A 144,179-nucleotide genomic window follows, 5' to 3' on the forward strand; every position below is an offset into this window, starting at 1 on the left:
TCAAGGGATGTCCCTGAGGTGGCAGCTGCCCAAACTAGGGCACTAGCTGTGTGCTTAAGTGCCTTTCCCGGAAATACTAGGGACCAGGACGGGGGCAGAGGGAGAGTGTGCAGATGGCACCCATTGGCCCCTCCGGTCTTTAGAGTATTTCAGAAGGGTGATAGATGTGTGTTAAGTTAGAAGCCTGCCCCTCCCTCAGGTCAGATTTTTCAGATGAGCAAGCAGGTGTCTTTCATAGGAAGACTGGACACTTTTCAGTTGGCTGCCTCTCTGCTAAGCTCTGGCGGGGTGTGTGTGGGGGGATTGGGTAGTGGGGGTAGCTCAGTCTGCATGAGCCCTTTAAGAACTACTTCTCTGGTGGGTGAAGTGGGTAAAGAGGTCACAAGGTACAAATTTCCAGTTAAAAGTTCATTCTGGGGATGTCACATACAGCATGGTACCTCTAGTTAATAATAATATACTGTACATTTGAAAGTTGCTAAGAGAGATCTTAAATGATTTGAAAGTTCTATATTCTCATGAACTTTTAATCCTTCAAATAAAAAATGTGAGTAGACTACAGAAAATTAAAGTGTTTCTCAGTTTGGTATAGCCTGTGGGTCTCATGGACACAAAACCCATTGGTTTTCAAAGCTAGATGTTTTGGGGGGCTCGTCTCTTAGAGGCAGGTCTTAAAAGTTGGGGTACCATATGTGGGGTCCAGACCCTTCACTCCTCAGGGAGAAGCTCTGAGTTGTGAGTTCCTTCGTGACTGTGTTGGCCATGCTGGGGGTATAGGGTGCTTATGGGAAGATTGGATCTCAGCTTCTCCTGTCTCAATGTGGGCTTTTTTCTCATTTGCCCAATTTGTAGGAGTTGCTCAACTAGTTTTTGTTTCTTCCAGAAAATGTTCTGTTTATAGCTGTAGATTCAGTGCATCTGTGGGAGGAGGTAAGTTCAGGACTTTCCTGTGTCATGGTTTGGAATGAGAGCCCTCTTGTTTATTATCTTATTAGTACACCAGTGGGTAAGAGTGCAGACTCCAGGGGTCAGCTACTGGGGTTACTGCCCTGCTTCCTGGCTGGGGAACTTGGGCCTTTGCCAGATTAGGGTAAGGGTAGCATGTGGTTTGTAAGGTTGCTTGAGGACAAACAGCCATATGCCGAGTGTTAAGGGCTGGATGGCACAGGGGACTCAGTAAAATCATTTATCATCTGTCTCCTTCTGGAGTGTCAACTTCACAAAGACAGGGCTTTATTTTCTACCCCCAGCCCCTGGAATGACTGGATGAACATGGCTAAATATTCCTTATTCATTGGCTCCAGCCCTCATCCTGTTGGCCTGACCACCCCATTCCAGTCTGACCTATGCTTTTTTAGACCGCTCACAGCTTTCCCTCCTGTCCTTCACCCCTCTGAGTCTTCGTGACCTTTCTGGGCAATGGCTGTATGTTCTGTCCTGGGGAACTCCCCGAGGCTGGCTCAGATACAGACAGATTGGTGACAAGCTTTCTTAGCTGAAATTTAACCTTCCAGCCCACAGCACCATTTCTATGTAATTGGCTAAGTTTTAGTGGGAGTATTAGGAAACCATAATTGCCACCTTTTAAACTCTTCCAGATGTGTATGCATTAACAGTCAGAAATTTGACTTTATTTCACTATGGTAGCAAATACTGTGGCCTGTGTGGCAAGTTAGACTACCTGTACAAAGTGTGCAGCTTCCCCACCCTGCCCCCCAAACACCATAGACCAAGATAGGACAGAGCAGAGGGGCGGAGCATTGGACATAGAGGAGGGTGGCATCTAATAGGGAAGGCCCTGGAGATCTGGGAAGGAGCCAACCTCCTATGCTTCTAGTGTTCAAGGCTTAAAAAAACTACCCTCCGTCTGTGGGCTCAGGTGTCCTGCTTAAATCTAGATGTGAAAATTAGCTTAGGAAAGAGAACTCCCAATTAGAGGCCAATTTTTTTGGTAGGCACTTTTTAAGTGAACTATAATGTTTATTCCTAATTACCACCTACAAGATGAGAGTTGGGATTTGAACCTGGGCCTGAGTGACTTTTCCTGAAGCTGAACCCCTACTCACTGTGTCTTTTCACTTTCTATTGCTCAGTGGGAGACCTCTGTGGGAAAGTAGGGCTAGATTCTGTGCATGCTTGAACATGTTCTGGACTGAGTGGAAACAACTCAGCTGCCTGGATCTCAGACTAACCACTGGTCTAAGAAAAAGGCTGCCTCTAGCTCACCTATGCAAAAGTTTTTTTTTTTTTTTTTTTTCCTGCCATGCTGGTCGGCATGTACGTGGCGGTTAGCCAGTGCTTGCATCTCTCGGCACCGGTGATGCCGGTTCCATGAGCGCAGATAGGCAGGGCACCCCTTTCCTCTGGGGTAGGGTGGCAGCGGGGAGGCAACCACGTGCATCCCAGGCTCAATGACAGCCACACTGTAGGCAGCACTTAATGACACTTTACTAGAATACATGATTCTAGATGAGAAAAACCAAAGTAGCCAGCTTTCTTCTCTGTTGATATGTAGTGATGTACTTGACGGCAAACCATGTGTCTGATTTCAGGCCACATTTTGAGACGTAGAGCGCTGAAGAAAAGCACAAATGTGTATGATTTGGAAGACAGGACTTCTCTGGAAAAGGACAAGTTAGTGGAACAATGAAGCAATCTTTTAAGCCTTTTAAAGGTTAAGATACTTCATACATAATCGAGAGGAGTTATTTTTGTCATCTGAAGCAAGATGGAGAAGAAACGGTTTTTTCATAAATTAGATCAGCATTTCCCAAACTGATGCCTAAAGGAAGTATTTCAGGAGATTGAATGTCTTGAGATTGTCTGAACGGTAGTAGGAGGAATGGTGTATCCTCCTCTTAAAACATTTAAGGTGGCAAAGGTAAGGGACCAACACTGTTTTAGGTGTGACTGTTTCTAAGTAGTCTGTGGGGCAAGAATAGCTTGGGAAATGCTGAAATTTCTGATTTGAAGGTAAGTTTGGATAAATGTATCTGGATCGTTCACTCATGTGGGTTTTATATGCCAGGTGCTCACATGTCCAGGGATACTTTGTAACCAGATTGATGGGCTAATAATCTGAAGCTTCTGGTCCATTTTTTTTTTTTTCGGCATTAAGTATCCAAATCAAAAGAGCCCTCGCTCCCACGATCAGCTAATTAGTTAATACCGAAGCTTGTGAGCTGCCTCTAATCACTTCATCCCCATAAACACGGGAGCTGGAATGGATGCGCCTTCTTCTCAGTGCTAATATTCTAGGGTTTCACTGTTTGGAAACTAAAGTGTATGGAAGGAACTCCTTTTTAGGGGGGGGTGATGTACATTTATTTTTTACTTTTTTTGAAGATTTTATTTATTTATTTGGCAGACAGCACAAGAAGGGAGAGCAGCAGGGAGAGGGAGAAGCAGGCTCCTCGTAGAGCTGAGAGCCCGATGTGGGGCTCAATCCCAGGATCCTGGGATCCTGACCTGAGCCGAAGGCATGTGTCTTCACTGGGGTACCCAGGTGCTCGGCGAACTGCTTATTCCAATAGAGAAGTGACATGATCCAGAACGAGGGCCCTTCAACACACAGGAACCAGAAACAAAGCCTTCCATTCTTAAATAACATTTATTATTGTTGCAAAGAGGTCTTGTTCATGAGAAAGTTCTTGCATTCGAAGATATATTGGTTATGGTTATAGAAGCAGGTTTCACTGAGTGCTCTAGATGAAGGAGGCCTGACTACGACTCTGAATTCAGCAATCTAATATTCACAATGTGTTGGCTGCCACTTAGCTATTTATCCAAACATGCCTTTTAAATTTTTTTTTTTTTTAAAACATGTGCCTGCACAGGGTGGAAAAAAAAACACCAAGGGCTTGCTAAAAAGGAGAAGCCTAAAAAAGATAAAATTCCCGCAGCAGTTCTGTTCCACTGCAGTCTGTGAGTGCAGGAACGGTGTCCGTGTGGGGAAGCATTACGCCCAGTGGTTTCTCCGTGTGGACGGTGTGAAAGCCCTTGAGGTTTTCTGCGGCTGTCAGGAGGGAGCGGGAGAGTCCGTTTACGGAATCCAGTCGATGTTCAGGCACCGCGCTATGAACGCAAACATATCTGAGACCTCTTCTATCACTTTGGCTGTGGGCTTCCCGGCCCCGTGGCCGGCCTTGGTGTCCACGTGGATAAGGAGGGGGTTGCTCTGCTTCCGGCTCCGACCCACGACGTACTGAAGGGTAGCGATGAACTTCAGGGAGTGAAGCGGGACCACACGGTCGTCGTGGTCGGCAGTGAGGAGAAGCATGGACGGATACTGGATGTCGTCTGCCTCCGGGAGCTTCACGTTGTGCAGCGGAGAGTATCTGAAAGGCAAAGGCAGTTTCGTGGGGCCAGACGGCACAGGCAGAGTGGTGGGTCCACGGGGCTGATCAAGGAAGGTGGGTGGGTGGGTGGACACAGGAAGCCCTGTGGTTTACCACCTAACTTCACTAGCAATAACTGTGGCTAACTAGTACCCAGGTGCCCACCGCCGCCTCTGCATGAAGCGCTGTGGAGGTCCTAGCTGGCCGGGCTACGGCAAACTAGGGAGCTGCATCACGGATGTGGCTCCCGCTTTGGAAGGCTGGGTAAAGGAGAAACTCCCAGGGCTGAGAGAACCCTAACTGCAGGTGCACACTTGCGTCTTGAACTGTTCTGCATTCTTCAGACCGACTTTCTCACTACTACCAAGTAGATGGGCTTTAAGCCACTGACCGTGGATATAACTGGTGCCAGCCTTTCTTTTGTTGAAGCATACGGCCACTTTTTGCCCCTTTACATCGATAAAACATTTACTGCAGGCTCAGCGTGGCAGTCCCAGGAAGAACCTGTATCCTGTCTGGGCCTCTGGCTGGCTCTCGAGGTTGGGCAGAAAGAAAACGGCCTTAGGTGATGGTGACAAAGTTGGTAGAGGAGCAGGGAGGCACCTTCTCAAGTACAACTTTTCAGGTACGGAAACAAAAGGGTTTTAAGAATAAAAGTCTGGTCGAATTAAACAGTAATTGATAGTAGTAGTTAAGTGAGGGGGGTCTCTGGATTTTCTTCTTTACATTTTACTCAATATGGACGTCATGTTTCTCAGTGTTCAGTCTTACTGAATATAATCGGCTATTTTAGGAGAGTTTTATTTTGGCAGGTAAACAATCAAAAACATCAAAATTTCTGCTCAGTTAATCAAGTTAAGACTAGAACGTTCTGGAGTACAGCCTCCCAATAGATAGGGTGGGGGTGGCAATGGATCGGTTTTCTGATCTCATTTCAGAGTGTTCTTGGATCAAACCCAGCCTTCTAGATCAAGTTTAGTTCTTGGGGAAAAAGGTTTGGAAAACTGAGAATTTCTGCAGAAAATTTATCCAAGCTATTCCCAAACGTGGAAATCCAGGTCCATCATTGGGCAGGGGGAGGGCTTTAAGCTCCAGACGGTGCTTCATGGGACAAGCTGCTGGGTCTGAGCAGCTCCTGCCCACTCGGGCCCCTCTGGCTCGACTGTACTCTGCTGGGAGCAGCGGGGGTGAGAATATAGCCCCATGAGAGCGGGGTTGGAAAAGTAAAGTCTAAAGTAGGAATACCACAGACAACTTGAGAGGAAGATTAAGTTACTTTTCTTTCCCAAATTAATTTTAAAACTATTAGGTTCCATTGAATATTTTGTTGCCTTTGATACACAATTTGGTCAGTATTTTGAATTTAGATGAGACTCCCTAAGCGTGTATTTTCTTTACGTTAATTTGAACGACAGCTTCTTATTTAGCTTTTACTGGCATTTGTCGATGAGGTTATTTCAGTGATAAAACTTTGGTCATTTTAGTTGAAGAGCTGAAATCCACAAAAATCACAGAAAATGAAAGAAAAAGCTTGATGGGAAAAATAACTGTAATGAAATGTGGAGTCGACTGGGAAGACTGGGGCAGGCCCCGGGCAGTTCTAATTGTTGATGTCGGTCCCCAACCCCCTGCACGTGGGAAGTGAAGACAGTGAACAGCCAGAAAGAATGTAGCTTGTGGTCATGAGAGTCTAAATGTCTGCCATTTTCCCACTGGTCTTGCCAGAGCAGCTGAAGGATAGGAATGCAGTTGTACAATATTTTAATAACGTGATTTGCAGTTTCAAATAGATATGGTTACACTGAGAGAACAAAATAAATTTAATGTACCTGCACATATCTCTCTTTCCTTCTTAAAATCCCATACATAGACGTAAAGTACACTGACACCTTTTTCTATTAGTTTTTGATTGCTATGGTAACAAACTACTCCAAGTTTGGCAGCTTTTTAGAATAACACAGATTTCTTATCTCACAGTTCTGTCAGCCAGAAGTCTGGGTTGCCTCACTGGGTTCTCTGCTCTGGGTCTCAGGGCTGAAATCAAGGTGTTGGCTGGCTGGGCTCTTATCAGGAAGTTCTGCGGAAAAAAAAATCTGTTTCCAGACTCATTCAGGCTGTTGGCAGAACTCCGTTCCCATGTGGTTATTGGCCTGAGGTCTCCCTTTCTTTGATGACTGTTGGCTGGGGGCCGTTCTCAGGTTCTAGAGCCTCCTTCCTCCATCTTCAAAGCCGGCAATGACAGAGCCAGTCCTTCTCCCACTTCTAGTCTGACCTCCCTTTCTGCTGCATCCCCTGCCTCCAGCCGGAGAAAGTGCTCTGTCTTTCAGGGTTTGTCATTAGACTAGGCCCACTTCAGTAATCCAGGATTACCGCCTTATTTTAAGGTCAGCTGATTAGTAACCTTAATTTAATCTGCAAAGTCCCTTCACAGTGGCACTCAGCTTAGTGTCTGATTTGAAGAGACCAGGGGACAGGAATCTGGGGGTGGGAGGACATCCTTAGAATTCTGTCACATCTCTGCAGTTTGTTGTTTTTGTTAAAGACCAGATCAAAACAAGGAAGACAAATAGGTATTCCCATCACTTCCCCTACTTCTGCAGTAAATAATATGCAAATAGGAGACCCCAAAAGGGACAAAGAGTGAAACACTTACCCTTCTGACGGTTGAGTAGTGTATCAAATCGTTAACGACATGTACCACATGAATCGTTATGAATTGAGACTTACTTGATAAGCCATTCAAAGTGTTGCTTGCTGTCCGAGCACCCGTAGTCGGTGGTCCAGGCGTGGCCGATGGTGTACTTATGGAACTTCAGCATGTCCATTACTCCCACTTGGGCAATAACGCAACCGAAGAGGTCAGGGCGCTGATTTGCACAAGCAGCTGAAACCAAGACAAAGAATGGACAAGGAGACATTCTGTCATTAAACATCTAGATAAAGACAAATCAACAAATGGTTGCTGTGGAGAAAAACCCCCATACATTTGGTGCTGGAAGTGTTGTGAGTAAGAACTATTTGTACAGTCCAAGGCAGGGCCCGTAAGCCAGCACAGGCTCTAACCACTACTGGCACACGTTCTTGTCCTGTTTTAAAAATATTCATCTTCATATACTTCAGTTACATAAATGTATTTCTTTGCTTGGATAAGTCAATATTTATTGAACATCCCATCATGTGCCTGGCGCTGGAGTCAGATCAGTGAAGGTTTTAGTGGGAAGGTTAAGTGAAAGAGTGATTACAGTGTGGGAACCTCCCCTGTGGGGGAGTTCAGGGGCTGTGGGGTAAGGAGGTAGGGATGTTACGGGAGGAAGTCCCGGCAAAGCTGGTGTGACGAACAGCGAGTCAAGGGAATCTGGATGTCTCCTACCTCTGGCAAAAAAATGTAGTTCACACCCTGATTCTGAGTTCAGTGCTTATTCCTAATATCAGATCCTGAGTCCTACCCTGGAAGACCCGGATTCTCTCAGATATGAGGGGCAGGAATCTATCCCTTTAAATAAGCCTTCGGCACCCTGAGAAGGGAAATCCATTTTTGCAAGTTGTTCAAGGAACCAGGTTTGCCAACAGATGTAAACCAATAAGCTGAAAATATAAAGGAATTACTGGATGAAACAGTCCATTACTGAACAGCTCTCCCACTACTGGAATCAGATGGTATTTTCAATATCCTTTCCCATTAAATCTTAGATGTATTTGGGCTTCGTTCCTCTCTTCTACACTTTGCGTATGATCTGCATGCAAATTCAGAACTACCCAGAATCTGAATCTCTTCCTGCAGCTTCCATCGCCACACTCCAGGGCCAAGCCACCACCGTGGCTCACCGGGACAGAGGCCTCCTACCTGGTGTCCACTTTTCTTCTCCTGCCTCCCTTAACACCATAACACGATCAGTCCGAGAGCGATCCCATTAAAAAACAAGTCAACTTGTGACACTCCCCCAAAGGCTTCACATTTCCCAGAGTAAACCAGGTCTGTCAGACTGGCTCTGAGGTTCTGCCTGATTTCGCCTCCTGCCAACCTCTCCCGACACTCTCCCTCACTCACTGTGCCCAGCAGCAGCCAGCCGTAGGCCTCTACTCTGTTGCTAGAACACTCTGAGCCCTTGCTGGCCTCCGGTCCTTTGGTGTGTGTTGTCTGCCTCTGACTAGAACGAAAGCTCCACAGGGGCAGAGGTGTTAAGTCTGTTTGGTTTGAAACCTACCAACGCCCTTTCTAAATTTCAACAAATTATTTTGGACATATATATGTTACCTACATGGGGAATTTTTTTTTTAAGACTATATTCTATTGGGGTAAAGAGTAAGAACAGGTGTTCAGGTTTTGCAATGACTCAGTATATTTCAAGGATAAGGAAACAAGTGAATATGCGCCCGCCCCCTTCCAAAACAGTGAATTTTCACGTATGTTTTAAGTGGAGCCTACATTTGTACAATGGCCCCTCATATCCTAATGACATTGGATGGAGGGCCCAGCAAGCAAAGTCCAGGCTACCATAAATGTTCATTCTAAGGAAAAACATCATTAACTACCCCAACTGAGGAAAAGTTACTTAGAGGCCGTACCACCAGGTTGAAGGAACAGAATCTAAAACCAGCATCACCACTTTGCAGCTGTGTGACACCAGGCAAGCGACTCAAGCTCTCTGTGCCCCCGGGTCCTGGTACACGGGACTCCTACCAGTTCCTGTCCCACAGGCTGCGTGCGTGACAAATGAGAGCACGCGGGCGAAGGGCTCAGCGCTGCGCCGGGCACACGGGGAACTCAGCGAGTGTGAATTAATACCATGAACGACTTCCTGGACTTCCTGCCTGTCCGCCGTGCGTCCGCGTGCTAGCTGGCAATCCTTCGCCACTCCTCTCTGCACCCACAGCACGGATAATTCAACAATGCTTAGTGGTGATCACTTCTTACAAGTTCTGCCTAACACAATCACAGGGGTTCTCAGGCTCAGTCCTGTGCTGGCTGAAGCCCAGGAAGCTGTGGACCCGGTCTGTGGGGCTGGGGTCCCACCCAGTGTGCAGCCCCGAAGAGAATGGGGCGGGCGGGGGTGTCGTGGACAGCCTCTCGGGCTATCACGAATCAAGCCTGTGTCCAGTGGGTTTAGCTGGGTCACTCTGTGTCATTTATCAGATGCCCTGAAACAAATGGGTTTTGCTTTCCTTGCACCCACCCATGAGCCAAAGAAAGTCAAGAGTTGTCTACGGACAGTGCATCCGAAAACCCCAGGAGTGTAAACTAGTAAGTACGATAAATCCAGTTCTCACCCACTAAGAGGCCTCCGTTTGAACCTCCATTAATAGTCAGCCTCTTGGGAGAGGTGTAACCTTCCTTGATCAGATACTCCGCCGCGTGCTGAAAGTCATCAAAGCAGTTCTGTTTGTTTGCCAGGATGCCACCTGCAATGTGCCGAAGTGAAAGACGGTAAAGAAGCAAATCCTTAAAAACAACAGCAATAGAAGTTTCACTTAAAGGGAATTCAAATGATAGGGCAGAGTTTCAACTATCGATTACTGACGCACAGCAGGCTAATCCCACATTTAGAAGAAATGCCTCAACTGAAATTTTGTTATGCATTATGGAAACTCATTAACACCACAGTCACGAGTCCACAGGGTGGACCTGATCGCTTGTGCCAGAGAACCATGAGGATGATGGAAGTGGGAAAGCAGGTAACCAAAAAGAACATAGATTTAAAAAAAAAAATTTTAAGATTTTTTTGTTTATTTATTTGACAGAGATCACAAGTAGGCAGAGAGGCAGGCAGAGAGAGAAAAGGGAAAGAGAGCCTGATGTGGGGCTCGATCCCAGGACCCTGAGATTAGGACCTGAGCCGAAAGTAGAGGCTTAACCCACTGAGCCACCCAGGTGCCCCGTGAACCTAGATTTTAAAGAGGCTAAGCTTGAGCTGTGCTCAAGCCTTTCTGTGTAGTGAGCAAGGAGCCTATCTCACAGGGGTGCTCCTCAGCCCTCCCCTTGGCAAGAGTTGGAAATGGTATGGCTGAGAAATAAGGTACCTGGTTTCGCCCCTATTTAGAGAATGTAGTAAGCAAGACTGAAGCAGGGGGATGGGGGTGCACAGAGCAGCCTGTTATGGTTTCTGAATCCTTAAATTAAGATCTGAGCCATCTTCCCAGAGAATCTGAATTTTCTCATCCGGTGCATAAAGCCAAACAAAGAAATTATGTAAAGAGAGGAACATCTGTAAGGTCTTGGAATATCTGAAAGTAAAGGCAAAAAGCCAAAGACGTGCCCTCAATGGAAGAGATGTCTGAAGTAACTGCCTGGGACATGAACAAAAAACAGACATGGGTCTAATTAGATACTTGAGATTAACCACTTCTGCAGAAATTCAACTGAAGATGGAGCAGTGCTACCAAAGAAATTTTTTCATATCAAAACAAATGTTATTAAAATTTTAATAAGAAATTATCAGTGCATTAGAACACCGAGAATTACTTAGTTTCCAGGAATAATATCATTTTGGGTATATGACTATATTTTTAAAAGAGCATCAAATTTTAAACTCCATAAACAGAATGGAATTTAGATCTATCAATGTTTAGTATATATGGGTCTAAATGGAAAAATCCATTTCTGGCCCCTCGACTGCCTAAACTTGGAGAAAGTTTATCAATCAGTCTAGAAACAGATAGTCTACTTTTAGACTCATTCAAGATCCAAAGTGCACCCCCGCAGGGCTTTTAGATAATTAAGTTGGTTAATTAATACAGAGATGAGGGGCACTGGCACCTGTCACAGCACGATGCACACCTGGTGGCCAGAGGGGGTGTATGGAGAAGAATCTGGGTTCTCCAGGAGAGGGCCACGGGACCAAGACTCTATGCAGGGGTGTGTGTAAGTATGTCACAAACAATTTAACGAGTAAATGATGTTTGTTAGGTGGTCCAGACTTCACATACGGAATTGGAACATAAATATATGAGATGTAGAGATTATTTTTCTCTGATCATCTCTTAATATCATAGTATGATTTTAATGTAATTAAACTCTAATATCAGGTCAGGGTCAAAATTATACAATGACAATTGATTAAGTCTTTAGGGATGACACTTGGGAGTAGTCGCCCTAAATGACAGAGGGCAGGCGAGGCGCCCAAGTGTTAACAAGAAACACTCACCCTCGCTGAGATGCTTGAGTAGTTAGTGTGTTGTCGGATGTCAGCCTTTGGGGTGCTTGCTGCATGTTCAGGGGGTCAGGCTTGGCCTTTCTACATCTTGACATCTAACAGGTACTTATGAAAAATCTCTTTACAGATCTACCCTCATCTTTGCAGACTGGATTTGGTGCAGAAAACCACAGCCTTTGGCCTCCGGTTCAGGAACAAGTGGATAAATGCGGGGCTGCTGCTCCTACTGTGGGAGAAGACCCTGTCTGCCTGATGCTGCCTACCAATGCCAGGGCCTGGAGGCTACCTTTGTTCCAGGAGGCCTTCTGATCAGGGATGGCAGATGATGAGAGTGGGGAGAAGCCTGGGGCTGCTGGGACTGAAAGTGCATTCCCACACCCTCCTGTGGCTATTGGTTAGTCAAGAATTCCAGACACAAAAGGCTGGGGGAAAGGATGTGCTCCATATGTAAAGAAAAGGAAGAGATAAGACTTAACAAAAAAAAAAAAAAAAAAAAAAAAAAAAAAAACCATGGACAGCCTAGGGAATGACGCTTACTACAGAAGTAATATCCCCAGTGAAGTGAACACATGCTTCAGGAGGCTGGAGAATGGAGACTGAATCATGAAAAACAAGTGAGCTCTCAAGCCTAAAACCTGCGCATGACAGAGTCACAGCCGTAATAGTAGGAGGATGCTACATCTTGGCAACATTGGGGAAATCAGAGAATGCAAGCAAAAGGATGCTTGCTCTGGGAACAGGAAAGCTCTATTTGGGGCTGCTCCTTTTAAGACAAATTGACCTGGTTGAAGATGGCCTTATAATGCTAACCAGAGAGCCTGGTCTTGACTCTGGAGAGATCGAATAAATGCCAAAAAGTGCTCTGCAGACCCACTTCTGACCGTGATAGATGAAAATGGGCCCACACATTGCTAAAAACCCCATTCTGATGATGCTCTATAGGGAATGCTTCTGGAAAAGTGCATATTTCATTAAAATAAACAGAGTACAAAGGAAAACAAAATTGAAAAAAAAAAAAAAAACGGAGCTGTTTCTAGAGGAGCCGTGATGCTTGCAACATGTTTGAACATCTCCTTATTTTTCACTTGTCTAGCCAAAACGCCTGTCTGCTCCTAATCCCAGCAGCTCATTCAAACACACTGGTGGCTATGCTGTGTTTCTCACCTTTATGCCACGTCTCTCCGTACTCGCCACCTCCTCGGATGTTGGCCACTGCAAGGACACCGCCCATGTGTCTCACAAAGATGAGCCTGGACACACTGAGAAACAGTTCAAATAATGAAGCTTCCCTTAACCACCTGGTAAGGACCACGCTGTCTCTCTCTATCCAAAAAAAATATATTCCCGAAGATACTCCACATGTAATATTATTGAAATAGGAGTCCGGTAATTTTCTATCACTTGATTAAATTGCAAAATATAAAAGTTCTGATTAATGTGTAACTGCAAAGTTCATACATTTTCATATGCATTCAATATATCGCATTTTTCTGTGCTGGTAAATATTTTACGATAGGAAGTGGGAATACACAGGTCATAATGCAAAGAGAGAAAGAACCAGAAGCTCTCATTTCATGCCGCATCTGTCTTTTAATGTCGGCAAACTGAGTATCTCCAACCACGTGACACAGCCCTTGAGTGAGCGGCTCGGGCTTGCAGGAATCCTCAGTAGGGTCCCCGCTTCACAGTTTCTAGAATCTCTCCCCTCATTGTTCAAGCCAGAATAAAGCTGTTGCTGAAACTGGGGTTTTAAAGAGGTGTTCCAGTTTTCCAGGCATTTAGATGCTGAATTAGGTAACTAACACAAGGTTGAGGGGGTTGAGGAGACCAGGGACATGGTCCAGAAAGGAAGCATGGAGGGCTCAGGACTGGAGAAAGTTTTTTGGAAATAAGCAGAAGGAACTAGAGCACAAAGTCATTAAGTAAGTCCTTCGGGAAATGTGGATTTTGTTTTCTCTTCCTCTTTCCACTCGGACCCTAACGGTGCTAAATGACATCCATCCTTTCTGCTCGCTGAGATTAATTATCATTCTCCCTCTTAGTAGCTGGGTAAATGCAGGCTTCTGTGACCTAGGGTTCTAGAAGGCCTTGAGTGCTGACTTGTTGGGTCTTGAGGACTCAGAAAAAAGGAGAATTAGGGGAGGTGATCATACCACACAACTGGATTGGCCAAAGAGATTCTCAGTCACTTGGTCTTCTCATCAGCACTGTTCATGTCCTCCTGATGGTTTCTACAGAAGCTCCCAGCATATCTGCTGGGTTCTGGGATAAAAATGGTACAGGTACCCTTCCTTTCTCATCTCTCAAGTCCCAGGGGAGCAGGATGAATAACCACTTGTACAAAGGAGCAAAGACAAGCAGTTTCAGCTATAGATCTGCTCGGGAACAGGGCTGTCTCCATGCAGGACGCACTGAAGGGACTAAGGGAAGTCGGGCTCTGGTTGCGAGTCTCTGAAACTCACTCTCTGAAGGAAACACATGCTCATGGGCCCCACACTCAGGTGTCACCATGACTTGAAACCGAAGCTTGAATTTCATCATTTTGAGTGATAAAGACGGGCAAACGAGGCCACATTTTATTTTTAAGGATTAGGTTAACCTAATGAACCAACAGGTACTGGTTTGCATTCTTAGACTAATCATCACAGAGAATAAATACAACCTGTGGCCTGACCACACAGACATGGACATATGAATGAGAGGCCCATGTGACTGCCTGGGAAACCGGCAAGAGGTAGGCAGCCTGTCTGCGGCTCAGGCCCCGCCCCGAATCATGGCTGGTGTGGAGGAAACCGTGCAGAAGGCAGAATGGCCCTGCCGCGGGATGGGGAATGAGGAACCACCCGCTCCACCCTTTTAACTGGTTTCCCTTCAATGTATTCTTGTGATGATCTTCCAAAAATAGTGCGCTCCGTGATGATTTTACAAGTTCACCAGGTCCTCACCAACTAAAGGATAAAATCCAACTTTGTAACCAGATGTCCAAGGTGCTTCGCAATGTGGCTATAAGCTCCTGTGGGCCAGGGACCTTGTTCATACCTCATTAAATCCTCAACATTGAGCCAACAAAAACTCAAAAACAAAGCAACAGTTTTCTTATCTTCATATGTGGGGTGGCCAGTTGGATCTACACTGATCCTATGTCTTGGTAGTCGCCAGCCCATACATTTCTTCCCCAACAGGATCAGATTTTGTATGAGGCTCTATTCAGAAGTTGGCTCATGGTTGGTCTTACTGGTAGGAGACTCCTTGTTCTTACTAAAAATGCTTAGAGCAGATTCCACTTTAAACTGTGAATGGGATATTAAAACCAGGTTTTCAAATAACTGACAGAAAATAGTTATTTAAATAACAGCAAGTGTGGCAATGCAGATTTTCCTTCCTGAACCTTACTTATTGGGAAATAACCACATAAACAGTTTAAAATGGATGAAATAATGGCACATAGAGAAAGGATACTTATGGCTGAATGTTAAGATGGTCTATGTTAAGACTCTGTGGTGCTGAAAAATATAATCAGTAGCTGAAAATTCATTCTTTCTCAAGAGAATGCTGAGGTCAGTGGCGGGACAGCAAATGACAAACACTGCAAGGTCGAGCTTCCTTCCGTCCAGACCTCGGCTGACCCTCCCCTTCCGCAGCCTCAGCATCTAGCTCTCAAACAACCTAGTCACCGAATACAAAAGATTAGCTTGTGATTCTGAAATTCCTGACCAAAAGGGCATGCACTTAACATACAATCTTGCCCCTCCACACACAAAAAACAAGAAACATACAGCTACACACATCTGAAACAATGAGTTAGTGGACGAGTCTCTGGTTTCTTCCCACCGCAGGGAGAGGATCCCATCCACGCCGAAGTTCTGGGAGCGCTCAAGGCTTACCTGTAGTTGGGCGTGATGGATATGTTGAAGCCGCCGTAGCCATATAAGAAAGCAGGATGAGAGCCGTCCAGTTTTATGCCCTTTTTATGCACAATGAACATTGGAATCTTTGTGCCATCCTTGCTGGGGTAGAAAATCTAGAACAAAAGAGAGCAGAATGGATTTTAGTATTCGTTAGCGCTTGCTTTTAGATAGGAGAGACGTGCCGGTAGTCTGCTCTCTTTAAGATGGTGGGAGAGACGTGCCGGTAGTCTGCTCTCTTTAAGATGGAGAGCAGCACAACGGAGAGCCAGTCCTCCTGAGTATCTGATGCGAAGCATCTTTCAGTTTTAAGGAGACTTTGTGGAGTAGAGGAAAGTGTCAGGAAGTAGGGAGACCTGAGTTTGAAGTCTTACTCCACAAGGAGCTAATTAAGTTACCATGGCTAAGCCGTTTATCATCCTTCTGCCTTGGTTCCTCAGCCGCAAATGGGGCCATGGTGTCCACCAGAGAACAGAGAAAACAGACCTTCCGTTCTCTGCTCCTTATCACCCTCCCAGGACTGCAAAAGTCAGACTGGCCATCCTACCAAATGATTCAACCTAGGGAGACTCTTCCATGGAACAAATTTCCTATTCAACTTTCTCTCTACACATTAAGATACTCAACTCTTCATTTTTCTGTGTTCAGCTATTATTAAGTAAATGTTAGCAACTACGAAATAGGTATTAGGTGAGAGAGAAGAGCAATGACAACAACAAGGAAAGCCTCTTATTCCTGGGTAAAAACATTTTCTCTAGCATTTTTTTTTAAGTAAGGCTCTGCATCCAGCAGGGAGCCCAACGTGGGGCCCGAAATCATGACCCTGAGGTCAAGACCCGAGCTGAGAGCAAAGTCAGATACTCAACCGATGGAGCCACCCAGGCACCCCATTCTTCAGCATTTTTAATTAAGGCTCATCACACCTGCCAGAGTCTCGGCAACCTTGGGCAAGTTTGGTCAACATTATTCATTACCACTTGGATAAAAGGAGGAAGAGAAAAAGGATAAGAAAGAGAAAACTTAAAGCTAATCCAGTGATAAGCCACCAAAAACAGATAATGGTTTCTTCCAGAAAGAAAAAACAGGGAACAGTTTTCTCTTTGGGCAAACACGGCGTCTTTATCCCAAATGATATCTGGAAAGTATTCCCGCTCAGAAAAGTCTTGCCGACCTCCCATGTTATACCCACGGACATAAGCCTTTGCACTTAATGTGGTTTGGAGCCACTGTCCATCCAAAGCTTTTGACGGTAGCAGTTCTACTGCAGACGGCTGCCACAAAGTCCCTGGCAGGCGACGGGGGGTGGGGGAGTGGGGGCACAGATGCAGCCAAAAGCACTACAGGAGGAGTAAATGCCTGCACGCTTGGTGGTTTTCTGAAACCTGCCAAGAAATAATAGCAAAAAAAAAAAAAAAAAAAAAAAGCACTGGTTTCTGACTCTGGAGAGAAATACTGAGAGATGTAAATTTGACAGTTTGGGATTCATGGAGAATATTCCTCAGCACTCAAAACTATCAGAAAGGACACACACTTTTTACTGAAGGTTGTTAGAGGCTGCCAGTTAGCAGCGTCTAATAGACCGTGACTGTGTGGGTGGTACGGGTACAGGCAGTCAGAGAACAAGCTCCAAGTCACTGGCTGGGGCTGATGAGTTCAAATACAGGGCCTTCACCTCAGATGGGGTTGGGGGGTGGGGGAGGGTGGCGCAGGGTGGGGGGGATCTGGAGCTCTCCAAGCACAGAAGGGGCAGGGAAGCAAATCGGCTTACACGATTCCACCTTGAAAGAATCCTCTGTTCAGAAATCACCTTCCCTCCAGCTTACACCTATCCTCAACCCCTGCCCAGCACCTCCTTTCTCTCCGGTCCAGCTCACCCACCCACGACACCCTCCTGTGCTCCCTGCTCTCTGCCCAGCCAGTGGGGCTGATGCACCCCTAGTTTCCACTCAGCTGGCTCTCCTGGAGCACTGTTCAAGTGCTCCATCTTGGTGCCCTGTGACAATGTGGCCCCTGTGGTCCCACTTCTCTTGCTGCCCCCTGGAGATGTGCAATGCCTATGAGTCAGTGGGCAAATCTCCCTCCCCTTCTGGCTCCGGGACAGAGGAATCCTTTTAGAATACCAGCAGAAGCACAAAGTCCCCTTCACGCCCGTAGCTGCAAAAATACATCCAGGCTGAAGTTGGTGTGGTTCAGATGTTAAAATAACACCACTTTGAACGCTGTCCAAAAGTGAAAGGGCACTGTGAGGAGGATTACAATAAAATCACCTTCCAGAAAACTCCTTACAAGAAGGCTATTTCAGAGTTTATCACACCTCTGTACACACACACACAGTAGTGCTCTAGGCCATTTCCATTTATGGTACAGCGACTGATAATAAACCTGAACCTGACTCCTCAATGAAAGGGCAAATTGAATCCTGAGTCCTTTTGTAACCATGGTAGGAATCCATGTGAACATTTTAGAAATAGTCATTACAAGTAGCCCAGCCATTTTCCATCACACACGGTCTCCTTCGACTGAACGGAAACTGCTTTCCTCTTGAAGCCACTTCCTTTAGAGCTTTTCTTCAAGAGGCTCTGGGGTGTCTCTCCCACTGCTCTGGCTCTGTCTGGCTCAAAAGAAAAGCTAGTAAACTGCTCATTTTCATTGGCTTCCCAAACCTCACCAAACCAAAAGGCTCCCCTTCAGAATCTTGCTAGTGGTTCTTCAAGCTCACTGTCTGGGCCTAAGCATCTGAGACGAACATGCTGGAAATCCAGCCTCCCGGACCACATTCCCACAAGTCCTGACTCTCCACGTCTTGTGGGAGTGCTCGAGGCTGCAGACTGAGCAAGTCTCCCATCTACACTGGTACAGGTGGATTGGGGCTCAAAAACTAGCCACACAGTCTGCTTTTATCACCTCCTGTATCCCTGTCAATTACATTCACTAAAACCACGTGTCTTCCCAGAATCCCTGATAATTCAGTACGGGACTCCTCTCTTCCCCCAGTTTTCATGCGATTTTTCTTCAGTGCCTTTAGCGATGAAACTGATGACCTGTCCAGCATCCTGTCCTTAGATGCCTGAATGCCTCACTGTCCGATCTTAGCTTCCACACCCCCCATCCGCTCGTTCATGCCCATGTTTGCTGGGTGTCCACCAGGTGCCAGGTGCTGGATGTAGAGACGGACGAGAGCAGGGTCATCCCTTCCCTCACGGGGCTTAGGGTGTACAGAGACAAGGCAGCAGGCACTACAAACACCCATGACCTTGGCTCTGTCTTTGCCCTCGGATCCTGAAACTCTCTGCAAGGAACGCCGATGTTTCCTCCTGTGACTCCAACCTGTTCTTCCACGTTCCTTCCCTTCCCGATTCCTGAGTATCTTCCTTTTTCTTTTTTTTTTAGCTCTTACCACAACATTCAGTCCTTCATATTCTCTCTGGCTCTGTCAGCCTCACTTGGCCTCCAGACCCTTAGCCAGCCCTCTCGCTGTCATCATATGCCAAATGCCTGAATCCTCTAATTCTAACCGAAGTCACTGGATTCCTTCTCCTCCAGGTTGCGGGCACTCAGAAAACGCCAGCTCGCTTCACTGCAGATTAGTAATACCTGAACTCATGGGCTCTGAACTTAGGCTTTAAGTCAGTTTTCTCCTTTCCCTAAATGAGTTCCTTACGGTTCTCCTTTCCTTCCAACGTCGTTCCTAAATGTCTTCCTTATACCCTTTTTTGTCCCCAAATCAATTCCCGAGGAGCGGTTGCCGACACTTTACATCTTCCATTCCTAACACCACCCATTTGCATCCCCTACTTTTTGTCTTGCCTGTTGTCCCAGAGGCCATCTGCCTGGAGTTCTTAAAAAAAAAAAAGCCTTCTGCCAACTTCACTCACCCTCTACAACCCGAGAAAGACTCAGCCTTGCTTCTAGTCTTTGCCAATCCCACCACCATCACACTCCCGACCACCACCACATGGTCTTTTTGCATTTTCTCCCCTTCCTTGGCATGCAAACACACTTGAGTTCTCCCATCCTATGTAACAAAAGAAAACACCAGAACATTTTGCGTTGCCCTGTGTGCCCCTGAAGCTAAATTTCCATGTCTTTCTTCCTGATCACACAACTCCACGGTCACCTACATGACTTCTGACCTCGTTCACCACTAGTGGCAAAGTGGTGTCTTTACCACTTTTTTTTTTTTTTTTTTGAGATTTATTTAATATTAGAGAACACAAGAGCGAACAAGTAGGGGGAAAGGCAGAGATGGAGAAGGAGAGAAAATTTCAAGCAGACTCCCTGTTGAGTGCGGAGCCCTATGTGGGTTCCATCCCATGACCCAAGATCATGATCTGAGCTGGAACCAAGAGTCAGATGCTCAACTGCCCTAGCTACCCAGGCACCCCAGCTTTACCACCACTGTTGAAGGGCATTGGTGAGTGTTTCTGTCTTTCTCCTTACCCCTCCAACTTCATCTCTGTTCCAGTGGTGCATGTCTTCCCACGGTTTTCATAAGTTTATAGAGACACTTCTACTCTTACATATCCACACACACACAGGTTACAGACATGTGATGCATGGAGTTATGCTAATACTGGCCTAAAACATAGACCCTCCTCACACAGCAAGATATCATGGGATTCCTTCCATGTTAAAACCTCCAGATTTGGGACGCCTGGGTGGCTCAGTTGGTTGGACAACTGCCTTCGGCTCAGGTCATGATCCCGGAGTCCCGGGATCGAGTCCTGCATTGGGCTCCCAGCTCCATGGGGAGTCTGCTTCTCCCTCTGACCTCTCTGACCTTCTCCTCGCTCATGCTCTCTCTCACTGTCTCTCTCTCAAATAAATAAAAATAAAAATAAAAATCTTAAAAAAAAAAACCCTTCAGATTTACCTCATTAAAAAAAAAAAGGCACAAAAATTGAAAACCAAACCAAAAAACAACAAAAAACAAACCAAACAAAAACAGCTGCCTAAATGTTTCATTGTATGAATGTACACAATGCATTTAATCATCTGCTTACTGATGGATATTCTGACTCTTATTTTTCTCTTAGCAATGATGGAATAAGTCCCTTTTAGATAAATCTCATATATTCATGCTATGATTTCTGTAGGATATATGTTCTTAGAAATGAGACTGCAGATCAATAGATGTGCATTTAAAAATTCAATACATTCTGACAAATAATTCTCTAAAAATGGTTTATTAACTTAAGTCCCTAGTAACAGTGATTACCTAAGAGTCCATGTCTTATCTGCAGTGGATGCTACAATGGATTTTAATTTTTGCTAGTCCAACAGGCGAACTTTACCATCTCATTATTGCTTTGATTATTTTTAAATTCACAAACATTCTCATCTATTTATTCATCATTTTATGTCTCTTTGTCAGAAAGCAAAGCATTCCTGTTCTTATATTGTTACTTTTCTGTTTATAGAAACTCTTCTTACATCAAGAATATTAACCTTTTTCCTAACAAGTTTTGTTTGTATCTCCTCCCTGTCTATAACACGTCTTTTACCTTTCTTCGTGGAATCCTGAATATACACACCACACGGATAGGTAGGGGTTTCTCACCCCAAGTTATGAAAATTTTTTAATTTTCACTTTGAATTTTTACATTTATATTTGGAATCCATTTTTGCATATGGTCTTCCCCCAAAGACCAACTATCACGAACCACTCACGGAAGGATTGTTCTTTCCTCACTATTCAGAAATGCTACTTCTGAACTGGTTTCTTCCCAGGCCTCAACTGTTTTAATTTCTATCTGGCAACAGCTTCTTTGGCTTCCTGGGTGGAGTGGATCTTTGGTTCTTTTTCTTTTTCATTTCTCTAATTCCTTTTCAACCTTCCTAATTGATCCATTACTAGGTCTTCTTCTCACCACATGCTACTGTGTTGCAATTTTCTATACTTGGTCTTCCCTGCAAATCCCTCCTCTGCCATCCTCAGAGAGCCCTAATAAATTACTCTGTGCTAAGGCCCTTCAAGTCCACATGTGGTCTCCCAGGGTGGGTGGGCCCTCCACCCCTCCACGTCTCCAAACCCAGATAGACCTGGGGACATACTCCTCCTCCGGGCTCTCTTAGTTTGGCTAATACCAGTGGTCCCTCATTTCTCCCTCTTCTCAGCCTCCTGACTGCCAACTGAGAATCCTATTCTGTGCCAAGGACCCCACACCCGGGTACCCATTGAGTCCTTCCATTTCCCACAACCAGTCCTCTCCTCTCCCGCTGGCAGACCCTCTCGGGATTCCCTACGGCACGAGCCTCAAAACCAGCCCGTCTTCCTGATGCCTCACATTTGCTAAAGTGGAGTTGTGGTAAGAAGAGTAAAACCTTCGTCACGTACACGAATTATAATTTATATAAATCTATGTAAGTACGTGTATGTATATAATACAAAAGCCATTAATGCTTTATGAGCAGACAACTGCCAGACCTAAAGCCCTGTGTTCTTTCCCCACTGTTCCACTGGGTATTGCCACCACAATACTTAGGTTCAAGTGAAAAAAGCAGAACAACGCACTTTCCCCGCCCCCATACTTGTATCCAAATGAGAGCGAGCTGGTGAAACACCTCCATTGTTTTTGAGAGTCCAGTGTGGGCACAGCCTCAAAGCTTTTAGGGGACCCTTAACCGACAGGAAAACAAAGGCTCACATGGGATCTAACAGGTGGCCACTTGAGCAAAAGAGAAAGTCTGTGTCATCCAGGGCTAATGGCTGGTCACATGAAGCTGCCGGGCCCTGCCTTCCCCCTTCTTCCTGGCAGCAGCAGAGAAAACAGGCTGTGCCAGAGTCAACCTGACAAGGAGCCTGTGATGCCAACGTCAGCACTGGGGTCTGTCCCTCTGGCACAAACCTTCACCTAACAGAATGCAGGTCCCACCCAAGAACCTATGGCCGAGAGTCTTTGGAAGCCCCTGGGGGATCCCAGAAGAGGCTCTGCTTTAGCATGTTTCCATGTGAAACCTTTGTCAGGGACACTACAAGAAAAAAAAAAAAAATCACAACGGTAATTCAGAACCACCGTTCATTCTAAACCTGAGTGAGCCAGCCGAAGGTTGGTCGCTCAAACACTGTATTAAGAAAGCTTCCCTCCTTGATGTTTGCTTTTTTCCCCTTTAAAACTTAAATTCTCCATTTTGGAGACTCTCACAGCAGTGTAACAATGTTACTCCACGTGTCCAACCAAGAGCATTCAGCACAACAAAGCAACAAGGGTCTACGCCCTCTGGGAAGCCCCCACTGTTTCTCCGCAGAGGACAGCAATAGGTCTCTTCTGAGCAGGCCCAAAACTGTGCCACTTGGTACAAAAAAGCTGGTGTCAATTCTTTCTCAGCCCTGGGGAGTTAATAAGATAATCTCAAATTCTGGAGACTTAAAATGTTTTAGATAAAAGGAGAGATTGTCCTTCTGGGACTTCAGAAGCTGGTCACCCTCTTATGCAAAAGACAAACCTGAGATCCATGAAGACAAGATACCTGCCAAGGTGACAGACAGTGCCAGTTTATGGGAAGTTACCACTATGGTCTCCTAAGTCCCTGGTCCAGGATTTTCTTTCTACTCTTATCACAAAGTAATTCACTCTACAGTATTACTTCCTTGTAAATATCTTTATTGGGTGTAACTGTGTAAAATTTTGCAAATATTAGAACCTTGGCACTGCTTTAATAGGTTTTTATTTCCTTCAGGACAATAATCACCAGTCTCCAGGGAATCCAGGGGACAAATATTCTCCCAGAGATACTGTGATTTATTTGCTTTTCTGTTTTTGTTGCCCTCTTCAAAAGGAGACTCATTCAAGCATGTCAAAAGCCATATTTCAGATATAGAGGTCATTATATTTACTTTTTTTTGAAGCAAAATAAGTCTGCATGGAAAGATGACCCTTTTCCAAACAGTCATCTTGTTACCGTCTTGAAGACAGAAAAAGCCCAGTATATCCTGCAATGCCATTCTACTAAAAAAAACGGTCTCAGTAGTATTTTTAAAAGGTATTACAGACATAATTAACTTCACAAATGAAACTGCTTGAGACAATCATAAAGAAAGCAACCCCAACTTTCTAAGCAATCAATTAAATTTAAAGCAGCTTCCCATTTTGCATATTAAAGGCCATATTCTAATGAATGATTATTTAACAGATAAGAACTCACAGATCCTTGAGTGGAAGTCTTTGAATTAAAAACTATTGAAGGAGAGAGACAAAGGGTTTACACTTACATAAAGCATGTAATAAAAAATTACAGAAATGACCACCCCCTTATTGTCAAGCCTGGCTTCCCAGGGACATCACCAAGTGTAAAGCAATGCTGCTCTCGGGCCAGGCTTTGGCATGAGAGGAGTCAATAAATACATGTCCAGCTCTCCTAACGTGTGAATCTGGTATCAAATAGATGAAATAAAAACATCTTCCTTAAAGGAAAAAGGCAGGGCAAGGAAACCTAAGAAATCAAGGAAATGTTACCGTTCCTCAAGACAATGACATCAGCAGTCATGAAAAGACCAGCCATCTCTTCTGCCATCATCTCCAGTTGCACTGATCTGACCTCTTTGAGGTCAAGGTCCACATAGACCTCCTTTTAGAAGAGAAAGGCCTACTGCTTGCATAGGTTCAGGAAAAGCTGCCTCTGTGCTTGTACCAGGCAATGCTTCTCTGGGTGCCCCCCCAGGATGCAGCACGTGAGGCCGCTGAGGCTCACCATGGGGGCACTGAGGCGGCAGATAAGACGCACCTGCGTTCGCTGTGCTCTTTATTTTCTTGAAATGAATACATTTGGTAGTAAAATCAATTTTGCTGAGACAGTCCAACATGGGCAACCACGGAAGCTTCTGAAAACAATCAGTCTTCAACCGCAGATTTGTCCTTGTTCGGGTGGGGTGCTATCTGAGGCGAATGCCAGCACGCTCCTTGTCCCCAGTAAAGGGACACGCTCAGCCACGAAAGATGAAGGCAAACTGCAAAGGGCAGGCCCTTTGGAGAGAAGAATGTCTGGTGATAGCAGCTCCTTCCTAATTTTAGGGCCTGACAGGTTTAAAGGAGAATGTTCATGAAAGGGTGTTGAACTTCCCTTTTTATCCGAGTTGACAGAGCCCACTTGTGTGGCCTGTGCTAAGTGTGGCAAATGCATGTGACGAGGAGCAGAGCTGCTCAGAAATCTCACGGTCAAGGCGAACAGTGGTCAAGACATTCCATTGCCCAAAGAACCAGGCAGAAAGCAACTGCAGGGCGTCCATTACCTTGTAAAGCAGAGGATGGGGAGAGCTTCGTGGGGCTTCGAGGGGGTGCTGCGTGTTGCTTAGGTTAAAGATACCTGCCAAGCGTTAGAAGGTCAAAATCCTATCTATTTTCCAGGCATGTGACTTTGGAGGAGTGGGGAGGAGTTTAAGAGTTACCTCTGGGCCGAAATTACAAAGGGAAATTTCTATTCCAGATCCTTCGGTTTGCTTTTCAGAGGATGGCTTGACAGTTTTCTAACCGTGGAGCTTTAAAAACACCCATGGGGGCACGTCAATAGCAGCGATCTCAGTCTATTTAAAATCTATTTTAACTTTTGGTCCATTTCTTGAGTATCAACAATGTGCTAAGTGCTCTGCTGATAGTGTGTGCAGAAATGCCTCAGCTCTCCAAGGCTGGGCCACCTGTTCTTTGGAATAATAAGCCTATTCCCAGTTCCAAACTGTGGATCAAGAAGTGAAACAGAAATTCAAGGTGCTTGACACAGGGAAGAAAGACAGCGGCCCATGTCGGTTGTGGCACTGTGATGGTCTGGCTGGAGTTTGGAGGCTTTCAGGGCTGTGATGAATAAGCAGGACTTGACCACAGACCATAACTGCCATCTCCAGTTGCACTGATCTGACCTCTTTGAGGTCAAGGTCCACATAGTCAGACCTCCTTTTAGAAGAGAAAGGCCTACTGCTTGCATAGGGTCAGGAAAAGCTGCCTCTGTGCTTGTACCAGGCAATGCTTCTCTGGGTGCCCCCCCCAGGACGCAGCACGTGAGGCCGCTGAGGCTCACCATGGGGACACTGAGGCGGCACATCAGACGCACCTGCGTTCGCTGTGCTCTTTATGGAAACAGAATGATGAATCCGTCATCTAGGGGTCATGAGCCCTGCACTGCTCGTGTTCAGTGAACATTTGCTGAATGCATGAAGAGTTAGAATTGCACATTATACCCCGTCTCTTTATGACCGCCCTTCCAACACCTATGCCAGTTTGCTTCAGGTCCTGAGGCTCAGAGCACTTCGGAAGCCTCCCACACACCGTCTCCTCCCCGCATGTCCATGTGGAGGCCCTGGCTTCTAATAGGATTCCCGCTTCCAATCTTTGGGCATTTGCTACCTAATGAATCTTCCTGAGATTTAAAAAAAGAAAAAAAGAGAGAGAGAACCTTCCTTTTAGTCTAGGTCACTCCCCTCCTGACAACACACAATGCCTCCCCATTCTCTATACCATGAGGTCCACGTTTTAGACCAGCCATTACATCTCTCCACTTTTTATCTTCTACCTTTCTGAATCCTTCCCAACTTCAACTGTCCTTTCCAATGAAACTGCCATCCGCATCTCCAGATCCCTGAAGTCACCAGGCTTGAGAGACTAAACCACAACTGAAAAAAAAAAATTCACTGGCTCTTAGGAATTCACTTATTTGACCCCCCCGAGCTCCCACCCAATACACACACCCCAATGCTGTATCTCAGGCAGGTTCAACCTTTGCTTGGCTATTTCCAGTAGTAAGAGAGAAACTGACAACACCACAAACGGCCGCTCATTTCACTGGGACCCTCTCTGCTAGAAAGTTCTTCCTTATCTGAAAATATCAAAACAAGTGAAAATACAGGGAACAAAGTCAGCCAAGGCTCTGGAGACAGAACCTGGTGATAATAAATTTCTACATAAACTATCAACTAAAGTTCTGTACATTAAAAAAAAACAAAAAAAAAACAAAAAAAAAAACTAAACTAAAGTGCCTGCCAGTAGGTTTCTATATTTTTCACAATAGGATTTTCCTTAGTCCTTATGTCAAAAATAGATGCTATTTATTTTACTTGATGTGTTTAAAATACTTAAATAGTTCTTACCATGAAAAAGCACTATTCTAAGGGGTTTATAAATATTCCCTCATTATGAAGTTTGAGCCAGGGAGGGGGCTACTCTGACCAGGGAAGCAACTTGTCCGGGTCATAAATCCTGGGAGTGATGGACTTAGGATTTTTACCTGGGCCGACTGACTCCAGACTCTATGCTCTCAGTCACTAGGAACAAAGATGAGCAACCTCCTGGACCTCCCTCTGGGCACCCCCCCAATCCTCCTGTTCATAGCTATTGTGCCGTCATGTGTTTGTGTGTGTGTATGTGAGCATGTGAGTGTGCGTGCGCATGTGTACCTCTCTGTATCTAGCACAGTGCCTGGAAGACAGTGGGCACTTAGAACACAAGTCTGGGTCACTGCATAAACAAACATGCAAACCGGCCACCACGCTGTAGTCAAACAACACACAAGAAAGCATTCTAAGGGGCAGTGCATTGAAAAAAAAAAACCTCTAAAACATTCTAGAGTCTGGCATCAAAATGCTTACAAGCTGAAAAGGAATAAAATACAAATTAACTTGGGTTGAGGCACTCAAGAGACTGTATAAGGTCACAAATTTCTAACTTACCACTGATGAAAAATATTTAACATCTGACATTTTCTTTATGTGTAGCTGTTAAATCTATTAATTTAGCAATGCCACGGAGGACGAGCTTCACGGCTCCGAAGCGGTTTAGTTACGGTAATTCACTGCATGAGATTGCACCTGCGTCATAAAAACCCAGGAAGAATACTTGAAATCCATTTCAAATTCTCATGAACACTGTGGCAAACCCCTTATTTATCTTACTGCCTTAGAAATATAAAAACTAGTAAGCAAAACGTCGGCGTGACAAATGCCGGCCAGAATGGTCACTAACAGCGGGGTCCAACCACACAGCTGTGAGGACAGGGGCAGCTCCGAATGTGAATGCCGAAGAGGCCGGACTTGGAGAGAGGCAGATGTTAGTGAGGAGAAGGGAGAGCAGTGTTTGTGCGATCAAGCAGCTCCTGGTGGGGGCGGAGGGCTGAAGCAGAACTGCACCACCAAGAGTGGCCCTGAACGGAGCGCAGCATGGACAGAAGCCCTTGAGCCGGGACGCTGGCACAACTGTCCAATTACCACTTTTTCGTTTGTATATCCCAGGAGAATGGGAGATGCAGCACAACACCGGGAGGAGCAAATACACACAAAATCATTTCACTGCCAAACAATGAATGACCGGAATACTGAAGAGGGGGACCTGGAAGGAAAATTCTCTGGCATAAAGACGTTTACGGGAGTTTCTGGTGCGCGCCTCCAATGCTGCTAGTCCACTGATCTGCTTCTACCTAGACTCTCTCAGACGCGGCGAATGCCAATCACCCAAATAAACCCTGGGAGAGTCAGAGGCGGGAACAACACATCGGAGGTGATTTCAGGTCGCTTAAAGGACAGTCATTAGGAAGCTCATGAGCGCCAAGGTGCAATTCACCACCCCCCTGCCCCGACCCCGCCGGGGAACGGGGAGCTAGAAGTGGACTCACGCGGGTGAAGGCGGGCGGCAGAGAGGTGGCCCGTGGGGAGACACGGAAGTAGAGGCTTCCAGGAGCAGCACAGACAGCCACTGGGGGCAACTCATCGGGGGTTGGAAAAGAGGAAGGGGAGCAAATGAACGCAAATCACAAGGTTCAGAAATCCTGCTGCAAAGCTACAAGCACAACTTTTAATTTATATTCTATGCTTGGCTGTGTGAAATGGTTTTGTATTTGTGCAGAAGAACGACAGCAGCAAAAATCTTACCAGTGGAACCGTATATCCTTTTTTCCTTTTTTGATGGCTATGAAATGGCTCCCACCCCAGCACTATCTTGTTCGCCCCAGCACTATCACGACAGAGCTTGCCTATTCATTTTTAAATGCCTTAAATGAGGAAATAGTGTCATTTTAAGTATGCAGACACACACCCCTTTATATCATCACTTGTAATCAAGGCATTAAGGTAGCAAAATATACAAGTGTCAGGAAAATGAACATTTCAGATGAATAATCGATTTGTGCTCGTGGAAGACCTGGAAAAGAACACTGTGCTGTTCTGAAGATGGACGGCATTCAGGATGGAGGATGGGGAACAGCTGATGGCCATGAAGCATCAGGGGTGTGTACCGAAGAGCTGGATACAAACCAGCGCACTGCGGACACAAACTGCCAGCGTGTGAATCCTGTGTACCAGCTCTCCTGGCTGGTAGTTAACAGGCAAAGCCGAGGGCTGCAGGGAGACTCCTCATTCCCAGTCGGCTGGGCTCGGCAGCTCCACTCACAGCCTCTTCAGTCTACTGCTTTCCTGGCCACCTCCCCAGGCCCTAAATGTTAGTGCTCCCTTTGGTCCCCCTGCCCCTCTAGGCACACAACCGAGGGTTTCAATCTGTGCTCACTGACCACCACCAGGGACAGCCTTCACCACTCTCCCTGACTCCTGACGCTAATTCTCTGAGTGCCTGGCAAAAGCCACCTAGGTATCCAGCACAGTCCCCACTGGAGAAGGGCTCCCCACTCTCGATAAAATCTCACCCCATCTGGGCGCAAAGCAGACCCTATGGTCTGACCTGTCTGTATTTCCAGGCTTATCTCCTGCCGGTGAGGTCCAGCCCTGGTGCTGGGGATATCTCTGCTTGTGTACAAGCTCTCCTCCCTCTGTGCCCTTCCCCTGTCTGCCCAAAGCTCCTTTCCTGGAAGCCCTCCATGGACAGTCCTAGATGTTCCTCCTCCTCTGGGCTCTCATGGCACCTGGGGTCACCTTTTATATAGTTTCTCCCACCATCAAATTGCTACAAATGTTTGATCACATCATTTCCCCTTGTAAATTCTATCATTCCTTAAAGTCTCAGCGCTGCTAGATACGATGTAGCAGCTTGAGAAATGTTTGTGAAAGAATTGTTTTTATTTATGCTCTCTTCTCATTTAGAAATTCCATTTTATTTAAATTTGTACTATTATAACTATCACTGCCTTAGGCATCCCTCCAGCTTCTCTCTGTGAGGCACTGGGACTTTGGGGGACCTCGCTTAGACAAACACAGTCAGGGAATACGTTACACGGAACACCAACAATGAAGAAAGGAACCATACGTACAAGTCAATAAACTACTGAGTAGTGAAGCAGGAAAGGGAAAGTGAGAACATGAAATGTAAGAGGCTGCTTTAGAACACATGTTAGAAAAGCCAAAAGCCAAAGGGAGAGAATTAAGCTTCCAAAGTCTGAAAGCATTAATTAAAAAATTCAAATGATCACACTCTCATAGAATGTAGCAAGGAATCCGGGTCAACTGCAGGTGGCCTGGGGGTAAGGAGGCGGCAGAGCGAGTGCGGGCGGAGAGACCTAGCGCCTGCCAGGCTGTGCTGCCCGCCCGGGGCTGTCTCGTGCAGCCTGTAGGGTCCTCCTGCCCTCCTCTGACTGACTAGTTGGGCCGCATGCAAGGTCCTGCATCCAGATGGGTCTACCAAGGCGTGATGGGGACCCGAGCGCTCGGGCAGAACTCCAAGAGGCCTGCTGGCTGCAGACCTGCGAGAGGAGACTGCATGCGTGAGCTCACGCCAGGTGGAGGCTTTGCTGGCAGTGCTGCATGTTCCTTACAAAGTAGGAAAATACATGTTACTTAGAACACTGTGTTCAGGACACAAACTGTTACAATTTTGAGTCCACCAGAAAAAATTAATGCCTGCAGAGAAAATAAAAGGTAATGATTTACTAAGCTTTGTAGAGCTGCTTATATTTTTAAAGAAAATATTCAGAAAATGAAAGCTGAAAAATAAAGGAATGTATTTCTATTGGTAGGATTTCAGGTGCTGTGGTCAAGGATGGGGTTAGGGGCAGAGGCAACCCCCATGCTCCCCCAAGGCCTCCCTGCCTTCTCTGGGGAGAGAAACGTGGTGTCACCAGGGCGGGTGCTGTTGTAGCTCCTTCCAGCACTTGGAGGATGGATGGCCGTCATCATCCGCCAACTCTGAAGCTGGTCTGTCCCCATCACATGGGGTTGGTCAATGACATGTGACCAGGGGAGGGCGGGCTGTGGGGCCACCATGGAATGGGATGTGCTTTCTCTCTGCACCACAGGGACAGCACGGGTGGAGCCCCCGGGGAGGTCTGATGGATAGGGAACAGGAACAAAATGTAAACTTTTCTGACTTTTCGCCTCTGAGGCTGGGACAGTGCTTGTGAACTGCAATAGCCTAGCCCACCTGACTAATGTAGAAAAGAGCGATCAGGAAGCAACTCATTCATAAGCAGCAGAAAATTTCTCATACTCACTATCTGAGAGTCTTCTAGCGCATAAACTGAGTACATATCAAATATGCACATACTGCCAAATTTTAAAACTACTTTTTTCATTTCTAGTTGAAACTCAAAAATTGTTTGGAGAAAACAGTAGGTAGATAAAGAAAATGTGGTACACACACAAACAGAATGGACTATTACTCAACCATCAAAAAGAACGAAATCTTGCCATTCGCAATGATGTGGATAGAACTACAGTGTATTACGCTAAGTGAAATAAGTCAGTCTAAGAAAGACAAATACCATAAGATTTCACTCATATGTGGAATTTAAGAATAAAACAGATGAACATAGGGGAAGAGATGGAAAAATAAGATAAAAACAGACGGAGGCAAACCGTAAGAGACACGTAACTATAGAGAATAAACTGAGGGTTGATGGAAGGAGGTGGGTGGGGGATGGACCAGACGGGGGCGTTAAGGAGGGCACTCATGATGATGAGCACTGGTGCTTAAATGTAGATGATGAATCACTACATTTTACTCCTGAAACCAATACTACACTACATATAAACTAACTAGAATTTAAATAAAAACATAAAACAAAACAAAAGAAAATAGAGAATTCAGGTCTCACAGAAGGAAAGTACGAAGCTGGTTTCCTTCCTGACAGAATGGAGGAATGTCCCTCTTATGAAGGCCAGGCCTTCCATCAGGGCTTGGGATCCTCTCACCTTCTCAAGGGACCTGGCTTCTGGGGTGGTTCCCTTCTACTGGTCAACCCATCAACACACAATAATCTGGTTTCTCCCTGCTTCATGTCAGGCCATTGACCTTGTACGTCCCTCTCGAAATCTATGCTATTCAACTTCTCAAGACTGTCTACACACATAGTTACCCACTTCCCTCTTCCGGACCTCCCTCCTCCCTGATCTTGAATACACTGCCACAAAAGCTTTAAGACTCCATCTGTAAAAGGTTCTCTGAAGTTAAAGTTTCATTTTTTGGATTGATTTGTTTTCTTAGTACAGCTGTATTCTATAGCAAGAAAATGAAAAATCTGAAAAGCAATCTGAAGCAGGAGGAAGAGGGGGAGGGTAGGAAGACAAATCATAGTTGTTAAAAGACGGAGATGTTCAGTTAGCTTAGCAAGGATTATTTTTTCTTAAGAATCTTTTAAAAGTTTTAAAATATAAGCTTTCAGATTATAGCATTACACAAGACTGTTCTAACTAGACTAACAATGCAATACAACAAATGTATGAAAAGCAAAGCTAATCCCTCAATCCCACCTCCCTCCCCCATAAGAAATCACTCAGGTCTTCTCCCCTCTTCCTCAATATACCCTGTTCAGCCACCAGTCTGCCCCACTGCTCCTGAAAGTGCTCTTGTCAAAATCACAAATGAATACACCTGGTCAAATCCAAGAACTTTTTCTTTCCTTATTTGACCAACCACACTGAATGCTGTCTACCACTGTCTTCTTCTTACCCTTTCCTTGACCTCTTGCTCCCCCATGTCTATGGTTTGTGGGCTTTTCTTACACCTCCCTGGCTACTGCTTCTGGGTCTCCCTTCCTGGCCCTTCCTCCAGCAGCTAACCCCTGGCTGTGGGGCTGCTCACAATGCAGTTCTGACCCTCCCTCACTCTACTCCATGTAATTCTGTCCTTGCCCCAGATTTAAACAACACACTGAAGATGTCCATGCTTGTAACTCCAACTCAGATCTCTTCTTTTGAGCACGAGATTCAAATATCCAGCTCCATACTTGATATTGCTACCTGGCTGACAATGTAACATGCACAAACTTGACACGTCCAAAACATCCATCCTCCCAAACATGGCCTCCCCAACTCACTACCAATAACTTGACACATGATAGCAGCTGCTTAGATTCCAAATCTCAGAGTCACCCTTGATGTGTCCCTTCCCCTCTCCCCTCCACGTGCAGTCCCTGAGTGCGTCCTGTTGATTCTTCCAGGTGTTTTCCAAACCCCCTCTTCCTTACTGTCCACAGTCTCTCCGTTAGAGTAGGCCTCCTATGTTTTCCCTGGTCTACTGCTACAGATATGTTCCAGCAATCTCTACAGCAGCATCTGGCCCTTCCATCTATTCCCCACAAAATGGAAGATGGCTTTCTTAGACGAGAACATGTCACACTCCAGTATAAAACCCTGCAAGGACTCCCACTGCACTTAGGATCCCTAACAAACCCAAACACACCCATGAGGTCCTGCCTTCCCCCTCACTTACCACACCAGTCCTCTCTCAGGTCTTCTGTGAGGCCAAGCAGAGTCTTTGGTCTAACGCATCTCAACTTGGTTAATTCCCCTGAACATCGTATGTTTCCACTGACATAACACAAGGGAACTCTGGTTGAGCACCCAATTCACACTGTCATTCCCGGACCTAGTTATTTCACTCACGGCCCTTTCACCAACTTGCAAAATCTCCATGTTTATTTTCTGTTCACTTGTGTTTTTTGGTTTGTTGTTGTTTTCTTTCTGCATGTACTCCTCTTAAGGGCAAAGACCACAGCTCTTTTGGTCACTGTTTAATGCAATGCTTGGCACAGAGTAAATTCTTAATAAACACATAGACTGGATGAACGAAAGTGGTTCTCTTCCCTATCTCACTTCTCCAGAACAAGGCTGACCAACTTCTGATGGCAGGTGAGGAAGACACCTGTTGGCAGCTGTAGATGGTCTAGAGGAGGAGTGGAAGTCTAGGCAGGGGAGCAGACATGGTGCCGGCAACACCCTACAACACTCCTTGGTCCCTCCTCTCTGCAGATTCTGAGCAATGGTTCAAAGTCGGCACTTCAACAGTCCAATCTGCAGACTCCCTAGCAAAGCACCAGCCACAATTTAGAGTATTTGTATTCTTCTCTAATCTTTTCCAAATATTTAAATTAGCTATATGGACACTAAACTTTGGAGCTGAACTAGCTGTATCCTATGCAAAACATGGAAGGCCCCAGGGTTCTGACGAAGGCAGCATATACATGATAGTTTTTACGTGCACCATAAATAGTTTTCTGTTTGAGAGTCAATTTCAGAATTACCCACTATCCGATCTGGGATCAAAGAGCATATTCTATGTTTAAAAATGTTTACATGCAGGGCGCCTGGGTGGCTCAGTGGGTTAAGCCGCTGCCTTCGGCTCAGGTCATGATCTCAGGGTCCTGGGATCGAGTCCCGCATCGGGCTCTCTGCTCAGCAGGGAGCCTGCTTCCTCCTCTCTCTGCCTGCCTCTCTGCTTACTTGTAATTTCTCTCTGTCAAATAAATAAATAAAATCTTTAAAAAAAAAATGTTTACATGCAAATTATAGGCAAATTAATATTGATATCCACTCATAGACATATACATGTAGACACACGAACACAGCTGGCGCAGGGAGGACACAAGGCTCGCCAGCTATGACTTAACTCAGCAGAACCAAGTAGCAGATGATTTTAAGTGTATTAGGAATTTATATGGGCTGCATTTATCAGTACAGCTATACTAGGTAATGTACATTTCCTTCTTTTGAGACATTAACCAAGGTGAACAATAAAGCCTTCTCTAGGGTCTTAATGAGGCCACAGGGTTTCCTATCAGTTCCTACATGACAACACAGAACCACCTATCTCTGGGGACTCAACTGGTGAACTGGGAAACTGGGAGAGGCTGGCCGAGCCCCTCAGGGCTGATAGCACCAGCTGTGCCACCGTGTGATAAGGGACAACTCGTCTAACTTCCCTGCAGCCTCTTCAGCTCAAGAATGGAAATCACGGGAGTCCTGACTATGCGAAGAAAGGAGAGGAGGTGCTGAGGACATGGGCATGCAGCCTGGCACAGGGGGTGCCCACATCCTTGCTCTACTCCCAACTAACAGCGCCACTAGCCCCTTTCCCCGTCTTTTGCTTTTGACTGAGTTTCCCAGGCCAGGAACAAGAAGAGAAGCTTCTATAGAAGTTGGGACTTGGTTGAGTACTCAAATTGTATAGAACTTCAGAAAATGTGGTAAGGAAAAAGAATAGTGCAATGACAGAGCATGGAGAAAGGAGAACCAAGCAGAGGTGAGTCTGCATATGGTGGGCAAGGGCTTGGTTGGGAGTTAAGCCTTGATGAAGCCGAGTATTTGGGGTCGGGACTTGGGGCAGCGAGGCAGCACTTTTGCGGGGCTGGATGAAAGAGGGCATCAAGAACTGGGGAGAGAAGCTCACACCTGACACAGACAATGACCACACATGAACCTGGGTGTGCCCCTGTTTAGTACCCTCACAGTGCCTTCTACCTGGTGATGTTCTGCCATCATGTTTGCCACTATGACAGCATTTCTAATCTACCACTTACACTTGGTCAGCACTGGGAGTGAACAGAGAATGATCAAGCCTACTTCTCTAAACCCAGGTCAAGGTATACCTGACCCCAAACGAAAGGTTATACTTATGGACATGGAACATGTTTCCTTCCTTCTGCACAGACCAGTGAAGTTAGGCTGTAACAGCTTTTCCTCCAGGGAGATAATGGAGTATCTGGAGTGCCAGGTCTATTTTTACTCAGTCGCTCATCCATTGGCCATCAGTGTAATGCAGGCAAAGGGGAGGGGCGGGAAGAACTATGGAGCAGGTGGAGAGACCACACTAAGCTCCTATGTTCTCTTCTCCCCATCTGCCCTAAAAGACAGAGCAGAGCAGGAAGCCAAAGAACACTTGTCTAGGTGGCAGCCTACATAAAGACTTACCCTTGGGGTTTAAGCGGGAGACAGTCACAGAAAAGCAGAGAAAAATTCCTCCAACTCTCTCCCATTGAGCCTTCTCAGCACAGAGAAAATCTAAGCACTTTTAAGATTCCAGTTTCTAGATATCCACCAAATCCTATGAACTTTTAATCTAACTTCACCCATTAAGAAGGCAGAAATGATGGACAGACACTGGAATGGGTGTACTTGTCTAAGAAAAAGCAACTGAGAAGGTTGCTTCCTTTGGGCACAGAAGTGTCTTTCCAGGTTCACGGCACAAGAAGCCAAGGTCTTGGGCTAGCGCTTCCAAAATAAATCTGAGGATATTCTTCTGAATTTGAGTTTGAAGCAATCTGATACCCGTACTGGCATCAGTGCCAACCCGAGTATGATCTTGGGGGAGGTCCAGCAGAGATAAGATGACAACAGAAAAGCCATAAACACTTCAAGTTTCATTCCACTTTTAAGTGGAGTTTCAAGCTGCCATGTGGCAATCAACATTTAAGACTTACATAAAACTCCTCTAACTAAAACACAATGTATGTGTGTATATGTGTGCGAATATATCATATATGATAATAAATGGATAAAGAAATGAGAATCTCCATTAACATGCAACAAGATTAGAAGAGAACACTAAAATAAATCATAATATTTATAAGCAGTTTTAAAGATGTATTTATGGGCCTTTAGTGTCTCCCTTTTCACACAAGGAGTATTTTCATTGTTGAACAGGTTCTATAAGAATTTACACGGTAATCGCTGTATACTTACACGATGCAGAAACATACTTTTAAAGCTAAGCAGGTGTAGGAATTCAGAAGTCTTTTAGTCTAATTTACTTTAAAGGTGGGGGGAAAAAAAAAAAAACCAACAACCTGAGCTATAGAGTGTGCAAATAATTCATCCTGATAACGAAGTGTACAGATCAGCACAGCTCTGAATTCTGTCAATTATTTACATTATTGCCTTGATTTTTAGTTTCCTCATCTGTAAAATGAGAGGTCTCAACCATATGAACTCTAAGGTATATACAACTGGAATGCATACAATTTTGTCCGTAGCCCAAAAACATATTAGTGGTAGACAGATCACCTAGGAAAAAGCGAAGAGGCAGCTATGAAATTAGAGGCTTGACACCCTCCTCGGAGGCTGATGCATGCTATGTTTCCGTTCTAATGAGCAGGTCCTCAGGGATGGCCTGGGTCCACATACTTCACAAGAGGGGTGGTTGGGAGATGGACTTCCCATGGAGTCAAACATGTGGAGAGCCACCTGGCCCTAGCTTACCTGGCTTCCTCAGTCTCCCAGAGATGACCCCTTACACTTCACCTCTATTCTAATTCTCAGAGTCCCATCTTGTGCCTTACATTACACTTCTGCTAAAGTCAAGGCCAGAACTCAGTAAATACATATGATCATGTTCTGGAAGCAATATTGAAGGTCTTTCTTCATGGGAGAAGCACCTCTTTAAAGGGTGTTCTCTCTTTGTAGTACCTGATTTCTGCTGTCTGTAATTACAACATTTGAATATTCACCTTTTCAGTCTTTGTTTTCCTAATCCTGACCCTGAGGTTTAGGCAGCTGGCCACCAGGTGGTGTTTGGGTTCCTTGGTCTCAGGGTCGACACCAAAAATTTCCTTTTTAGATTTTCATTTATTTATTTATATGAGAGAGAGAAAGCACAACGCAAGTAGAGGGGCCAGGGCAGAAGGAGGAGAAGCAGACTCCCTGCTGAGAAGGGAGCCTGATACCAGTTTCAGTCCCAGGACCCTGAGAACATGACTTGAGCGGAAGGCAGAGGCTTCACCAACCGGGCCACCCCAGGTTCCCCATCCACACCAACAATTTCTACTTAAGTCCTGTTTTGTCTTGTGTGACAGATTGCTAATCTATTCCCCTGTTGCCTCCCCCAAAAAAGGCCCTAATTTTTAGCTGCACATATTTTTTTCCTGGAACTAAAACGACATCTCTAAACCTCATTGCACTGGATGGGGTTAGATGAGTACTTTTTCACCAGAAGGTGAAAGCAGACAGAATACATGTCACCTTTAAGCAAACATGCTTCTAAGACAGCTGGCATGCACCTTCCCTCCCCCGCTGCCCTGTTCTTCCCTACTGCTGCCTTCCTGTTGGCTAGAAAGTAGATATAATAGGGCTGCATGGTCAGAAGAGTTCAAGGACCATGAAGAGATGCTGGGAACAGAAGCCAAGTGCGATAAAGCAGCAAGAGAGCCGGAGCGCAGATTCCTCGCACCTTAGATACTGAGGGTACCATCAGACACCCTGGACTGGTTTCTCCTGAGCTTTTCTCTGAGACGGAAATAAATGTCTCTCTTCTTTAAGTCGTGGTTGTTTTGATGTTTCCTGGTGCTCACAGCTGGATCTAATCTGAATCACATATCTTGAGATTCAGATTCATTTTTATTCTTTTAAGGATTTATCCCTTTATTTGAGAGGAGGGGCAGAGGGAAAGGGAGAAGCAGACTCCACGCTGCGTGTGGATCCTGACATGGGGCTCAATCCCAAGACCTTGAGATTGTGACCTGAGCCAAAACCAAGAGCACGTGACCAAATGAGCCACCCAGGTGCCCCAAAATTCAGATTCATTTTTAAAAACAAAAATCATCAAAATGACAAAAGGTAGCTACCATTTGCCCACATACCATTCATAGATGATACCACGCCACTGATTCAGTTCTAACAAGAAGGAAGCTGCATGCTACTCTGTTTTCTATAGGATAAGGAAATAGGACGCTCTTTTTCCAAGATCGTTTTCTAGCAAGGAGCTGGAGCTAATTATTAGCAGTGAGTAACCTGAAACTGACCCACCTGCATATCATCAAAGCTCAGTAACCTGCAACTTTTTATGGATCTTGAAAGCCGTGACTCTTAGAACCAGGTAAACAAAATTTGAATCTATTTAAATGACTATTCCATAGGACAGCAAACTCAGTTTTATCTGTAGATATCAGATACATTTTAATGTACAGATTAACAAATGTAATATAATTTGTAAGGGACATATTACAAACTTTGTGTGTACTAAGGAAGAAGAAACCTCCAAGGAGTACCGCTGTCTCCTGCGGTACTGAGTTTACAGGTTGCCGGATCTCTGATGTTCAGGGCCTCTAATACAGTAAAGAACAATAAACCTAGATGGCCTTCCAGGAAGTGAATCTGAGCCATTCAAACAGCATCAACGCCTGTTAACTCATTAATGTCTCCACAAAATAAATTGAGCAAACATGCCTGCTGCTGGCTCACCATGTCCCCCGCAGGAGGGCCAAGCAATAGGGCTTCTTGCTGGCCGCCCCCCTCAGGCTCTCAGTCACCAGGGTGGGTTCTATGGTTGTCCTGGCCCCCGTCTCCGCTTCCTCAGTGCAGTTTCAGAGAAGCTCAGAGCAAGGTCGGCACAGCCTGGCTTTCACCCACGTTGTCACAGCAAAGCCTCACACAGAAGGCTCAAGAAACCTCCCCAGGCTTCTCATTTTGGGGACTGACTGCTTAGTTCTCAAGCCACCTTGTGATTTTTACTGAAAGAGGGTTGTCTGCAGATGGCTGCAAGTAAAGTCCTTTTTAAAACAGGAAGAGGATTTACTTACCATGCTATGAGGACGGCACTGACTTGGGTCCCCATAACTTACTTTTCTATTATTTAAAAAAAAAAACAACAAAAAACTCTTCAGCAACCTTTGCAGTCAAATTATTTTAACATGGCTGATATGAAAAGGGGAAAGAGACCCAAACACGTACCCTCTGAAAAACTATACCCTCAGTCTAGAACGCCTACATGACGGAGTGCTAAGGAAGGGTGGGGGGGTCTGTTCATGCGAGAATACGCCGCGGTGAAAATCATGCCTCGGATCACTGGGGTGCTCCAGCACTAAATCACCAGCAACAATTTAAAGCAGTTCCCTCGTCATTTGGAAGCACGGTGACCCCTCAAAAAGTTCTTTGGGAAAATCTCCCTGCAGTCACTCTTCACTGGCATTTCTGAACATTTCTGCCCGGCAACCATGAGAACACAGTGCTACGGAGAAGCTTTATCACCAGTTCAATGGTCAGCTCACTGGGGATGTGGATGAGTCAAAATCCAAGAACTGGATGTCCCATGCGCTCAGCACAGAAGTTAACAAACGTTAAAAGACTAATTAATGTTCTGAGAACGTGTTCTATGGACAGCAAAGCCTGTGTAGGCTAGCAACCACACACCAGCTAGCACCGAGGCTAGAAAAACATACACTAAATTAAAGACAAAAATCCCCACAGTCCCTCTACCTCAAGGCATCTTGGTAAACCCAAAGAAGTATTTAATTTTAACATTCCTTTTCAGTTACCCAGCAAACACCTTTGGGATGCTCCTGGTGTTTTGTATGCATTACAGCAGGTAAACCTCAGCAAAGTCCCTACTAAGCATAAGAAAATAGGAATCAAGACAGTTCAATCTGTTAAATACCTATGATTCTTACTATTTTCATAATATAGTGTTTGCTTTCACCCATAAAATTGGACTTTCCTTCCCAATTTTTTGTCTTTTATGAAATGTGGAAACTGTCGCTAATGGGAGTTTATTCATAGTACACTCCGTTCACTGTTTTTTTTTTTCCCCAGGTCCATAAATTTTGTCTTTCCTTTGGGGATGAGAAAAGAAAAAAGCCAATCCCTCAGCCTGGCTGGACAAATGAGACACCGAGAACCAAAAGGCGCACTTTGCTCCTCCTTCTACCACATTCCACTGTGGTGCAAACACTGGTCCATCCACAAACGACAAAAGGCAGCCCATTGCACGGGATGCTGAGGGCTGGATTCCCTTCTTGAATTTGCTGTGAAATTATTAATCAACCTGCCACGAGAAGGCAGAAAGGCAGAGGCAGTCTCCAAATGAGGCTGGTGGTAAAGCTGGTCAGGAGTCTCATGGGGAACTAGGGATAGCGGCAGCGCCCACCGCAGCACTGACCGAAGGCTGAACCCTGCCTGGGCTCACCGAGAATACCCTGGCAGTGTCTGACCTTTCAGATCTGTATGTCTCAACTCTCCAGTCTGACTTTAAATTTCCCACGGTCAATGTCCTATGTCTAGAAACTCTCTGTATTCAAACAGTACCATTGGCATTGAAGGTCAGGTCATACCTGTTGATGGACTAAATTTAACTAAAATGTCCCTGTTACTTAATGTTTGTTTAAAACACATTAATGGTCATAAAGGTAGACAGATTTTTTTCAGGTCAATCACTTATTACCAAACTTGTCTTATGAATGTAATTTCTAATGCTCAGCGTTTCAGCTTTTTTTTTTTCAATTTAATTTTATTTTTTTCAGTGTTCCAAAATTCATTGTTAATGGACCACACTCAGGGCTCCATGCAATACCCTCCATGATACCCCCCACCAGCCTCACCCATCCCTCCACCCCCCTCCCCTCCAAAACCCTCCGTTTGTTTCTCAGAGTCCACAGTCTCCCACGGTTTGTCAGCTCCTTTGTAAAGAGAGGGGCACAGAGGTTCTAATCAATATAATGTGGACGTGTCATTCACAATAAAAAAGGGAAAAAGACAGGATTAGACACGTGCACATTTGATAACCCCATCTAAAACTAAATTTTTATATGTACCCCTGATTGGAAGAGAAACAATTTTCCAGGATCTGATTTTCAAAATTATATTCTTGAGAAAGATCAACTTTCTACCCGCAGCTGCAGTTAGGAATAGGTAAAGGTTATACAGTTTTGTTCTATGTCTGTCAGCAGAATATGATGTCATACCCTCCACCATCCCCCCTCAACCCAAATTCAAGATGTGCTGGGTCTTGGGAATGTACAACACACAAGAATAGCCCTCTGTGGCCTAATTAGCCACGTGTTTCTCTGACCTTCTCTTTCTCCTCGTCTCGGTCTGTCTTACCAGCTGTCCCAGCAGGTAGCTCTACGTGGTCATGACCACCATTAATTTCATCTCACTAACCACGCAGCGTAATCCGTGCTGTAGGATTTGCTCCCAACAATAACATGCCTCACAAAATGTAAGAAGGGATCACAGACAGCCCAGAGGATCTTCTTTTTAAATCATATACGGAATGAATACGAACACCAGGGTCAAGAGGAATCAAAAGCGACATTACCCTAAAGTGACTGAAAACAAAAATCTACCTCCTCCCCCGCCCAAATGCTGTGGATGCTATAACACACCCGTCAGGATGGTTTCCAGTCACGCGCTAATCCCTCTCCAAGGCCTGCTTTTACAATGGTTAGGTCATCGCTGGCAACACCGCTGAGAGCCTAATCAAAACGTGAGGACATCTGTCACGCTCACATCTCACATCAAGGTTCTGCTGATACACGTGACTCTAAGCCATCGCACAACGGAGCTGAAGTGACAGAAGTTGTGGTGTTGGGATATCAAAGAGCATTTCCAAGGCACCCGTAAACGATGAAAGAATTCTGTTTTGGTAACTCACTGCAAGATGTCTGCTGTGTGCAATCAATAGGCAGAAACTCTGCTGTTGGCATTCTATGACTACTCTGTCCACAGGCAGAGCTCTGCTGTCAAAATCCGGAAATGAGGAGCAGCGCATTGACATGTGGGATGCACCTGTGCTCTGTCTAGCTACTTTTAAATATTTACCATCTTTCTCCCCTTCTTCTTCCCTCCTGCTATGGTAAAAACAAAAGGTTGTCGTCCAGTAGCTCAACATCAGGGAAGTTTTCTCTGTGAAGCAGAGAGCCAGGCAGAGGAGCTCAGCTGTGTGACACTGCACACACCGGTGTCACCCAAGCCTGTCCCTTCCCTGGTTAGATGTGTAGATGTCGGGCTACTCACGTGGCTGAGAGAGTTCTACTCTGCTGAGCATGTGCTCAGGTGTAATGAGTTATCTTTTCATTTATAAAAGAGAACGGTACAGATTAGCTGGTAACTAGTGTCTCTGGGAATCATTTATCAAGAATATCACTATTGCCAGCATGGACAAGAACGGCTACAACTCCAACTGTCCCCTCCCCTACCCTCCCTGTGAGGAGAGTAACCTCCCTGTAAGCAGCTGCCTCCCTGGTGTTATTATAGGTGCCCCTCCCTCCTCAAACCCCAAGATAACTGCAGACTTGAGCACTAATTTGGGGAAAGCTGGAAAGGAGAAGAAAATAATGTGTTTTCTAATAGAGCTGAGGGACTGAATAGTCAAGATGAGGCGATGAGGGGCGCCTGGGTGGCTCAGTGGGTTAAACCTCTGCCTTCAGATCGGGTCATGATCTCAAGGTCCTGGGATCGAGCCCCGCATCGGGCTCTCTGCTCGGCGGGGAGCCTGTTTCCTCCTCTCTCTCTCTCTGCCTATCTGCCTACTTGTGATCTCTGTCTGTCAAATAAATAAATAAAAATCTTAAAAAAAAAAAAAAAGATGAGGCGATGACACAGGGTCTCTCTTGGGTGACTGTCCAATTCTAGGGCAGCCAATGCGGGACCCTTGAGGGCAGAAAAGGGACAGTCTGCAGGTACTGCTCGGGCAGCCCTGGCATTACTGATGGGGGAGGCGATGGTGTGTACGCACATACCCTGGCCCTGAGGTTGCTGAGGCAAAGACTAGACACAGGCCCTGGGAGAGTGACATGTGACATTTGATAGGGACAGATCTCCAATACATGGAGAAAAGGGATAACAGACAAGAGTGACAGCCTAATAATGATTTTTAAAGTCTACTACAGGACTAGGTGAATGAGCGAACCACGTAAGTGCCAGACGGACTACTGGCTCCCACAGGATCTCTCTCCGGGCAACGGCTCACCTTGAAAATGAAAGCAGCAGCAAGCCAAAACAGATATACAGAAGACTAACAGTATGTTATATTATTTCAAATACTGACTGAAAAAATGGATTATATTCTATGTGCCAGACACAAAATATACATCATGTCATATAACCCTAGAGGAATCCTGCAAAATAGAGATCACCTCTAAAAAAACTTGGAGAGGTTAAGTGACTCATCCTATGTCACCCAATGAGCACATGCACATTGCAGGCCCGAAAGAGCTTCGTGACAAAGAACCTGTGCATCTACCGAGAACATTGGGATTTTATAAGTACTTTTTTTTTTTTTAAAGATTTTATTTATTTCTTTGGCAGACAGAGATCACAAGTAGGCAGAGAGGCAGGCACAGAGAGAGAGGGGGAAGCAAGCTCCCTGCTGAGCAGAGAGCCCGATGTGGGGCTCGATTCCAGAACCCCGGGACCATGACCTGAGCCGAAGGCAGAGGCTTTAACCCACTGATACACCCAGGCACCCCTATAAGTACTTTTTAATATAGACCAGGGATCAGTCAACTTTTTCTCAGAGGGCCAAAAACTAAGTGGGCCATATAGGCCCTGTTGCACTCACCCTATCAATGCACCAAGCCCGCCACAGGCACTATGTCAACAGATGGGCGTGGCTGTTCTCCCACAAAACCAGAGGCTGGTTTGCCAAAACCTGCCAAAACCTAGAACAAGGGGTGACAGGCTGCAGCCCTGGGCCAGATCTGGCCCATCATGGGTTTCTGTAAATAACACTTTACTTATGATATAGATGTAGGTCACCATCCAGACCATTTCTAGACAGGTGACGGGTAACTCAGCAGGCTGAGTTTCAGAGAAACACTGTGGGAGCATCCACTCTTTGTTCTACACTCGGTTCGGATTCCCAGTCTGTGGTCTGTGTGGTTTGGTCCTCCAGGTTGGAGAGGCCTGATAAAATACCTGGTACCTCACAGGTGACCTCTCACTGCAAAGGGTCAGACATGCTACGTCCTCAATCAATAAGTGACTCAGTTTCTGGGAGACTCAGTACCTCTGGGGAGCTGGAAATGCAAAAACGGAGCTTCATAACCCGAAAGGACAGGCGGCCAGAGATGGAACTTGTGGTGCCATGACGATTAATCAGTTGTCATTCATTCTAGTATTTTGTGGAGTGCCTCGTCTGCACCAGGCACAAGTACATGGGACCATCAGATGGAAAAGACGGACTCCAAGCGCCTGAGGAAAGACTTTGTGCAGAGCAGATCTGCATTGTTACCTGGGACACCACGAGACCTGGGCTAGCCAATTCTCAGGCAAGCAGACAAACAGTGTTGCTTCGACAGCTCCTGCAGGAAGATCCCCCCACAGCGGCTCTGGCGGCTCATCGAGAGCAGCTGCTGGGGGAGCAGAAGCTGCAAGCTCTAGGAGGGCAGGACCGTGCCCGGCTCCCTACCCAGGGAGAGCAGGAGCCCCAAAGACACCTGTTGTGTGTATTACCCGCGCTCCCTCCGCGGCTCCCTCCGCGGCTCCCTCCGCGGCTCCTGATACACTAGGGTGGCGACAGCCTGGCTCGGACGGAAGTCAGGTTTTCTAACTCTCGTAGACGCTCCATACCTGGATTGTCTGGTAATCGGAAGCATCGATCCCTTTCACCGTAACCTCTCGGAAGACTCGTGGCTCCAGTTCCTCTTTGGTGAGGTCACAGTGATAAATGATACCTAGAAGGAAGTGGAAATCCTGGGTTAGTTCACAGACTCACTGGATACGAAGTGGGGCGGCGAGGGTCACACGGCACAGCCAGATGCCATGAAGAGCATGGGAGGAGCATTAGCGAGGGACCGCGGTATTCTCTGCTGCCGAGTAAGGGTCCCCGCACCAAGACAGCTGAGAACGGCCCACTGCAGGGGATGCCATGCAGTGTTCCCTCCTGCTCATCGCCACCACATTGGGCCTTCCTTCTTACACCTGTAACCTGCGAGGGCATTTTAGAAGATTCCACAGCATTCTGTTGAGTATGAGAAGAGGCAGAAAAATGTCACGGTGGAAACTTAACAGGTTGTGCCTATGCCAGGTCGCGTAGGAGTGCAGGTCAAAGAAAACGGGAAACTTCATGTAAGGCCATTTTACCTTTGAGGTTGAGTATGACGCAAAACTCAAACGATTTGCCCACAGTCAACAGCCAGTCAGGGTCTTGTGCTGGGAACTCTGGGGCTCCAGACGGGTGGCCATGGGTACCCGATGGCCACCCGTCTGCGGACACACATGTGGATAGCAATCAGGGACTCAAGATGGCCAGGTACCATTTTCGAGTTACTTTTAAAATTCTGATCATCCCATTAACTGTGTGCAGCACATTAATGAATATACACCAAGAATGCCAGCTTATTTAATCCCTAATTAAAATTCCATTTCCTGAATTTAATGCTATTACACTCTAACAGGGAAGAACTTGATCAAAGAAACAATAAGTAAGATGAGATGTTACTATTTGGAAACAATGACACTGGGGTGGTTTATGAAACAGAATTAGTCATTCACAGTGACTGGTGTGGAAACAACCCGCCCACACAATACTTTAAGCATATGCTGTCAAATATATGAAAAATCAATTCAGTGATCCCAATACTTGCTGGAAAACTAGAAACTAAAATGGTACTCCCACAGGGCACATTCGAATTGATTGATCATATATTATAAGGGTGGCTTGCTTTCTTCTCAACTCCTCTGTGCATGTGGTTCATGAGCCGATGAGAAACAACATTCTGCACCCCCAATACGTTTACATTCTTTAATAGCACGACTGCTGATCTCTATGAATGCCATCGCAAGTCTCATGCTTACAGACAAATTATTTCAAGGTACTATAATAGGAAGTATGACCAATATTGATAGACGATAAGTAATATGACCAAAGTACTGCCTTTCCTAGTTTAAGTCATACTTGGATATCTGTTGAAATCTGTCTTTGTACAGCAAGTAGTTCCAAACTACATTCAGGGTATACATTTTTGGGGTGGGGGGAGGCATACATTCTAATGTACCAAATACTAAATAGTGTCCTTGTCTAGATGAATGTAATCATGAGGGTGAGGCTATTTTCAGAGATATGTTAATTTCTGAAAAGTTTCTAGATCAGTATGTACTTGCCCCCTTCCTCAAAACACACAAACATATGAATCTTAAAAAAAGAAGAAAAAAAAAAGCGAAGAAGAAAACCAAGCTGTACCACCAAACAACTAACAAAAAAGACTGCAAACCAAGCAGGTACCATTTGAGCCTCTGACTCACCTTGGACCACAGCAGCCCGCACCCCAGTGAATGATACGGGCCCAGGCAGCCATCACCCCCACCTGTGACAGGTGCTCCGTCAATGACCTTACACAAGCCACCAAAGTACTAGAAGACAAATTCCTCTGTGAAAGACCATGAATTGGAAATGTACTCTAAATGCCTGTTCATCCGTAAGAACTAAGACGTCACACCCTCTAACAGCAGAATGAAGTAAGTAGGCAAAAGGCTCTGGCTACTATGCAGGGAAAGGGTGCCAAGAACCTGACTTCTGCCCTTCTGTTTTGCACCAAAGTGGCACCGTGGAGGAGGCTGGGTTAAACCTGAACGGACAAGGCTTAATAAATACATTTGATCAATACTTTCTCTTTACAGATCCGTCTGGGTTAGCCTGGACGAGCCCATCACACATTCACATAATGTGAAACCCTATTATCTAATGATGCTTGTGTCCTGTCTGATTTGGCTTGCTAAGTCCAAGGGAGGTGGGTTTGGAGAAGACACCTTAGAACCATAGACTAGAGAGGACTGGTCAGGTGATCTCTAGGAAATTAATTTCCACGTTTAAGGGGTGAAGACAGAGCTGGGTAATGGAAGTCCCTTAAGGCCAGAGGAGGTGTCTGGACTTGAGGAGTCGGGTCTCCTGATGAAAAGAGAGGTTTAACAAAGCCCTATTAGTAACAGGAAGAAGGCAGGGATGATCGGCTCATACAGTCCCAATAATCCAAAATAAATGTAAGGAGGTAAAAAAAATGGGAGTGGGAATTAAGAGGAAAGGAGATACACTGTGAGAGACTGTGAAAGAAAAATCAGAGGACTTGAAAACAGGGTAGGTACAGAGAAGGCAAAAGAACTTTTTCCTAAAAGATGATCCAGACAGACCCACCTGGGTGGCTTTTAATGTTATTAAAAGAAAAAAACCTAAGTGGAAACTAAAACAAGTCTTAAAAATATTTGCCCTCCTTGGTATTTACACAAAGGAGTTGAAAAGTTATGTCCACACAAAAATCTGCACACGGATATTTATAGCTGCTTTATTCGTAACTGCTAAAACTGGGAAGCTTCCAAGATGTCCTTCAGAAGATGAATGTGTAAATAAACCTCGGTACATCCAGACAATGGGATATTATTCAGGGTTAAAAGAAATAAGCCATTGAGCCCTTGAAAAGCTATGGAGGAAACTTAAATGCCTAGTTCTAAGTGAAAGAAGCCAATACCATATGATACCAACCAGAAGATATTCTGCAAAAAGTCAAAACCGTGGAAACAGTAAACAGATCAGTGGTCGCCAGGGGTTGGGGGGAGCAGAGAGGTAAACGGAGGGAGCATGGAGGGTTTTTAGGGCAGTGAAGATATCCCATAGGATGCGATAATGAGGGATACATGTCATTACAGATTTGTCCAAACCCACAGAATGTGCAACAGCAAGGGTCAACCATAATGTAAACGAGGGACTCTGGGGGATTACGATGTGTCAGCGTAGTTTCAGCAATGTACCAACTGTCCACTCTGGTGGGGGAGGCTGTGATGCGGGGATAGGGGTATACTGGAAATCTCTGGTACCTTCTCCTCGATTTTGCTGTGAACCTAAAACTGTTCTAAAAAATTAAGTCTTACATTTTTTTATTTTGTGCCTTTCCCAAACAGTCTGGCAAAGGCTTCTTTGCTCATCCCTGTTTCCCAGAGCCATGCACCTGGGACTTGCTATACTGGATTATTACAAGGTGTGAGTCTGTCTGGAGCTAACCTTAGACAACCCTTTGGGGTTCCATGAATACAGAATTAATCAGATCAACCAATAAGTGGTTTGGGCCACAGGGAGTAAGTGCATCATGTTCCAAATTGCCCTGGCTGCTCGTGGTCACCCAAGTTCAATCTAAGGTACAAAAGTCTAAATAGCCTGGGTTCAAGATGCAGTCTTCACTGTGTGCCTCCATGGGAAACAGGGTCACCTGGCCCCCACTGGCCAGATGCACACGTCCTAACAGCCGGAGCTGAAGTTATTGTTGGCCCCGAGGCTTCACTTAGTATTTGGTATCTGTTGTTTACTGCAGTAGTAGACAGCTAACCTTCAGAGACCAGGGAGAGAGAGCTTCTGGTATGGATGTGCCTAGATGTATATATATACTCACTGATAGTTTCTTGCTTTTGAGAGATCATCATGCTCTGATGGCTATTTTTACTTTGGACAAGCAGACCTGAGTCTAGAAGACCTGTTCTCTGGTTTTAGATCTAAAAAACTGCATTAAAGGGAGAAAAGAGAAAGACTGAGGCAAAATGAGTAAGACAAGACAAAAGGGAAGAACAAAGCATTACGACAACAAATTAGAGCTTGTTTAGAAACTGCCTGGCAGTACTTTGCAACTTTTCAAACTTCACAGCAGTAATAGTCACGGATAGTGTTTCACTGCTTGGCATGGAACCGTCCCTTTACAGTAGGTCAGTGAGCCCTTTCCTGCCCAGGTAATGAGGAGCTTGTTCCTGAGTCACAGAGAGTCCTTGCAGGAGGTTTATAGGCCCTTAGGGACACTGGCTTTTGTTAAGAATAGGGGAGTCACCCCTATCCTGTTCTCCTCACTGCCCTTCATCCATTTAAACTGTTTAAGCTATGGAATTTTCAAAGTAAAAACTCTGGAACCCAGTATAAATTAGGGAAATAGGGAAATAAATGGTGAACCCAAACAGCAGTGGGTTCAGAACGATAATCTGAAAGAAATGGATTTTTTTCGGTTCTGGTGCACTGGCTGCTACTGTTCCCCAGGGCAAAAGGGACATGGCATAGGACCGTCCAACATGGGATTCTTGACCTGTCAGTTTCCAACTCCTGGTGCAGGGCATGGTTTCTACAGGGCTGTGGGCACTTTCCCCAGACCCTCTGGGTCCTCTGAAAGGCACAGGGGAAAGTAGAGCTGGCCGGCATTCTGGATCTACCATCAGACCTACTTACAGAAGAACATCACTCTCTTGGTTTCAGTAGCCCCGACAGCAAGCTGTCATGCCATTAAGACTCCTCACGATTAGCTGCTCTGTGACTCTCTCTCTCTCTCTCTCTCTCTCTCTCTCTCACACACACACACACACACACACACACACACACACACACACACAAAGTAGATGAGGCATTGCCGCCACCTGGCTGAATCCCATGATGAAAGAGCTGCTTCAGCACCTGTCTTGCTCTCTCCCCTACAGTCCCCCAGACTGTGCTGGGACCAGTGATTGCCACAAAGCCAGTCAGGACAAAAGGGCTATGCAGGAGCTTGAAAAACAAACGAGGGAAGTGCAGAAATGTTTTCAGCCAGACTGCTCTTAAGATAGGGTCTGCTAGGTCAACATCAAGCTGCCGATGGAGCCAGACTCCTGGGACAGATCAGGGTATGTGTGTGGCTCTGGTGACAACAAAATCCGGGCAGCCAAGTGGAGAAGCAGGAAAAACCAAAGCAACAAAATGAATGTGATCAACTGAAAAAAAATTACAGAGAGAACTGTTTGCTTTGGACAAAATTAACCCATACCATGGAACACAGTATCGTAACTTCTAAGCATGGCTTTTTTTTTTCTTTTCCCTTGAAACAAGGAACATATTTTCTCTATATGATGTAAGACTACACTTTTAGAATTATATTTTAATTCAGTTTAACAACAGCACAAATTATTCTCAGTCTGTTTTAGAAAACAGGTTTTTCATGTCAGATGAGACCAGAGATTTTTCTTTTATGCTTTTAGTTACTCTGCACTGTGTGTATCTTGATCTGTACAGACCAAAGGCTGAATCTCAGGTTCTACGTGTTCACATTAATTTTTTTTTTTTAAATATTTTATTTATTTATTTGAGAGAGACCACAAGTAGGCAGAGAGGCAGGCAGAGAGAGGAAGGGAAGCAGGCTCCCCACTGAGCAGAGAGCCCGATGTGAGGCTCAATCCCATGATTCTGGGATCATGACCTGAGCTGAAGGCAGAGGCTTTAACCCACTGAGCCACCCAGGCGCCCCTCACATTAATTTTTTAAATCACCCTAGAACACTAGTTGGTCCTGTACCCAGAAGGATACTCAGGATGTAAGATGAATGAGTGTGCCGTTTTAGGCTTTCACATTTCCCTGTGTTCTAAGCATCTGTTTTACTGTTTTATTCCCATTATGTAATTCTGGCTATACTACAGCGTATGGGATTTTCAATAACACAGCATTCCATTTCAATTTCCCAAAAGAAACTTAAACATTAAGTCTGATTTTTCAGCTGAGTAACACTGGTGAAAAGACTCTCACCTGGAGATAAAAAGGAAGTAAACTGATAAAAGATTTCGGTGTCCTTCTTCTGACCGCTGTACCCCACAATGCTGCCGACTTCCAGGGGGAAGGTCTTGAGGAGAGCACCAGTGGCCAGGTCGTGAAGCTGCAGAACGTTCCTCACGTCATGAAGGTAGCACAACACCAAAAAGTTAGACCTCACACAAGCGACCCATTCTGAAAAGGTAAGGACAGATAAAAGCTAACATGGCTTTGAAAAGTAGTGAAAGGCAGACTTTACTTCACTGAACAACACCTCTTTAACTCTCCATTGTGCTATGCAGCAATGAGACTTGCATAGTGATTTTGTAAGTGGATGTAATCATTCATCTAGTTCATCATTCAGCATATTCCTTTAATAAATTATTACTGTCATGTCCAGAGGAAACAAAATATTCTGCAGAATATTTTGTGATACAAATAATCCTGCCTACTTATTTTGGGCCCAGTATCATGGTATAGGAGGTAGAACCATGTCTGTCAGGGCTATTTTTCCAACAAAAATATATTGCACCCCAGGTATGTGCCAGATACCCTGCAAAGTCCTGGAGAAACAGGCAGGCAGATGATGTCACTTCTGCCCTTAAGATACAATCATATAAAAATACAAGTAATAACATGCAAGCAGAGGTAAGTGATAGGCTGGTTGGGGATCCAAAACACACAAGAGCCCTTAAGCAAGCGCTGAACTGCACCTTGAGTGCAGGGGTGCAAGGGGACGGGTGCCTAGCGTGGTGTCCGAGACAGCACAGCTCTCTGGGGGACGAGGTGGGGGGAGGACAGGCACCTCAAGGAAGGACAGCCAGAGCTGCGAATGGAGAGAGAAAAGGAATACGAACGACCGGCAGGGAGGGAGGGAGACTGGTAAAGAGAACACGCGAGACCTCCAGAGACCTCCATTTCGAAGAAGACAAAAAGGTGCTCAGTGGTGGGCGGGAGGAGGGGGTGGGGCGTGCAGGGGTCTGGTGAGCTGGACAGGGGAGGTTAGTGCGCACTGAGCCGTTACGGGGGAGGTACTGTTTGCACTGAAGGGTGACAGGAACGAAGATGACAGCAATGAAGGATGCAGCACAGCGAGGTGGGGGGTGGTCTACGGAAGGAGGGAGGGGAGACGAGGAAGAACACGACGGCCACCGTTAGCCAGTCACACCACATCAAGCTGGAACAAAGTCTAGAGAGGGAAGAAAAAAAAAAAAAAAAAACTCCACTTCCCAGAAGAATCATCAGGACGTGGTAACTGTGGGCATATGGACAGGAAGGCAGGGAGAGGAGTCCTCCTCAACTCCCGGGATTGCGACGAGGCCAGGAATGGTGCTGCCAGTGACAGAGCCAGGACAGGAGGTGAGGGGGCTCATGGGGAGAGGAGAAAGCGGAAGGGCAGGCCCCGAGCACTACCTGTTCTGGTGTGCGTGGGATCGGCCTGAGGTAAGGACAGCCCCCCTCCCCCTGGAGGGAGAGACGCTACAGTACATGGAAGGACAGGGTGACAGGAAATGTAGCTCCAACTCGTGGAAAAAACAAGCCTTTCATGCTGTGGGGTGTGGTGGGGGGAGGGTCCCGACACCTATTCTTACAACCCAAAAGAAACTAGCAGTTCATGCTTATAAGATTATTAATTATCAATATGAACAAGACATTGGCCAGAGGGAACTCCTGAAGATCACCCGGGGCCTCCGTGGTGCTGGGTTGTCTGGATTACCACAGCAAGCTTTTCCGCCAAGTGAGGACAGAAGAACTCCTATCGAAAAGTAATTTGCTCATTGTCCAATGCAATTTGTTTAAAGTGCCTCCATCAAGCAATATATTTCAGGTGGCCTTAATGTTTTAAATAAAGTACAGGGGAAAAACTGAAGTAAATTATTTCTGTCAAAGAATAATCACTCTGTGTTAACTATGACCATGTCAGAATTATAAAACAGACAGACTGAATAAGGAAAAGACAAGGTGATGTGTCGACTGTCATTAATAAAAGCTCTGACTTTATGGCTGCACTTTATGACTCATCTCTGGTTCTTACTCTCCACAGGGCATTCTGTGCTAATGATATATAGCAAATGCAACAGCGCTTCTCTCTGAATTGATGAGTTCTGGTGAATATTGAAGGTTTCCACTTTCTAAAGAACTTATAACCTTAGAGAAGGAAGATTATAAAGATATATCACGTCCCCCCAAATCTCCAAGCATCGATTTGCATCTCATTCAATCTAGTGAAAGAGAATGTCACCTTAAGACAAAAGCAGAACCACTTCCTCAGGACTTTAAAGGCAGAAAACTCACATTTTTGGGGGGATGTTTCTATCTTTGACAGCTCCCTATATAAGGATCACTGGTGCAACCTGACTTGCTCCTGAATAACACCCAGGCCACCTACATGAAGACTTACGCCACTAAAGGCTCACCTGGACCCACCAAATACGAAGGGGCAAAATTCATGTGGCACTTAGGAAGCACTCACTGAATGCTGGATCTTGCCACCCTTGGGGGTATATTCTGTCTCGGTTTGGCTTGAAGCCATCAGGCTACTGAAGTCACTACAAACCAGATTCCTCATCTGTTAAAAGGAAATGGCTAAAACCGTGTTCCTTGGCTCATGGATCCCTCATCCAAATATAAATGAGGGTCAGGCAGTGAATGAAGATTCTGAGGAGACAGGTGGAGAAATGTCCTTGAAGAGAGCCCCTGTCATGTTCTGCCCCACCCTCCCTCCCCCCGCCCAAGTGAGGAGCCCAGCTTATGAGAACATCTAGAAGCCAGAGGAAGGGCCTGGGATACACTGCTGCCTCAGAGTTCCAGATGTCGGTTTTGCAGGAAAGAGCAGGCATGGGGTTTGTCTTGGGTCCTGTCCTAAAGAACTTCCCAGAAGGACGTGGAGACCTCAGTAGAGAAGAAAGGGGTGGAGTGCACTCAGGTGCCCAAGGGCTGAGGAGAATCTCAAGCAAACACCCACAGTAGTGCTTCTTCCAGGACCAAGAGAACTGCAGAAACAAGGGCCAGCAGGAAGCCCTCCCTGAGACAGTCCGTTGCCTGTCCTTTCCCTTCTACCCCTATGCAAGGCCAGGTTTAATGTGTCAAGCACAGGGCATACTGCCTTGAGCTAAGGGGGTTAAGAATCCCCTACTTTTCTCGGATGTGAACCTGGACCTGTCTGATTCTAGTACTTGTGCTTTAACTCACTGAAAGTCACAGAAAGAACTGCTTTATCAGACAGGGCCACTCTGCAGATCTCAGAAGGAACTGTTTTCCTCATTTTGTACTTATACCTTCACAATTTGGGATGGCCCTAGATTTTACCCTATTCAATCCATCAGCACAAGTTCACATCTTCCAAATAAAGTCTTCCTTGGCTTGAAGGTACCAGACTCTCCTTTTGTATAAAAAATGGTAGCAAACTTCGTGGGTCTTAGTCTCATCAAATTAGCTTTCAGGCTATGAATAATTTATAAAGCAGCATATCATTTTTGGAAATGGTATTTTGGAAAATCACAAAGAAAATGAAATGGCACTCTGAAACAATTGCTAAAGGGAGGTTCTCAAGAGGTTAATGTAGCTCTGTGCACATAGGAAGTTTCAGTGACATCTGACAACAGTCTCTTCTTTTCCAATGAGAGGACTGTAGATCCACTCCGAAATCTACAACAGGTATAATACAAACAGCCAAAGGTTATTCAAAAGCCTAAAAGCTAAGGATTCTGATCTAAATGGTTTACTACAGAGAGGCAACTGATATTAAAACAACAATACACTACCACTGGAAGCCTGGATTCATACTCCACAATTTTCTGAAGACCCTGCGTGATATTGTACTAACCACACAGATGCTGTTCAGACACTTCACTCTCGATGACTGAAGGCTGAAGGCTCTTTACCTTGTAACCAGTCTCCAGAGAATGAGAGCTGTACCAGTTTTTGGCCTTCTCACTAAAAACAAAAGCACACAGTGTTCCAGTAGCATGGGATCTTACCTAAGACATCCTTCTCGTGCTCAGGAACAAGCACTTTCCACTTCGACTCCTCAGGATCTGTGAAGTCGATGTTGATTAGGCGATAGTTAGGCGAATGGCGATTTGTCTTGAATGTGAACACCGTCCCCTCATTGGTCACATAGTCATATTCTCCTTCAAAGTTGTCGATCAGTTTTACCCACTTCAGGATTCCTGGTGAGAAACCAAAGATCCCTGTCACCTCTCCTGTGCCAAAAACAGTGTGGTTTATTTATGTGTATGTTAGGGAGGACAGAAAAGTCTGTCCATGGAACACAGAGCAGACACAGTATTTGGAAGATCTAAGGCTTGAAGACAGCAAGGACAAGTACAGGTGAATTTTAAGGTTTTTAAAAATGTGAAGAAAATTTTTTTCCTGAAAACCCCGGCAATGAAGGAGACTGAAGGCCCTCTCCTCTAAGCATCCTGCCTCATGTAATCTAGGAAATCCTCCTCTGCCTGAGTGTGTCTCCTGTTGGAACACTACCTTCTACCTCAACTGCCACCACACCATGCCACATCTTCATCAGTCCCCTCTGGGTCTTCTGGCGGTGGCTCTCCCAGGGATGATTTCACACACGTGCACACACACAGATACACACAAGACACACACATACACACTCAGAGGTGATATCACTAACACACACATACACACACACAAACAGGGTTGATTTTACACTAAATGCCACTTATAAAATAAAAAATATAAATTAAAAAAAAAAACCACCAGGAAGACATCTATTTCACAATGTGACCGACACAGATGTTCAGAATACTTTACAAAAGTTTTATAAACAAATGAGCTCTATGATTTCTAAACTACTGAAAGGCAATGCCAGATCTTAGCTACTCTCTAACTAATCTCCTACCTTAAATTTCTCAGTGAAACTGCTAATTTGGATAGTTTGTTTATATTCCTTTAGTCTCTCAAGGCTATTTTACATTATCTCAGTCATCTCCATAGCATAATATCTTATATGATATTTTTTGTTGAATTAAATTTAACAAGAAAAATATACTCTGATGGTAGAAAGAGAAGTTTGTTTTTTGTTTTTTTTTTTTTTGGAGACATAGCTGAATTAAAACCCCAGCTCAACTATTTAATGGTGTGACCTTGAGTAATCTCTTTATCCTCCCCTAAGCTTCATTTTCCTCAATTGTAAACTAGGAGGAAGTTTATTCAAAAAATATTATAAAGTGACTACTAATACCTACCCACAACAAAAACTCAATAAATATTATGTTAAAACAAATGACTAGAATTAAAATAATAAGCAGTTAAACAAAAGCTATAGCTTTCTTATATGCCAGCAATAAGCAGTTAGAAAACATGGGATGAGGACGGCCCTCTCTTAGAGCAGAAGCAAAATTAATACTTAGGAAGGCAGGGCACCTGGGTGGCTCAGTTGGTTAAGTGACTGCCTTCGGCTCAGGTTATGATTTTGGAGTCCCAGGACCTAGTCCCACATTGGGCTCCCTGCTCAGCAGGGAGTCTGCTTCTCCCTCTCACCCTCCCCCTGTCATGCTCTCTCATTCTCTTTCAAATAAATAAATAAAATCTAAAAAAAAAAAAAAAAAAAAAAAGAATGCACTTAACATGAAATGTGGAATCTATATGAAGAAGGCTCTAAAACTTCCCTAAGGCATCCTAAAAGCAACAACAAAAATACCCTGAATAATTGGAAACACATACTATTATTTCTAGATGGGAAGACTCAGTATTTCAAAGGTGCAAATAATCCCAAAGGAAATCTATAACTTTAACATAATTCCAATCAAAATTCAATTGAGAATTTTAGGGAATTTGACAACATCATTCTAAAGAGAGGGGGGAAGCAGGCCCCCTGTCGAGCAGAGAGCCCAACACAGAACTTGATCCTAGGACCCTGAAATTACAACCTGAGCTGAAGGCAGAAGATTAACCCACTAAGCCACCCAGGAGTCCCTTTAGCAATGCTTTTCACTTTAAAGTCTACTTTGATATTTAAACAGCTATGTGATTTTCATGGTAACATTTTGGGCCGGTTGTCCTCTGCAAAATGATCCCAATTATGTTATCATTTCTGAAAAGATTTTCTTTTCCAGGTCTCTTCACCACTCATGCTTTCCTTCTTGGTGGGCTACATTCCAGGTAATTTCCTTACATTCATATTCTAATTCATTAATTTTCTCTTCAGCTGTGTCTAATTTCCTCAACCTAATAACTGAATTTTTTAATGTTAATAACTACATTTCTTATTTGCAGAAATTCCATTAGTCTTCTTCCCGTCTGGTCATTCTTTATGATATGTCATTTCCTGCTCATACTTCCAAGCTTCTTGTTTATTTTTGTAAAAGCAGAATCACATTATTTATTTATTTTATTTATTTATTTATTACATTATTTATTTTTAAAAGTATATTTAATGTACTTATTTTACATTAGGAATGGGATAAGTCCACTCTGCTTCTTCTGGTTGTTCTATTGCTCATGCTGGTGATTTTGTCTGATTTGTGACTTTAAAAAAAAAAAAAAAAAAAAAAGGTTTTATTTATTTATTTGACAGAGAGAGAGATCATGAGTAGGCAGAGAGGCAGGCAGGGGGTGGGGGAGCAGGCTCTCTGCTGAGCAGAGAGCCTGATGTGGGGTTCAATCCCAGGACCCTGAGACCATGACCTGAGGCAAAGGCAGAGGCTTAATCCACTGAGCCACCCAGGTGCCCCTGTGACTTTTTTCTTTAATTTGAGATTTTTGACTGTGAAATGATTTCCCTTGAAACATTATCTGTGGCAATTCGTGGAGGCCTGGTTAAAGTGGCACTCCTTCAGAGAAGACTTCCATTTGGATTCCATTTGCATGTTGGGAGGCAATGAACCTGGGAACCTTTTAAGTTAAATTATTGGCATGAGGACTTTTGGACCTCAGAGGGGCAATCCAGACAACTGTACCCACGTCAGTCTTTCTCATGTTTTAGGAGAATTCACACCCTGCTACTACCTCTCCCTCACTAGTACGAAGGTAAAGGCAAGCAGGTTTTCCTCCTCTTCTCACTCCCCATTTCCCCACTCCTAGGTTTATTTCTTAATCACCATTACATCGACAGTATCCCTTATTGGACTTTCCAACATGGAGAACCAGAGGCTTTATCCACCATCCCATTGCTCTAGGTGGCCATCGGATGGGAAATCAACCCCCAAACCCCAGGAGGAACAACCCAGAACAATCCAGGATTCCTGCTTTCATTTTGCCTTTGGTCTCTATGGTTTCTCTTGTTCTGTGTACTAATTTAACAATATATTTAGAAAGATACTTTATAAACTTCTTACAGCATTTCAGTTATTTCAACTGGGAGGTTACTCAGAATATATAATCTGCTAAACTCCTTCAAAGACAATTAATTTTTATAAAGATTAAGCTGTGCATTCAAATTATAATTTTTTTTAGTGACAAACTGCTAATCTCAAAAGGAGGTAACCAAAGGTAACTTCATTTTTTAATTTACAGAAAACAATGCTTTAAAAGGGGGGGAAAGGGACGCCTGGGTGGCTCAGTTCGTTGAGCAGCTGCCTTCGGCTCAGGTTGTGATCCTAGGGTTCTGGGATCGAGTCCCACATCGGGCTCCTTGTTCCGTAGGGAGCCCGCTTCTCCCTCTACCACTCTGTCTGCCTGTGCGCTTGCGCTCTCGCTCGCTCTCTCGCTCTCTGACAAAAAAATAAATAAATAAAATCTTAAAAAAATAAATAAATAAAGGGGGGGGGACAAAAAATATTCCTTAGAAGAGTAAGTAAATAACTAAAAACTTAGTGGGTAATGTAAAAATTGCAGACAATCAGAAAAGTATGTTTGTTTATAATAAGAGTGATGAATCACAATTTTCTGGACTATGACATTTGTAGACACAAGAGTTTTGGCTCAGGAAAATGTCAGATTCCTTAAATGTTCCCCTGACAATAAAACATTTCCTGATGTGCAACCTTTATTTCTCAAAGTAACCATCTTACGGTTTCTACCTGAAAAGGTCTTGCTGCCATTGTAGTGATATTTATTATGACCCTAGCCACCCCACCCCCAACACAAAAAGTCACTGAAACATCTACCAAAGGCACGGTAGACATTTGACTGTCACTATCTCTATATAATCAGGGGAGCCTGAAGATGTGGCACATTTGTTTCAAATAATCAAGGCTCCAGTGAACACTGAAATAACAGTGTACAGTTGTTATCTACCATCAAATTCTGGAGTATTAACCTCAGTCATTAATAAATACTACAAGTCATAAATTCATTCAAATTGGAGTTATGTGGCTGGACTTATACAAAGGTGGTTCAGAGTACTGGCCCTCATGGGGCAGCACATTTAAAATGGAGCTCAAAAATCCTTCTGCTCTCCTGAGCTCCTTGCTCCTCAGGGCTCTGGCACGAAATAATTCAAGAGAAATGGTATTTCAGTTGAACAATGGGGCTCACTCAGTTTTGCTATTCACAAGCCAGAACTCTATTGATTTAAATGGAACACAGAAAAATTACTTTTAAAAAAGAGACATGGCTTAACTCCCAAACATCTCGGTTTTTTGCCAACCTTTTCTTAGATTCTTTTCTCTGTAAGTGACATTATTCGCTCTGAAGCCAAAAGAATCCAATTCCCAAACTTCTTCACATTAAAGTTAAAATTACTTTTTATAGACCTGATTCTTGGTGGGAGAATGATTTGTTTACTGAGTGAAGATTAGCTTAAAATAATTCATCTTGTGCTTTCCCTAGAGCAAAGTCATTACTTTTATTGCTTTCTTTGAAAATGCATGGTATTAACTATGTTTCATAGAAAATTTTCATAAGCTCTCTAGTAACAGGAGCTATAAAGTGCTTTTATACTTTATGAAACACTATGTAACAACATAAACAAATGGAAAGTGTGGACTTGCTCTAAAACCAAAGGGGGGCGGGGGAGGTGGCTGTTCCTGGCCTGCCAACTTCTTTCCACCTCCCCTGCCTCATAGTGATGGTTAGAACATGGGTTTGGGTGTATCAGCTGACCTGAGTCTGAATCTTTATCTCAGGAAAGTGAACTGGCCTCACATCCCAGGCTCCTGGGGATAACATGTGCTCCTCAGAGGTTGTTGAGAAGGCTACATGAATTCTCCACACTCTTTGCTCAGAATTTGGCACACAGAAAATGTTAAATAGTCAATACTTACTACTATTCCAAATAATCCCAGCATTCTTCAAATGACAAAAATAAGCTAAATGTGGCTTCTGAACAGCCTGATTTGCTAATAGTGAACTTTAAAATCTGATTTCCATCTGTCACAACACACAGCTATTTTCCTAGAAAAAGCCCTTAAAATCACTCATTTTTTAAAATTAGTGAAAATACTAATTTTATCACTACTACTTATTTTACTTCAAAATCCACGTCTTATTTTATGTTATCTTTTGATGTTCCAATTCTTTTTGCCCTTCTTGCATTCCCGCTCTGAAATGCACTCTTTTCTCATGACTCCCTGTCTCCCAGAGAGGTCCCCCTCCCCTGTTCGTCCGGCTCTTCACACTCAGCTGAGCTTGCTACACTTTGGACAACTCTTTCATTTCAAGTTTCTCAAATGTTTATCTCCCCCTTTCCACTCCACCTCAGCCCCACAAGGTATGACCCGTGGAGTCACTATGGTCCCGGCTACCTAGAAACAAGAGGTGTGCCCTGCGTTAGCCAGAGATGGCCAAAGGAGCCATTTAGGTGTCTGATGAATACTGAGCTCCTTTTATTTTTTTACATATAATCTGGAGTGTAGATGCATTTCTTATTCAGAAGAAAGCCAATTTTCTTATTTAATGACATGGAAGTACTAAAACAACATGCTGAGTGCTGGAAACTTCATCAGCCTAGAAGGCTCAAACTTTCAGCAAAAAAGGAAAAAGCAGACAGGGTGGTGAAAGTCTGGATTTAGTAAGGGTGAGGTGGTATTTCTTTTGATGATCAATGATGTCCGCACCACCTGTCTTTTTTGCCGAAGGCTTCGTTAATGCTGCAATTGGGAGCAAAGACCACTTTGGGCCTGCCTGGAGGACGGTGACATTCGTGCCAGGAGTACGTTATGTCACTAACAAGGATTTCAGGCTCTGATAGATCTTTTCACCTAATAATTGCTTCCTAAAGATTCTACTTAAAAACCTCTCATACAAGTTTAAATTCATTCAAAACTGGGCCAAATGGTCAGAGTCTCTTTTGTTGGTCACCCTATAAAAGATGAAATAAAGTCTCTGACCTTTCACAGAAAAATTGAAAGAACCAAAAAGAGAGGGAACAACAACAACCAAAAACCCAGAGGGGAGTGAGAGGGACCTGAGTGTTTTCAACTCCAGAGCTGTCCTACCTCTGCGCCTGGGCCTGTGTGCCAGGTCACAGCACCGATGCGCCCTGAAATTGGGCCCAGCAGGCGGGGCGCACACCAGGGGAGGAAGAACTGCACAGAGTGGGGTGCTGCTATGTGTCTGCTTCATAACTAAACAGGTAACATTTATACAATCCTGCATTTCAGACTGAAACATATGTATCTGTTGACAGTGTGAAGACAACAGAAGCAATCGAATTTAAAGTCGTAGTCTCATACTCTTCCAATAAAACTATTCAGAAATGTACATTAACTATATTGAACACTAAGATAAATTTATATAAGAGAATGTTGAAAACCATCGCTTATATTTTCATGGTATAAATTAAATTTTAATGAAATTTTTTGAAGTCCCAATATATGAAAAAAGAACAGATCTAAGTCCTGATATTTAACAGTAATAGAGAAAATATGTGAAAATTCATTCCCAATTTAGTTGATATGAAGTAACTTTACATACTATTGACCGTTGAACAGTGCAAGGGTTAGGAACACCATCCCGGGCAGAGTCAAAAATCCACGTATACTTTTACCTCCCTCAAAACTTTACTACTGGACCACTGTCGACTGGAAGCTTTCCTGACAACACCACGAGTCAATTAGCATATATTTTGTATGTTATGTGTATTATATACAGTATCCTTACAATAACGTAAGCTACAGGGAAGTGACCACTAAAAAATCTTAAGAGAAAATACCTTTACAGTTTAATACTGTATTTATTATCAAGAAAAGGAAAAATCCGTGTAAACATGGATGTGCAAAGGTCAAATTAGGGCTGTTCAAGGGCCAATTGCATATTCAAAATAGGATAATAAACTTAGGAAACAAAATACATATATAATTCAAAAAACTATTAAGAAAAGTAGAGAAAATATAACTAAGAAAATCTAGACATGGATCATTTTCTTCCAAGGTTCAGAATGATTAATTTCAACTAATCTACTGGCATCAATCACATTAAGAATCACAGGAGTCAAGACTCAGCTGTCTTTTCTACTGCAGAATGATTAAATTATCATGCCAGCCTGGGGTCCTAAGTGGTTTCCTCATTTTTGGTCTTAAACAAGGAACAGACAAAGAGAAGCAAAAATCTCCTGCTTGTACAATATACAGGACTGGAGAAACATGGTCTGTACCTATTCACCATTCTCAGTTTAACAAAGGATAAAAATTCAACTAAAAAAAATTTAGGTGGCCAGAAAAGTGAAGATTCAAAATGCTTCCAAGAAAATTTAACAGTTATTGATGGAAGTTGGCTTATAAAGCAGGGCCCTCTGAGCACCAGGAGCCACAAAGGGCCAATGATATTCAAGACAAGCTGGAACCCACCTTCTATGAGTCTATGTTAAAGAAAAAAAAATTATCTTACACTTGTTAAAATGGTAAAGAAGACTGTACTTAGGACTGTTGAGATAATCAAGACTATCACAATATGAGAGAGAGATCAGACTTAACTCCAAATACAAAAAAGATAGCTGGGAATTTATAGCCAATAAGCAGAACGGACAGAGGGGTAGTCACTGAGAAGACACATAGAGTAGAGGGGTTCTTGTGAAACTGGCCCAAGAATATTCTTGGTGACAGCAGGTCAAAGTCATCAGCATGTGGAGGACAGTGGGTGGGGGGGGAGTGAGGAATTTTACCAGATATCAAGGGTGATCAGATATGGACGGTAGGGGATTCTCTCTAAATTGATGTAGTGAGATTCTTGTCACAACTAAGCTATGTTGGTCCAATGAGGGAGGAGGAGGCCAAGGAACCAAGGTTGAGGCCTAGCTAGGAAGAGGACTTAGGGAAGACTAAGTAAAGTCTGGTCAAGGACCGAGTCCTTGTTATCTGTCAGGCACTGCTCTAGGGGCTGGGCAATCCAGAGAGCAAGACAGACAAGGTCCCTGATCTCATGCAGCTCACAAATACTCAAAGTGTTCTTACTGGTTTTGTTTTATTTTTGTATGGAGAGAAAAAGAAATCAGAATTTGGCAAAAGAAAACAGTCAACTGGAGAAGGAAAGGCGTCAACTGACGGCATGAGAAAGTGTGCTCACGGCTAAGACAAAAATCTCTCCTTCCCCAAAGAAAGTAGAGAGAGAGCAACTCAGAACATGTCTCCGGCAGCCGGCACCCTGGGGGTGTGATGTTCTTTGGAGGGCACCTACTTGGCGGTTTTGAACACCTAGGAAATCATATATATGCCTAGTGCTGTTTCTACATAGTGGTGAATGAGGTGAGTCAGAGGACTTACCTGGACGTAAAGATCAGGAAAGGAGCAGCCAACCACCCTGATTTGCAGTTCTAGGGAAAAGCTACGGCCCTCAGTTTGTAACAGATATCATTCTTAAGTGAAAATACTGCAGATGTAAGTGGTGGAAAGGAGGTTCTCTGAGGAAAGATCCGGCTAACAGAGTGGCAAATGTTCAGCAGATTGGAGAAGAAAAATTGGAATTTACAAGACAAATGTAAATGGCAAAGGAATCCAGTTTCACAGGGAACTCCTTTAACTCTCAAGGCTCTAGGATTTTTTTTTTCCCATCCTGTATTTTTGTAGTTTTGTTTTCTCTGTGTCCTGTTTTTTCTATGATATTGTACAGACATCAGCCACTTTTTTGTGCTTTTTGTGATTCTTATTTCAAAATGCACAGGGAAAGAAGGTTTTCTTGGGAGGCAAAGTTGACAGAAAAGTTAAAAAGTGCTACCAAAGTAAAGTTATTTAGTTTTCCTGACAAGCAATTCAGCGATGCCCTAATAAATGAAGAATTAATTTGCATGAAAATGCTGATCATTTTCCCTGCCTTTAAGGCAAGAAAGATTAAAATCATAGCAGAAGGCTTTAGGTTAAATTTCAGCAATATAAAATGAAAGATTTCGTATCAGATTTAGTTTTTGGTCACCGGCTATTCAAGTTCAACTCATCGGATAGTTAACTAGCACATTTAGCATTTCAGTTAAATGTTAGTTATTATTCCCCTCGTTTAAAAAATATTACAAACATGCATCAGGTAAGGAAATAGCAAGAAAAAGATCTCTGGCATATAAACCCCTGAAATTTCAATTATCAAATTTCAATTATCAATTATCAAAAATTAGACATCTCCCCACACAGTCTTGCACTTACAGACACACCTATTTATGTTTTTGTTAATGAAAGGACATTTCTTTTTTATTATGAATCTGATTTTGCAGGAAACAAGTCAATACTAAGATCTGTGTTTAGAGCAGCTTTGATACAGAAGGTTAACTATTTATTCTAGGACTTCCTCAATCTATTTTCCCGTGGTTTCCCAAATCAAAGTGTGCTCATTCCAAATATTTCTCTTTCAGTCAATAAACAATGGAAAAAAGAAGGGAGGAATTCCTAGAACCTACTATGTGCCAGGAACCCTGCTAAGCTGTATTCCATACCTCTTCATTATGCCTCACAATTCCTCCTGATGTAGGTATTCCTTCCCCATCAGTAGTCATGGAAATAGTGAGAGAAAACATTCCAACTCCAGGCTCACCAGTTAGTTAGTCTTGGAGCTGAGACTAAAATTCACATCAGACTTGAAAGTGTTCTGGTTATTGTTGCAATACATTCAACCCTGGTCAGTAGGGCTTATTTAAAAAATTTTTAATGATCACTATCTTGATCTGCTAGGTCTCTCCTGTTATAAACTAACTATTCTTTTTTTTTTTTTTTATAATTTTATTTATTTATTTGACAGAGAGAGATCACAAGTAGGCAGAGAGAGAGAGGAGGAAGCAGGCTCCCCACTGAGCAGAGAGCCCGATGCGGGGCTCGATCCCAGGACCCTGGGATCATGACCTGAGCTGAAGGCAGAGGCTTTAACCCACTGAGCCACCCAGGTGCCCCATAAACTAACTATTCTTAATGTCTTCAACAGTTCAACTCATAGTACTTGTCTCTTTAAAACAGCAATAATCATATTATCTACTCCTAATGAACCAGCTGTCAATTCAAACAAACGAACAAACTCTCTTTAATATTGTCATATGCAAATGGATACTATGCAGCCATCAAAAGAAATGAAATTTTGCCATTTGTGACGACATGGATGGAACTAGAGGGTACTATGGTTAGCAAAATAAGTCAATCAGAGAAAGACAATTATCATATGATCTCCCTGATACGAGGAATTGAGAGGCAAGGTAAGGAGTTTGGGTGGTATGAAAAGAATAAATCAAACAAGGTGGGATCAGGAGGGAGCCAAACCACAACAGACTCTTAATCTCACAAAACAAACTGAGGGTTGCCGGGGGAGGGAGGTAGGGAGAAGGTGGCTGGGTTATGGATATTGGGGAGGGTATGTGCTGTGGTGAATGCTGTGTACTGTGTAAGCCTAACGATTCACAGACCTGTACCCCTGGGGCTAATAATACATTGTATGTTAATAAAAAAAATAAAAATTAAAAAAAATATTGTTGTATGCAACTGACTTAAACCCGAGCGCGGAAATGGATCCCCATTTCATCTTGATTAGTACTGGCCGATCATTGTGACTGTCGAGAGCTTTCAGAATCCTAGGACTGCCATTCAAAGGAGTAACTACTCTGAGGTTTACGTCATCCACAGAGTTGATGCTAGTGAAGCAATGATGAAAAAGAGATGGCAAGCTGAGCCAGACCGCGACATTAGCAGCTGTCATGGGCCAACACTCCCTAGTGCCTTCAGTATGCATATCAGTGTATGAATCAACAGCTTCCAATCCACCTATCTTATTATTCGCTTCCAAATCTATAGGATATCACGTACTTTTTTAAGCGCCTCAATGAATTCCAAATACTGGTCAGTTTAGTCACCTTATTAAAAAATGAAATCAGGTTCGTATGGTCAGACTTGTTTGCTCTCCCTGTGGTTTTCCATGAGCTCAGTTGGATGGTCTTTTTGACATGTCTGGAGTTAATCAATCAAATACTGACCCCAAGTGTTACTGCCAAGGTGTTTTGTAGGTGTGATTAAAGACCATAATCAGTTGACTTTAGGTAAAGGAGATTATCCTAGATAATCTAGGCAGGGCTGATTGAATCAGTTGAAATGCCTTCTCCGGGAAGTGAGGTTTCTCTGAGAAAGAAGAAATACCGCCTGTGGACAGCAGCTTCAGCCTGTGCCTGAGAATTTCAGACTGTTTTTCCTGGTGGCCTGCCCTACTGATTTCAGACTTAGCTAGCCAGCCCTCAAATCACATAGGCCCGTTTCTTACAAAACATCTCTTAATGTATGTCTCCTACTGGTTCTGCTTCTTTGGGTAAACCTTGATAGATACCTTCACAAGCCATCAATAACTACATATACCTAGGAGTAACTCTAACAAGTAGTATATGGTTATGGGGCACCTGGCTGGCTCAGTCAGTAGAGCATGAGACTCCTGATCTAGGATTGTGAGTTCAAAGCCCTATGCTGGGTATAGAGCTTATGTAAAAGTTAAAAAAGTAAAAAAAAAAAGTGGTTCCACTAAGAGATCAAATACCAAATAAATTTACAGGTTTACACACAGCCCTAGTCCAACATATGGCTGGACTTCTGTTCAGATCATGACAAAATAACCTTAAAATTCCTCTGGATGATTTAAAAAAAAAGAGAGAACAATTGGAAAATGGCAATCGCTAAAGTAAGAGCACTGGGCTCTTCACCTAGACTGCAAAACAGCCACCTAAGAAGCAGAGACAACAGTCAAGGAAGTCAAGGAAACTCAAGGAAGATCCAACTGGGAAGGCCGGCCAGGAGCTGGCTTGTTTTGTGAACAGGAGCTTCCCAGCTGCGTGCATTATTGCCATTTACGGTTCCTTAGACGCTTCCCTTCTTTCTCCTTCCTGTTCTTTCAGGGCTACAGTGTCTAGCATTTTATTTGTGATGGCCTGGTGTACCTCTCTGCCATCTTCCTTCCAGAATCTCAGTCTCTAGGGATCATACCCTCTTCTCTAATTCCTCCATAATATGGCAATGATAAATTGGGGGATAAAAAGTATGCAAAGTTAAAAAAAAAAAAAAAAAGATAAAGACCAAGAGGTCTGGAAGACAACAGACTTTCCTTGAGTTCTGCCAGCTCTTCTGTAAGTTTCACTCAGTTATTACTATTATTAAAGCGGACACAGCAATACGAGTTCAGTATACTGGTCTATGGAAGAAATTCTCCTCCTTGTACTTAAAGGAAATTAAGCAATTTGTGTTTTTTGATTTGTTAACTTGCATCATTTAATAACAAGTCTAGCTAATAATTTAAATATATAATGAGAAAGTAATAAAAAGAAAATGAAACTGGCGCTCTCTAGAGGAAGAATGATGGAACTGGAATTTATAATAAAGTGGAGAAAAGTGAAGTTCTTTCCACTATCTCAGACTCACAAAGGAATACTGTGTGGGTAACAGCAGAGTAACAGCTGTCCCTGTTTTTTCCAGATCCCATTCTTCAGAGGTTCAGTTCCATGTCGACTAGACTGGAAACTCAAGCGAACAATTCTTAGGTGCTGGTTTTGCTCCTGTCAAAGAACGTGACAACTGGTGTGGTTCTTGCAACTTCCTTTTGAAATCAAAATGGGTGTATCTTTTTTTTTTTTTTTAACAGAAAAAACCCTACAAGTATCTTTATTAAATGGATATATATGTCACACCTGAATCAATCTGCTGACTTCATCCTTCTGCATCTGGGAATGGCGCTCTACAGTATCTAAGAATGTTGGGAGAAGTTTAAAAATGAAGCAATGCCCGATCAAAAAAAAAATGTATATTTTCTTATCATAATGTAACACAGTGAAGTAATTTAATAATTTAAAATGCACTCAAATTATATAGTTTGAAAATCTGCATCACATTCTCTAAAATATATTTATTTTAACCAGAACAGTGTAATTAGTTTCCTGTCCTTATCCGAGTGCCAGCCTATCTGTGCAGTTTTGGGGTCTGGGTATTCTTAGCACAGTAAATTGTGCAGCTGGAAAGCTTTAGCACTCGATAATGCTGCTGCTATGACCTAGAGGCTCAAAGAGAGCAACATTTAAAATGAGCCACCGCCACAATCTGTAGCTGGCTGGTCCTATGCTTACTCTCATGATGTATAAGGCTCCCAGAAAGCAAAATCAGGCTGTTACTGTGCATGTGGCTCAGTGCTAGGAAACCATCTTATAATTACCTGTTAACCTGACTAATTCTCACGGGTCTCTTCCTTTTGCCTGTGACACTTTGCACCATTACATCTAGACAATTACAGTGCTTTGCAGACCAAAGAGCTAGATTCTCTTTAACTGCAATAATCTTCATCTGCAATAATCAACAGACACGTCCACATTCATATGCAAAGTATATGGTTAACCTCAATTTATGGAGAAAATGCTAAAGCCAACAAAGAGCTTCATTCAATTTTTCCTCATTTTATGCAACAATACTGAAAGAAAAAATATGAACTGAGGGTTCATACGGCTGAATGGAAGGCGGTTTCTTGGGAAATCAATTAAAAGATCAAAATAATTGCTTCTTAATGGAGCTTTCTGGACTATTGCCTGTTTGAAAGATAACTTACCACTGATGCCATTGGATTCCTGCTGTAGGTCACAGTACCAGAGTCGGTTTACTGGATCACATCCCTCCCTTATTGATAATAAGACATAGCGACCATCGTCAGACAACTAGGAAGGAAATAAAAACAGGGCAGGGGGCTGATTAGAAAATCTCTTTTGTGAAACCACTGTTAACTAAAAAATAAAGGTTAACCTCAAATGTCATATGGTTACCCCAAATTTATGACTGGCAAAGAAAGTCAGAAAAAAGATAAACATCAATTTTAATTTATTTTTCTTTTGCATCACAATTTGAAAAAAAAAAAGCATAGTGAAATACTTAAATGGAAAATATCAACAGATATAACTGCATGTCGTGACTCAATATGATTTTTATTTAAATTTATAGTCTAGGCTTTAACTGAGAATACATGCAATCTGCCATTCTAAATATCAATATCCCTGACCCTGAAATTTCATCATGGGTCACATATTTTAATACTTTTGTAAATGAGTAAGAATTAGCAAAACAGGCAGGACACAATAAAGTTCATCGGTGGTGCAACTTGGTGATGTGATGCGGTTTCTACTGAGCAGATCCTTGGGTATCTTTAGTTGCCTCTACAACACGATGTAAAAGACCAAAAGCCTGTGCTTCTGTGGATTTCCTTGGTAGTATTAAACAGGAGAATCTCAGGTAGCAAAAACAATCTTGGTAGACTAATATGACAAACAATATATTATAATTTTGAGTTTCCAAAATGAAATAGAAGTGGTTTCAAACTCTATATAAATGCACACACATATCATTTTGGAATTAACCTTTTTTAATTCAATGTAATTTAAAAAATCAATCCATGTCAACATACGTATATTTAATTTCATTTTTTAATTGCTATGCAGTATTCAGATCTAAAAATATACCAAAATTAATTGATCCTTTTTCCCACGAATAAATGTTTTATTTTTATTTTCTTCCTATTACAAGTAACACGTCACAAAAATTCTGAACATGTTAATCTGCGGCCTTATCTGTATTTCCAGGTCTATAAAGAGAAATGAAATTTTTCAGTGGCAGGATATGCACATATTCAACCTTGTGAGGTGGTGCCAAATTATTTTCCGAAATAGTCATACCAAGTTACATCTGACGTGTCACAGTGAATGACAGTTCCTGTTTTTCCACATCCTACTACAATGGCTAACTTTACCTAGCAACTTGGCTAGACCGCAGTACCCAGATATTTGGTCAAACATTATTCTAGATGTTTCTGTGAAGATGTTTTTTGGATGACACTGACATTTAAATTGGTGGATTCTTAAAGGTGATTACCCTCCATAATGTGAGTACGCCTCATACAACCAGCCCAGAGCGTTAACAGAAAAACAGTGACCATCCCAGGCAAGGAGGAGTTCTGCCAGCAGACCACCCTTAGACTCAAAACTGAAACTCTGGATTTCCAGCCTGCCGATGTACCTTTAAGACCTTTAAGACTTTGGACTTGTAAAGCCTTCACGATTATGTTAGCCAGCTCTATTTATTTATTTATTTTTAAAGGTTTTATTTATTTATTTGACAGACAGAGATCACAAGTAGGCAGAGAGGCAGGCAGAGAGAGAGAGGAGGAAGCAGGCTCCCCGCCGAGCAGAGAGCCTGATGCAGGGCTCAATCCAAGGACCCTGGGATCACGACCTGAGCCGAAGGCAGAGGCTTTAACCCACTGAGCCACCCCGGCGCCCCTAGCCAACTCTTCAAAAATAAATCTCTCTATATATACATACACATAACCTGTTGGTTCTGTTTGTCTTCAGAAGCCTCACACACTTACCAACAAGTGTTACTCTTTTATATGTTCCTTCCATAAATATTTGCTAAGCAGCCATTATGTGCAAGACATTTAAAGATACATTAGTGAACAGATCAGGAAAAAAATGTTCTAATGGAGGAGACACATATGGAATTATGTAGCATATTATAAAATGATGAATGCCATGGAGAACATGAACAGGTGTAGGTAAGGGAGGGGCAGGATGTGGGGCCTGGGGAGGGGAAGAACTGTACTTTTAAATATGGCAGTCGAAAAGGAAAATGCTTTCTTTCCATTGTCTCCTATCTTGCATTGTTTCAGGTGAGAAGTCATTTCCAACTGTTTTCTCACCATGTTTCCTCACTATGTGCTTGCTGCTTTTAAGATTTTTTTATCATCATCTTAGGTTTTATACAAATTAATTAATGGGCTTTGCGGTAGGACCCTGCTTGAGATTTGTCGAGCATTTTGGAACCATGGCTTTGTCTATTTTCTCAAATACATAACACTTTTGACCTTTTCCCCCTCCTATGTATTTTCACATTCCCCCTCACCCCTACTGTAGGACTGCAAATACGCAATGTTAGATCACTTAGCATTGTTCCACAGATGAGGCTGTGTTCATTTTTGGTTTTGTTCTGTCTCTTTTTGGTTTATTTTCAATTGTCCTGTTTCCAAATGCACTGATATTTTTGTAGTATCTAAATTGCTATTAAACCCACGCAGAGACTTTTTCATTTTGGATGGCTTATTTTCACATCTAGAAAAATGTTTAGCTCATTTTTATATTATTTCTTTGTTCATTATATTAACATTTTCTCAAATCCTTTAAAAATTATTTTATAATAGCTTTAAAAAAGTCCCTGTCTGCTAGTTCTACTACCTGTCATTTCTGAGTCTGTTTCACTGGCTACTATTTTTCGTGGCTATAAGTCACATTTTTCTGCTGCTTTATACATCTTGCAACTTTTAAAAATAGGATTCTACACATTTTGAATGTTGTCTAGATTTTCTGACTTGTTTGTTTTGTCTTCCTTTAAAAAGTTTTGAGGCACTTAATTTGTTAGTAGATCAGCTTGATCCAATGGATCAGCTGATCCATTGATCAGCTTGTTTTCAAGCTTTGGTGGGGAACATCTACAGCCCCACTGCAAAGGTGGGCCTTTCTGGGGTTGCTGGTGAAGACCCTCGTGTTCACAAGGTCTTTCCATTTTGGTCAGAAAGTGGCAGCTTCTGACTTGTTAACCCTCTGGTAGTTGTTGGCTTACAGCTCCCTGGTAGTAGTTAGCCTGAATCACGAAGTCTCGTGCTATGCATGTACTACTTAAAGGTCAGCAAGGACACAAAAGGAGACCAAGGCAGAATTCTGGGACTCTTCGTGGTAGTTCCCTGCCTGCAAATTCCAGTGGCTTCAGTCTTCCTGAATTCATTAGATACTAAGGCAGGGAGACCGCAATATTCTGTGGGTTCCTCCGTCCTTGTGCCAGATTCCAGAAAATATCTCCAGAAAGGCGGAAAGATGGGGCCGTCACAGGACTTGCTGCTCTTACAGATGATGGTCCAGCAATGCCTGCTGACTACATCTGCAAAGGACTGCTTGATCTCGAGTGGTTTTCTTGCTGTTGATAGCAGGAGGGCTGCTCTAGGACCAATTACACTGCCAAGGCCAGAGGCAAATTCCTGTCATTATGTTTTCATTCTTTTAACTAATTTTTAATTTTTATTAGATAATTATATCTTTAAGAGTATATTATTGTGCATGCTTGAAATACACAGATATAAGAATTAAGGACATAATTAATATGGAACTAATTTCAAAGACAATACCCATGATTCATAAAAAATGTAACAATGACATATTTCCTTCCATTTCATTACCCAGTAAGGTATTTTTACTGTTTCTGTTCCACCGAAACGTCTATGAACTACCTGCAGCCTTTGGGTCATGCTTCTTCTATGTAGAGGTGAAAGTGTCCAACATTCACTCTAACTTGCTGCACTGCTCTCATCAAGCCCACATGCACTGATTCCTTCCACCAGGGCAATGTGATGGCCCCGAGCTAAAGGTCACCTAGAAGAGAGTGTCTGAGCATGGACTACTTCAGATTTTACTGCCTACCAGCAGCAAGTGCTTAGATTTGCAGGATTTGCAGATTTCCAGCTCTCCAAATGAAAATACCCATTCACTCTCTGTCGACAGGTTCATTTTGGTAGACCACCTGCTGCTAGCCAATCAGATTCTTCTGCATTTATAAATCAATCATAATGCCTACACCTGTCTAAAATGCCCAGCATTTTTAAACACTCGGCAGTGCACAGGATGTTGTAAGGTGAACATCTCCTTCTCAGAAAAAACTGTTCTAAAGAACAGAGATAATCTGTACTTGAGAAACAGCAGTGGGATTCCAAGTAAGTTATAGTTTTACCAAAAATTCTAGAAAATCCCGTTTAATTTGGCTGCTCTTTCCTAGTGACATTTTTCTGTGTTCAGAAGCAGTTTCCCATCACTACACGAATCGCATTTCGCTGTATGGGTCTTTGCCACAAACCACACATAACATTGAATGCCTCCAGTGCGTTCTCTTCCATCTTTTGCCAAGCTCCTCACAGTCTTTCCAGAGATCATCAGTTTTGGAAAAACCTCATATAAATTTCTGATTTCCATTAATCCTTTTCTCCATTCTCATTCTCACTATATTTCCAACTTACCCATCATCATTTTAAGTGGGTCTCGTGCAAATAACGTTAGACTTGACTGAGTTTTTAAAAAATCTGACCTAAGTATCTATATTCCATTTCCATTAATTGTTATTGCCGATATACTGGCTTCCACGTTTTTAACTTCAAGTATTCTATTCACTTTGCTCTCCCCTTCTTTCCTGTTGGTATTGCATTAATAAAAATTTCTTTATGAACACTGTCCCTTCTTTGACTGCTTTGGTGGTTATGTATACCCTATTTCTAAGCTTTTATGTTTTCCTTAAGGTTTTCATATACAAAGTTAATAAACTCATGTCCAGAATTTTAGTTTCACCTTATATTTAATTGATCCTTTGTGAATATTGTCAAGCAATCTTATGATCATAACTTTATCAAATGTAATGAAAAGTAGCCTCATTAATACTTCATAGTTTTGTTTTCTTATCCTTTAAATAAAGATGGAATTTTTATGGCTTAGTGATTAAAGTTATGATATATCGATCATAAATGATGGTTGATTCAGTTGCAGTGACCCAGCTGATGGAAAGACAGGGCAGTAAAACTCACTGCAAGAACACACCAAACCTTTGATGACAGGTGTTGCGAGCACATCTAATGAGTTTTTCTCAGCATTTCTGGCTGGATTAAGTATTGTAGCCGTTTATTTTTAATCGAAGGTAGAAAGCCCCAAGGTACATTACTGTTGGGATGCCAATTCAGTCCGTCTTTTTCACTATAGCTCTCTTCATCACAACCCAGTCACAGTCCATAGTCACCAGGCAAATTTGCTAAACTGGAAACAATTCTCAATTTTCAGATGCTCAAAATCTCAGATTTTGAAATCATTTTTAAGTGTCACTGCTATCCCCAAATACATAGGTTAGAAATACACCTTCTTCCACTAAAATCGTAATAATGTATATTTATTAGCCTTAGCTTCACATTCAGACTATTTAAAGGCAATTTTAAAAATGAATTTTGGAAATCACTGGGAGGAGGAAAGAAAAATACTATTAACGAAGAGGACACTTGCATCTCAACAGAAAAAAAAAAAAAAGGGACTTTTCTAGGACGCCTGGGTGGCTCAGTCGGTTAAGCATCTGCCTCTGATGCAGGTCATGATCCCAGGGTCCTGGGATAAAGCCCCAAATCGGGCTCCCTATTCAGTGGGGAGCCTGCTTCTCCCTCTGCCTGCTGTTCCCCCTATTTGTGCTCTCCTTCTGACAAATAAATAAATAAATGAAATCTTTAAAAAAAATAAGTGACTCTTCTGAAATCCAGATAAAAAGAAAACATAAAAAACTGAGCCAAGGGCCCCATTAGGCCTTCACAAAACACTATAAATTCCTGTTCACAAAATATTATTGTTTTTTCTTTAAATAATATGATATCAACTAGAATAACTGTGTTCTCTGGAAGCAATTAATCTGATTCAAGAGCACAGACTTGTTGCAACATGGGAGTAATACTAATCTGACCAATTATAAAAGACGTAATTCTTAAATCTTTGCTTTTCACAGCTTTCTTCTACTTTAAGTCTATATTGTTTAAACAAATTTTCCTTAAGTCAAATGATCTTATTTCATGAAAATCACATTTTATGTAATTAAGTATTAATTAACAAAAAATTTCTAGGAATTACTATAAACCAAATATTTACATTTGTGGATATTAAATCTAGTAACTCTACTCCAAATACCACCAACAGGGATGAAAGCTATCACTTTTTTTTAAAAGATTTTATTTATTAATTTGAGAGAACACAAGAGAGAGAACATGAGGGTGGAAGCAGAGGGAGAGGGAGAAGCAGGCTCCCCGCCGAGCAGGGAGCCCAATGTGGGGCTCCACCCCAGGACCCTGTGATCAAGACCTGAGCCAAAGGCAGACGCTTAATGACTGAGCCACCCAGGCGCCCCTTAAAGCTATCATTCTTTATTTACTCATAAATAACCATTCTTTACTATTCAGCTTTTCATTATCCATAACCAGGCAAACCTCAGTGGAGAAAAACAAATGAAAAGTCATCCCAGTCACGGCTCCCTCGCTTCTGGGGTGGGGAGGGGGAGCTGGAGACAACTATGGTTACCATAGTGGCTGGTTTTAACAGGACATGATTTAACTTATGCCATCAAACACAGTTGGCCACTATTCAGGGAATCTGAGCTAAGGCCATTTATTCCACCAGCGTTTACCAGGAGTTGGCCACTGCTGAACCAGGTTCTGAAACACACAGATCAATAGGACAGGGTCTTTTTTTTTCCCCCCTAAAGATTTTATTTATTTATTTATTGGACAGACAGAGATCACAAGCAGGCAGAGAGGCAGGCAGAGAGAGAGGAGGAAGCAGGCTCCCTGCTGAGCAGATTCTAGGACCCTGGGATCATGACCTGAGCTGAAGGCAATGGCTTTAACCCACTGAGCCACCCAGGACAGGGTCTGGAGGAGCTCATGCTCAGATGCAAGTAAGAGAGGGACTCACACATGCACACAGAGTAGTAACGGCAAGAAGTGCGAAGTATGAAGGGGGTGCAGAGAAGGGCAGCTAACAGGGAGCAGAGGTGGAGGAAGGGTGAGCGCTGAGAAGGCTCCAGGGGAGGGTCCTTACGTGATTTTAAAAGGGAAGTAGAATTTCTTTCAAAACAGTTGCTTGAATTCTGCCTCCTTACAACTGCTACGGTGGTACAGCTATCTGGTCCCCAGAACTGTGCTGACATATACTGGAGCTGCATATGTTCACTCCCAAGGGCACAGACTGCCAATGGACAGCAGCACGTGCAGGGGAGACTGCGGTCGGCTACGCGCCGGGAGCAGCCAGTGCTGGGGTCCTCAGGCTGTCCTCAGGTTGGAGAGGACCGCCTCTCCCAAGGTCACAGATCCTTCTGGGTTCTTCCCCCATGTAATGACTGATGAACTCAAGGACATAAAGCCCCAGTCAGGAAAATGCTGAAGGTGAATGCAGCTCGAGAGCTCCCTGAAGGACTGGCCGAGGTCGTCCTAATGACTGCATTACAGCTCACCTCCTTCCTCTCTGCCCTCGCCCCCCAGCACAGGCTTTGAAAGCACGCCCATTCAACTTCTGGTCCGCGTGCCAAGGAACCTGACCTGTAACAGCATGCAAGGCAATCACAACATCTCGTACACAGGCAGTGTGTAACCTAGCAAAGCCCACAACTACTCAGCCTCCTGGGCAGGCCCAACAAACAATGCACTTCTCCCAGGGCATCAGCTAGAAATGAAACCAGAGTCAGCATGTGCAGAACGAGATTTCAACCCGACTGCTGATAAGGTGCTTACGTAAAAGAATGTGGCTCAGGACTATGAGTCGGCTGGGAATTCTCAGCCTGACCTATTCAGTTTTCAAGGCCTGACTGAGGAAAATTCCCCCAAAGGGAGGCTGGACGAGTGTGGAAAGAAGTGCTCCCCTCTAATCTTTTGCTTTCTCGGCTTGGCGTGTTTTGTGCTACTGGAGAAAACTGCTGTAAGTGTTGGCTTCTGTTTTGAAGAGGGGACCCAGTAATGGCTGTCACATTCATTGACACTTATCAAATGGCATAAGGTGTGGGATTATCAGACTTCATACTTTCATTAAAGAAGCCACATTAATTACCAAGAAGTTTTACTTGTGTGTATTGTGGCACTAGGCTACACTGAGGTAATAATATAAGGAAACCCTTGACAGACATCATTCATGCTGTAAAATGGAGTATGTATTTCGTTCTGTATTCTGTTAGGCTCACATATGCTGCTTCAACAAACACAAAATTCACATGAATCAGCACATTCAGGATATAACCTCTACAAATCCAGGAGTCATAACACCACAGAATTTTTAAAAGATAAACAGCAACTGGAATATACCTGAGGGGAATCTAGTCCCAAGTAATGTTTTTATCAAATGTCTTCAGTTAATGCCTCACCCAGGTGTGACAGTGACCCATTCAGACCTGGGTCTGGATCATAGCTGCTCCATATTTACAAGATGTATCAGCTTTACCAACTATTCTTTGTGGTTTTTTTAAAGTTTTTATTTATTTATTTGACAGAGACACAGTAGGCAGATAGGCAGGCAGAGAGACAGGAAGGGAAGCAGGCTCCCCACTGAGCAGAGAAGCCCAACTCTGGGCTCCATCCCTGAGATCATGACCTGACGAAGGCAGAGGCTTTAACCCACTGAGCCACCCAGATGCCCCCATGCTTTTTTTTAAATGAATTTACAGAAATGAGTGTGAAATACAATAAGACAATACTAGCAGTTTTTCTGGAAAATGGGATCTTTATAGTTTATTTTAAACGGGGCATCTGGGTGGCTCAGTGGGTTAAACCCTCTGCCTTCAGCTCGGTTCATGGTCTCAGGGTCCTGGGATCAAGCCCTGCATCACAATCTCTGCTCAGTGGGAAGCCTGCTTCCTCCTCTCTCTGCCTGACTCTCTGCCTACTTGTGATCTCTGTCAAACAAATAAATAAAATCTTTAAAAAAACACAAACCAAAAAACCACAATAAACCTATGTTATTATTATTACTAGCACATAAAACTTTTAAATTCACTGAATTTGGCTATTCTCAGTCTCCATACTACACAATAAGAACAGCTGGGCCTTCTACATGACTGGAATCAACTAAGTTTTCTTTACGCATCTCATGTTAAGAGAAAATGAACAAAGATCACTAAATGTTGTAAACTCCCAATCATTTGTCTACAAGGTATTTTTTTTCTTTTTTAAGATTTTACTTATTTATTGGAGAGACAGAGTGAGAGACAGTGGGGTAAAGGGCAGAGGGAGAAGCACGCTCCCTGCTGAGCAGGGAGCCCGATGTGGGGACTCGATCCCAGAACCCTGGGATCATTACTCCAACCGAAGGCAGACGCTTAACTGAGGGACTGTTAAGCCTCTGAGCCACCCAGGCACCCCTAACAAAGGTGTTTTTCAAAACAACAAAGACACATAGCTAATATTTGTGTGTGTGTGTATAATATGTGGACTTGTATCAAACATATTTTCTTTTTTAAAAAAAGATTTCATTTATTTGACAGAGAGAGAGAGAGAAGGCGGCTCCTTGCTGAGCAGGGAACCCAACAGAGGGCTGGATCCCAGGACCCTGGGATCGTGACCTGAGCCAAAGGCAGAGGCTTAACCAACAGAGCTACTCAGGTGTCCCAAACACATTATAAGCTATTTTATGCAAGAGGTACTGAACTCCCGCCATGTGGTCTTGTGTTAACCAAACCTCTACAGACATGAAATTCTTTGGTATATATAATTTCCACTTAGAATCTAACAAGAAGTGAAGTTTGTTTGTTTTTTTCCCCCCCATAATTTGAATCTACACACACTTTTTCAAATTGATGAAAGTATTCCTTTTAAATATTAGGACAAAAGAATTGTATATATATATATATATATTTTAAAAATATCCTAAAAAGCAGTGAGGTTTAAAATGGTCTGGAACATTGACAAAAGAAATAAAATGGATTTTAATAGCTTTGGGAGTTAATCATGTGCCTCTCAGAGCAGGAAACTTTATGTTTTATTTTATAGTCTCTTTTGGATTCCTTTCACAATAGTAGTGAATCCTAACATTATCTCTTTAATATTAAGTATGTTTCCAGAACTTAGCTGAGGACAACTTTTAAAGGTCAAACTAATCATTACAATGACGGTGCCTCGCTTAGGCGACTCACGATGGATGTGTACAACTACAGGAGAGCTGAGGTACCCCAGGACAGGGGCAGTCACAGGCTCCTGTGACCTGGATTAACACAAACATCCCAACAGGGAGTCATTCAGTCAGAGCACTTTCCCAGCACACTGTGGTCCCACAGCAATGCGGGAGAACAGAAACCAACCCAAAGCCCGTATGAGGTGTTCCTCAGTATGCCAGAAACAGATCTGACAGAAAATTTTAGGGGGTAAAACAAACAAACAAACAAACAAACAAACAAAAACCCGCACTCAAACTAAGATGAGTAACTAGGTCTTGACCGGACAGAGCTGCCATTGCTGTTTGCGGGCAGAGCAGCTGGGTTGTTTGAGAATCCACTGTTTGTTTTCTTTTCTCCCTCACTGACCAAGGGGGTGAGGTGAGAAGCGACTGATCTGCAAATCCAACCCTCTACCCTGAAACCCATCTCTCCCCCAGCTGTCCCTGCTGCTAGCTTGAACTCTCAGCCGGGTCTGGGGCGGCTTCTGGCCTTCCCGTCCCCACGAAGCGCTGGATGTTCCTGCGCTAATCAGCACAACGGATGTTATCATGCCCCGCGGTTTCTGGGGAGAGAGAGGGCACGAGCGATGAGTCCGGTTGGGGATCCACCCGGGACGGACAGAAAGACAGCCGCTCAGCCGCCCCGGCGGCGCGCGCAGGGGACCGGGGTCTGGGAGCCGCGGCGGGGCGCGAGGCTCTCACTGCGCGAGGAGAGGAGGCTCACCAGCGAGGCAAGCTGCGCGCGCCGGCTCCGCCCCCAAAGCTCGGGTCAGGAGGACAAAGTGTCTTTAAAACGGCAGACGAACGGAACTTGATGGACATTGTGCCATGCGCCCCTAAACCCGTCAGCAGTACTGTGAAATGTTCATAAACCGAAGAGCCGACTACAACAAGAACAGCTTCCAAAGGGCCGAGCGCGCCCATCTGTGCTCCCGAGGATCGCACGGCCCTCACACCTAGGGGACACCAAGCCTATGGCTTCCTGGGCCCCCGGGGAAGAGATGCGCGAAGTGCGCTGACCACGAAGAGGGCTGCCGAGCAAGGGCTCTGCTCAAGCCGAGCTGTGCAGTGAGTGAGGGGCAGGTGAGGCGGAATTCCCTGAGGGACACCGAGACACCCAGGCCGCCTATGTTCTGGAAGGCAAAGCTGGGTGCACACCAGGCCTCGAGGGTCTTCACGTGCACGAACCTCACACTAATGTTCACTGTGTCCACAGAGTCCAGCACTAGGCAGTGATTTCACACGTTAACATATACATCTAATATACAAACCTCTGCACAAATACACACATACTTGAATGTCTAGGGACCACAAGTGAACACACAACGGAGATATGTGATAAACATGAAGATTAGGATTACCTTTGTGAAAAAGAAGCCCTCTTTTCAAGAATGAGTTATGACAGAATTCGGTTCTCAATACAGAACTCAGCTAGACAGTCACAGAGACGCTGGGCATTTTCTCCGTAATCCTTTCTAAACGTACTTGACACATTTTCAGAATCTTCATTCTAGAGCACCCTCTGCTGGGAAAAGTGCCTCAAAATACTTGATTTCCCTGTTTCTATTCCCCCCACACACCCCAAATGCTCTGAGAATCACTTTAAAATAAAGGGAATTTTTTTTTAATCCAGTAGAATCTTCAAAAACATGACAATTTCTATTCTCCCACAATCCTGCCTTCTAGGTAAAACCTTCTGGTCTATATTAAATAATTGACACCACTGTCCCTCTAAGCCAAATGCTAGATGGGTTTCACATTACCCCAGGGCCATGAGGGAGCTGCAGGGCCCGAGGGAGGAGGCTCTCGGCCAGCAGGTGAGGAGAGTGTCGCTGACCAGCACACACCCTTCTGGGATGGAGCAAACCATGGAGGTTGCTTCCCTCAGAACAAGAGACACCAGGAAGGTAGCCTCCCTCCAGCCATCTTGAAAGGTCCCTGCAGAAAAAGGATGGACGGGCGCTACAGAGGGGACCGTGCTGGGAGCAGCAGCCTTGGGAGGCAACACAAGCGTGAGCCAGAGCATTTACTATCCACCGCAGAGAACAGCAAACAGGTTCCCAGAATGGAGGGGCTCTCCCTACGCAAGGATGTCTCCCTACATCAAGGAGCCCAAGACACCGGGCATGACTGCGAGCGGACAGTAGCAACCAAACGCCGACAAACAGCTCCGGAGCAGCAAGAATCCCGTTCGCCTCCTCCAACTCCTCCTCCCTGCAGGGCCGCTGCAGAACCAGCCCACGAGGAGTAACAGAGGGGAGAGAACTGGAGACTGTCATTGCTCAGAATGGCCTCACCTGTGAAGCGTCAATTCCAGAGTCCCCATCTGATCATCCTCCCGAGTCTCCTCCTGCCCCTTCGCGTCCCCTCCTCCTGTTCCCCAACCCCCGTCTGCAAGCAACCAGTGATCTGTACTGTGCCTTCATAGACTAGTCTGCATTTTCCAGAATGTTCTATAAATATAACCAAACATTCTGTACTCCTGCGTTCTCCTTTCTTCTAGCTTTCATTGAGCGTTAAGTATTTTGAGATTCATTCCTGTTGCTGAATATATCAACAGTCTGTTCCTTTCTACTGCTGCGTAGTATTCTACTGTAGGGATGTACCAGTTAGTTCATTCATGCGCTTGATAGTGGATAACTGGGCTGTGCTACTGTGAGGCTATCTTGAATAAAGTCTTCGCATGGGAAACAAACAAAACAAAAACCCCAAGCAGGGGGTTGAGTAGTCCCTATTCCCCGTCCAGTCCCTCTTGTGCTCACCAAATATGAGCTGGGCAGAGGGAAGCAGCATGTGATCTTCTGTAACAGTTCTAATACCCAAAAACGTCCAGAAGCTGTTGGTTCTGCTACATGGTATCAGTCATCCTGGGGGCAGATGCTGTCAAGGGCAATGATGGCAAAACTAAAGCTTCTTCCTGGTTCTATGTGGTGGACTGCTCCAGGCAGGAAGACCTCTCTGTGCAAGAAGGCAGAGGAGACCTCTGTGAAGGAAAAGGAGTCCTAAGGAGACAGTGTCTAGGATACAAAGGGAAGTCCTCAGTGAACCTGGACGGCAGCAGCCAAAGGGAGGGGTGCGGAGGGTCGCCGGAGAAATCCATGCACATCCACACACTGGCCAGCCACTGTCCCCCCGAAAGGCCCCACCAACCACACGCACAAAGCCCAAGCTGCTCTCACATCCAGCAGCTACCTTCTCACCTAGGAAGCCTGAGTCAGGGTCAGTGAGATGTTGTGCTGAATCCTCTAGCCATAGACTTTCAGCCAAAAAAGCCCCAGGGGATATGAAGGAAAGAGAACTGGAGAGAAGGGATGTGCCCGAGGCTGCACCGACAGGAGGAGGGCACAATCTCGGAGTTTCTGTCACAGTACACCATCACTAGCTCTCCATTCAGACACTGTTGAAGTGTGGAAGGTATTAACAAAACACTGGGTTCAAAATGATGATCCCCAAAGTACTACTTGAAAAATACCACGCATCAGTGTGTGGTTATGAAGCGACCGACCCTGGCACCTGGAGGGGTGACACCTGTTATAACAAGACCACCCAAGCAGGTGGAACACAGCTTCAAGGAAGACCATGTCCAGCCTTGACTTACTAAGCCTGCTGGTTCTTGGAGACTTGCTCTATATATTTCACTATTAAGGCTCTGATCCAATATAAAGTTCCTTGGGACTCACCACATATGTCCCTGAAGTTTTTTAACAACTTTATTACTTCTATGCAGTACAGATGTATCCTTTCAACAGTCCTCGCTGCTGTTTCTACAAGCCTTCTTTCCTTCTAACCAGAGAGGCTGAGTGCACGGGGTTAGGAAGACACAGGCTGTGGCTCTAACACACTCAGCAGGCAGTTGCAGCCAGGCACGTACAAGGTAATCTCCAGGGCAGGCATTTTACTTCCTCCATGCAATGGAATGGAATGATCACCTCCTTTTTGAGGCTTTGGTAAAAATTACATCAGATAACTTACATAGAGTGAACACCTTTTTAATGAATGGTAGAAGGATCACATCAACTACTTCAATGTGCTTTTCTTTTCACTTTCCCGGTAGAACTGAATGTAGGTATGTTAAATACATATATATCTCCACTATATTTTTATCTTTTATTTTTTTTGAGAGTGAGTGAGTGAGTGGGGGTAGGAAGGGCAGAGGGAGAGAGAATCTCAAACAGACTCCATGCCCAGCAGAAGCCTGACACGGGGCTCGATATCACAACAACCCTGACAACATGATCTGAGCCAAAATCAAGAATCAGATGCTTAACGACTGAGCCAGCCAGGTGCCCCTCACTTCAAAACTGGCTGCTCACAACAATGCTAAGGAAGGGGCGCCTGGGTGGCTCAGTGGGTTAAAGCCTCTGCCTTCGGCTCAGGTCATGATCCCAGGGTCCTGGGATCGAGCCCCGCATCGGGCTCTCTGCTCAGTGGGGAGCCTGCTTCCTCCTCTCTCTCTCTCTGCCTGCCTCTCTGTCTACCTGTGATCTCTGTCAAATAAATAAATAAAATCTTTAAAAAAAAAGAAAAAAAAACAATGCTAAGGAAACACCCCACATATCCATTGACAGATGAATGAAAATGTGGTACTATCCATAATGGAATATTATTCAACTATAAAAAGGAACGAAATTCTGACACATGCTATGACATGGATGAACCTAGGGACTTTGTGCTAAGTCAAACAGCCAGTCACAAAAGGACGAATACTACATGAGGACAATTATACGTGGCACCTAGAATAGTCCAACCCAGGGAGACAGAAAGGAGAAGGAAGGCTGCCAGGGAATGGGGGAAGCAGGGGAGATGGGGAGTTATTACTTAGGGGACAGTTTCAGTTTTGCAAGATTAAAAAGTTTTGGAGGTGTATGGTTAGTGATGGTTGTATAATGATGTCAGTGTACTTAATGACACTTAACTCTACACTTAAAAATGATTAAACCAGTAATTCTGTTATGTATATTTTACCACAGCTGGAAAGTTAAAAAAAAAAAAAAAAAAAAAAAAAAACCTCACTGCTTCAACCAAACATTAAGAGAAATTCAAGCAACTTGAGCTGCATGCATATTCTACTATAAAAAGCTTGTTTCCTTTTAGTCCAATACACTAAATTATATAAATATTCTGGCATTTATTTTCAATATCCATGTTACTGTATCAACCAAATACATCTACCTTAATTAAAACAGGCCTGCTGTAATGAAATTATTAGCTCTGAAATATAAAAATTTCTCTAGGAAAGTTGGCCTTTGATTTTATGAAGAATCCAGGGGGAATAAAATTGATTATTGAACATATTATTTAAGGTTTTCTGCATCAATACCTTTCCTCCAAAAAGATAAAGAGAAACACATGATCTAACATTAAAACACTGGTAGCTTATTCATCTCCCTAATTGTTTCACTCAGATGAGAGTAAAAATCTATATTATTTTATAAACCAACATCTATTAACCACAGTAACCAGAAGACTTAAATAGGAGGAGAAGCTGAACTAAGAAGGAAAGGGTAGAAACGATCTATAAATAGAGTCAGAGACAGCATAAAAAACAAATAGGTGAGAAAAATGACAGTAGTAACTACACAAGGATGGCTCAAGGGGGGAGGCACTTAAGTGAGAAGGAAAAAGCACGAGAAAAGGACAGTTTCAGGTCACAGAACTAAAAATTCACACACTGCATTAAAGTCTGGCAAGTTTTTTCTACTAAGGGTCAGAAAGTAAATATTTTAGCTTTGTGGGCCACGGGGCCTTTTGCAGCGACTCAACCCCGCTATTGCCATCCGAGAGCAACCCCAGACGACACAAAATGAAGGGTGCAGCTGGGTTCCAATAAAGCCTTATTTACTAAAGCTGGCAGCAGGCCAGATGTGGCCTGAAGGCAGGCAGCAGTCCGCCAACCCATTCTAGGGAAACTTATAAATAAATAAATATAAGGACAATCTGGAATAAGGTGTATCAATGCACATGAACTAAAACACTATGGGTTCCTATTCTATCTCCTGTGAACCAGACCCATGAGCCCAACTTTGAATATCAAATGTTCCTTTTTTTGTTTTTTTTAACCAAAGTTCTAAGTAAGTGACTCCGGGAGCTTTATAAAGATCTTCTAGTGGATTTCTCATTCCCATTATAAATGGGCCAACAGCCCACCTCTATCAAAACATTCAGAATGCTTTTCTTTAAAAAATACTTCTTACTACCCAGAAATAAACTAGTAAGAGTTAAGTTTTTACTCTAAGTCCCTCTAAGTTTTTTCATAGTTGATTCTCAAGATACAGAATAAAATCTGGGCCGGTAACTTCGAAGACTTCCAATACAGTTTGGTTATGGCCAAGACCCCCAAGCAATACCTGAATATCTATTAGATGGGAAAAATCTCAAAATGCACATTTTGATGTAAAAACAAGTGAACAATATGCATGAAGAGAAAAGCTGTGTGAAAAAGGAACACATATACTCCCTCTCTCCCCAATTTCTCATTTATACAAAGTAAATTTTGGGGAAGGATACTTTCCTCACTTCTGAGACATAAGATTCTGAATTTCAAAATGTTCATGTTTTGCTTTATGTGATTCTGCACTTTTGCCTTTTTTTTTTTTTTTTAGCCATAAGCATGTATTACTTTGTATTAAGGTTTTTATGTTGAAGTTGCAGTTAAAAGGTTTATCATCACCTTCATTATTAAGAGTCAATTGGAATACCAATACTTTTAACAAGAGAATATTCGCTCACAGGACTCATCACATCCTTAAAGATCACACAACAAGAACATCCATATACACAATCCATGGGACATTGTGTTTGTGGGGCAGTTTCACAGTAGCTCCATACCTCAGCTCCGCCCATCCACTTAGGCTCATCCGGAAACTCAGCACACAAAATATCTTCCGACTGATCAGTTCCCAACACATGGTAACACAGCTTTTGATGGAGGTTGGTGGATGTCTCCGTACCTGAAGGAGTTAAAAATGTTTACTGAAGTGCAGTTGGCAATTTTAAGAAAAATCTATCCCACCCATATTGCACAATGCTAGAAACATTTAAAAAGTTATTTACCTGGCCATGGGATACAAAGTTAATATGCAAAAGTTAACTGCTTTCTTATATACCAGCAATGAATATGTGGCATTTGAAATTAAAAACATAGTATCATTAAGGATGTGATATATAACATGGTGACCATAGTTAGTTAATGATACTGTATTGCATACTTAAAAGTTGCTAAGAGAGAAAAAGCTAACAATTCTCATCACAAGAAAAAAAAAAAAAAACCATAACAATGTATGGGGATATGATTGAGACTTACACAGTGATCATTTCAAAATATATACAAATATTGAATCATTATGTTATACACCTAAATCTAATATAATGTTCTATGTTAATTATACCTCAATGAAGAAATTTTATTTTATTTATAATGTTATGTTAGTGACCATACAGTACATCCTTAGTTTCTGGTGTAGTGGTCCATGATTCATTGTTTGCGTATAACACGGTGCTTCATGCAATCTGTGCCCTCCTTAATACTCATCACCAGACTCACCCATCCCCAACCCGCTCCCTTTTAAAACTGTTTGTTTCCCAGAGTCCATAGTCTCTCATGGTTTGTCTCCCCCTTCAATGTCCCCCCCTTCATTTTCCCCTTCCTTCTCCTTATGTCCTCCATGCTATTCCTTATGTTCCACAAATAAGTGAAACAATATGATAATTGACCTTCTCTGCTCAACTTATTTCACTTGGCAAAAAAAATTTTTAAAAACCACAATACCATTTACATTAGTACCCCCCAAAATTAAATAGTCAAGTACAAATCTCACAAACTATGCATGACTTATATGAGGAAAAACTACATGGGCACCTGGGTGGTTCAGTGGGTGAAGCCTTGGCCTTCGGCTCAGGTCATGATCTCAGGGTCCTGGGATCAAGCCCCGCATTGGGATCTCTGCTCAGCAGGGAGCCTGCTTCCCTCTCTCTCTCTGTCTGCCTCTCTACCTACTTGGGATCTCTGTCTGCCAAATAAATAAATAAAATCTTTAAAAAAAAAAAAAACTGATCAAAGAAATCAAAAAGAACTAAATAAATGGAAAAGCTCCATGTTATGGACAGGAATACTCAATGTTGTCATGTCAATTCTTCCCCACTTGATCTACAGATGCAATTTAATTCCAATAAAAATCCCAGCAAGCTATTTTGTGGCTATCCGTGAGCTTATCCTAAAGTTTATATGGAAAGAGAAAAAACCCAGAATGGCCAAGACAATATTGAAGAGAAAGAACAAAGCTGGAGGACTGATACTACCTGACTTCAAGATTTATTGTAAGTAATCAAAACAGTATGATACTGGCAAAAGAACAGACAGATGAATCAATAAAGCAGAGCAGAGAGCCCCGAAACAGACCCGCGTAAACACAGTCAACTGGTCTTCGAACAAAGGAGCAAAGCCCACCCCAGAGGAGCAAAGTCGGCCTTTTCAACAAATGGTGGTGGGACAACTGGACACCAACATGCAAAAAAATGAACCTAGACACAGACTTTGTACCTTTCAAAAAAACTAACTCAAAATGGATCACAGACCTAAACGTAAATGTGAAACTATAAAATTCCCAAAAGGTAACATATGAGAAAATCTGGGTGACCTTAGACCTGGCAATGACTTTTTAGATAAAATGTCAAAGGTACAACGCATGAAAGAACCAAGTGAAGCTGGACTTCATTAAAATAAAAAAATTCTGCTCTGTGAAAGACACTGTCAAGAGAATAAAACAGTTCACAGACTGGGAGAAAATATCTGCAGAAGACGTATTTGATACAGGACTTTCACCCCAAATTTACCAGGAACTTTTTTTTTTTTTTTAAAGATTTTATTTATTTATTTGACAGAGATCACAGGTAGGCAGAGAGGCAGGCAGAGAGAGAGAGAAGCAGGCTCCTTGTTGAGCAGAGAGCCCGATGCAGGGCTCCATCCTAGGACGCCGGGATCATGACCTGAGCTGAAGGCAGAGGCTTAACCCACTGAGCCACCCAGGCGGCCCTATAAGGAACTTCTGAAACTCTAACCCTATCAAAAAATGGGCCAAAGATTTTAACAATAACCTCACTAAAGCAGATTTGCAGGTGCACCTGGGCAGCTCAGTGGGCGAAGCATCTAACTCTTGATTTTGGCTCAGGTCATGATCTCAGGGTGGTGAGATCCAGCCCTGCATCAGGCTTTGAGTGGCTGAGTGTAGAGCCTGCTGGGGATTCTCTCTCTCCCTCTGCCCCTTCCCTCTGTGCATGTGTGTGCTTTCTTTAAAAAAAAAAAAAAAAAAAGATATGCAGATGGCAAAGCAACACATGAAAAGATGGTCCACATCATGTCACAAAGAAATGCAAATTAAAACAATAATATTCCACTACACACCTATTAGAATCGACAAAATCCAGAACAACAGCGACACCAAATGCTGATGAGGATGTGGAGCAACAGAACTCCTATTCATTGCTGGCAGAAATGCAAATTCGTAGTGACTTTGGAAGCAGTTTGTAGTTTCTTACAAAACTAAACATTCTTACAATACAATCCAGCAATCACACTCCTTGGTATTTACCCAAAGTATTTGAAAACTTATGTCCACACAAAAACCTGAACACAGATGTTTATAGTGGCTTTACTGATAACTGCCACATCTTCCACACTACTGGGATACTCTTTAGTAGTTGAATGGATTAAAAAATAGGTGAGAGGATAAATAAACTGGGCTGTATGCAGATGATGGAATCCTATCCGGCACTAGGAAGAAATGGATTATCAAACCATGAAAAGACATGGAGGAAACTTAAATGCATATCACCAAGTCAAAGCAGCCAGTCTAAAAAGGCTATACAGTGTATGTTTCCAACTACAGACATTTGGGAAAAGGCACAGCTATGGAGACAGTAGAGAGATCCGTGGTTGTCAGAGGCTAGTGAACAAGGAAGAGACGGACAGGTGGAAGAGGGCTTGGGGGCGGGGGTCAAACTCTGTATGATACTATAACGGAGGAAACATACCATTTTACATTTGTCTAATTTGTGGACTACCCAATACTAAGAGTGAGCTTGAGTGTAAGCTCTGGACTTGGGGGGATTATGACGTGTCAATGGAGGGTCATCGACTGTATCTACTCAGGGGAAGGAGGCTAGTAATAGTGGAGGCTCTGCATGTGTGGGGAAGGGGCTGTACGGGAAATCTGTGCGTTCTGCTCCATTTTGCTGTGAACCTAAAAAGGCTCTCAAAGACGAAGTCTCACTCTCCTTTTTTTTTTTTTTTTTTTTTAAAGTACTGGTTGGGTATCACTCTGGAAGTAATTCATACTTATTTGTTGATTTTGGAAGATGTTTTGAGATTGAACTATTTTTTTCATTACAAAAAGGTACTAAGCTTTCAGGACAATGAAAAAGAAGTTAAGAGAACACCATAATATAAAAGAAAGCTTCTACAGCACTTGGTGATTTTCCATGGGTTTTCCAGGAAGCACATGGTTGGAAAGGCTTAGCCTCATTGGTAAGTCCCTCCACCCCACAACCTGAGGGGCTGCTGAGGTCCTCTGGACAAGAGGGCAGCAAATTACTGCGGGGAGCAGATAGTACCTTTCTGAAATCAATCACTGTAACTAAGCTTTACTGTTTTTGCCACTGAAAGCTGAGCCTAAATAATAATTTTCATGTTTTTCACAAATTAATAACATTGCTCTCTAACAAGAAATGGCCAGGGGAATACATCTTTGGTCTCCTAGAACTCAAAGTAGTCATTTCTAACTCAGCACCACTCTTAACACAGGCAGCTAATTTAGTATAGAGAGCACAGAGGTCTTTCTTTAGCCAACATCCTCAAATAAAAAGCCTACTCTTAAATCAGCCCCTCTTGTAGAATTTAGAAAAAAGTATTGATTTAGCCTAACTAAAAGGTAGCAAAAGCTGAAGATAGCCGAAAGAGATGAAAAGAATTATAGTCTTATTCCCAATTCAACTGGGGGAAGTCAGAAAAGCAAGCTAGCATATCTAAAGACAAGATACAGTAGGTCATGATAAGGGGACAGCATATGTAGCAGAAAGTACTGGCTCAGCTGTGCTTCTTGCCAGCTCCAGGCCTCCAACAAGTAACTGAGCCACTGAGCCTCTGTACCTCTGTACCTCAGCTCCAAACCTCCCACAAAGGGACTGTAAAACCCATGAGTAAAGACCAACCAAGACAACAGGTCCCTGTGGAGAGATGGGGTAGCATGAAGAAGGTGACTGTTGACAGCTTGCAACAGCGAGGTACAAGGTAGGTGGGCCTTTCTCTCTGGAAAGGTGAGGAGTGAAGGGGGAAAGAAAGAGACTGCTTGAACACAGCAGGACCTTTGTGTAGCAGAGAAGAAGAACAAAGGTGTGTCCTGGAAGTTCACAAGGAGAAAGTGTCAAGATAAATCAACCAAATGCCTTGTAACTTCTAATCGGAGGAAGAGATGTGATCACTACAGTACAAAAATATATTTATTTTTTATTATTATTTACAATTTATAAATTTATGTTAAATATTTCTATTTTATATTATATTTATATATTATATTATATATAAATTTATAGTTTATAAATTATTTATAATCACCGAACATCATTAAATAAAGCAGTTTCAAGGGAAAAAAAATCTTCTCCATGACCCCTTGGCAGATAAAACATATTTGAAAAGGACTGATTGCAATAATGGCCTAGTTCTTCCTGGTTCCTTGTATCTGTTTCTCCACCCCTTGAACAAGGGCTGGCTCCGTGCCTTGCTTTGGCCAACAGAACAGCACCATGATTTAGGGCCAGCAGCAAGTGCAGGTATCAAAGAGGCTTATAGGCATAAGTGAGTTGCCAGGAAAACCAAGCAAGCTGGCCTGCCGGAGGAGGAGAAACCACAAGGATCAGAGCCAAGCCAAAGGCCAATGGACCCACAGCTGAACACAGACACATGACAGAACTCAGCTAATCTAGAACTACCTGACCAACCCAAGACTCCCAAGCAAAAAATAAAAATAAAAATAAAAATAAAAAATTATTATTCTAAGACACTAGTTTTGGGGTGATCTGTCATACAACAATGCTGATACAACACCCTTTGAAGAAATCTGGTTCTATACCAAACTACTTCTATGTAGGGTTTAGCCTTTCAAGTTATGTAAAGTTACACTTGTATTTCATGAGAAAGGTGTTTCACCTGCCACCTTCACTTACCATCACTTTTTCCATCCTGTTGGGGATAGGAGTTGTAGAACATCCCCTTCCCATCATGGGTCCATGCCATACAGCTGAACTTGACTCTCTCGAGGACATCTGGAAGCTCTTTGGCACCATCAACTTTCATGAACTTGATTGTCACCCAGTCTGAGCCGCTGGCGCTCAGACCGTAGGCAAAATATTCCCCATCTTCACTGAAGGCATAGCCTGTGGGACACAAGACAAATTCTCACACAGTGCCCATGGGGACACAATCCCTAGCTTTGCCTGCTGCCCTCCATGCTGCCTGACATGTTCTCTGCCAGATGTGTGATGGAGGCAGCAAGAAGCCTGTCCTGAGGACCTCTGGGGACTGAGACTGGGTCACACAGGAATTCGCTTCAAGAGCTTGGACAAGTGCTCTGGGTCTTAGGTTCTTCGGCTATAAAACGACATATTGGATTGGATTGCTAAGATGCTTCCATCGTTTATATTGCTATAATTCAGTGAGCAGTTCAGTTAAAAGCAGAGCTCATCTGAGACTTTCAGCATATTTTATTATTTATACCCTAAAGAGGAGGGGAAAAGAATAAGGAAACTGCTTTTACAGTAATGACTGGATTATGACACATACCATGTAACAGAACTAAATGGAAGCCATTAAGTAATTTTTGGAATGGATTCCAAAGTATTTGAAATCACTCTTTATACCCTCATTTTCTGAGCATCGCTGGCACTCAAGGATTAACATCGTCCACACCACCTGACCAGCACAAGCCCAGGTAAGAAAGCCTGAGGGTTGCAGTGAAGGCTCACACGGAGCCTGTACCAAAGCAACCACGAAAAAGAAAGAAAAGCAACACCATCTATGAACTGTTACGAGTGTCTACTTCTTTAAGACCATGAGAGAATGTTCTAATCACTACGGAATGTGTGTTGAGAAATTTTCTATGTTTATATCTGCTTTTATAAAGCATATATAGAGAGCATTTGGTACCAGACACGGACACTGCAGATTTCCTCTTTTAATATTTGTTAAAACTGTACCAGGGGTTGAAAATTATACTCAGAAACCCAACTATTTTCAGAGGCTTCCTACTGTTTTACATGGAATTTCTGTTAGTGGCAAATAAGTTTAAAATTTCACAAGACCTACTTATTAATCCTTTATAATTGCTATGAAGTATTCAAGCTCATCTGTATATAAATACAGAGAAGAGTCTAGAAGGCAATGTGGAGCTAATACTTCTCACTCTACATAAATTATTTATATGTAATTAGAAAATTTTCAGGAAAAATTTAAATAAAAATGTTGATTTGTAAAAAAATCATATTCTATCAAAAGAACCTGTATATTCACCCACACTGTAACTTCCCTGTATCATTTTCAGAACACTACATAACTGAGGCCAGGTCCCATGTCTAATTTTCCCTTTCAGCTATCAGGACCCATCCGTGGCAGGCATTCCGCTAGAGTTATGGAAATGAACTTTTAGAGACCCTCTTATAATGAAGTTCTTCTGGAGAGTTATAAGAACTTTAATTTTAACAAAGATTTGTTTTTAAAATTAAACAATATCCTACACTGGACTTATTACTACACAGAACCATACATTCATTTAGAACCACAAGCTCAACTCATGGAAGAATATTCTTAGTTAGCTGCCTGGCATCTTATTTTCAATACTGATTACTTTCAACACTGACTATATAAAGTATCATTTTTTACATACACAGCCTACTTAGGAGAAAGAGGGGAAGAACCACCAAATGACTAGTGGCTTTATAAAAGGGTCTTCACAGAGTGACATGAAAACAGGGTCCTTTCATTCCCACCTAATTGATTATAGGACTAGAATGTTCTGATCACTCAACGCCACAGGGCTGAGACTTGGCCTGTGCTTTCTCTACAAAAGAGAAGATGCTAAGATGCTATGGGGGAAATGCTGAGCGAACTTCACCAAAATCTAGGATCCTAACAACAGATGATTCTCAGAGTATACAATTATTAAACTATAGAACCAGTGACTCGCCAACTTCCATCCTTAGAACTAGTGCTAATGGCACAAGCCTAGGGTAATCTTTAGGGCCTGTGGAGGAGGTTACCTCAGGGTGGGGTTATTTAGGAAACACATGGCAACTACAGGCAAAACTTACCTAATTCCAGTTTTAAACTTGCAATCTTCAGGGAACAGGGTATCAAGTTGTCTAATTTCTTACAAGACTGTGGTTTTCTACTTTTAATTCTAAAACAACTAAATTTTAAAATTTTGATCATTTCCTCTCCACCAAGGAAAGAGAGCTTGTAAATATTCTTTCGTATTGTACATTCACAGCTGGAACATTCTTCATAGAGCTTAGATTACTTATAGAAGACTTTTTTCCTAAACACAGAGAGGTCTCAGAGATGTTAGAAGCAATGGTGACGATTCTTAAATGTCTCAGAAGCCCCAGAAGCTAATTTGGGCCCAGTGTGAGTTATTCTCCAGTTCTGCTTCATGCCACCAGAACATGTGGCTACTCATGTATTCTAAAGACACTGTGCAAAAATTAGCTTTCCTGATATTGCATGTGCACCTGTTCTCCAATATGGTCCATCCTGTCTGATTTTTCAGAGGGGACTAGCGGTGAGTGGGGGCCCCAGGACTGCTATGAGCTTAGCCGGGTAGCACTCACCTCGGAGCGCCACCGTACCATCGTCAGATAGGATGTTGGGGTCGAGGAACACTCTGGCTTCACCTTCTAAGGAATCCTGTACATATAATACTCGTTGGTTCTGCAAACCTGTATTGTAAAAATAGAAATACCTGGGGAACAGAGATGGTCTTTATTGAGCCATGGAGTTTTCCATCTGTAGGGTACAATCAAAGCACAGAGAAAAGGAAAAACATACAAATGTTCATTTGCAAACAGGCCAAGCCAGACACATGGGGACTAGGACGGAAGGTCCCACCACCTCCCTATAATTAGAGTTTGGGACCTGAATTAAGTATTGGAATACTTTATTGTAATCCTGCATATTATCTAAATGCGGACAAATCAAGACTGCTTCATTTGTTAGAACTAAAGCGGATAATCAAATAAAGTAGTAACTTTTTCTTTTCAATGGAGAAGAAAGCAGATCTTCTAAAACGAAACGCTGGATCCTTCCCTAGTGTCAGCAAGCCTGTTCTGTATTGGGCAAGACTGCAAATGTTTTAGGCTTTGTGGGCCATAGAGTCTCTTGCTATTATTCAATTCTATAGTTGTACAAAAGCAGCTATGGATGATAGATAAGTGAATGGACATTTCTGTGTGCCATTTCAATTTAACTACCAGAACAAGCAGCAGGAAGGGTTAGGCATGTAGATTGTACCTTGCTGATGTATGTGTGAATGCGAGAGAGAGAGAGGAGGGTCTAAGAAATTCTCAAGTAAATTTGTTGGTGGTTCCACAGAGACTTAAAAAAAGAACAAGAGAATATGTTTACATTGGTATGAAAGAGAGAGGAACAAAGAAGTGAATAGGTGCCACCTCCTGGTCCACTTCCACTCTGGGATGAAAGAAATCCATTTAATAAAAGCTTTTCTAGTAGTAGAAGCCAAAGAGAAGTTAAGAGGCAAACAAATCTCCACTGCTGTCTACAAATCCTGCTAGCCCAAATATTAGCCATAGGACAACAATTATTTCCTATAATCTAGATTTGCTTTCCTAGGAAATGCCTCTACTAAGTTTCTTAAATCATGATTTTAAGAATATGGACAACAGACCAAAAAATAGTATTCTCATACTCAAGCACAGAAGCTAATCAATTTCATAACAGATTGATTTTATAAACTGGTAAGTTATTTAGAATTTGTATTTTAAGATTTAAGAAAGCATTCTATTAAAAAGTAACGAGAAAATTTAAATAAAACCTCACATACCGTTTTCCTTTCTTGAAGTGGCAACTATACTTGGGATAGTCATACAGTTCAGTCATTCTCTCTTTGTATAACCCTCTGATAGGACATTGCTCAAGGAACGGCACAGTAATCTTGTTCTGGGCCTCGACAAAAGCCTATGGAGAAAATTTAAATGGACAAAGCAAGTTAGATATAAAATTTTCTATGTGGAGTGCTATCCACTGATACATATCCATGAAAGCATATTCTTCCCTCAATAAACGCTAACTAGTCCTTACGTGGCACTATGTACTATTAACTCATCTAGAACTCAACAGTAATCTTACGGAGAAGGTTCTTCTATTAGCCCTGTGTTACAGATGGGGAAACGGAGTCTCAGAGTAGATGAAAAACTGGCCAACATCACACAGCTCGGAAGTCCCAGAGTTGGCTCCTGCATCTACCCTCTTAACTAACACACTCTACTGTGCTAACATCAGGCAGGCAGTGAGCTATGTCCACATTACACCAAGGTCCTGCTCTTCTTAGTCAGCGGCCTGTGGTCCCCAAAACCATCAGAGTTAAAGAAAGTAATACCTAGGTGCTATTTTACCAAATTTACCAATCTTTCTAAGACCTACTACCTAGTCATTTGTCAACTTCAGAGAACCTTACTAATAGTTGAAACTAAAGAATATTTTTTAAAGATTATTTTATTTATTTATTTGCAAGAGAGAGAGTGCAAGTGAGAGAGTGAGCGAGAGCACGAGCAGGGGGAGCAGCAGGCAGAGGGAGAAGCAGGCTCCCTGCTGAGCAAGGAGCCCGAAGTGGACCTGGTCTCAGGACCCTGGGATCATGATCTGAGCCGAATGCAGCCACTTAACTGACTGAACCATTTAGGTGTCCCTAAAGAATATTTTTTAAAAGTTGGAGAATGGGGTGGAGGTGCGGTGCCCAAGTGGCTCAGTCAGTTAAGCATATGCCTTCGGCTTGGGTCATGATCACAGGATACTGGGATTGAGTCCCAAGTTGGTCTGCCCGCTCAGCAGGGAGCCTGCTTCTCCCTCTCCCTCCTGCTGCTCTATCTGCTTGTGCTCTTTCTGTCAGATAAATAAATAAAATCTTTAAGAAAAAAATGGGAGGATGGTGACATTAAATGAGAATATCTATAGCAGTGGTTGCAAGAAGGGCAAGAGATTGTGTGCAAGAAGCCAGGGGGCACTGGCAGCAAAGGCAGGACATGGGGCAGGTTTTACAACAGATCAACTGTTTCCAAGCATGCCTTATTTGTAACTTAGCACTTAGTTCTTTATACTATAAAAGCTAGTTTAAGAAATGAAATAAGAGTAAGTGCATCAGCTCTAAATTCAACTGAAGGTTTAACCCCATGTCTGCAAACAAGTAAGTCCTCAGAAGAAAACTTCAAGAAATTAAGAACACAATCCATTTTGAATGGCAGACAAAAATGCATTTTTATCAGACTCTACTTTTGGATGGATCCTCAAGGGCCTCGCCTAGCTCAAAATGATCTTCAGATGGAATCTCCCACACGAACCAACAACTCTGCTCTGGAGAACCATGATTTTGTGCTGAGGAAAAGCTGTTCTAAGATGCATCAATACTTAAAATGTGCTTGCAAACAACAAAGAGTGGAAAGTATGACTAAAATGATGAGCAACCTTTGCAAGAGGATCAATTCAAGAAAAATAAAACTATTATGGGTCACATTTCTTATTTCATTCAGACAGAAAATAAAATGTACTGAGTCGCAAAGAAATATACTTCCAGCTGCCTGCCACCCACTAGGGACTGGCAAGCTTCGCCCTGGCCTGGGTGAGCTAGTAACAGTTTCTATAATTTTCAAGAGTCAGAAAAAAACCCGAAAACCTGACAGAGACCCCTACGTGGCTCCTAACATCAAAAATATTTAATATGTGGTCCTTTATAGAAAAAGTTTGGTCTTTTATAGAAAAACATTAGTGCATGGCTGTGAAGCCCCTCTGGGGCAGCCTTGCAGAGATCCCAAAGTGTGTGTGAGAGCCTTACCTGACTTCACGATGGAAGGAAATGCCATGTCTCCTTTCCAGACGTAGAAATGGAGGCCTGTGGTACTGAAGTCAGCTGGTCAAGGTCATGCAGTGACTTAGTCATGGCACTGAAGTGGAATTATGGTTGACCTTTGAACACCACAGGTGTAAACCATGCAGGACCACTTATTTGTGGACTTTTTACAGTCCTGTAAATGTATTTCCTCTTCCTCATGGTTTTCTTAATAACTATTTACTTTTCTCTAGCTCACTTTACTGTAAGAACATGGTATATAATACATACTAACGCACAAATATGTGTTCATCAACTGTTGATGCTATCGGCAAGGCTTCCAGCCAACAGTGGGCCCTCAGTAGTTGAGTCTGGCGGGTGTGGGGGTAGGCCCCTCCATCTCCTACTTTAAGGATCATGGTACTCTATACCAGTCACAGTAGGAGCGACTGCAGGTCTGATTCCGGATGTGGGCTAAGAAAAAGCAGACAACAGTGGGGAAAGGGCAGCCTGGCCTCGGATGATTTCCCCGACCCGGGTCAGGCAAGGCTGGACAGGCACATCAGGGTACTGGAGCTTCAGCAAGAACTTACTGAGAACCTCGTGTGCATCAGCACTAGTCCTGGCACTGTGGGTAGAGGGGTGACAAGTTTAGGACCTGCTCCCTACCATCGTGGAGTGAACATTCTACCAGAAGACACAAAACACCAGCCAGAGGGTTACAGAGAACGCGGAGTCCCAAGGACATACAATTGCATGCATCTGCAACCACCGCTGGCCCAGAAGCATCTGCTGCCCCGGCTGCGATGAGGAAAAAGAGAGACTGAGAGGGGGAGCTGTCAGCAGCTGGACTTCACTGCAACAGGTTTGTTACAATTTACAAAAGTATCAACCCACTATGGTTTGGAAATTTAAAAACCATCATTTACCACATATCCTGGGAAGCACTGAGGAGGACAGTGAGGGTGTCACTGTCAGGGAGGGTGGCCAGGAGGCCCTTCTGAGGAGGTTCTGAAGGAAGGTCTGCTAGGGGAGAGGGAGCAGCCATGCAAAGACAGGAGCAGCATTTCAGACGGAGGAAGAGCAAATGCAGGACCCTGAGGGGTAGGAGCTTGACAGGCATGAAGGAGAGGAGGGAGGTCGGTGAGGCTGGAAATGAGTGACAGGGAGCCAAGACCCAGGACGGAGCTGACTATGTAACACCTGGAGAGCAGTTAGGAGTTTGAATCTTCATTCTAGGTGAAAACAAGCTATGATTAGGAAAAGAGATAGTTCTATATCTGGTTTATCTTTAAAAACAAAACAAAACAAAACAAAAACTAGCCTTGCTTTGGGTAAAGTATAGACCAGGGGAGTTCAAGTGGAGGTCAGGATGGTGGGCCAGTGGTTGGTGAGAGCCAAGGCCAAGTGAAAGGGCTGGTCGCTAAAACGACCAGAACAACCACTGTAATGGCATGGGGACAGAGAAAAATGGGCACAGTGCATGTTAGTGTGTAGATATGATGGCTATTCCCACTAGGGCCTCATCAGAACATTCTAGATACTTAGGGCTCCCACCCTGGGATCCCAGCATGCTGAGGGTCTTGGCTGGCACCTCTTCTTCCACTGAGAGGCCTCTCAGGAGGGTACCCTACAGGCTTGGTTTCCCTTATCCTTCTGGTTTGTGCTTGTCTGAGGCTGATCTAGACCTTATCCTGGGCAAGTAGGACCATGGAGGGTCCAAGAGACAGAGGTGGCTCAGTTCATTTTCTTTGGAAAGGTGGAATGGAACTGCATTCTTCAGCTGCTTCTCCATCTCACATGGCTTCTGCTGGATGCCTCACAACGGAGACAGCTGCAGCCCCAGAATCCAGCTCACACGGGAGCAGACACTTTGGCTTTTCTCATTTCAAATGTTCATAAAACTGAGGCGCCAGGCATAATAATGCCACTAAATAACGAAACGATTCAAGGATTATTGTGACCAATTTTGTCACCCCCAACCCACAGATGTTAGTCAATTAATTACTCTAAATAGAGAATATTTAGAGACTCTTCCCTTCCAAGTCAAATATCTATACATAAAACCAAACAGTGATCAAATTCCTCAAAGTCTCAAGTTCTTCCTTCATGCACTTCTCTATAACTTGGACAAATCCTCTTCATGATGAAGGTGGCAAGTTTTCTGTAGGAGGGCTTGTGAAGTTTAGGGTTCCCCGTGCTGTCAATATGATTTCTGATATTCTAATCAGAAAAATACCTTCTTGGTGATTTATGTATTAAATAGTCTGGCTTCCTGGTCTCAATGTTAGAACAAATTGGGGAGAAAAGGAGTAAAGACAGGGAAGAAACCAGCTGATTTCCACGATGATGAAACAGCAGGGAGAGGACAGTTAGAATTCTCATTGTTTCCTCCAGAAGCCTCACTGTCCACGGTCACTCTCCAGAGTTCTGTTAGAGCGACTGGATTCTAGAAGCCCATCGGTGACGCCTGTGGCTGAGCCTCTGAAGACCAACAGTTTAGATTTTATCGCCCTGGATGGATCTGAACACGTCGAATAGCTGCTCAAATACTAAGAAACCCTACTCACATCTGCTTTTGCCCCACAGGTCAGGAAGCTCCACCAGCAAAGCAATGTTTCGGTTCTGCATAAGGGGTTAGTTCTGGAGACCCGCTGTACAGCCCGGCACCTGTTGTCAACAGTATGGTACACGCACACACAGCAATGGTCAGAGGGCAGGTGCCGAATGACATGTTCTCACGCTCATGAAAGAAAAATGAAAAGCCACTTGGCAAAGGGTCACTCTGGAGGGAAGCTGGAGATTCTTTACCCCACCTGTCTTCAGAAAGAATTTCTTCAGGCTGTCCTCACGTGTCCTGTATTTTAATCCATAAATACCTCATTGTACTTTCATAAGTACAATGCATATGTGTATGAGCAAAATGATGCATACATTTAGTTACTCATTATGTATACACAAAACACCACAATTAATGTAAGATTAAAAAGATGGTTCAGGGATAAGGGTTAGTGCTGCAGCAGAACAAATAAATGGGAAACTGCTTCCAGGACGGGGCAGAGGTGCAGGGGACTGGGGCACACAGATGTTAAGAGAACCAGACACTGACTTGGGCATGGCTTTCAACCTCCACTCTTCCCACGTAAATGAAAAAAACTAGGGATAGTGCTATGTACATACCACAAAGTTTGAACACATGGATGTGTGTGTGTATGAATATATATAAATGAATATAAATATACACAAATTTAACACACATATATAAATATAAATATATATAAATGAATGACCCAGTTAAAGCAACTCTCAGGGGCTTCTGGGGAAAATGGCTGGTGTCAGAGCAAGGCCTGACAGAAAACCACGGTCCCAGCCCAGTGAAGGGCTGAGCTCTTTCTGGAGACCCGAGGGAGAAGCTTATGTGGGTCCCCTGTCACTGCTGAGAGTGTAGCAGAATTCAGAAATGACCCTCCAAGTGCAGGGATACACCCATAAAAAGGAAGCCAAAGGGTGGCAAAGCTCCTTCCTGAGGCTACAGGACCCAGGGCCGGGAGGCCACTCCAGGAAGGCTGGACAGTCACACAGAACACTGAAGGCAGAAAATTAGATGCGGCTGCTTCAGGAAACACATCTAGAAATTGAGACTCTAACAGAATGGAATAATGTTCTTTACAAGGCGAATATGAGGAATAAATTACCCAAAAAAAAAAAAAAAAAAAGAGCAAGAGCGAAAGAAGAGTGGTCCATATTTTCCAGTACTCCCTGAGCATTTATGAAAATTAGCAGGATCTCAGACAACAAAGGAAATCTTAAATCTCAAGAACGAAAGCTGGTTTAGGTCACAATTATAACCACAATGCCATGAGCCTCAACTAAGTGAGGTGCCTTTCTCTTCCTGGCCCCCAAACCCATTACTCATTCCCAAGGAGCAAAAACACTGAACTCAAGTGGTGAGAACCCCAAATCCATTGGGCTCGCCTTTTCACATTAAAATCCCACAGCAGGTCCACCTCTTCCTCTGGGCCCATCTGCCCTCAGGTGAGGAAGGCTCGCGCTGAGCTTCCAGCAGCACATGACTCACAGAGCAGGTGGGCCTTCCAGAAGCCCAGACACGTCTCCTTCCACCTTCTCTACCTGTCCCATATGTGCAAATCGGTTTGACCTCACAATTCAGCCTTGTTCTCCAATCTAGTCACTACCAGAGAGTCCATTCCACACTGAACTTTCACACCATTTGGCTCAGTCCTTTGGCACACATGCTCCTAAGCAGAAGTCTGACGAGGACACAGGGCACCTCAAATCCAAATCTAACTAAAAACCTGCCCATGAAGAGGTTAAATGCATATACATCCTCTCTTGAACAACTATTTTATCAATGAGGGAATCCAAACTACAATAAGAATATGGAAAACAAGAAGAAATGAGGTTATTAAGAACTAAAATTCATGAGATGCGGTGAAACATTTGGAGGTGATAGCTATTTCTTGTTGGTACCTTGGAGGAGGCCCACAGAGAGCGTGGGGGAGGGGAGCGTGATCTCTACTGGCCCTCCGAGTACCCCTCCCCCAGATCCAGGGGCTGATCTGGGCACAGGTGAGGTATGTGAATAAAAAGGCTGGGTCTGGAAAGTGACAGTTAGGTTTGCAGGAAGTTTGTGGTTTACCCTCTCTCTCCATCCCTCAGGTCTTACCATGTCTGGGCGCCAGTAGCTTGCACCGCCTTCTGTCCTAGATAATGTGCCTTATACCTCTGTCTGTATTCCAACTATGCTCACTCCTTTCTACATTCTTATGTAAAGAAACCCTATTCATTTTACAAGCAAAGTCTTTCCATCATGTCTTCTCTATGGCAACAGTTAATAGAGTAGTCGTGAGCCCAGGCAAAGCAACTAGCTATGAGGACTGAGTAAAACTTCAACAGGCAAGGCCCATCTTTCCCTACCCCATGGAAGAGGCTACTGGAAAACAATCAGAGGAAAGCAGATGATTTATAAGACAAAGAGAGATAGGCCTCCGGAATTACGTACACTCCTGGATTGAGCTCTGCCCAAAGGCACGTACACCCTGGCTACCAGTTACGGGAGCCATGCAGCTCCTTTTTTGTATGAGCTAGTAAGCTGGGCTTCAGGCACCGCCAGTCAGGAGTCCTAACATAGCTCTTCCAGGGGTCCTGCTGTTGGCTGGGCAGGGTGAGGTCAGCTGAACACGAGCAGCCCAGAAGAGGAACTGATCAGAAGCTCACACAAGTCCTGGCTGGCAAAGACTGAAAAAAAGGATTATCTACACGAATGCTGTCTCATCAGTAAATGAGAAAGTGAAATTAAACTAAATGTTCACATCAAGAGGTTTTAAAGTAACAAAAGAAAATAAGAACTTAATGAACCAGAAAACTAAAAAGTATAACTTACAAGTCCTTGAACTGCTTCTTAAAAAAACAAAAACAAAAACAAACAGATTCAACCAAAGCTCTGGCTAACCTAATCATTAAAGGGGGAGAAATGGTACAGAAATTCAAAATTAGAAAATGATAAAGAAATATAGACATATACAGAGTAGACCCAATAATGTAAGAAATACTACACATAATCCACTGCTGGTCAATTTTAGAATCGTGACGAAATGGGACAACTTTCTAGGAAATACAAAGGACTAAAATTAATCCAAAAAGAAAGAAGACCTGAACAAGGTAATAACCATGAAAGAGGAAACGAGCCCAAGAATTAATGCAGCAAAAGGACTTGTCCCCAAGAGCTCTAAATTATCACGCAGATCATTTCTGTGCTATTTCAATTGCTCTGCGATAAAGGCAACAGCAAGCGTTTATTAAGCACTGACTTGAGTCTACCACTTTGCTGCATGTTTCAAAAACAGCAGTACTTAATTTTCACCACAACGATACATGGTAGTTTTCTCCAAATTGTAGATCAGAAAATTGAAGTTCAGAGCTGTTAAAAAATATGACCAATGTCACATCTGAGGAAATTGTGACATAAAGATTCAAACCAGTCTTTCTGCCTCCAAAGCTGCTCATTAAATGATCCTACACTATTGCCTTCCCGTGAATAAACAGGTTCTAAGATCTCTACAGGTTCTCAATAGTTGCTGGGGGGAACAGGGTAGAAAGAAAATTCTAGAAGAGAGACACGTTAGGAAGCTACCAAATGTCTAGGAATGCCTTGCCGGAGCCAGAGCAGCGTCAGCAGAGATCTAATTTTTAAAAAAAATTTAAAAATAAATAAATAAGCAAGGCATGAGATTTTACAGAGGCAGAACTGAAACCCCCCAAGAATCACACATATGACTAAACAGACAGCTGATTCCAATGGCCACAATGCTGTACAATGTTAAACAGGAGAGTCCTAGGTGTCCTTATTCTAACACATGCCTTGGTTTCTCCCAATGAAAAAAGAACCATAAACACTGCCCATCTAATCTATAAAGGTGCTAGAAACAGTGAGGAATCTACTAGAATTTTGGCACCTTGAAAGCAGACCCCATATAAATCAAAGGTATTATAGCAGTTTTCCTAAGCTTTCTGGACCTTAATTATCTGGTGAAGCGTTTGGGAAAGAGATTTCTACAGCTATCAGATGCTCCAGAATTACGGCTTAGGCACTCACATTTCACTAAGTGCCCAAGGAAGATTATTTTTTTTTTTATGACAAAGTACTTTGTTCCCTGGACATGGCAGTGTGAGGTGGTGAATGGATTTTAGACACCTAAGTTTGGGGGCAAAAAAGAGAGGCTGGGAGAAGTCAGTTATTTCACTTCTTCAGCTGTTAGCTCTTTACCGACAGGCTTCCCAGACACCCCAGCCTTTCTTAAGGGAACACTGTAGATGATTAAGACCAAAGCCAAGTTAATTGTCCACAGGCAAGATATCAGTGTTAAATGTATTTAAGCAATCTAAAGTATTTCATCAGTGGTCTGGGGCCTGCTTTTCTAAAATGGAGCTTTCCCTGATGGTGACCACAGGGGGCTAGTATCCCAAACTCTACTCAGATGTGGCTCAGTGTCCTTTCAGCACTGACCTGTAGCAGCTCAAAGGTTAAGTGGCTTGCCCACCCCCAAATCACTGGTTCACCTGTGCTGGCATCTAAATTCCCTGCCCACAGGGGCCACATCTGTCTCGCACAGGTCAACATAGGCTAGGGGGAGTTGGAGAGGGACAAACCCCCATGGAGGGGGAAAAGAGGGTGAAACCCACAGACCTGTGACGTTTGGGACAGCCAGCATCCATTCTTCTTTTCCAGCGTCCTTCCTTCTTAACAGACAGTAACTCCAGGTGGCTTTCAACATTACAGATGCCAAAGAGGGTTCCTGGGGCTTCTACCAAATTTCTCGAGGCCACAGTTCAGCCAAGGAAAGACTGATCACATATCTGGAGTTCGGTCAATCAAACCTCCCTCTCCTGGGACAGTCACGACGCAAGGGACAGAGGGTTGAATGAATGAAGATCATTGATAGCATTAACAGTGCTGGGTGAAAAGTGGAAATTCCTGCCACAGAGCCCTACAACTATCTGGTTCCTGCCTATTTCAAGCCTACCCCTTCAGTCCACCCCAGGAGCTGTCCTCATCCTTGCCATAAATTCCCTATTTGCTGAAGTTGGCCAGAATCCATTTCTGCTGCTTGCATCAAAACCCTGGTTATGGAAGGCACGAGGAGAGAGAAAAAGAAGGGAGCCAGCAGTACTTAGAAAAGAGGATGGCCCAGTATCAGCAACTTCCTCAGATTTTTTTTTTTTTTTTCTTTAAGAAAGAGAGTGGAGTAGGGAGGGAGAGAGAGAGAATCTTAAGCAGGTTCCATTCCCAGCACAGAGCTGGACACGGAGCTTCATTTCATGACCGTGAGATCATGACCTGAGCTGAAATCAAGAGTCAGACGCTCAACCGACTGAGCCACCCACATGCCCCATTTCCTCATACTTTTGATGATTATCCCATCCACAGATCAAAAGGAAGTTGTTCCCTACTTAAATATTTCATCTGTGGACTTATGAGAAGTATGTTTACAAAGTACCATAAGGGTAAACATTTCCAGAGGAGGTGGTGAGATATTTAACACCTTACAAGTCTTGGAGGTTGACATAATATGTGGTTAACATATTTACCTAAGGCAGTTCCTGTTTCCATTCAAGAATGGACAGCACAGGAGTAATTCTGAATCCAGACCCTTATACGGAACATCAATGAATGGGTGGAAGAGTATTTTACAGGCCAGCTTTGCCTGTGGAGTTCAAAAGGCCCCAATTAAAAGGGGTTCCACCTTTAAGGTAATCTTTGCCCTTTGTTGAATCATCATGCTTTAGAATACAGAAGCCTCACTTAAGAGGTCATAGTTCCCTGGAAAAACACCAGCATCCAATATGTCAAGCACATTTTTCTGAAAGATGTAAGCTTCCAAAGGAAAATCCTGCTTAGTTTCCTGGATGAGATGAAAATAAAGAGAAGAGTCTTGAAGTTGGACATTCTGACTAAGGAGCTGGAACACTCGAGTCTGAAGGTCCAGTGCTCCGGCCCGTTAAGCAGCAGCGCCCCACACTGCACCCCACACTGCACCATCTTTGCACAGACCTCTGCTGCGTATAAAAAGCGAAATCTTCTGTGCATTTGCTGACTTGAAGGCCACGAACACCTTGGAAGCCAGATGAACAGATTATGATCATACTCATTTTAGACATGGAAAAAAGGAATCCGGGCTAGGGTAGCCTCCCATGGACAAAGCACAAGAAAATGGAGGTAAAAGAGCTCGGATTTGTGTTGACTCCGCCTCCACATGGCCTCCCAGCGGAAAGGCCATGAGAAAGACCAGCCACCCACACGGTGAAGGTACTAGTCGCGAAGAAGATACTCATGGCCTGTCCTGAAGTCTCCAGAGAACATGGGAAACACAAGCCAGTCTTTTACACTTTCAATTGATTTCCAGTAAACTTTATCTGGCTCAGAGACAGTGAATTCGCCCGTCACAGCACAGGAAGTCCTGGGGACAGGCTTCTACTCCGTCGGCTCTGCAGCCTGGCAGCCCAGTGGCCCGACGCACAAATGCAACTGGGCAGAGGAGTCTTGCCTCCCAACTCCACGCTGGCTCTTCCACAGGTTGGCTCTGGCTCCAGACTAGGAAAAGCACAGTGCCCAGGGAGATGGAGGCCAGACCGCTACCAGAACAGAGCAGGAACTCCTCACACTACATGCTCTTAGGGTTAACCTTCAACAGTGAAAACAAAAGCAAGCAAACAAGAAGAGATCTCACAGAAGGAGGAAGGATGTCTTTCTGAAAGCAGGTGATGACCTCCCTACTGACCTCCGTGACACTGCAGTACCTACACTGAAATTCTAGCCATCCTAGAGATGATCAGAAGTCCTTTAAGATTTAAATCTTGCCTGCCAGGAAAGGAAATAGTGCAAGGACAGGGGAAGAGAAAGGGACTTGACCAGCTGTCTTACTCTGGAAGACTGAATGACTCCTGCTCTCCTCTCTGATTCCGGGCCCCTTATCGGCAGGTATGATGAGCTAGCAACCTGTAACTAACTCTTCTGGCCAATGGGGGAACGGGAAGGAAGAACAAATAATGTCCTAGGGAAGAAGACCTATGTTGCGTATTCCTTTGATCTTCTCTGAAACAGATGGTAATTTTATTTCATTTTATCAGAAGGCATGAATATAAATAAAAATGACTCTTTGGTTTTGTTGTTGCTGGTTCTTACTAGCATTCTTCTCTCATGATCCACCAAGGAAATGGAATTGTTGTTACTCTCATTTTGCCTAGGGCAGCTCTTAGGGAGAAAAAAAAAGTTGGCCATTAGATATACACAACTGATATTCTATACTTAGTTACTCCTGTAGCAAAGTCCCAGGACAGTTTCGGGGAGAGTCAGATCTGACAATTAGTTACAGTTAAGACAGCTATCCCTTGAAAGATTGAATGCTTCCTTCCTCTGTGTATCTCCCTTCTGGTAACTCAGTAGCAACTTCTGGAATATGCAACTAAGAAGCTGGAGCCACAAAACATGGCGTGAGACTGAGAGACTCAAGAGCTCAGGAGGACACTGCTTCTATCTGGACCTTGGGGCTGCAAAACCAAGCCCAATGATGTAAAGACAGGAAGTTATCGCTATTGGGAAGGGGAGCAAACAGCGCGGTGTGGAAGGACACCACCACAGCGGGTGGTGAGGCCAGGACCAATACTCATTCACTGGTCCCAGGGAGACCACCAGCTCAGCCGTGAAAGCGACGGAAGCAGAGTCCGGGGAAGCAAGCAGCAGAGCAGTCCCCCAGGCAGGACACTCGTACATCTCCACGACTCCCCCAGATATGTGGTCCATGTGAACAGTGAAGAACACGGGGTTGGGAAGTTTCTGGATTTGACAAGTGGGCCGTGGCTGCTCATGACGGAGGCTGGTCTGTACTGATGGGAACAGTGACAAAGGCAGGTGGCTCAGCTACGTCAAGGGGTGTGGAGAGTAGCTTGTGGACAGGCGGAGGAAGAGAGGGAGACAGACCATGGTAAGATCTGAAATAACGTCTGAGCAGGGCACCTCCCAAGGGGCCAGGACACCAACAGAGAGGAAGAAAGAGGTTGCAAAAAGCTACGGCAGAGTGTGGGGCTTGGGGATTGCTTGTTTGCCACCAGAAACAAGAACGAAATCTAGAAAGTTTAAAGATGAGGCTTTAAACTCTCCACCACTGCACGTTACTGCCAGTGCATGGAGGATGGGGGAGTGGGGCCTGGTTATGAGACTGAAGGTTCAAATTAACTTCGGGGTCAAAACACCAACGTGCAGGGAGACTGCTCCAAACTGCCTCCTACGACGTGTGTGGGACACGCTGGCAACGCCTGTTGAAAGGAGAGTATGAGCTAACTGCCTGCTGGGCCTGCCTGTTTAGTCCTCGAATCATGTGAACAACTGCAAACCTCCCTCCCTAGCCCTCCCCGCTGAGAACTTCTAAGGTGACCCCGGTGTTCCACGTATGCCAGTGAGATTTCACTGCGGTTCAGATGCTTCAAGAGGCAGGCCTAGGTCTCTAAAGTATGTTTAACCCAGAGCTGTCCCTTTATCTGATTTTTGTGGTTGAGTTCCTTTTCCCATATAGATTCTCCAACAATCGTTTTTATAAAGGTCATTTGTAAAGTTGCAACTGTTTGGAGCACTGGAATTTTGCATCCTTCTCCCACTTAATAACCTACCAGAAGCACTTTTTCAGATTAGTAAACAATCTTTACAGCCCAGCATTTTAACGGATGCATCTACTAATTCACTGAGCAGATTCAATATATTCTACTAAAATATTACCCTACTGCTGAAAATTTTTCACTATTAGAAATAACGGCCCAAACTGACCCTTTCTGAGATCTCCGTATTTCCAAAATGGCATTGTTACTCTCGCAGGAGGTGTGAAATCTCTTTCATTCCCAAGTGTTTGCTTTTTGTTGCTATCAGATGGGCTAATTTCTCATTATTAGTGACATATATGAGAGGTAACAGTTTTTTATTTTGTACAAATTATTTTGTACATACTCTACTGAATCGTTCTAATAAATTTTCATTTGTTTCCCTTAGATTTTCTAGCTTATATATAGATTATATATAATTATATATATATATATATATAATCTAATTATATATTATTAGATTTTCTAGATTATATATCCTATATAATCTATAGTGAATAATAATTTTCTTTTCTCCAAATTTTGGTTCATGTTTTATTGTACTGATCAAAGCTTTTGTAAACATCTAAAAATCGTAGTGACAAGAGACATTTTAGCCTACTATTTAAGTTGTTTTTGAATGAGACGTCATCTTGATAAAGCACTTTATTTTTAGATTTCCTACTTTATTTTTAGATTTTCTTTAATTTCTGATATTAATTATCTAGCTTTATTAAATCCATTTCTATATTAATATTAAATTCTTCTTCATTTCCTATGATAAATTCTGCCTTCTTTTAAATCTACTAACACTTATTTACGTTCTTCATATTCACACGAAGGACTGGTCCATAAATCTTCATTGTCCAATACACAGCACTAGCCACGTGTGGATTCTGAGCACATGACGTGTGGCAGCTCAGGACTGCTATGTGCAAGAAATGTAAAATACGCACCGTGTTTCAAAAACTTAGTCTCAAAAAAAAAAAAAGAAAATATGTTAATATTTTATATTACCTGTTGAGATATTAATATTTTGAAAATACTGATTACATAAAATATAGTACTATATAATGAATTCCTCCTGTTTCTGTTCACTTTTTTAAATGTGGCTACTAGAAAAATCTGAATTATGTATGTGGGTGGTATTATATATCTAATGGGCAGCCCTGGTCTGTTTCCTCTTTACCAAGTATCTCAAGTTTTCATGTCAAGGTCGGATTTACCTCAGAGAACCAAGTGAGTTGTGCAAGATCTTCTACAATCTGGAACGTTTGCTAAAATGGGATTATATGGGCCTTGACAGCTTGAAAGGATTCGTCTAGATTCAACACCCTCCTACTCTAGTTTTTGAGAATTTTTTAAGCTACAGGTCTGTTCTGATATTCTTTTATAAAAGATAAAGCCTCAACTGCCAGGCACTGTCAGAAATGGATAACCCACATTAAATACCAGATTAAATCAAAGATCTACTGATAGCATTTCAGATTTTAGTATAAAAGAGCGACGTATGTTCCTCATTTCCTGGCTGGTTTTTATTGAAAAAAGCAGCCTTAGGGGTACGCGGGTGGCTCAGTCGGTGAAGCAACCGCCTTCTGCTCAGGTCATGATCCTGGGGTCCTGGGACAAAGTCCCACATCAGGCTCCCTGCTCAGTGGGAGACTGCTTCTCCTTCTCCCTCTGCCACTCCCCCTGCCTGTACTCTAATAAATAAATAACATCTTTAAAAAAGAAAAGAAAAAGCCTCTTCTTCTTTGTTTTGGAGGCTATGTAAAGACAGTCCTCTTCACCAAGATCTGACTAGTCCACCTTTGTGTGTATGTGTACAACTATGAGCAGAAAATGTTCACTGGAAAAGCACACCCTACCCTTTTCAGTCTGTGACCAAAATTTAACCCCTTAGAAACCAGATGACATACTACTTATCACTAACCAACCTGTTTGGAGCGAAGTGAGAAAGGTGTGCAGGGACACTGCAGAGGGGAGGCAGAAGCTCCTCTGCAAAGCTCCTCTGACACCTGAGCAAAGCTGTATGCGCAGGTTAGCCTGGGCATGGGGGCCGGCCCATGGTCCTCGCAGAAGGCCCACAAAATCCCATGGCAGGCACACACGGGAATACATTCCTACAGCTTGCATTCCCAACGCCAGAGTCTTTTTTCTTTTATTATTTTTTACTGTAAAATTGATAACCAGCTGTGCCCCCTGATGCCACTCCTTGCTCCACACCTACTAGACCAGTGACCTTGGACTTAATCATTCAGTAACTCAATTTCTTCATCTGTAAAATGGGGAAAATAAAAAGATCTATTTTAGACTTAGAGAATTAAATGAAACGGGGTATGCAAAGCTACCAATAAAGTGTCTGGCACAGAGTAAGCATCCAGTAAATGTACACCATGAAAGTAATAGTGTACACTCATTAGCTGTTAAGATCACTAGCAAAGTTTCATCTACTAATAAGTGGCTTGGCAACCACGGGACCAGCCAGTATCAATTAAGGAACAGCCAAGTTTATATGTTATGTTCATTAACACATAAACTAAAACTGGGTCATTCTGATCTTGTTGAATCCCTCAATCACCATCAAAGCTTGAAGAAATCAAGGCTGTATCCATGACCCCAGACAAAGACATCATCAAAGAGACAGTCGTTGGGGACACTCTTCTCAGAGAAGCCCAGGAAGCTCACTCCCTTCCCTGGGGCTTCTCCTTCATTACAGACTACGCAGCTACCTGTGACTCCCTATCGCAGGCTCAATCCCCCCCCACCAGCTCAAACTAATGCTGGGTGAGGTGGGGCGTGGCAGGGTGGAGGGGAGGAGGCAGCCCCACACCTGCTCCCTGCGCCGTCTCGCCTTTCCTGCAGAGCTGGAGCCTTTGCCCACTCCGAAAGATCTCCATCAGTTTCTCATTCTGGAGTCTCTACTATTCCACCTCTATAACCAGTGCTTCATGAAAACCCAAATACCAATCATTCTCACCCAGGAGAACTTTGCCTTTCTTAAAGTCAGGAAAGGGAGAGAAGAAGGATTACAAGTACTAGGGAACACCACTGGAAAATCTCAAAATGGCGGCGTGCTTATTTCAAGGACAAAGGTAGAGGAGAAGTTGTAAGGGCTTCTGTAGTGAGCGAAAAAGGACAGACATGCTAGGAAGAACAGGAGGGTGACAGAAAGGGAGTGTATTTAACACTGCTTTTTGAAAAATGGGAAATGTGTACTCTGGGATTCCAAAGAAGCTCACATGAATTCCTGGAATAGAAATAGTATACATCTTCCCATGTGCTAAGTAATACATAAATATAGTTATAAAAAGGAGTCAAGGCACTTGAGACGGATTGGAGAAACATGATCTGCTCACCAAACAAACTAATTAACCACATACAGTATAAGTAAGGATGAGTCCCAAATGCCAAGTCCTGGGCACTCCAAGGAGAACAGAATATCTGTAGGACATAGCACTGAGGTGTGACTTCATTAATGAAATGAGACTTCAGCTCAAAATACTATGTGTTTCAGGGCACCTGGGTAGCTCAGTCGGTTAAACGGCCGAATCTTGACTTTGGTTTGGTCATGATCTCAGGGTCCTGGGACTGAGCCCCACATCAGGCCCCACACTCAGCAGGGAGCCTGCCTGAGGACTCTCTCTCCCTTACCCTCTATCCTTCCACTCACTCATGTGCTCTTGCTTGCTCTCTCTCTCTCAAATAAATAAATACATCTTTAAAACAAACAAACAACCAAAAAAAAAAAAAAACCTGAGTTTCTCTAAAAGAATAGGAAAGCTTTGTATTTTCAGACAGAACAGAAAATTCTCCTCTCCACCCCCTTACTTCTATAAAATATAAGAATGTTCTTATATTTACCATTTGGTTTTTATTTTATTGTTGTTCCATTAAAATCAATAAGTAATTCAAGACCAGCATTCACTTTTAAGACCTGATACTTGTTCAGTATACAGTTGAGCTTTCGATAGTACGGAACTATAAATGTATTCTCTCTTCCTTATGATCGTCTTAATACCATTTTCTTTTCTCTAGCTTCCTTTATTTTAAGAAGATAATATACAGTACATATACAAAATGTGTGTTGACTCTTCTTGTTATTGGTAAGCCTTCTTGGCAACAGCAGACTATGAGGAGTTAACTTTTTGGAGACTCAAAAGTCATAACTGGATTTTCAGCTACACTGGGGAGAGGGGTCAATGCCACCAACCTGCAGGTTGTTCAAAGGCCAACTTTACAGGATTTCCTCTTCCTTTGGAAAAAATGTTTTAGGCAACTTTCCCTTCACATTATTTTATGCTTTCATTTTTACCTGGCATTTTACTTCTCCTATTTTCATTTCAAATACTTGGTTCATCGGTGTCACCATAAACCATAAACATTATTGCAAACATTTTTTATTTTCTCTGGGACTAAAATGTTCTCATCTTTCACCCATGAATCATTTGACAAAAAGTGGTAGCACCAACAGGTTCCTTCACCACCCCACAGAAGAAAACACAGGAAGATACCAGGAAGGAAAAAGCCATAGCTACCGATGGCTAGGGTTTGGCCATCGGTACTAAGGTACTAAGTCCACCTCATCTTTAATTATAAGCCCTAATTACCTTTGTCTGCTCGCTGTCTGGGTCTTCAAGCCAAGCATAAGGGTCATAAATCTTATGTCCATGATAATCCTGTACCTGCAACAGATAAAATGTGGTATTGAACAATTAGTGTCTAACCCCCAACTGCGTTAGTATTTTCTGAATGTAACAGAGAAAACAGGAGGACAGGCAAAAATACCCCAATTGGCTCACTGGCAATGTGTCTGCCCAAATTACCACATGAACCAAAGCTGGCAGGTTCTCAAAGGTGTCAAGCCACCCGCCGTGAAAAGCATGTTTTAGCTGGAGAGGAAAGAAAGATGAAAGGTCAGAATAGGGAACTGCTCTGTCTGTACAACACAAAACAAAGGCCTGCCGCTGTGCTAAAGAAACTTGGAAATGTGTGGTCAGTGGCAAAGCCCAGAATCGCACAATGCAGCCGGGACACAAGAAGGGCACGTTTGTGAAGGAGTTACCACACACGTGCTTACTGGCTTCTCGTCTGTTCCTGCTAAGCTTGTTAATGATTAGAAAATCTCCCTACAATATATTACATGATAGGTTTTGTCTTTAAGTCTCAACTGCCAGAAAGCAAGTCACCGATGTGCAGTAGAATGATTCTAGTTGATATCAGCTAAAAAAAGCTGACTTGGGCACAATGAAAGAACATTCCTAAAACTGAAGCCTTTCTTCCCTTTTGTGTATTGTTATGAAATGCTTATAAAAAAAGAGGCACAAAGGCATCACCCAATCAGACTAGTCTGCTATTTGAAGAAAGACGATGGCTTAGTGCAGGCAGGGTCTGGCTGAGGGGAAGGCTTCAGGAGCGTCCATGGGAACTGACCATCAGAAACACCTTCAAGCTTCTGAAAAGCCACATCCCCGTGCCTGGCCTCAGAAACTGAGCGAGCCTGCCAGAGAGGGCAGGAGTCACCACTCCCCAGGTGATCATGCCTAAAAAAAATTCCCAAGCTACGGTAGAGGCCGTTATGAAATCTCTCCGTTTCATACTATCCTGATAAATCTAACTGAAACCACATGGACAATATCTTTCCAGGAAATCTCTCTGAACAACTTCAACATTCCAGCTACAGTTTCTTAGGAAGGTTTTTGGGAACAATACCAGGGTCTCAGATGAATTTTTAACTCCTAGCTTTGTCTCGAACATCAGAAGGTAAGGGCTCCTCCCTAACAGAGAGAAACAATGTCCTGGGAACGGAAAAATCTGCTGCTTCTACTTCTGGTCACAGTTCCCATGTGGCTGCTGGGCAGGTGAGAAGAATCTCCTGGTGCCTAAAACCCTGGGCTTTCTGCAAAGGGCCTTCATCTCACTGCATCTGGTGAGAGCCAGATGAGAGAACACCTGGAGAAATGCACACCTGGAAGAATAGGCAGTTGAAGCAGAACCCTCAGAAAATGTTCTCATTAAACAACTGACAAATGCAAGGGACTTAACACCAGACTAAAATCTCTCCTGATGAGTTTTCATAAAATGACCAACTTTTAACCTTCATGGAAAACCTCTCTAAATTGTAGCTGACTGTTACCACTGAATGAAAACTTACCTTCGTATCTGCAAGGCTTTCATATTTTACACCCCCTGAAGTGGTTTTCAATATGCTTAAAATAACTACCTTCGGGGCGCCTGGGTGGCTCAGTGGGTTAAGCCGCTGCCTTCGGCTCAGGTCATGATCTCAGAGTCCTGGGATCGAGTCCCACATCGGGCTCTCTGCTCAGCAGGGAGCCTGCTTCCTCCTCTCTGCCTGCCTCTCTGCCTGCTTGTGATCTCTCTCTGTCAAATAAATAAATAAAATCTTTAAAAAAAAAAAAAAAAAAAAAAAACTACCTTCTCCTCTCTGACAGTAAGAAATCTGAAAAATTTAAAGTTGTAAAGGATCTTCCAATTCAACATTTTTAGGAGCCACGACAGACAACTGGCAACATGCCCAGGGCCACACCGAGTTCAGAACCAGGGCTAGGACTAAAAACAAACTGCCCACAACTTTTCCCCAAATATTCCTTGGAGGTGACACGCCAGGTTTAAAAATGGTCCTCAATTATGATGTTACTAAAACTCAAGACGGTTCTATCGACTTAACTTGTCATAAGAAAACAGAAAAGATTAACAGGAAATCATGTTAGTTTTGCCTAATACTAGGTCCAAAGCAATGAACATTTGCTGACTATCCCCACTGTTGTGCCTAGTGTTTTAAGGCATCCTCGTAAGAGGGTGGATGATATTTCTAGTTTACAGAGTATGGAATGCAATTCACAAAGACAAGCAAGCACAAAGGGCTACAGATTTACTGTTCACTTGGAGGCTACCGTGGACTATAAACACCAAGCCACAGATTTCAGCCACAGTATCTCACTGAGAGGCTCTTACTAACTTATTTTCCAGGTGAGGAAACTGAAGTCAGATAGTTTAATAAGCAGTAGAACCGTGACCCTCTATAAGCCAATCCCAAAGTCCGTGCACTTAAGCTCTTGCTAATGAACCGGGCCAGTTGTAAACTGGCAGGCCCACCCCTGACCCAGAGCCCAGGGCTGCCTCCTGAATGGTGTTTACCTCTGAGGAAACAGCCCCATCTCCCTAGCACCAGCATTACAATCTAAAACAGACTGAGGTCAGCTGTGCAGCAGACATTTTTAACCAGGGGAGGAAACGCATTCTCCCCAGGACAATCCCAGGAGCCAAGGGCCACCACCCTACTCCCCTGCCCCATTACTTCTTCTACAAGACCATTCCCTATAAGTGATCTTATAGCCACATCCCCCGAACTCAAGTTGTGCAGTGTCTGACTCCATCCGATCTAAGTTTGCCAGCCATACCTCATCTCCCCCCAAAGACTTTTAAAAATAGAGCCCTGACAAGGCACTGTTACTATTCAATATTTTAGTTGTACTATTCAGTAGCTTACCTGCTGACTTCAGGGTAAATTGCAGAGTCCTGCACACAGCAGGCAAAGCCCATCAAATCTGACCTTTCTTTTTTTTTTCCTTTCCTTTCCAGCTCCCATCCAAGCTTGTCCACCCATGGATGGTCACAATGGCCTCCCTGCCATCCCACAAACAAGTGCAAGTCCACAACTGTCCAGCCCTATGTAACTATGATTTATTTTGGTCACACAGCCAGGAATGTCCTTTCTACCTTATCCGACTGGCCAATTTCCAGGCTCAATGCACATATGATCTCTTTGCCCTGTGGAAATTAAACCCATTCTCCTGGGTGTTCTCCACTCACCCCACACACTCTTCTAACCCCTGGAGCATGCCTGAATATTTCCTGACAGCAACACGCTGGGGGAATGGATGATGGCCTTGCACTGCAAGTGTCATGGTTTCCAAATTTCTGCTCATTAGGGCAGAAATCCACCAAAAATGGTTGCATACTCCAACCCCACAGTTCAGCAGAAGACTGCTGATGTTCAAGTGACAGAGAGAGAGCTGCAGTAATTTCTAGCACCTGCTAAAGAGAGAAAAAAACCCTCCTAGAAATCAAGGCTACCATTTGAGTAAATGCGTTAAGTCTAGCCTAAGGTTTAGTAATCAAGGCTCTGTCACAGGAAAAAGATACCCCATGTAGGCTATCAGGGCTGGTGTAAGTACACTGCGAGAGCCACAGAGCAGAGCCCAAGCTGGACCAGAGCTACATTCTCCTGGCCATGAGGCTTAGGGTTTTCATGAGTTCTCTGGTGAGAAGAAACTGGAGAATATTAAAATCCATGTCACCTTTTGAGTTAATTGTTCATTACTGTTTTAATGGTTCATAGTCTTTTCGATGTCTTCATAAAATTCTCACTTAACCCTTTCTAGAACTGCAGGATTCTGGTAACCCAAACGGAAAAACGAAGCAAGGAGCGATCCCTACTAAAAACAAAATAAGTCTAAAACGACACTTACCAAGCCACACAGTAGATAGTTCTTTATATTTTTATCTACCCTGAAAACTCAAACATCCCAAAGAACCAAAATGAGATATTCACATGTCTTCTGATTACTGAAGTCTGGCCCACTGCGGGGCTAGACTGTCATGTGAATAAATGAATGACGATCTTCTTACTGCAAACATTAAGTCCTAAGCCCTGTGGCTAGCCAAGCCAGCACTAATATTTCATATATGAGAAAGAATGCCTATAACAGGTAAGTGATCTCCCCAAAGGCATCCAGCCAGTGAGCTGCAAAACCAGAACTAGCACTCAGGTCTTTTCCTCTTTTCCATTCCGGGCAGGATCACTTTACTCTTCATACACAAAGGAAACACAGGAATACAGCTTCTTGGGCCGTGAGAGTAAATTTAATAATCAAGCAGCTGAAGAGACTGAGAAAACATGGTTACCAGATGGCCACTGGTCAAAGAAACCATGAATGTACAGTGCCACTTGGAAGTCTTAATTTGAAACAATATGTCCTTTACTCTAAAGTCTCAGTACCTTTTAACCCAAAGGAAATGTGCTTTGAAGTACAGACTTTTTGGCATAAATCAGGTCAGAGTAAGTAGAAAAAAACTGTATGTATATATACAATTTTTTTTAAATTCTGATTCTATTTTAAGTTATCTGAGAAATTTGGCTATTCCTAAGAGAATCATGCCTACGAGGTCTGGATTCACTCCAATTCCTAAGATGCCAAATTAATTTTTACACAAAAAGGGTGTTTGCCCAGATTTCCACCCACTAGATCTCAACAGTTACCCTGAGATAATCTACAGCTTATGTAAATGACGGCTAACCCCTCCACTAAGCAAAACAAACTCATTCTGAGAAAGGCCATCCTCTCTCCCTTCTAAAGGCCTCCTCTCACCCCCATTAACTCCTTTTCTCGTTTAGGAAAACTTGGATCCACACTGCAACCCTGTGGGGTCACTACTCCAATCCTTGCCATTACTCTGTCTCATCTCTGCATCCCCGGCGGCCTGGGTCAGGGCAGGCACTCAATACACATTTTAAAATCGAATGAATGAACTTAAGGATTTTAAGTCTGGAAGTTCAAAAAGTTTGCTTTTGTTTTAAATTTTACACCCTCCACTCACATGCATGCACACTTTCTCCTACCCTATTCGACCAAGAGCCTCCTCCAGTCAAAAAGCGGGGACACGTTCCGTCTTCCCAACCCCGTAAAACGCCCATTCCTACCTGGGCGTCTGCCCTTGACCCCATTGATTTTTCGGAGGCGGCCCAACGGGCGGCTGACCCCAGGCTCCGCCGCCACCAGGCGGCCGAGGACGGCCACCAGGGCCCCCGCGGCTCGGGAGGAGCCGGGCGCCCCCGGCCCCTTTCTCGCAAACAAAGGCCGAGGGGGAGGGGAGGGACGCAGGGGGCGAGGGGCTGCGGGGAGAGCACTGCGGGCGGCGGCAGACGCGGCACCCGCGGCGGGCAGCCGGGCGGGCGCGGGCTGGGGTACTCACGGCGGTCTCGTCGCGGTACACGTCGGGGTACTGGAAGGACAGCATGGCCAGGGGCGGGCGGGGGGCAGCGTGGGGGCGCGGGCTGCGGGCGCGAGCGGACGGGGCTGGCCGCGGGGCGAGGCTGGGACGCTGGCAGGGGCCGAGCGGGCGGCGGCGGCGGCGGCGGCGGGCGGCTCTCGGCCAGGACTCCCACGACCGGACCGGCGGCGAGGCGGCGAGGACCTGCTGGAAGCAGGAAGCAACTGCCGGCGAGGCCGGGAGCCCCTCCCCGGCGGGCGGGCCCAGCGGCGGCTGCGGCGGCGGCAAGAGGGAGCGGGCGGCGCCGTGCGTGCGCCGGGCCGGGCGCACAGCTCCCTCTGCAGGAGCGCCGGCCGCGCCCGCGCCGCCCGGGCACACGGGCCACCCCGCCGAGGCCGCGCCGCAGCCACGCCGGCCCGCCGCCCGGGGGGCCACCTCGCCGGGCACCCGCCCGAGACGCACCCGCGCCGGCCGGGGACACGGTGCGGGACACGCGTCCGGTCACGCCGGGCGGGGGCCACCACGCCTCCTCCCTCCCGCCCTCCCGAAGTCTCTCGCTGTCAGTTTAGCCGTAGCCGCGCCGGCGGGAGAGTGAACAGCCGGGGTTGCTTATTAATTGACTCCCCCCTCTTCCCGTTCCCGGGCGCGGTGGGGCGGCAAAGGGAGACCTTGCCTCTCCCCAGCTGTGACAGCGGAGGGCTTGGGGTGGCCTAATTTTCAGTGCCTACGACTCCGGTCTTGGAAGGGGAGGAGTAATGGCTTGTGATAACCGTAAAGGAAACACATCTCCCTTAACTCCAACACCCCTAGTGGGCACTGGGTGGTTGGGCATCCAGATGACAGAGGTGCTTAGAGGTTTTCGTAGGACAATGGGTGAGCCCTTATCTGAGCTTTGCCAATTGAGAGGGGACTAAGGTGGGAGCATCTAGGGTCTTTTGATCATTCTGCCAATTCCTTAATTCCGTTCCTGCCGATGTGTTCGTTTACTGAGCACCTACTGTCATTCCTGTAGGAGAAAGAGTAGCAGCCAAGATGCTTGACCTCCAAGTCATGACGTTTGAATAGTTCTATTTCTTCATCCTTGGGCTGGGTCTTGCTTTCTGGACCATCGGAAAGAAGCTTTATAGCCCCCACCACGAGAGCTGTTGTATGTGTCCTATGTGTTATGTACTGCTGACTTCTTTAAAAAGTCCTGGGAGGGTGGCATGGGTGTGACCAGAAAGTCCTTCCTGTCTTAAATTCCAAGTGGACGTGGTAAGGGTTGTCAATGCCTATGTTCTGTTTCTTTTGCATTATCCCAATTCCGTTTCTCAGCCATACTTCAGTGTTTCTGTTCATGGCAAGGTGTTTGATAACCATGTTTTGCATCCATTTACAAACCCCCCAACCTGAGAATCGTCAGTTCTGGGAAAGCTCACATTATTGATGCGAAGCTCCGTGTGCACACACACACAGTACTCTGCAGTCCAGCACTCCTGATGCCGGTCACCGACCCATGCCTTGCTTGCCTGTGTCCTGGCCCAGGGACTGCCAGGCACGGCCCCATGCTTCGGCCACTTGTGGGAGGGTTCCTTAAGGGCAGCTCAGGAAGACCTGACCTAGCTGATCCCCTAATAACAATGACAACAGTAACAGTTGATTCTTCCTATATGGCAGGAAATTATCTTACTTGAACTTTATGAGATAATGAATACCCCAATTTTATAGTTGAGGAAAATGGGGGCTGACTTATGCCCACGATTTAACAAATATTATTAAAAAAAAAAAAAAGTCAAAAATAGAGCCAGGATTCAAACCCAGATCTCTCTGATGCCAACACTCAGTCATTATCAAAAATAAGTAGGAGTACTCTGTGGTCTATAAGGACAGCCATAAACAGGTGGAACTTTCCCAGGGTTTCATTTTAGCAAGAAAGGTAGAAATTAGGGGAATTGTGGTACCCAAAGGACAAGTCAAACTTCAGGGACCATGTTCCTTTCCTGTCTGGGCAGGTACTCTGGTACCCAGGTTCTGGGGCCCTGACAGCCAAGGGTTTGCATGCAGCACAGACGGTGTGCAGTGGGCGGCCAGCAGTAGATTGTCTGCGACTAGAATGAGGTGGAGTGGGAGAGGAAGACCCACTCCCCTCTTTTTTTTTTTGCCAGACTACCTACCTTTGTCACATATTTAATAGGGGCTGTCTGCTTTAATCCTCTTGAAAGAGTCCATTTTACAGAAGAGAAATCTCAGCAGCTTTAAAGGAATATGTCTGAAGTTCTCATATTGTTAAGACAGAGCCAAGATTCAAATTTGTCAGTTGACTGCAAAGTCCATGCTCTACCTTGTCTGTAGAAAATGAAGAAATGGAAACCGACATGGAAATTCCAGCTCCAGAATGTTCTTTGACCTCTGACATTTCATGCTACTTCCAGGGAAATTACAGAATTAACTGTTAAAAATTCGTGCTCTATGGGGCACCTGGGTAGCTTAGTGGGCTTTAACCCACTAAGTTAAAGCCCACTTAGTGGGCTTTAACCACTCTGCCTTCAGCTCAGGTCATGATCCCAGGGTCCTGGGATTGAGCCCCACATCGGGCTCTCTGCTCTGTGGAAGGCCTGCTTCCTCCTCTCTCTCTGCCTGCCTCTCTGCCTGCCTCTCTGCCTACTTGTGTTCTCTGTCTAATAAATAAATAAAATCTTAAAAAAAAAAAAATTCGTGCTCTAACCTACACCCATTCCCACAACACGAGTCCCCTGGGGGTGGGGCTAGCAGAGGCACAGAAGGACCTCCAGGGAGGCATGCAGCCTGACTGCTATGGCTTGACCTCCAACTTTGTAGCTCACTCTTTTTTTTTTTTTTTTAAGGGACAGAATTCCATTTTATGTATTTATTTTTTCTTTTTCTTTCCTTTTTTAAATTAACATATAAGGTATTATTTGTTTCAGGTTACAGGTCTGTGATTCATCAGGGTTCACCATAGCACATGCCCTCCCAACCCCTCACCCACCCACTCCCAACCCTCCCACCTCCCTCCACTGCAGCAACCCTCAGTTTGCTTCCTGAGATTGAAAGTCTCTTATGGTTTGTCTCCCTTTCTGGTTTTGTCTTATTTAATTTTTCCCTCCCTTCCCCTATGATCTTCTCTCTTGTTTCTCAAATTCCTCACATCAGGGAGATCATATGATTTCTCTGATTGACTTGTTTCGCTTAGCATAATGCCCTCTAGTTCCATCCACATTGTTGTAAGTGGCAAGATTTGGGGGTTTTGATGGCTGCATTATATTCCTCTGTGTGTGTGTGTGTGTGTGTGTGTGTGATATTGCTTGTTGCCCACTCTTTTAACCAGAGTTACTGTAGTAACGAGGCAGGTTAGTGATATTTACTGCCATTTGGCTGTCTCAAGCCCACTCCAAGCACTTGTCACAGCATTCTTCCTGACCACACATAGGAATCTCCAAGGAAGGATTTCTGGTAATTAGCCAAGGAGGTAAGGGCTGACTGAAATCCATCCTACTCTCTACTTGCCATATTGTGCATGGGGCACTGACTGCATTCATCTGGAAAAAGAGGTGTCAGTGTTCTCACAAAGATCCAGTGGCAGGAGGCTTTATCTGGCCACAGCAAACATCTTTCTAATTCACACAGGAGTGCCATCTTGTTAGTGCCCCTTAAGACTGATTCTTTAGGGGGTACCTGGATGGCTCAGTGATTTAAAGCCTCTCCCTTCTGCTCAGGTCATGATCCCAGGGTCCTGGGATCGAGTCCCGCATTGGGCTCTCTGCTCAGCGGGGAGCCTGCTTCCCCTTCCTCTCTCTCTCTGCCTGCCTCTCTGCTTAATAATAAATAAATAAACAAATAATCTTAAAAAAAAAAAAAAGACTGATTCTTTAGGTGCTTGCTGGATAATCCTTCCATTTGACTCTGGTTTCCAGGTACCTAGCTGACCTATTAATTGGTGGATGGTAGTCATTTCCAGCTCTGTTTCCTTAAAGATTTATATAACTTTTTCCAATATGGCTTTTAATAAACATTCTTATCTATTTCTGTATATCTAATCTCTGCAGGACATCATGAAGTGTGAAATAGCATCTAGCGTAAATAGTGAGGTTCTCTTCCTGGCCCTGCCCTTATTTCCCTGACCTTGAATGAGTCCTTATATCAGCAGTATATATTCTTGAACTATTTTATTTTTTTAAAATAATCTCTATATCCAACATGGGACTCCAACTTACAACTCTGGGATCTAAAGTCGTGTGTTCTACCAACGGAGCCAGCTGGGCACCCCACATCATCAGTACTTTTTATCTGTACATGAGAGAATTGGATCAAGTTTCATATGTTCTAAGTAAGAACTAAAGCAGAGGTGGAGAAGCCTCAAAACTGTCTCTGGAATTCAGAACGGCATCGTCCTGGGGGAGTGCTATCCATATCTCCTGGGCAGAGAGAGGGGAGAGTGGGCAAAGATTATCTACTGAAGGGCTTTCGCCACAGTCTTCTGTTTTCAACCCATCCACAAGCGTAGGTTTGGCTCAGAGGCTATAGCTGGGCCTCTGATACTCACTAAATTCATAGATCTGATCTTTCCAGAAAACTGTGGCAGTTCCCTTCTAACACCCTTATCTTGATAGAGGCATGTGGTTTAAAGGCTGGGTGTCTGGCATTTTAGCTGTGAAATCTTGGGTCTCTACCTCCTCCTCCCCTCTTTGACTTAATGCCTGGGCTAGGGCCGAATTAAATCCAGGTTTTAAAAAAACTTGGGGTGGAAAGAGTGGATCAAGAATTAATCTGCCGTATTTTTCTACTTTAGTTCATGAAACTTATCTATACCATTTCTTTTTTTCTTTTTAAAGATTTTATTTATTTGACAGAGATCACAAGTAGGCAGAGAGGTAGGCAGAGAGAGAGGAGAAAGCAGGCTCCCTGCTGAGCAGAGAGCCTGGCGCAGGGCTCCATCCCAGGATTCTGGGATCATGACCTGAACCGAAGGCAGAGGCTTTAACCCACTGAGCCACCAGGTGCCCGATCTATACCATTTCTAATGACGCTCCCAAGTTAGGAGTGTTTGCAGACCAGGAAAGAGGAATCTTTTTTTCCTATTCTGTTACTAAGAGAAAAATCAGGTGTGGCCTCCAATTTTAAATGAAGTTTATTTTATAAAAATAAATGAAGTTATATTATAAAATAACATAATGAAATTATATTACAAAGTAAAATGAAATGAAGTTATTTTATGTAAGTGGGGAAAGATGAAATAATATATTCATCTATTTCAGATTTAGAACTTAAAGCTATTCAGTAAATACAATATGTAATACTCAAATGTGTCAGTTCTATTATTGGCTATAAAAGCAGAAAGGAGATTAAGAAAGAACAGGGAGGGGGAAAAAGTGATATAGACAAAGTAAGATGGAGACACAGCATCCCAGACTGACTAATACTAAGAAATGTGAAGATAAAAACAAAAAGATAACATGGAATCAGACAATAAGCACATGAAAACACATAAAGAAAATCAAAGTGGGACACACAGAAAGATAGTGTTGCACAACACTTCATTTTACAGTTTTTAAAACATTAATGTTAAAAATATTAAGGTCTGAACACCCGGGTGGCTCAGTTGGTTAAGAGACTGCCTTCAGCTCAGATCATGATCCTGGAGTACCAGGATCGAGTCTCGCATCAGGCTTCCTGTTTGGCAGGGAATCTGCTTCTCCCTCTAACCCTCCGCTTTCTCATACTCTTTCTCTCAAATAAATAAATAAAATCTTAAAAAAAAAATCTTAAAAAAAAAGTTCTTTGGAACTTTTACAACTCTGGAATAATTAATGGTGGACGCCTTGAGGTTTGTCGCATTAATTTAAACCAAGCAGGGTATCTGACCTCCACACAAGAGGTTGTTCACCCTGTTCAGCACCTCCATTTTCTCTGGAGTTCCTGAGTAGCAACCAGACTGTCTTTCCGTTTCCTACGGCTTCTGTTATGTAGTCCTCACAGGTATCATCTTGAGTCCATTAATTCTAAAGAACTAAGCCTACATTCAAGTTCACTGGGCTGGTCTTGTTTGACATTTACAGTTTAACCATTTCACTATATAGACCAGTGTAGCATTAGAGCCTCTAGTAAGTAATACATGCTGGGAAGCATTAGTCTTCAGTCCATTACACTCTGCGTTTTTGGGGAATCAGTATCCCATAAAACCCAAAGAATTGGGTTTCTGGCTAGTTTAGGGTTTGCCTCAACTCTTAGGACAAGCTAAGATCTCTACATCTCTCTGGTTGATAGCTCAAATTCTACTAGCAGACAGCGCTCCCAGCTCCCAATTGAACTTACCATTTTTTCTCCTTTTCTGAAGGGAGCAGGGCCAAGATGCCTCACCCTATTGTTTTTATAAAAGTACTACATGGAGACCTCCAGTTAGGGCAATGAGGCAGACTAGTTAGGTCCTGCTAAAGAAAAGAAAAAATTGTTAAAGAATTGCCACACCTCCAAACAGACTATCCATTAAACAAACAAACAAACAAACAAAACACACCAAAAAACCCCCAAACAAACAACTCAGGAGAGAGGGAAACGGTAAGGTCACCAGGATAAGGAACTCCAAAGGGCATCACTCACATTGCCTTCTATGTAAATGGTACCCTCTAGAGTTGTACAAAGTAGTTTCCTTATAATCCAAGAGAGATTGCCTGAAAACAAATGACTATTTCTGAATTGTCTGTCACAAGGGGCCATTTTTGAAGAAAAGTAACCTAAGGTAAACCCAGAGGTTTTCTCCAGATTAAATCAACCACAATTTAACTCCCAATCCCAGATCACACAAGGAAACAATACTGGCTTTCAGTCTGTTAGCGTTCAGCAACATTTTCACACTTCCTTGATATCCACTGTGTTGCAAGGGGCTGTGAGCCCAAAAATTACATTTTCGAAATGCCCTTGTCAGCAAGCTACCTTCTTTTTTTTTTTTTTTTTTTAATTTTTATCCATTTATTTGACAGAGAGAGAGATCATAAGTAGGCAGAGAGGCAGGCAGAGAAAGAGAGGGAAGCAGGCTCCCTGCTGAGCAGAGAGCCAGATGCGGGGCTCGATGGCTCGATCCCAGGACCCTGAGATCATGACCTGAGCTGAAGGCAGAGGCTTTAACCCACTGAGCCACCCAGGTGCCCCTGCGGGCTACCTTCTATTAAAGGAAGAAAACAGAGATGGCTGGGGGGGTGGAGAGACACCACTTTCCTCTCTTGGTTTAGGTTCCGACAATGACAGGCACCAGCAGATCATGGGAGGCTTCTAGAATAGCCACACAGTTGAATAGGTGGTAGGGAGCCTTTGGCCCCCAAAGCATCAGCGGCAAATTTGGCAATTTCAAAGGGACGGTGGCTCCCAGGCTCTGGCAGCAAAGTGTAGGCTGTGGGCTTCCCAAGGAGTATGACAGCAAGCAATTAGTAACTGGGGTTGGTGCAGCATCAGTGTCACTGTTCTCCTGGGGACTGCATGAACCACTTAACCTTTTCCCTCTCCAGGGATGCCTGGGTGGTTCAGTGGGTTAAAGCCTCTGCCTTTGGCTCAGGTCATGATCCCAGGGTCCTGGGATGGAGCTCTGCGTCAGCTCTCTGCTCAGCAGGGAGCCTGCTTCCCCCCCCCCCCCCGCCCTCTGCCTATTTGTGGTCTCTGTCAAATAAATAAATAAATAAATAAATAAAATCTCTTTAAAAAACAAAAACAAAAAAACAAACCTTTTTCTCCTCCAACCTCAAGAGAAAGACTGACTTCTGAATCTCTAGGTAATATTACCCTTCCTCTTTTAATCTTCCAGGCCATCCCACTTGTATAACAAATTTCTTTTATTAAATTCCTTCTACTTGCAGTAGCTGCCATGGTTCTTTTTATTTCTCCCTACCTAGACATTTTTAAAATGATGAATAAGAATAAGAAAAAAATAACAAACAACATATTTAGATCCTCTGAGGGTTTTATGTACCGGAAAGACCAAATACATATTATAGAACGCTACGATAGGTAGTGTTTCGAGACAAAAATGTCATCCCCCGAATAGTAAATTGCAAGACTGCATAAACATGACTGACCAGATTTGGAAAAACAAGATATAACTTTTAGAAATTAAAAATAAATTAAGTCATGGCTAGGTTAAATATCAAATTAGAAAGCTAAAGGGAATTCATTAACTGAGAGGTAGCTTTGAGGAAGTTATACTAAATGTAACACATACAAAGAGATGGAAAATATGAAAGAAAAGAAATATAAAACATGAAAGGAAGGAGGAAACCATTTGATCATCTCTTTACATTAAGAAAACAAAATTCCATACCCATTCATTAAACAAACACTCAAGGAAAAATAGGAATAGAAGACAATACCCTTAACCTAATTAAGGTAAACAAAGAACAGAAACAAAGACCAAAGAATCCAACCCTACCACAAACATTTTATCTATTTGTTTGTTTATTTTCATCACAACAAATGCCCTCCTTAATCCCCATCACAGATTTACCCATCCCCCGCCCTCCCACAGCCCCCTACCTCTCTGGTAACCAACAGTTTGTTCTCTACAGTTAGCAGTCTGTTTTTTGGTTTGTCTGTCTCTTTTTCCCCCCTTTACTTGTTTCTTTTGTCTCGTAAATTCCACATATGAGTGAAATCATATAGTATTTGTCTTTCTCTGACTGACATATTTCACTCAGCATTATACGCTCTAGTTCCATCCATTTGCCATTATGTAAATGACAAGATTTCATTTATTTTAATGGATGAGTTTTATATATATATATATATCCACTATATAACCATATATATATTTATATTATATGTTTATATATATATATTTATATGTAAACATATATATATATATATTCTTTACCCACTCATCTATCAATGGACAACTGGGTTACTTCCATGTTTTAGCTATTGTAAATAACGCTGCTATAAATATAGGCGTGCAAGTATCCCTTTGAATTAGGTTTTTTTAATTCTTCAAGTAAATACTTAGCAGTGCCATTGCTGGGTCATAGGGTAATGCTATTTTTAACTTTTTGAGGCGCCCACTGTTTTCCCGAGTGGCTGCATCTATTTGCATTTCCACCAACAATGCACGAGTGTTCCTTTTTCTCCACATCCTCACCAACACGTGCTGTTCTTATGTTCTAGATCTGAGGCATTCTGACAGGTGTGAGGTGCTATCTCATTGTAGTTTTGATTTGCATTGCATTTTCCTGATGGTGAATAATGATGAATGTCTTTTCACGTGTCTGCTAGCCATCTGTATGTCTTCTTTAGAAAAATATCTGTTCATGTCTTCTGCCCATTTTAAGTTGGATTATTTGTTCTTTGGGTGTTGAGTTCTATAAATTCTTTACCTATTTTTGATACTAATCTTTGTCTGATACGTTATTTGCAAATATCTTCTCCCATTCCATAGGCTGCTTTTAGTTTTGTTGATCGTTTCCTTCACTGTGCAGGTACTTTTCATTTTGATGTAGTCCAAATAGTTCATTTTTGCTGTTATTTCCTTTGTCTTAGGAGACTTATCTAGAAAAACGTTGCTTTGGCCAGTGTCAGAGCAAACACTGCCCGTGCTCTCTTCAGGGATTATTATGGTCTCACAACATACAGTTAGATCTTTAATCCATTTTGAGTCTATTTTTCTGTATGGTTAAAGAAAGTGGTCCAGTTTTTGTTCTTTTGTTCTTTTTTCCCAACACCATTTGTTGAAGGGCCTGTCTTTTTTCCCATTGTAGATTCATTCTGCCTTTACTGAAGATTAATTGAGCATAGCATATAATTGTAGGTTTTTCTGGGCTTTCTATTCCATTGATCTTTTCATGTATTTTTATGCCAGTGTCATACTATTTTAATTACTACGACTGTGTATTGTAACTTGAAATCTGGAATGGTGACAAGAAAAGTTTGTTTTTCTTTTTCATGATTTCTTTGGCTATTCAAGGTCTTTCGTGATTCCATACAAATTTTAGGATTGTTTGTTCTAGTTCTGTGAAAAATGCTATTGATTTTGATAGGGTTTGCACTAAACGTATAGATTGGTTTGGGTAGTATAGACATTTTAACAATATTTGTTCTTCTAATCCATGAGCATGGAACTGCTTCCATTTCTTTATGTCATCTTGAATTTCTTTCACCAGTGCTTTATAGTTTTCATAGTACAGGTCTTTAACCTCTTTGGTTGAGTTTATTCCTAGATCTTTTATTGGTTTTGATGCAATTATAAATGGGACTATTTTCTTAATTTCACTTTCTCCTACTTCATTATTAGTATATAGAAATGCCACAGATTTTTGCACACTGATTTTGTATCCTATGACTTTACAGAATTCACTTATCAGTTTTGGTGGATTTTTGGTGGTGTCTTTAGGGTTTTCTATATATAGTGTCATGTCATTTGCAAATATTAAGAGTTTGACTTCTTCCTTACCAATGTGGATGCCTTTTGTTTCTTTATGTGTTCTGATTGCTGTGGTGAGGACTTCCAGCACTCTGTTGAATAAAAGTGATGAGAATGGACATCTTTGTCTTGTTCCTGACCTTAGGGGAAAAGCTCTCAACTTTCAACATTGAAGATGATGTTGGCTGTGGGTTATTCGTATAAGGCCTTTATTATTTTGAGGTATGTTCCCTCTAGACCTACTTTGCAATGTATCATGAATAGATATTATATTTTGTTGAATACTTTTTCTGCATCTGTTGAAATGATCATAGGGATTTTTATCCTTTCTCTTACTGATGCCACCTATCACACTGATTGTTTTGTGAATATTGAATCACCTTTGTATCCCAGGAATAAATCTCACTTGATCACGGTCTATGATTTTTTTAATGTATTGTTGGAATAGTTTTGCTAATATTTTGTTAAGGATTTTTGCATCTATATTCATGAGAGATACTGGCCTGTAGTTCTTTAATTGTGGTGTCTTTATCTGGTTTTGGTATCAGGGTTATACGGGCCTCTTAGAAAAAATTTGGAAGTTTTTACTCCTCCTCTATTTTTTGGAATAGTTTGAGAAGAACTGGTATTAACTCTTCCTTAAATGTTTGGTAGAATTTGCCTGTGAAGCTGTCTGGTCCTGGACATTTGTTGTTGGGAGTTTTTTGATTACTGGTTCCACTTCATTTCTAGTAATTTGTTTAAATTTTCTATTTCTTTCTGCTTAATGTTTCTAGGAATTTATTACTTCTGAGTTGTCTAATGTGTTGGCATATAGGTTTTCATAATATTCTATGCAATTGTTTATATTTTTGTGGTGTTGGTTATTATTTCTCCTCTTTCATTAGTGATTTTATTGGGCCCTTCTTTGTCTCTCTCTCTCTCTTTCTATGAGACTGGCCAGAGGTTTATAAATTTGTTTGTTCATTTCAAGAACCAGCTCCTGGTTTCAGTGATCTGTTCAATGTCGTTTTTTTTTTTTTTCCATTTCTATATAATTTATTTCTGCTCTAATCTTTGTTATCTCTTTCCTTTTCCTGGGTTTGAGTCTTGTTTCTTCCTTTTCCAGCTCCTGTTGGTGTATATAAGCTTAGGTTGTTTATTTGAGGTACTTTTTTTTGCTTCTTGAGGTAGGCCTGTATTGCTATAAACTTCCCTCTTAGAACCACTTTTGCTGCATCCTAAAGATTTTGGACCATCGTTTTTTCCTTTTCATTTGTTTCCATGTAATTTTTGGTTTCTTCTTTGATTTCTTAGTTGACCTATTCATTGTTTTTTAGTAGCATGTTATTTAACCTCTATTTTTTTTGTGCTTGTTCCAGGTTCTTTATTGTGGTTGATTTCTATTTTCAGAGTGTTGTGGTCAGAAAAGATGCATGGTAGGACTTTGATTTCTTTGAATTTGTTGAGACTTGTTTTGTGGCCTAATATGTGATCTATTCTGGAGAATGTTTCATGTGCACTTGAAAAGAATGTCTATTCTGCTCTTTTAGGATAGAATGTTCTGAATATGTCTGTTAACTCCATCTGGTCCCCTGTGTCATTTAAAGCCACTGTTTCCTGGTTGATTTTCTGTTCAGATAATCAGTCCATCAATGTAAGTGGGGCATTAAAGTCCCCTACTAGTATTATATTACTATCAATTATTTTCTTTATGTTTGTTATTAACTATTTTATGTATTTGGGTGTTCTTGTGTTCGGTGCGTAAATATTTACAATTGTTATATTGTCTTGTTGGGTTGTCCCCTTTATTATTATATAGCGTTGTCTCTTGTTATAGTCTTTGTTTTAAAGTATATTTTGTTTGATATAAGTATTGCTACCCTGGCTTTCTTTTGACATCCATTTGTATGATAAATATTTATCGCCTCACTTTCGGTGTGTAGGTGACTTTTGATCTGAAGTGAGTCTCTTGTAAGCAGCACATAGATGGGTCTTGCTTTTTTTTTTTTTTTTAAGATTTTTTTATTTATTCATTTGAGGGAGAGAGAGAGAGCACAAGCAGGGGGAGAGGCAGAGAGTGAGGGAGAAGCAAATTCTCCACTGAGCAGGGAGCCTGACACCGGGCTCAATCCTAGGACCCTGGGATTGTGACCCAAGCCGAAGGCAGATGTTCAACCATCTGAGCCACCCAGGCACCCCGGGTTTCACTCTTTTATCCTTTGTCTCTCTATACCTTTTGATTGAAACATTTAGTCCATTTATACTCAAAGTGATTATTGATAAATATATATTTATTGCCATTTTGTTACTTGTTTCTATAGATTTTCTCTGATCCTTTCATCTCTTGCTCTTGTTCATGGCTTGTTGGCTTTCTTTAGTGAGATACTTAGATTCCTTCCTCTTTATTCTTTGCATATGTATTATGGGTTTCTGATTTGTGGTCACCATTGTATATTAATTTTCCACATATAGTAGTCTATATTAACTAAACCCATTCCTTACTCCTCTCCCCCATGTTTTAGGTATATGATGTCATATTTTACATTCTTTTGTTTATGAATCCCTTGACTGATTTTTACAGAAATGCTTATTTTTACTGCTATTGTGTTATTACTTTTCATACTCTTACTTACAGTCTTTTCTTTCCATTCAAAGAGTTCCCTTTGAGGTTTCTTGGGGGGCTGATTTAGTGGTCATGAACTCCTTTAGTTTTGTTTGCCTGAGAAACTCTTTATTTCTCCTTCTATTCTGAATGATAACCTTGCTGGATAGAGGATTCTTGGTTTCAGATTTTTCCTTTTTGGCACTTTGAATATATCATGCCACTCCCTTCCAGCTTGCCAGGTTTCTGCTAGTAGCCTTATGGAGATTTCCTTGTATGTAACTGTCTTCTTTTCTTTTGCTACTTTAAAATTTTTTCCTTCACTTTTTGTCATTTTAATTACTATATGTCTTGGGTTGAAATTTAGGGGGATCTCTGCCTCCTGCATCTGGATATCTGTTTCCTTCCATAGATTAGGGAAGTTTTTAGCTCTTATTTCTTTAAACACATTTTCTGCCCTCCTTTCTCGCTCCTCTTCTTCTGAAATCCCTATATTGTAAATATTATTATGCATGATAGAGTTATTGAGTTCCCTAAGACTATTCTTAATTTGCATAATTTTCTCTCCTCTCCTTTGCTCAACTTGGTTACTTTCTATTACTCTGCCTTCTGGGATGTTAATTGGTTCCTCTGCTTCCTCTAGCTTGCTATTTATTCTATCAAGTATATTTTTAATTTCATTTATTGTGCTCTTGATTTCTTTGTTCTTTTTTTAATCATTGTGTCAAGGGTCTCACTGATGTCCTTTACTCATCTCAGGTCCAGTAAGTATCTTTATGATCATTGCTTTAAATTCTCTATCAGACGTATTACTTATATCCATTTTGCTTAGATCTCTTGCTGTGGTTTTGTTGTGGTTCTTTCATTTGGGACATATTTCTCTGCCTCCCCATTTTGTCCAACTCTCTGAGTCTGTATGTTAGGGAAGTCAGCTACTTCTTTTGCTCTTGACGATAATAGCCTTATGAGGAAGAGGTCCTATAGTACCATGCAGTGCTGTGTCCCCTGTCCCCTTCAAAGAATACCTCCTATGTGTGTTGTATGGGCTCTGCTATCGAGTCTTATCTTCTTTTTCCCTTCGGTCCAGTTGTCTGTAGAGGCTCTCTTTGTCTATTGTGGGCATTTGCCAGCAGAGGTGGGGAGCATTTTAACAAAACATGGTGGTCTGCTTGCAAAATGAGACTTGTCCCTACAGCCGCCAGAACTGAGGTCCTACAAAGTGTATGGGTTGGGAGAAGAGTATTGGTGCTGGGTTGGTTCCCGCAGGGGAGGGAAATGGTGCTTGCCAACTCCTTTGTTCCTGGAGGGCTCACCCATTATCCCTGTCTCTCAGGACCATGTTCTAAGATGAACAAATCACTCTACCTCTTGTCTTCCCCCAGTATTTTTCAAACTGCTTGTTCTATGCCGTATCTTCACAGGCTGTTTCTTATACTGTCTCATTCAGGGTGGACACTCCACTTCCAAACACCCTCCAAGGTTCTCCTAGAACCAAGCTTACCAATTGTTAAAATTCCAGGTTTAAGTCCCGCTTGTTGTAATAATTTTTTGCCTTCAAAAGCAAGTGTTATGGAGATTTTTCCTCCCCATTTGTGGGCTCCCCAGTGTGGAATTTTTTTTCCCACCTTCTCCACCTTATCAGCTCCCTCCCCACCATGGTAGGCCAAGGTCTGTTTTGCTCTTACACTGTGTCTTCACCCTTCCTACCTTCTTTGATGTGGTCTCTTCTTTACCTTTAGTTGAGGACTTTGTTCTGTAAGTCTTTGGGTCATTTTCTGGGTTATTTACACTTATGTGAGTGTTATCTAGGTGTATCATGGGACAAGGAAAGCTTAGGGTCCTCCTACTTCGCCATCTTCCCATCTGACCTCCACTATCATTTTAACTATGGAAACATTAGAAGTGTTCCCTGCATCATCTCAAAAGAAGAATAAGCACCCACTATCACCACTCCATTCCACATTTTACTGAAGAAAATAAAACCATCATTTTTATATGATATGATTCTTTACTTAAAAACAGAAAATCTGACAAAATTATATTAAAATAATGAGGGTTGCTCAGTGAGGCTGGACATATGATAAATAAGCAAAAGTCAAATGTATTTCTGGATACAAGAAAAAATAATTAGAAAAATTAATTTTAGAAAACCCACCAACAGTAGCAAAATAAAGTATAAAGTATCTGGGAATAATCTAAAAAATATGTGCAAGATCAGACCATAGAATATTGGAATATTTTGCAGAAGATATAGAAGAAAAACTAAATAAATAGAAACATATCCCATGTTCGTGAATTGTTATATTTAATATTAAAAAGATGTCAGTTGTTCACAAGTTGATGTATAGATACAATGCAACCACAGTTAAAATATCAATTCTTTTATATATTTATTTTTGGTGAAACTGGACAAGCTAATGCTATAATTTATATGAAGGAGGTAAAGGATAAGAATCCAAAACACTTCTGAAGAAGGAAGGAGAGTTTTTTCTATGAATAATATAAAGTTACAGTAATTGAAATTGTATGAAATATAAGTAGGAATAGAAAAATTGATCAATGAAGTAGAATAGAATAACCAAAAAATAATTGCACAAATGCATATCAAAATATGTGGCAGTGGTACTACAGTAGTGGGGAGTGGAGGAACAATTTAATAACAGAATAAATATTCAAGAGGAAAAAAGAAAAACTGTTTATACCTCACTTCACTCCAAAATAAAATCCAAAAATAAATCAAACAAAAATATCCCAAAATAAGCTACAGAATGGTTAAAACTTATATTTCAAGAGCAAAAATTTTAAGACCTTTAAATATAATATAAATGAATATCTTTCTTATCTGGGGCTAGGAAAAAATTCCATAAACATGGCACACAAAAAGACCATCATAAAGAACATATTGATTAATTTGACTACACTAAAATAAAGAACTTCTAGACATCAGAAGACCCCTTACAGAGAATGAAAAGACACGACACCAACTGAAAAAAGATATTTGCTGCCCATAAAAATAACTTCCTTGTGGGTTGAAAATGAATAAACAACTTAAGGGGAAGAGGGCAAAAGCATAAATCAGGATTTTATAGAAGTGGAAACACATATGGTTAATAAACACTCAGAGCCAAACAATAATATTACTAATCAGAGAAGCAAAATTCATGGTTACAATGAATCATTATACACTTACTCAACTGGAAAAGCATAAGAAATATGCCAGTGTTAAATACAGGAGAGGATAAAGTTCTTGTACAAAGGGAGGAGGAGGAGTAGAGGACCCTCTTTCAACCAGTCCCCTAAACTGAGCTTGATATTTCCAGACCACTCTGAACACCAAAGAAATCAGCCTGAGATATAAGAAGATATATCTGGATCTCTACAGACAGAATATCTCTGGCTGTTGGTTTAAAGGTATGAAGTGAGGAGTCATGATTCTGCAGGTGGATACTGGAAGATAAACAGAAAGTGGAGGGAGGCTCCAGGATCCAGCACCAATAGAGCACAAAAGCCTCCCATGCTGGGGACTGGGCACAGACTTGCAGACTGGTAGCAGTGGAGAAAGGTCTTTAGGGCAGCCCGCCAGACTAAAACCTGGAGCTGCAGGGGCATGCTTGCAAACTGGGGGCAGCTGGTGGTTTTAGAAGCACAAAGGGCAGAAATGTGCCTGGACCTGGAAGCAACAGCTGGGAGTGCTGATGTGGGGTGCACAATCCAGGATGCTGTGGTTTTCAGCAGCACAGACAAAAACAGAGGCAGTGTGGCCTGGAGGGCTCACTGGAAAACAGACTGTGATCTCTCTGTTCTGAGACAGAGGTTTGGATATGGTCACTTCTGCTCTGACTCAGGGAAAGCCCCCAGAGAACAAAAGCCTCCCAAAATTGGTTTTCACTGAGTCCAATTCCCCCCCAACAGGGGGCAGGGCAACTCTGTCCAAAAGGGGTTGCCCAAGTAACAGTGTGGCTGGCCTGTTCCCCAGAAGACAGGCTGGAAGAACAAGAGACTGACAACCCTAAGGTCCCTATAAAACAGGTTCACCTTGCTTTGGTGGTGGTCAATAATCTGGACTCTGTACATCCCTCAAACACCCTCAACAGGATGACTAAGAGGAGGAACCCCTAACACAGGGAAAATTGAGAGACTGTGACCTCTGCCATAGAAATAATGGGTATGGATATAAGCAAGAAGTCAGAATCAGATTCACGGTAACAGTTATGCACACAATAGCTAGGATGAAGAAAACCATTAATGGTAACATAGATTCTCTAAGCACAGAAATGAGAGTTGACTGGCAGAACTTAAAAATGCTATCGATGGGATCCAATCTAATCTAGATACTCTAACAGCTAGGGTAAATGAGGTGAAGAACAAATTAGTAATCTAGAAGACAAACTGATAAAAAAGAAGGAGCAGGAGGAGGCCTGGAACAAATAACTTAAAATCCATGAGAACAGAATTAGAGAAATAAATGATGCCAAGAATCATTCCAATGTCAGAATTATTGGGATCCCTGGCGGGGGTCCGGGGGGGGGGGGGGGGGGGGGGGGGGTGGATAGAGAAAGAGGACTAGAAGATACATTTGAGCAAATTGTAGCCGAGAACTTCCCTAATTTGGGGAATGAAACAAGCCATCGTGTCCTAGAGGCAGGACCCCTCCCAAGATCAAAGAGAATAGACCAATGCCTAGGCATGTAATAGTAAAACTTGCAAATGTTAAAACCAAGGAAGACATCTTAAGGGCCATTAGGGGGAAGAGATTCCTTGAGTACAGAGGGAGGAAAATCAGAATAACATCAGACCATTCCACAGAGACCCAACTAGCCAGAAAGAGCTGGCAAGACCTATTTAGGGTACTAAATGAGAAGAACTTGCAGCCAAGAATGTTTTTCAGACGAGGTGTCATTTAGAATGGAGGGAGAGATAAAGAGCTTCCAAGACTGGCAAAAACTGAAAGAATGTGTGACCTCTAAGTTGTCCCTGCAAGAAATATTGAAGGAGGTTCTATAAAAGTAGAAAGACCTCAAGAGTGATATAGAACAGAAATTTAGAGACAACCTATAGAAACAAGGACTTCATGGACAACATGACAACAATAAAATCATACCTTTTAATAATCATTCTCATCATGAATGGCCTATGAAATGGCATGAAATGACACAGGGTTGCATATTGGATTAAAAAAAACAGGACCCATCCATATGCTATCTACAAGAGGCTGATTTTGAATCTAAAGATATATCCAGACTGAAAGTGAAGGGATAGAAAACTATCTTTTATGACAATGGACCTTAAAAGAAAGCTGGCATAGCAATTCTCATATCAGACAAATTAGATTTTAAGCTAAAGACTATAGTTAGAGATACAGAAGGACACTATATCATTCTTAAAGGGTCTGTCCAACAAGAACATCTAACAATTGTAAATATCTATGCCCCCAACATGGGAGCAGCCAACTACATAAGCCAACTGTTAACCAAAATAGACATATTGATAATAATACGTTAATAGTACGAGACCTCAAATTCCACCCACAGCAATAGACAGATCATCTAAACATAAAATCAACAAAAAAACAAGGGCTTTGAATGACATACTGGACCAGATGGACCTCATAGATATATACAGACCATTCCATTCTAAAACAACAGAATACTCATTCTTCTTGAGCACATATGGAACTTTCTCCAGAATAGACCACATACTGGGTCACAAATCAGGTCTCAATTGATACTAAAAGATTGAGATTATACCCTGCATATTCTCAGACCACAGTGCTTTGAAACTGGAACTCAATCACAAGAAAAAGTCTAGAAGAAATTCAAACACTTGGAAGCTAAAGACGATCTTGCCCAAGAATGTTTGGGTCAGAGCACCTGGGTGGCTCAATGGGTTAAGCCTCTGTCTTTGGCTCAGGTCAAGATCCCAGGGTCCTGGGATCCAGGCCCGCCTCAGGCTCTCTGCTCAATGGGGAGCCTGCTTCCCCCTCTCTCTGCCTACTTGTGATCTCTCTCTGTCAAATAAAAAGAAAAGAAAAGAAAAGAAATGTTTATGTCAACCAGGAAATCAAAGAAGAACTTAAACAATTCATGGAAACCAATGAGAATGAAAACACTTCTCTCCCAGACCTATGGGATTTGGCAAAGGTAGTCCTAAGGGGATATATATACCCATCCAAGCCTCACTCAAAAAAGATAGAAAAATTCTGAATACATAAACTATCTTTACATCTTAAAGAACTGGAGAATCAGCAACAAATTAAACCCAACCCACACATAAGAAGGGAAATAATTAAGATTAGAGCAGAGATCAGTGAATTAGAAACCAGAAATATATCATGAAACTAGAAGCTGGTTCCTTGAACAAATTAATAAGATCAATAAACCATAAGCCAGACTTATCCAAAAGAAAAGAGAAAGGAATCAAATTAATAAAACTATGAATGAAAGGGGATAGATCATGAATAACACCAAGGAAGTAGAAACAATTATCAGAAATTATTATCAACAGCTATATGCCAGTAAGTTAAGCAGCCTAGAAGAAATGGATGCATTCCTGGAAATCTATAAACCACCAAGACTGAAAGAGGAAGAAATTGACACCTGAATGGACAAATAACCAGTAATAAGATCGAAGCAGTGATCAAAAACCAAGTCCAGGACCTGATGGACTCTCTGGGGAATTCTATCAAACTTTCAAAGAAGAAATAATACCTATTCTCCTGAAGCTATTTCAAAAAATAGAAACAGAACAAAAACGTCCAAACTCTTTCTATAGGCCAGCATTACCTTGATCCCCAAACCAGGCAAAGACCATGAAAAAGGAGAATTTCAGACCAATATCCCTGATGAATATGGATGCCAAAATTCTCAACAAGATCCTAGCTAATAGGATCCAACTGTACATTAAAAGGATTATCCACCACGAGCAGGTGGAATTTATCCCTGGGATGCAAGGGTGGTTCAACATTCACAAATTAATCAATGTGATAGAACACATTAATAAGAGGAGAGAGAAGAACCACATTGTCCTCTCAATTGATGAGAAAAAGCATTTGACAAAATACAGCATCTGTCCCTGATTAAAACGCTTTAAAGTATAGGGATAGAGGGAACATTCCTGAACTTCATAAAATCTATCTATGAAAGACCCACAGCAAATATCATCCTCAATGGGAAAAAGCTTGCAGCCTTCCTGTTGAGATCAGGAACACAACAAGGATGCCCACTCCCATCACTATTGTTCAACATAGTACTAGAAGTCCTAGCAACAGCAATCAGACAACAACAACAACAACAGCAGCAAAAATAAAAGGTATTCAAATTGACAAAGAAGAAGTCAAACTCTCTTCACAGATGACACGATACTTTATGTGGAAAACCCAAAAGACTGCACCCCAAATTACTAGAACTCATAGTTCTAGTAATTCAGTAATGTGGCAGGATACAAATTCAGTAATTTGGCAGGATACAAAATCATTGTATAGAAATCAGTTGCTCTTATGCACTAATAATGTAATGGTAGAAAGAGAAATTAGAGAATTGATTCCATTTACAATAGCACCAAAAACCATAAGATACCTTGAAATAAACCTAACCAAAGAGGTAAAGGATCTATACTCTAGGAACTACAGAACACTCATGAAAGAAATCAAAGAAGACACAAAAAGATGGGGAAATATTCCATGCTCATGGATTGGAAGAATAAACATTGTTAAAATGTCTATGCTGCCCAGAGCAATCTATACTTTCAAAGCCATCCTGATCAGAATACCAATGGCATTTTTCAAAGTGGTAGAACAAACAACCCTAAAATTTGTATGGAACCAGAAAAGATCCCGAATCACCAAAGTAATGTTGAAAAAGAAAAAAAAAAAAAAGCTGGGGACATCACATTTTCTGATTTCAAGCTATATTACAAAGCTGTGATCACCAAGACAGCATGGTATTGGAAGAAAAACAGACACATAGACCAATGGAACAGAATAGAGAGCCTAGATATGGACCCTCAAGCTATGGTCAAATAATCTTCAACAAAGCAGGAAAAAATATACAGTGGAAAAAAGACAGCCTCTTCAATAAAAGCTGGAAAAGTTGGACAGCTATACACAGAAGAATAAAACTCAACTATTCTCTTACACCATACACAATATAAATTCTAAATGAATGAAAGACCTCAATGTGAGATAGGAATCCATCAAAATCCTAGAGGATAATGTAGGCAGTAACCTTTTCAACATTGGCCACAGCAACTTCTTTTAAGACATGTCTCCAAAAGCAAGGGAAACAAAAGTAGAAATGAATTTTGGGGACTTCATCAAGATAAAAACTTCTGCACAGCAAAGGAAACAGTCAATAAAACAAGAGGCAATCCACAGAATGGGAGAAGATACTTGCAAATGACACTACAGACAAAGGACTGATATCCAAGATCTATAAAGAATTTCTCAAACTCAACACCCAAAAAACAAATAATCAAGTCAAAAATTGGGCAGAAGACATAAACAGACACTTCTACAAAGAAGACATACAAATGGCTAACAGATACATGAAAAAATATTCATCATCATTAGCCATCAGAAAAATTCAAATCAAAACTGCATTGAAATACCATACAGCAGTCAGAATGGCAAAAATTGACAAGGCAAGAAACAAAAAATGTTGGAAAGACTGTGGAGAAAGGAGAACCCTCTTATACTGTTGGAGGGAATGCAAGCTGGTACAGCCATTTTGGAAAACAGTGTGGTGGTTCCTCAAAAGGTTAAAAATAGAGCTATCTTAAAAAAAAAAAATAGAGCTATCTTATGACCCAGCAATAGCACTAATGGGTATTTACCCCAAAGATACAGAGGTAGTGAAAAGCCATATGCACCCCAATGTTCATAGAAGCAATGTCCACAATAGCCAAACTGTGGAGAGAGCCGAGATGCCCTTCAACAGATCAATGGATAAAGAAGACGTGGTCCATATATACAGTGGAATATTACTCAGCCATTGGAAATGATGAATACCCAACTTTTGCATCAACATAGTTGTGACTGGAGGAGATTATTGCTAAGTGAAATAAGTCAAGCAGAGAAAGTCATTATCATATGGTTTCACTTATTTGTGAAACATAAGGAATAGCATGGAGGACATTAGGAGAAGAAAAGGAAAAATGAAGGTGGGGAAATCGGAGAGGGAGATGAACCATGAGAAACTATGGACTCCAAGAAATAAACTGAGTGTGTTTTGTGGGGGTGGGGGGGATGGGTTAGCCTGGTGATGGGTATTAAGGAGGGCACGTATTGCATGGAACACTGGGTGTTATATGCAAACAATGAATCATGGAACACTATATCAAAAACTAATGTTGTACTGTATGACTAAATAATGTAATTAAAATAATGTAATTTAAAATAATGTAATTAAATAATGTAATTAAAATAAAATAATGTAATTAAAAAACTTTCTTATACAGTGCTGGTGGGACAATAAATTGGTACAATCATAATATCAAAACCTAATAATATCTTTAAATATAAAGCAAATATTAATGGAAGAAAAACGGTTAAATCCATAATCATTGCAGGAGTTTTTACTTTCTCAGTAATTGAAGAGCTAGCAGATAGAATTAGTAAAAAATACAGAGTTGAACAAAATGACAAGCTTGATGTACTGTTTCTAACTAACAACTACAAACCATGCCTTCTTTTTATAGCACAAATAAAATATTTTTAAAAACACCAAAGCCAGTTTTATTTTTGCTTTTCAACATTTCCTTAGCAATTCGGGGTGTCTTCTGGTTCCCTACAAATTTCTGGATTATTTGCTCCAGCTCTTTGAAAAATACCAGTGGAATTTTGATCGGAATGGCATTAAAAGTATAGATTGCTCTAGGCAGTATAGACATTTTAACAATGTTTATTCTTCCGATCCAAGAGCATGGAGTGGTCTTCCATCTTTTTGTGTCTTCTTCAATTTCTTTCATGAGTGTTCTGTAGTTCCTCGAGTACACAGATCCTTTACCTCTTTGGTTAGGTTTATTCCCAGGTATCTTATGGTTCTTGGTGCTATAGTAAATGGAATCGATATTCTAATTTCCCTTTCTGTATTTTCATTGTTAGTGTATAAGAAAGCCACTGATTTCTGTACATTGACTTTGTATCCTGCCACGTTACTGAATTGCTATATGAGTTCGAGTAGTTTGGGGGTGGAGTCTTTTGGGTTTTCCATATAAAGAATCATGTCATCTGCGAAGAGAGAGAGTTTGACTTCTTCATTGCCAATTTGGATACCTTTTATTTCTCTTTGTTGTCTGATTGCTATTGCTAGGACTTCTAATACTATGTTGAACAAGAGGGGTGAGATTGGGCATCCTTGTCGTGTTCCTGATCTCAACAGGAAGGCTGCAAGCCTTTTCCCCATTGAGGATGATATTTGCTGTGGATCTTTCATAGATAGATTTTATGAAGTTCAGGAGTGTTCCCTCTATCCCTATACTTTAAAGCGTTTTAATCAGGAACAGATGCTGGATTTTGTCAAATGCTTTTTCTGCATCAATTGAGAGGACCATGTGGTTCTTCTCTCTTCTCATATTAACTTGTTCTCTCACATTGATTGATTTGCGAATGTTGAACCATCCTTGTAGCCCAGGAATGAATCCCACCTGGTCATGGTGGATAATCTTTTTAATGTGCTATTGGATCCTGTTTGCTAGGATCTGGTTGAGAATCTTAGCATCCATATTCCTCATATTCATCAGTGATATTGGTCTGAAATTCTCCTTTTTGGTAGGGTCTTTGCCTGGTTTGGGGATCAGGGTAATGCTGGCTTCATAGAACGAGTCTGGAAGTTTTCCTTCTGCTTCAATTTTTTGAAATAGCTTCAGGAGAATAGGTGTTATTTCTTCTTTGAAAGTTTGGTAGAATTCCCCAGGGAATCCATCAGGTCCTGGGCTCTTGTTTTTTGGGAGGTTTTTGATCATTGCTTCAATCTTGTTACTAGATATCGGTCTATTCAGGCTGTCATTTTCTTCCTGGTTCAATTTTGGGAATTTATAGTTTTCCAGGAATGTATCCATTTCATCTAGGTTGTTTAGCTTATTGACATATAACTGTTGATAATAACTTCTGATGATTGTTTCTACTTCCTTGCTGTTAGTTGTGATCTCTCCCTTTTCATTCACAATTTTATGAATTTGGGCTTTCTCATTTCTTTTGGATTAGTGTGGCCAATGGTTTATCAATTTTATTGATTCTTTCAAAAAACCAGCTTCTAGTTTCATTGATACGTTCTACTGTATCTCTGGTTTCTACCTCATTGATCTCAGCTCTAATCTTGATTATAGCCCCTTCTTATGTGTGGAGTTGGTTTGATTTGTTGTTGATTCTCCAGTTCTTTAAGGTCTAGAGACAACTGGTGTGTTCTGGATTTTTCAATTTTTTTGAGGGAGGCTTGGATGGCTATGTATTTCCCCCTTAGGACCGCCTTTGCTGTATCCCATAGGTTTTAGACCAAAGTGTCTTCATTTTCACTGGTTTCCATGAATTGTTTCAGTTCTTCTTTGATCTCATGGTTGATTCAAGCATTCTTAAGCAAGGTGGTCTTTAGCTTCCAGGTGTTCAACAGACTAATGGATAAGGAAGATGTGGTCCATATACACTATGGAGTATTATGGCTCCATCAGAAAGGATGAATACCCAACTTTTGTAGCAACATGGACAGGACTGGAAGAGATTATGCTGAGTGAAATAAGTCAAGCAGAGAGAGTCAATTATCATATGGTCTCACTTATTTGTTCAGCATAACAAATAGCATGGAGGACAAGGGGAGTTAGAGAGGAGAAGGGAGTTGGGGGAAATTGAAGGGGGAGGTGAGCCATGGAAGACTATGGACTCTGAAAAACAATCTGAGGGGTTTGAAGCAGTGGGGGGTGGGAGGTTGGGGGAACCAGGTGGTGGGTATTAGAGAGGGCATGGATTGCATGGAGCACTGGGTGTGGTGCAAAAACAAGGAATACTGTTGTGCTGAAAACAAAACAAAACAAAACAAAAAACCCACCAAAGCCATAAAGCAAGTCTCAAATTTTTTAATGAATCAAAATAATATAGAATGTGTCTTCTAATTAAAATGAAATTAAATGGGAATTCTTAAATAGAAAAGCCCAAGTTTTAGAAATTAGGAATCAACTTCTAAATCACCATAAACCAAAGGAACAAAAAGTATTGAAAGTAAACAAATTATTTAGAACTGTACAATAATGAAAACTGGAAGTTGTTTGTAGGTAAAGCAGAACTTAGAGAGAAATTTATAGCCTTAAGTGTTTGTATTGTAATATAAGAAAACCTGCAGATTAGTGAGGAATGACCTATTTTGTGAAATTAGAAGAGAAGAGCAAGATAACTCCCTTAAGATAGAGAAATGATATAAAATAATGATATTAAAAATTCATTGAGAGTAACTAAAGAGCCAAAATTTAATTCTTTAAAAAAGGGTGATAAAATGGATGAAGCTCTGGCAAGATTAAGGAAAAGAGGAACAGAGAATAGAAAAAATAGCAAAATCAGGATGCAAGAGTAGACAGAATTATGGATACAGAATTATGGATAGTATAGACCAAGAAGATGTCATAAGTAATTTTATGCCAACAAATTTGAAAATTTCAGTGAAATGGGAAAATTTTTAGAAAATGCATCTTTTGAATACAGACATAAAAAGAAAAAGAAAATAGAATTGACTTGTAACTACTAAATAAAGTAGTAGGAAAAAAAACCCAGGTGATTTTTCTGTTTACCAGACATATAAGGAAAAATAATCACAATCTCCCACAAAGTAGTTCAGAGTATGGAAAAGAGAGACTATACCCCCAACTCATTTTATTAGGTTCATATACCCTTGACATAAAAATCTAATGATAAGAGCATGAAAAAATAAAATTATAAAGGCTAAAATCACCTGTTAACATAGATTCTAAAATATTAACAATGTATATAAAGGACAATCCACCATGGTCTAGTTGATTTATGCTCAGAGTTCAAGGCTGGTTTGACTTAAAAGAAAAATTGATTGATAAAATCTGCCACATTAGGATAACAAGTGAGAAAAATAATGTGATTATTTTAAGTTTTGTAGAAACATGCTTATTAAAATTC

At 42.8% G+C, this 144,179-nt stretch overlaps 1 protein-coding gene across 1 annotated transcript; it reads right to left on the reverse strand.

The window, feature by feature from the left end:
• Positions 1–3,591: 3,591 nt before the first annotated feature.
• On the reverse strand, positions 3,592–118,163 carry PREP (prolyl endopeptidase). The gene is made up of 15 exons (XM_059401124.1): positions 118,062–118,163; positions 112,676–112,750; positions 94,920–95,053; positions 93,691–93,821; positions 91,033–91,242; positions 85,645–85,766; positions 68,631–68,736; positions 54,734–54,925; positions 50,751–50,948; positions 44,810–44,913; positions 15,373–15,509; positions 12,653–12,747; positions 9,606–9,737; positions 7,065–7,221; positions 3,592–4,337 (listed from the first exon to the last, which is right to left on the reverse strand). Exons 1-15 carry the CDS (start codon positions 118,104–118,106, stop codon positions 4,043–4,045), a joined length of 2,133 nt encoding a protein of 710 aa, XP_059257107.1. The 5' UTR covers positions 118,107–118,163; the 3' UTR covers positions 3,592–4,042.
• Between the last annotated feature and the right edge of the window lie 26,016 nt (positions 118,164–144,179).

This window comes from Mustela nigripes, chromosome 5, assembly GCF_022355385.1.
Source record: "Mustela nigripes isolate SB6536 chromosome 5, MUSNIG.SB6536, whole genome shotgun sequence".
Lineage (NCBI taxonomy): Eukaryota > Metazoa > Chordata > Mammalia > Carnivora > Mustelidae > Mustela > Mustela nigripes.

Excerpts from the sequence above, each read along its gene's own strand:
- PREP (XM_059401124.1), bottom strand. The coding sequence starts at position 118,106 with ATGCTGTCCTTCCAGTACCCCGACGTGTACCGCGACGAGACCGCC. Across the intron at positions 91,243-93,690 it reads TGGTACGGTGGCGCTCCGAG|GCTATGCCTTCAGTGAAGAT; the intron begins GTGAGTGCTACC and ends TGTGTCCCACAG. Across the intron at positions 4,338-7,064 it reads CACTTTGAATGGCTTATCAA|ATACTCTCCGCTGCACAACG; the intron begins GTAAGTCTCAAT and ends TTTGCCTTTCAG.